The following is a 118,518-nucleotide window of genomic DNA, read 5'->3' as shown; positions in this document are numbered from 1 at the left end:
ATAATCAAAGGCAGATTTCACAAGGAATATTGGTACACCCCCGAGAGACAGCTTAAGCCCATTGTTATTTGTCACCTACCTCGAACATGCCAACAACTATCAACTCAGTATATCCTGATGACATTGATTTCATCTCTCGACATCAACTAGCGCAGCATCGATGACATCGAACGGCTTCTCGCTAAATGCAATCTTGTTGTCAACAAAGATAAAACCGACTTCACCTGTATCAGGAGACAGACAGCAGAGTCCGAACGAGAATGACGGCTGGCTCATTGATTGGGAACAAAGAGGATAAACAGCTTTCTGCAGCAGCCTTCAGAAAACTAAACAAAATATGGACAAGTAATAAAAAGGTTAAGAAAAAAATTAACTGAATCTCTACAACTTACTCGTGAAACCGATCTTACTCTATAACTGTTTGGTCCATCTAAGATTGATGTAGCAAAGCAACCCTTTCAGTTTGCATAAACACACTGTATAATTGTCATTAATATTAGTAGTTAGTTTGATTATCAAATGGATGGCAATGTAATTATGGTTTGATACAAAATAAACGAACATTAGTTGCAACCATGTATCGATAATTTAAAAGATAATGAATTAACATCAGCGGCTAAAATATTAGAAGAAGCTACTCAGTGTCGACAACATATGTGCTTTGGATGTTGTATGGACAGACAAAATCGCCTAAATACATTGCATAATCAACACGTAGACTATTGTAAGCTACGGATTATTTCGCGCCACTGTGTACATTAGCATCAATTCAAAAATCTGGTTTATTTGAAAATAATAAAAGTATTGTAGATTAAATTGAAATGCACCAAATGTACTTTAAACACTTTATATACATTTATGTATTTATCAAATTTCCTCTATGAACAAATTGTCTCCATAACGGTCTGCCAGTGGCCGTTCAATAAGTTTCTGGAAAAGTAAAAATTGGAAGACGAGGCTTTCCTTCTTTATTCTCTCCACCAATTTTCAAAACCAAGCTCTCTTCCCATTCTGACAATATACTACTGTATGTTAATCTTATCTATAGTTTCAGTTATTAGTAAGTAGCAGCAGCTGACTAATCAGATTATTAATACCAACATTGATAAATGTGGTTTTATTCCTTTCCTTCTTGTCATAATGTTGCCTGATTTTAAGTGGTGGAAATATGTATATGACTTAACCATAGCAGAAGTTACAAATTCAAAGAGTATACGTTTACAATATTTCAAACTATTTCTTATAGATTTATTGCCATTGTAGTGGATAGGCTATCTTCATGTAGGTTTTGTAAACGGTAATAAGGTAGCATGGATGTATTTACTTACTTCAATTTTAATAATGAATAGCTTAAAGCCAGAAATGCCAATCACATGAGAAAAATATCAATTTAATCTAAACTAAACGATAACGTATATTGGTTTGATTCAGCATTATTTGTGATGGGGCATCTAAGTTTTATCGTTAAAGTGACTGTTATACACCTTGACTACTTTTAGTTTTATTTAGTTATTTTACCATGTTCATTTATAAAAATTGTACTAATTATAGGCCTACAATTTGACGATATTTCATTTAAAAACGCTCTCATAATGCGATACTATATCACATCTATATACTTTTGGAAAATAATGATAGTCGACTTAAACCTAATCTAGAGTATATACAATAATAACAACAACCATTACAATTAAGGTATAACAATGATTGTTTTGATTTAAATACTATTTTCTATAAGGTAATTCCTCCATTCTTTTTTAATTATCAGATACTGATTATATTTATTACATTGAAATTAAAGTTTATTGTTTTTGAATGATACAATAATATGTAAATATGGGTAAATATAAGTAATTAAAAGTGAAAAACAAAACACTTCAGCCAGTTTTGATCTCTGTTTCAGTTGCGTACATCCTAAAACGTTTCAACTAAAGTGGTATATAGGGGAGGCTACATTGTCAAGTAGAAGCCACTCTTGGTCACTTTCTTCAATGCTTTATTTGTTGTAAAACATTTCTTATTAAAAAAAAGTGTGGTGGGGTGGGGGGTTTTTTGGGGGGGGGGGGGGGGATAGAGAATTGGGTTGTGAAGTAATTGGGAGTGTGTCCATAGAGATTTTTTCCCTAGTAAACACAAGATGTGATATTTTTTGTTTTGTGAGTGGGCTGGGTATAATCCACCATGATTGATTTTGAAAACAAAAAAATTCAGATGAAATAAAAAAAAACGATAGTTGCTGAATTGTAAAGAAAATCAAGAAATATAGCTAATTTTATGAAGCTTAATTTTAGTTTGCCATCGTCGCTCGATGGACAAGGTTTTACAGAAACTTCTGTAACATTAAAATAGTTGGCATGGATGATGACATTCTACAAAACATTTAATGAAATTGTTAATTATCTTTACAATTTTTGTTTTGGATCTCAAGATTGCCGTGAAGACATAATATTATAATAATAATAATATAATAATATAAGTTCTTCAGGTATAAACATAATTCTTCCACCTTCATCCAGTGTTTCGTATTATCAATGATTCACTTATAATTTCACTCTTCCCTGGTTGCATCATAAACGTTTCCAAATGACTTGGGTGTTACTTTTTTTTGTTAGAGGCCCCCACTAGAACCTTTATAACAAATAAGAACACTTGTCATTGTTTGTTAAACCTTTCCTCGTCGGTAATTCCAACGGATTGGTATCACGGATGACTTCATGAACTTCATACAAAATTTATTTTGTTATGATCAATGAACTTTTTAGAAGGCCCCCAACATACACAGTATAGGTCTATAGAACCTATATAACTAAACAAGAACTTCACATTGTTGTTAAACCTTTCCTCGTTGGTGCTTTCAACGGATGGGCATCACGGAAGGCTTCTCAACTTCACAAACAATTTATTTAATTCTGAATGTTTTTTATTATCAATAATAAGTCGTGTTATTTATACATATTTTTATGGTTAATTTCAGAGTTCTCTTTAAAACATAATACTGAATGAAGTCATCATTTTGATTAGGGTTGGCTGTTGTATATTAATATTTACCTTGAATTTACCTTAAACTGTATGACTGTGAGAACTACTAAGTGTTTCCCTGCTACCAGTTAACCTAGGTAAAATCTGTTTGAAGAGCGTATTAAAAATGCCTATGTATACAAGTAGGCCTACAGTCATAATTTTATCCAGAAATTCAATCTGAACCCAAGGTGCGTGTTGGAATGTGTCACGGTTCACTGGTCTTTTTGTACGCAGTTGACAAATACCACTAACTTATTATACTGTATTTATAGTATTAACATTATTTTGTCATATATATTCTCAGTTAACTATTTATTTTATAAATTCTATTTATTCTTGTTTGATAAATTAAAGATTGTTTGGAATATCACAAGTAAATTCTCTATGTGAATACTTTATAGACAAAACCAATGGATTTTTAGACCTAGGCCCATTGTTGATAAATGAGAATTATACAAAAGTTAAACCCTACTGTATTAAACATAACCATGCATTTACCAGCATAATATCAATACAGTATTCAATAACATACCAAACAAGAAATACAAAATGCTTGGCAGGGGCAGCTTAAGCAAAATGCATGGCTGTAACTCAAATAAGCCAGCTATTCATAACATTGTATGATGTTCTGTTCAAACAAACATGGCACTTTCATTCTTTACTTAACAACTACAAGTAAACTGTAAGTTATTGTATATTGTTATTATAATAACTCACTCCCTATACAGAATGTACCTAAGATTAGATCTGAAAAGAATAACAAGTTTTGATTAGTTATGCACCACTCATTTTTAGAGTCACAATTGTGTTGCATTCCGTCGTGCTCATTTGTTCGTTAAATAATTTACCAGAATAGAATCTGAATGTCGATTTTCCATGGACCTTACCAACAACGCTAACGATGGAGCGGGTTCTTTATAAGCACATTAAATTAAAATAATGCAGATTTGTTGACACATTTTATGAAACCAACAACAAAAATGGAGAGTATTCCTGCTAGTGAGTAAGTACACGATTCGTTGTTCATAATCTTTCATTTTGATCATCATTCATTATAATCACTTTTCATTATGATCACCTTTCATTATGATCTCCTTTCACTATGGCCACCTTTCATTATGATCACCTTTCATTATGACCACCTTTCATTATGATCACCTTTCATTATGACCACTTTCATCATAATCACAGTTCATTATGGTTACCTTTCTTTATGATCACCAGCTTTCACTATAGCCACCTTTCATTATGATCACCTTTCATTTTGATCACCTTTCATTATGGCCACCTTTCATTATGATCACCTTTCATTATGATCACTTTTAATTATGAACACCTTTTCATTATGAACACCTTTCATTATGAACACCTTTCATTATGATCACCTTTCATTATGATCACCTTTCATTATGATCACCTTTCATTATGATCACCTTTCATTATGATCACCTTTCATTATGATCACCTTTCATATAATTATGTATGATCTTTATTTATTTATTCTTTATATTGAGTTGCCTCTTCAGTCTAAGACTGTTGCCTCCTCTGCCTTCAGTTCACATTTATCATGCAGTACACACCAATCGTCATGCAGTACACACCAATCGCCATGCAGTACACACCAATGGTCATGCAGTACACACCAATGGTCATGCAGTACACACCAATGGTCATGCAGTACACACCAATGGTCATGCAGTACACACCAAACATCATGCAGTACACACCAATCGTCATGCAGTTTACACCAAACATCATGCAGTACACACCAATCGTCATGCAGTACACACCAATCATCATGCAGTACACACCAATGGTCATGCAGTACACACCAATGGTCATGCAATACACACCAATCGCCATGCAGTACACACCAATGGTCATGCAGTACACACCAATGGTCATGCAGTACACACCAATCGTCATGCAGTACACACCAATCATCATGCAGTACACACCAATGGTCATGCAGTACACACCAATCGTCATGCAGTACACACCAATCTTCATGCAGTCAAATATTGCGTAAATTATACCGTCACCTATCGACAAAATCGAATATCACGTGACGTTTATTAGACGGCTGTAAAACTAAGACTATTTAACCTTCTTTTATGGAATTCAATAATTGCAATGGCCTCCTAGTCGCGCCTATGTCTCGCATAATAAATTATTGTATATATAAATAACAGAGCATTCACAGAGATGTGTAGCGGTTAAAATAAGTACAGTATGTCAAGCATAAAAGAAATCTTAGAGTCGATGGCCTTAGTTTTACAGCCGTCTAATAAACGTCACGTGATATTCGAATTTGTCGATAGGTGGCGGTATAAATTACGCAGTATTTGACTGCATGACGATTGGTGTGTACTGCATGACGATTGGTGTGTACTGCATGACGATTGGTGTGTACTGCATGACGATTGGTGTGTACTGCATGACGATTGGTGTGTACTGCATGACGATTGGTGTGTACTGCATGACCATTGGTGTGTACTGCATGACCATTGGTGTGTACTGCATGACGATTGGTGTGTACTGCATGATGATTGGTGTGTACTGAATGATGTTTGGTGTGTACTGAATGATGTTTGGTGTGTACTGCATGACGATTGGTGTGTACTGCATGACGATTGGTGTGTACTGCATGACGATTGGTGTGTACTGCATGATAAATGTGAACTGAAGGCAGAGGAGGCGTTCCATATACTGAATGATGTTTGGTGTGTACCGGACGATTGGTGTGTACTGCATGACGATTGGTGTGTACTGCGTGACGATTGGTGTGTACTGCATGACGATTGGTGTGTACTGCATGATAAATGTGAACTGAAGGCAGAGGAGGCGTTCCATACTCCAAGAGGGCCCAGTGTATTTTATGATGAGTGACGTGGCTGTGTGTGAACTAGTACACCGGGGTAACCCCATACTCGTTTCGAAAGATGTACTAGGTTATTTAAGTGCACATGAGCTAGATGTGTACATTGGACATATAGTTTAATAGTCCTTATCCGAGAAGACTTGTTCTACCACCAAAACCCTGGAGCGAGTGAGCCTCGAACCCTTGCCGATGTTATGGCTACGTATTACGGTCCCACTGTCTTAATAACCGCTCGGTCACTCACTCGCTCGAGCTATGTCATTTTCATTGATAATAACTATAATAATACAACAAACAGGTGCTTAATGATCACCTTTATATTCATCCTTTTCTGACAAGCTTTATGTTTTGTTTACACTTTATTTAACAGCAACAAATTGTGGCAAGCTATTGTTTCAAAGAAATGGCCAGAAGTTGAACGACTGTGTGCATCCAAACCACACCTTGTAAATACTATGTCAGACTGGGTAGGTTGTTTTATATCAAATGATTAGCCTAAAAAATGTTTTGATTTATACAAATGAAAAAATGTACGTTATTAGGAACAAGGCAATCAAGATTGCCTTGTTTGGATTCAACTTTCACGAATGTTTTGTATTATAACTCTTATGGCAGGCCTGTCTCTGCTGACCGTACATATAGAACGTTAAATAATGACAATTTGTGAAATGAATTCCGTGAATTAAAATTAAACTCTAATGAAATTTGATTTATATTGATGTATCAGTACAGCTAAAAATTACTGCAACGTAACCCACGCTCCAGCTTCGTGGCCACGCGTGGCTACGAGGTATAATTGTTTTTGATCACGATCCTACGAACTGCATTGTTTTTTGATCGCGATCCTACGAGAGGCATTGTTTTGCCACGCGTCTATTGTTATGTGTTGTTACAATGATTGAAAATACAGCAGTTACGCCCGATATTTTTTTATTTAGCTTAGCTAGCTAGGCCCAGAGTCTAGCGATTAATGTTTAAAAAAATCAACGAAGTACGACACATCCTATACGCTATTAAATTCGTACAGAGTACCAATCTAGCATGCCTAAAGCGTGGTTCCCACTAGCGACGCAACGCAAGGACGTAACGCAACGCAAGTGAATTGACCAATCACAAGCGATGGCTTATTCGCTTGTGATTGCTAACTGTCTATAACTTCGCTTGTCATTGGTTAAAACGCTTGCGTTGCGTTTACGTCCTTGCGTTACGTTCTAGTGGGAACCAAGCTTAATTACCTGTAGGCCTACCGTAAATGAAACCTATGAAATACGTCAGAATGTTGCCTTAGGTCTAAATGCAATAAAAATATTATACGGCCAAACTGTGACTTAATAGAATTAAACATCGTATCGCTATGTTTTAAATTCGACGACATATTATAATTAACAAGGACTAGTGCTGTTCCGCCGTACCACGCCGAGAATGTTAAAGAGTCGCTATCCAATCGAGTTTGAACAATACCATGAAAGCCCCAGTGGTCTAATGGTTAGGACATCTGCATATCAAGCAGGCGGTCCGAGTTCGAGTCTCGGTTGGGGGGACTTTTTCTCATTCTCGCAGATTTCCTCATCTTTATTGTTTCAAATTTATTAATTAAATGTCAGTATATCACCGGGCGGTTTAGAATTAATGTTCATTGCCTGATGAGTTTATAATTAACAAAATAGAAATGTTCTCACTACTAGGCCTAACTAACGTGCGGTGAACAAATGATTAGCCTTAAAAAATGTTTTAATTTATGCAAATGAAACATGTACGTTATTTGGAACAAAGCTATCAAGATTGCCTTGTTTGGATTCAACCTTCACGAATGTTTTGTATATAAATAGTATGGCAGGCCTCTCTGCTGACCGTACATGTAGAACGTTAAATAATGACACTTTTTGTCTAAATTCCGTGAATTAAAATTAAACTCCAATGAAATTTGATTTATATTGATGTATCAGTACAGCTAAAAATTACTGCAACGTAACCCACGTTCCAGCTTCGTGCCTCTTCGTGTTGTTTTTAATCGCGATCCTACGAACTGCATTGTTTTTTGATGCGATCCTACGAGAGGCATTGTTTTGCCACGCGTCTATTGTTATGTGTTGTTACAAAGTAAACAACATTGTTTATCAATGAATCAAAAGGGCAACAGTGATTGAAAATACAGCAGTTACGCCCGATATTTGTATTGCTAGCTAGGCCCAGAGTCTAGAGATTAATGTTTTAAAAAACGAAGTTAGTACCACACACCCTATGCTATTGAGTTCGTACAGAGTACCAATCTAGCATGCCATGCAGTATTATAGTACTATACTAGGCCTATATTAGGCCTACCGTAAATGAAACCTATAAAATACGTCAGAATGTTGCCTTAAATGCAATAAAAATATAGTATACGACGGCCACATTGTGAATTAATCAAATTAAACATCGTATCGCTATGTTTTAAATTCGACGACATATTATTATTAACAAAATAGAAATTTTCCCACTACTAGGCCTAACGGCACTCATGCGGCCGGTGAACCTCAGTGAAGTGGGCCACGGCCAACTTTGTTTCAACATGTTTGATTTGCGTTGTTTTTATCACATGTGATAATGAAATTCGCTCGACCACCGATGTTTCGCGTGTTTTTTTTCGCTCCCAGTCCGTGCACTCTTTAATGTGGGTCATAGGTTATTTGATTTTATTCAAAGAATATAATTATTATTTTAGCGGTGTTGGCTGATTCGTTCGTATAGGATAACATAATTACTTTTTACGCAATCGTAGTATTATTTTGTGATAATTTAACATGGAATATATTGATTTAAATCAATTTTTCTAGAGAAACTCTCGTACGACGAAATGAAACGAAGCATTTTTATCAATATTTAATATCAACAATCGCTAGGCTCTGGGCCTAGTCAACAAGGCCTGCCTGTCTCTGTAGCTAGGCAGGCCTACTCGGGCCTTGCTGTAAGGGGTAAAATTCGTCGATCCAAGGTGGGTTATTATATTGGCATTGCTCTCTTTTGATAGCTGGTAACAATGGTGTATATTCAAGACCTTCCATCGTAGGCATAGCAAAACAAAGCCGCTCGTATTATCGCGATCCAAAAACAATACCTTCCCGTCGTATCGCATGGGAACGCGTAGGAACGCGTGGCAACGCGATAAAAAAAAAAATACTTCGTGGAAGCGCGTGGGATCGCGATCAAAAGACAATACTTCGTGGGTTTGGCGATCATAAAACAATGCCCCACGCGTAGGCTAGGTTACGCGTGGGAACGAAGCAGTAATTAATAGCTGTACTGAAATAGTAATACATACTATAATTCTCAGTTGAGATATAATTAACTGTTATATTCCATACAATAATAATGATTTACACAATAGATAGGTAGGCATATGTATTATTAACATCAACATACAATATCATAATATCAAATATAAAACAATTTTTATTCACAACAGTACGCTTTTTTCTGAATGAAATATTTAAGAATAAGGAAAAAGAAAATTATAATTCAAAGGATATTCATAATTCAATAATGATGATGATAGTATATATTTTATGCATAATTATTTATTTTTAATGTCTCTCTTCAAAACAAATTAAAACCTGTACATAATCCATATACGCAATGAGTCACTTTAATGTAATACTATGTATGTTTTTTCTTGTTAGGATAATAAAACGTTATTAATGAGAGGTGTGTGGTTGTATGGTATTCCAGAAAACTTAGTAATTCAGCTGATTGCTCAAGCATCAGATGTTTGCCTGGAATACACCAACTCGTCATCTGTAAGGACAATCATATAGAAAAGTACACAACTATTGCGTATACATTGATTTACCTTGATCTTGGACATCCTCCTTAATCTTGCAAATCATATATGTTTAGTTCCCTTCGTTGTTGGGTCTTTTATTAATGGAAAAGAAGTAACATACTCTTTCCCAGTGTAGGTTGAACTTCAGAAACAGTAAAAATTCTGTCCTTCCTATCTACAGTGCACAGACCTGAAGACAGTTAATTAAAACAAATATGTTGAGTATCGTTATACGTTATGTTATTTTATATGTGACGATTGTTTTATGTAATTTTGTTGTTTGTTCACAGTGGTTATTTACTATCGTTCATTGCTTATCAGAAAGTGGGTACTCGATCGCATTGAAACATGTTTTAGAACGAAACAGACAACACGTGAATACAGTAGGAGAGGTGAGTAGAGTACACATTAATAAAACAATTTGCTTTAAAATACATTTAAAAGGTAGACGATCGACGTTCAATGCTATATGGTTATATAAGATAAGATAATGTGTTAATGTCATGGTCACAAACATATATTCTATGTAAATGCATTTCTATAAGCAAACCAACGTAATAATGTAAATCAGATTTCCTATTATTGTATGTAGTTTAAAGACTGCTTACACACTAGGACGATAACAATCGACGATAAAAAATGAACATAACCCTTTCCTTACATAAAACAAAGGAAACTAAGTTTTCATTCTAGAACTATAAAATAACCATTTATGATTGATCAAATGACGTCATGATCAATAAGAACAATAACATCGTTGTATCGGTACGATATTATTGCTCTTACTAATTAAGACGTCATTTGATTGGACATGATATATATCATTTTCATCAAAGACAGCATAAATGGTTATTTTATATACAGAATGAAAAATCTTCTTATTTCTTTTGTTTTATGTTTATCTTTTTATCGTCGACCGTTATCGTCCTAGTGTAAATGGACATTTAAGCGATTAAAACTGGATTAATTAAAAATGCAATCGTTTTCATGTACGCCTTCCACTCTTCCATCTACTCTCAACCGTTATAAGAGTTTTAAGAGTTCCACAATCGACTGTACAACACCGATGTATCTGATTAATCTCTGCCCGTACCTACAATAGAGACTTTGTACCGAAAAGATTAAAATTATAGGGGTATGTTTTCTTGCGAATAGTTATAGAACACGTTATTGACATTGATTTACTTACTATTTAATTACAGATATTTAACGATACACCATTGCATGTTTGTCTCTATTCATCGTATTAAACGTACAAGTACGTTGTATCGGTACGATATTATTGCTCTTACTAATCATGACGTCAATAGATTGGACATGAGCAATATTATTTTCGTCAAAGACAGCATAAATGGTTATTTTATATACAGAATGAAAAATCTTCTAATTTCTTTTGTTTACGTTTATCTTTTTATCGTCGATCGTCATCGTTCTAGTGTAAATTGACCTTTAGGCAATTGGATTAAATAAAAATGCAATCGTTTTCATGTACGCCTTCCTCTCTTCCATCTACTCTCAACCCTTATAAGAGTGTTATTGATCCCTAACTGTTCCACAATCCACTGTACAACACCAATGTATCAGATTAATCTCTGCCCGTACGTACAATAGAGAACTAGTGCCGAAAATATTAAAATTATAGGGCTATGTTTTCTTGTGAATAGTAATAGAACACGTTATTGACATTGATTAACTTACTATTTTGCTATTTAATTACAGCTTGGCTACACACCATTGCATATTTGTCTCGATTCACGGGCTTTAACTTACAAGCAACATCATGATACTGCCATCTGCCTGATGACGTATGGAGCATCGTGTTCAATTAGATCATACTATGTAATCATCAATATTATATAATTATAATAAATTAATGATTTTTTTTTTTATTTAATGATTACAGTAGATTGCATAATTTAAATGTTGTATTTAAATGTTGTGATAAAACAGTAGCTATTAAAAAATTAATAAAAACGATCAGTTGGTAAATTTAAATAAATAAATTTAGTATTGCAGCCACAAAATACTACAATGTAGATAATTTTTCAAAACTATCAAATATTGAAACTATTAGAAAAAGTATTTATTAATAATGTAGATAAAATAAATAAATAATACTTAAAGTTATTAATTTACGTGATGGGCGGTCACTCTTAGTATAGTATTTCTATACCTCTATGCAGTAGTTAAGTATTGTTTACAAGGAAATAATATAAAAAGGTCATCAAGTAGTACATAATGTTGCTTTTCAATATTACCATTAGAAAAAATGTCCAAAAATGATCATACCCAAAATATACAAGACCATATACGTGAATTAAAATGTAAGTCTGTCATAGTAGCACGTTTTGCACATTAATATAAAAAGTGGTCTGTATTTTCTACTTTATGATTGTTAGGCTTACATAATTTGCAGAAACCAAACTGTGTATTCCTATTAAATTGAATCGGTCTTATATTTATAAGTATTACTGTATGCTATTAATTAACACTATTTGGTGTTTTAACTATTATAAGTAGGCTAGCCCTATAACGAATAATTTATTTTACTTGATTGATTACTTTAATTGATTACAAAATAGTTTTGTAAACATGTTTGCATTTATTATTTGTTTAGGGTAACAAAACACCGATTGATCTGTATAATGAAAATGAGTGTTCAAAGTATGATGAAAAAACTAAAAATGAAAAGAAAGGAGAGCTCATACAATTTATGGAAGGCAAGTAGATTTTTTACACCTGACATTGTTATGTATTGTTAATTTACGGTATTGTTGGAAAATATAAAGTAGGTGTGTGAATACATGAGGTTCAATGAAACGTAACAAACAAAGCATAATCTTATAATGCAATCCATTTTATCATTATTTTACCGAATCTCAATTTTTAATATTGAATATCAATGTTTATATCGTTTTAGCTCTGTAATATAAATTTTCTCTGTATACTTATTTGTTTTATCATATTTAGATTTCAACAAAATATCAAAATATTTTCTATTATCTTTTAACCTCAGACTGTGTAATATCACTTAAATATTCATTGATAGATAGATAGATAGATAGACAGATATAACCTTTATCGTATTGTTTATCATTGCAATAAAAGTGGGCTGCTCCCACAAAAGAGAAAAACAAGCGTAACTGTCCATGATAGGTTTGTTATTACCTATTAAACCGATGGTAATTCAAATCCTGTTGAAACGTTTACTGAATCATGAAAACTTCAAGATAAGCTGGTTTATCAATGTGGTATTGTGCCATTTTGCTGGAAAAAATAAGAATTAAAACGTTTTTAAACTTGAAAAGTTCTATACAATTAAAAAATCTGGATCCAAAAACGACACTAAATAACTACAGTCATTGAATCATAGCAAACAACAAGATAAGTTGTTAGTGATGATATGGATAGTATAATGACGTGCTTGAGGCATTTATTTATTACTGATTATTCTATGTTTGATTCTAAGCTTTAACATGATTTAAAGACGCATCCTAATAAATTAAACATTTGATATACAATTGCTAATTCTTACATAGTAATCATACCACTGGTCCAAATGCTTACAGTCTGAACAATTAATTTAATATAACAGTTTGTTATTTCCGGAAAAATGATCTTTTACTTTTATAATATAAATGCATCACCAATAATTTATTATCAATATTTGTGTCTTAGAGAGTCCAGTTCCAGCTGAAATAATAGCAAGAGGTAAGGAAGCAACTGCAGTTTTCAAAGAGGCTCTAGAAAATGGTACAGTTACAATAGTCAATTCAAGAAGTATGTTCCTTGGGAAAGAAGGAGCTGGCAAAACAAGTTGCGTGAAAGCTATTCTTGGAAAAAGGTATGTTTGTTTATGATATGTATAGATTATTCTACTGAATAGGTAAAATATGTTAATAATTCAGAATTTATTGCGTATAGAATCATTCTTTCAATCGTTAATAGTACTGATTTTATAGCGAATTTTAATCCAAGATCTAACATAAGAACAAGTTAGTAATTTTAGTGAATTATGTGTAAGACAATTGAAAGCCTATACTTGAGTTTCATAGTATAGACATGTACCAAAAATGTCTCTAAACTGTTTAACAGGATTCTACTTTGTCAAGATCACTCGCGGTAATTTTGGATTCTGGCTAATCAACGACATGATTGATGTGACGTCATCTATCAATAACTTTTTTGTGTTAGTCCGTCGAGTCCAAGAAGACAATAAATAGGCTACCAGTGCCGTAGCAGGCTTAGCCTAGTATTGGAGCTTCTTATTATTCATACAAACAAATACGACGTGAATGATTGTTTGCATAAAAATAAGACATTAGGCCTATTAGGCAACACGTCCCTCTAAAATATAGGTCTGTGTGTGGTAGGCTACTGCTCTAGGCATACTGAGTCATATTATTCTAGTCCGGGCCGTGTTAGCAACATGCAGTAGCCTCGAGGCCTACAAGCACCTACTTTCCCCCACACCGCTCACGAATTCCGCGCGCTGTGTAAATGGGACAACCTACGCGGTTTTCCGCTTACCATACCACTTACCGTTTACCTCTCGTCTGTGTAAATTGGCCTTGCCATTGTAAAGCACACAGTCAACATGCTTGACACAGTTAATTTCAATAATAATTACGTAAACATTATATTATGACTGTTTAGTAATGTTTATTATCGTTTAGATTCGATCCCAAGGAAAAGTCTACCGACGGAATAGTTGTCGCAAACACACTGGTTGAAGCGTCAGGGGACGATTACCAAAAGTGGCAGGAACACAATATTGACGGTATTGAAAAAGTATATTGTTATTGTAAAACAACAGCTTCTTGGTTGGTTATTTTCAAAATTAGTTCTTTATTGCGAACTAGAACTAATGAAACAGATTTGTCCAAAATTATTCATTACTACTATATAGCATGACATTGCATCGATGGAAGACCATTATCAGAATGTATTGGTGGCTTTAACATATACTGTATACATACAAAACACATACATATTTCGGTAGTCATATCTCTTTCAGTGTGAGGAATTAATGGTACACAAACAAAATATACCGATTACCACCTGGAATAATATAATGATAATGGTAAAATACTATACCATCTAAAATGTACCAAGCTTGAATAAACATCAATGAAGTGGAAAAGATTGAGTAAAACAAGGGATTTAATTGACTAACCGTAGATTGGTATTATAAACCTGATTGTTGAAAGAAGGTTCCTCCTTGATATTACGTTGTTGTAATGTAACGTTATTATGTATTTTATAGTAATTCAATTATCGAATGAGATACGAGAAGAAGCAGTGACAGACTATGTGGCAAAGCAATTACTACAGAGACAAACTAGCACACCTTCGACATCAACCAGCGAAATTGATCAGATAGAGAAACCGACTGAAGTTATGGTACTTTTTTTCTTCTACTACAAATTATTAGAGTATTATTTGTGGAAGAATTACACGAAATTTTAACTTATCTTTTTTTGATTATTCGTAGGATGTTTTAAAAGAAGATACAAAGGAATTGAATCTAGATGAAAATGGTATAATTATTATTGTCAGTTTTATCTTTTTATTACGATCAAAATTATCATGTATTGTTGAACAATTTGTTAGCTGTACTAGTATTATTATTATCATTTGTATTTTTAATGATCAAATAGAAATAAACAAATAATGTTGTATTTGCCTTAGATGACAGAGGAAATACACTGGAAAAGAAGTTACCTGAACAATTTCACAAATTACTTGTTAATAAAATCAGTGATGAACTTGACACTAAGGCAAACACCGGTGGGACAGTTGGTGTGCTTGGTAAATTCATTCATTGGGCATTCGGAGACAAGCAGCAGACATCAAGCCGAACTACTAACCCTCAGAATATTAGTAGCATTTGGGATTATGCAGGGCAGATGACATATTATATAACACACCGAGTGAGTAGCATACAATACATGGTCAAAGTTTTAATAATATTTAATCTTTTGTATGATTTATCTTTTAGGCATATAGATAACAAGTTTAGGTCGAAGGTAGAAGCGGGAGGTATCAGTGTTATTTGTGTGGTTTTCCGTTCAATTACTTTATTACAGTAAACTTTATTCCGTTTAGTTGTTCCTGACAGGAGGCGTTACGTACATTGTAGTGTTCAGTGCAGTAGATGAACTCCATGAGATGGTAAAAATAAGGGATGTAAATCAAAGTACAAACAAGAAGAAAGCTCCAACAGATTGTGTAAATTTATATATTATGATTTGTCTTATTTTGAATTATAAGGGAAAGTTGTTACTCCAAGCCATTGTTCCCCAGTTAGTCGGTTGACAGCTTATCAAGCCGAAGTTTCCTCTTCTTACCGTTTCAAAAGTAATTATAAATTAAGTTGCGGTAATATAATAACTGGCTGTTTAGAATGTCTTGTGCCTGTAAAGTATAGTTACTGTACAGTTATTTATTGTTTTCAGGGATTTTGGGGAATGACGAATTTGGGAATGACTGTTTTCTGGATAAGGTCTATTTATGAATACGCCGTTGTGCGATATGGTACGCCTAGCATAGAGAGAAGCTTAAACGGTGTAGTTTTACCGCCCATTATACTAGTCGCTACTCACAAAGACGAAGTTAAAGGAAGAAACAAAGCTGAGAAAATTGCCAAGGTAAGTGACGTAGGCTTGATAACATTTATTTAAAAGATAAGTTATTTATATTTAGATTTGATAGGATTAGCTTTTTTACCTTCACTTTCTCTACCCTAAAAGAGAGAGCAGTGAAAATAATAAGAATACGAGAATACTATTAAAAGATCACCAAAAGATAATGCCGGTTTCAAATACATTTCACACAAATGGACGCAATATATTTTTAGAATCAACGCTGTAATGAATTTTAATTCGCAACATAATATTTCTATCAATAACACATTTAATAATGGTGCCATCAATATGAAGAAAATGTATTCTCTCATCGACTATATTGTACTGTCTATGTGAGTACATGTTTAATTATGTTTGATATTACAGATTGAGGCTATGGGTCAAGAAATACTTGAAGCTATCAAAGACACACCGTACGAAAAACATGTAGATCCTGAGATATACATGGTAGATAGCAAATCTCGTAGAGGAATTGAGAAACTCAAAAAAAGAATTGGAGTTTTCATGAATGAAATGAAAAGAAAGATTCCAATCAAGTGGGTTGATTTCCAGACCAAGATACAAGAACTTGGTAAAACAAAGCTGTTGTTGTCCTTAAATGAGGTAAATTGTAATTTAAAGTTAAATAATGCCAATGTTTTTCTTTCAATCAAAGATTTTAGTAATTTAATATCGGGAAAAATGTAGGCGTAATTACTGCTGATAAAAATAACCACCTTGAAGGAAAATATTATTGTGACACTGAAAAAAGATTCAAATTGTTTATATTTATGACCCGGAAGTGTGACAAATTGTCTCCTTCACTTCTAAAAAAATGCGAATGCAATTTAGTCCTCTATATGCCGTTCATTCCTGTTACACAGTGGTCAACGCGTAACACGAGACGTATAGGCTGTTTAGTTGACTGCGCGTTCGAAAATCAATATGTAGGCCCTAGTTTATGTATCAAAAATAATTTATTGAAAGTGCTCTATTACCTCCTTCTTCTAGATAACCAAAATCGCAAATGAATGTGAAATTGCTGATGCAGAACTGACTATGGCTTTGGACTACCTGAATGACACAGGGAATATTCTGTACTCTAAGAATGAAGAGAAATTAAAGCACGTAGTGCTAATAAATTTACAAACGATGGTTGAAATGGTGACAGAAATATTCACTGACAAAATACCAGACAGCATCGGAAAAGTAAGTTGACATCTTGCCCACCTTGATTAGAATGAGATGTGATATATAAAATAATGGAATTATTGTAATTCGAACATTAAAAAGCATTTTATTGTTTTGACATCTCTATTACTGCCTAACTTCTGCTTCTGAAAAAGTGTGTTAGAAATAAAGTGATTGTTTGGCATAAACACGAATCCAAAAAATAGTAGCTGTGATCAAAATAAAATGAACTAATGCTAGTATGTACTGTATGTCTATTACAGGCAATTGATACATGTGTTTTTATGATTCATAGTTATCTATTAATTTTTGAAATATGTTGTTTTCTATAGTGGTCTAGGTTAAATCAATTATGGAAAAGATTTAGTGTCGAGGGAATACTGGAAGAGGAATTAGTACGTCATTTATGGCGGAAACTGATTGAATTAGATGAAAGCTACTTGGATATCTTCTTAGATGTATTGAAGATGTTTCAACTTGTATTCGAAACGCAAACTGTGACGGTGAGCTTTTGTTGCTTCTTAACCATTTATGAATTTACACTGGGGGTTATAAATAAAACATCAACAAAGTAAATAGCCAGTTTAAATTGTTTTCAATATGGACACTTCTAATTCTTACTGACATTCTGCAATTTCTACGACATTTTAGTCAAAAAAATTATCTTACAATAGGCCTCAATGGCGGGAAGCAACGGGAGACATATTTTTGAGTGAATAAAAAGTAGTGAACAAAATCTATTTTATAGGAAGAGGAACGAGAAAATGACAGCGACCGAGTGTTCCTGGTTCCTTCCCGGATACAAATTAAAGACGATGCATTGGAAGTAGAGGAAGATTCGAGTAACATGGTGTCGATCTATTTGACTACCCCAAAACCTATGGACTTTCTTCCTGACGCCGTCTACCACATGCTGATTGTTGAGTTCTTACACCTCTCGAAGATTAAAGGACGGAAAAGTGATGATTTTCAATTGTACCAAAATCGTAGTGATTTTGGATTTGATAATCACGTTGTCAGTTTTGGTGCTGTTGAACCTAAAGAGGATGACAAGCAAAGAAAACGACAAGTTAACGCATTGAAGGTGCGTATTTATTTTTGGCTACCATCACCACACCAAAGTTCTAAGTCCAAATCTGAGCACATCATTCACATTTAGTCCTACGTACATAGAATGTTTCTATTTGTTAACACACACTAAACAGAAATCATTTGCAAATTGCATGATGTAGGTTAGTGCAGCTTCAGCTGGTGGTTAACGTGCTTTCTTTTTAAGTTTCTGCCTCAACCTAATAGGAAAAAAATAATGCTCCCGCGATAAGCCTCAATTAAGCCCGATATATTTTTACTCATCCTGTAATTGGCAAGATGGGCATAATATTAACACAATCGATGGCAAAGACACACATACAAACTACTGTAAATTGTGTAAGATGTTACAATTGCTCAGGCTTAGCAGTCCCATTTGATCATTGGCAGCCAGGCATATTAGCAATCATTAGCAATGTGTCTGTCAATTGTTAACACTATACCTCGTTCTTTTGCACTCCGCGAATGCGCCGCAGTTTAACATATTGCCTTGTTACTGTTACAAAAGTAAGCCTACCTATGAAAGTAATAGAGTCCAGTATTATTTATCTCTTCTAACCATTTGTTTCTATCAGTAAATCACATTTATAATATCGAAAATTCCATAATTTATTCTTTTAAAACAAACTATTTATGTATAATTTATTTCGTCTAACTACGAACATTTTATGAACTTTCTAATTTATAAATATAGCAAATTTTAAACGTGAATAATAACAACAATAATTCATGATGATTGACTATTGTGTTTTTCAACAGTTTCAAATAACACGCAGAGATGAAATTAGCAAAGATGAGAGAGGTACTACCAGGCTGATAGATAGACCACAACCAGCTTTTTGCAAAGAGGTAAGGCAAGCCAAACCTACATCGTTCTATGTATGATGATGTACATGATGTTGACCTAATTAAGATTGAAATTGAAATAATTTGTCATATTTCGCACTATGAGAAATAGAAATTCTAAATGATATACAACATCGGTAATACAAATAAACATTTATATTATCACGTAGGTTTTAGACTTTCTACAGAAGCATTTGGAATCCAAGTGTACAGTCGGCTACAAACTGTCCGTGCTCTGCATAGCGTGTGAATCTTCCAAGCTACATTTCCATGATCTACAACGATGTTTAGACAACCCGACTGTTCCATGTGGAAAAAACGCAATGGTTACACAAGGCTTCAGAAAACTGTTTTTAACAGGTGATTATCAAAAAAAATGTACAATTATTCGGCTTTTTATGTAACGAATTTTACGTCCACCTTATGTAATATTAATGCTTATTTTGAATGGAACAATATTTTTTTAGGTACAGAACGGCCCGACGCAGAACCATTTACACAGTCGAGTCAAAACCCAGGTAATTTACAATGACTTTTTTAATAATAAAAATTAGCCATCGTCAATATCAAAAGTGAATTCGGCCTATAAACAACTTAATAAATATATGTGTTTATATAATACAGGATCATTCGAAACAGAATTTCAGCAAATGCTGGTAAATACGTCAGACTGGTATGATGAATACGGTTCACTTGACCAGCTGAAGATGTTGTGCAAAGACCTGATACGACCTTTCAACGATCTACAGAAGGCTAAAAGCACAATGGAGGTGTTTAAGTTAATGCAATCCGCCGGTTATCTTACTGCTACTAACTTTGAAGTTGTCATCGACGTAATCAATGTCACTGGTAAACAGGGTGTTCTGGAGGAAAACAAACTGCTGAAGGACACTTACGAAAAAGCCGACGATCAGGTAAAATCGTTCACACCGTATCGACAAAAACTGATTAACTTCGGTAACAAACTTTCAGAAGGCAATGTAACAACACTGGTTAACCTAGAGAAGGTTTCCAAGAAATACAACGGCAATCAGTGGACTGTGATATTGGATCTTGAACAAAGGGGTATCCTAAATAAACACAAATTGGAACCATTTATCGAAAAGTTGAAGAAGAATGAGTTAACATTAGCCGCTGAAGAATTAGAAGATAGTGACGAGTGTTAATTGTGTGAATACAAAATGGTTTACCGGTACCTAAATATAGGAAAGTCTTAAGATATGTTAGTACATAGACTGTACCATGTGGTTTCTGTTCTGATTTAAGTAGCAAGGTTTTAGACAAAATTATTTAAATTTAATTTAGAAATATATGATAGTTGCTCGCTTGATACAGGCTAGGTAAAGAATAATGTGTAGAATATACATCTAGCCTAATGACTTGGTTGCTGACTTACTGGCTTTACGCTGAGTAGTCTTCTGACTGCTCCGCTGGGCTGCTTTGTTTCATGATGTAGAAGTCTCAATCCAATAATCAAAGGCAGATTTCACAAGGAATATTGGTACACCTCAGAGAGACAGGTTAAGCCCATTATTATTTGTCACCTACCTACTATTAACTCAGTGTAATATCTTGATGACATTGATTTCACCTCTCGACATCAACTAGCGCAGCATCGATGACATCGAACGGCTTCTCGCTAAATTCAATTTTGTTGTCAACAAAGATAAAAACCAAATTCACCTGTATCAGGAGACAGACAGCAGAGTCCGAACGAGAATGGCGGCAGGTAAAGCAAGTTGGCTTTTTTTATTGGGAAGAAAGATAAGAAGCTGTCAGCAGAACCCTTCAGAAAACTAAACTAAACTAATTAAAATGTTAAGGGAAAAAATATGAAACCGATCTTACTCTATAACTGGGAAGTTTGGTCCAACTAAGATTGACGTAACAAAGCACACCTTTCAGTTTGCATAAACACACTGTATAATTGTCATTAATATTAGTAGTAAACTTGATGGATGGCAATGGATGGCAATGTAATTATGGTTTGATATACAACATTTTAGTGGTGGATAATTTAAGGTGTGTCGTTAAAGGTAATGTTAATGGTAATTAGTTTTTGACTATATTTTTTTTTTAATTTTTTGCATAAATAGTATAATCATCGATACATTGGCATTATGTTTTATTTAGAAATGTATGACAAGTAATTACTTTGATTCAGCATGTTGGGGATTGGTCATTTAAAGTTTGTTTTTATAGGTAATGCGATACTATGTGTAGTATATTAGCTTATTTTCTTGACTATACATTTTATTTGATTAGTTATTTTTCCATGTTCATTTTACATAACTATATAATATTCATTAATATTAGTAGTAAGTTTGATTAAAAAATGTATGAAAATTTCATTACTATGCTTTGAAACAAAATGTTGGTGATGGATAATATAATGTTTGTCGTTAAAGGTAATTCGGTGGTATATTCGTTTTTTATTATATTTTTCATTTGAATTAGTTATTTTACCATGTTTCTTTGCATATATTCATTGAAATTATATGTTGGTTTGATTTAAAAATGTATGACAATGTCATTGCTTTGTTTCAGTCAGCATGTCGATGTTGGGCCATTTAAGGGGTAAAGTGTACTATATATTTGGTGAATTGGTTTATTTTTTTGACTATATTTTTCATTTTAATTAGTTATTTTACCATGTCCATTTGCATAAATTGTCATTATGTTAGTTTGATTTAGAAATTGGTTGTGATTTATTTAGTGATTGATCAGCTTTGTGTTTAAGGTAACGTATGTAGACCTCCGTAATTGTATATATTGTCTTTATTATACTTGTTATTATAACATATTCATTTTGAATAAAATATATATTGGAATGTATACACACTTGTTATCCATATTTTTGTTTCTTTTTAAAAAACTATTATAATGTATTAACATTACAGTTTGCATACTTTTGGAAAAGTGTGTATGTATTCTCTGTTACAATTAAGGTACAATAATATTGATTACCTTACAGTACTTAATATAACAATGACTAAACTAGTAGTTTGTGTTTCTCTGTCTACAGCAACTCATCTGCTATTCTTTCTTAATCCTTAGAATGGAATTTATAAGTAAAAAATGGTTCTATGCCATGATAGTTTACTAAATTCAGCACTATTTACCGAAATACTAAAACATGAAAAGCATACGTTTTAAACAGAGCAGGTTAATCTTCTGTTAAGGTAAATACCAACAGTCCTATAGTTGAATAATAAAACTAACTTGATATAGTATACATTTGCGTGAAGCTATTATGCTAAAACCAAGCAATATAATACAAAACGTATAATTCATTACAAGGGATACATAATATAATAAAAATTGAGATAATAATACTATATTTCCGAATACTTCAGACATCTGAGGCTTGCTATATATTTCCTATGTTTGTTTGTTTATTAATTATTACTAAAGCTTATCATTTTGTATAACTTTATAAATCAGCTATCTACGGTTTTACACTTCCCAAGTAAATACAATGTAATATAATGTATATTTTATCTCTGTTCCTGATTCGTACATTCGAGACTCATGATGCTGTTACATCGTACAACGTTCAGGGTTAAGATAATCCAAGATAAAATGATCTCTACAGTGAATATTCTATTGGTGGGTCAACTCAATTTAAGGTAGTCGTCTCGGTCACAATGTTTTATTGTTCTTTTTGTTGTGTAGTTTCTTTGTAAACGGTAAAACAAACCAAAACCCCTTTTAAAACCGACTAAATGGATGTGATATATAATGCGAGTGTAAGAGTGTTCATAACCAAAGTGTAGATTTGTATTATTCTTGTTTCTATTGTAAGCATCAAGGTGGTACGTGAGACAGGGAATGGGCTGGACTTTTTTACTTCTTTCTTTTTCGAACAATAACAGAATGATGTGTATGCCCATCGTTTACTATGCCTACACGTTGTTTTAAGTTCAGGCCTCGCGTGAACATACTGGGTATTGATTCGCCAAGGCAATCATTTGGAATCCATCCTTCTTTGTTGTCTTTAAGATTTACAGCTCGTACCCAACCTATTGAAATGATAAAAATGTAGAATTAAGTAAAAAACGTATATGTTACTTTATTTTAGGTCAATTATATTACAATCGATTGATCGATATATTTATGCTTTCAAGTATATGCCACCGTTGACTACGCTGTCGTACTTACTCTACCTATTTTGCTGTTATGCTTATTTTACGATATACGAACTGTTTCAGAATTATGTATTTTACAAATAAAACGACATACTGAGAATTCAACGTGACAGCAAGTAATACATTTTAGGCCAATATCCAAGATCGTTTGATATGCGAAATAATTAGGTTACCCTACTGTAGGCTATATTATATCTGTTATGATATGACGATAAATGAAGCATCATTATATACGTACCAGATGTTTTATCAGTCAATTCTACCTCGTCGCCAGCATCCACTTTCAATTCACCTCTGTCACTTCCAAGAAAATGTTTAGCAATCTTGTACTTGGGTCTACCTGCAACATAAGTTTGAGAGGCTTTAGTACGCTGAACTATGGGCGTCAACATAACCATTACCATCCTTTACCTTACTATCCTCAATATACTGCAAACGATATTATAATTTTGAGAATGGTTCTTTAAGAAGAATGCTTACTCCATGTTGCATATTGTTCTCCGTCGTCACCAGAGGGTCCGGATAAGGTTTTCCGCCAGAATTCGAAACTTCTGCAATATTAAAATAGTTGAAGTCTATCAGTGACAAATACTTTAATGACATCTAAAGCAGATTGGCATGACGTTATCATCAATTCATCAGCATATTCTCCCGGTACTTTTAGAGACGATGACCTTCGGGGAAGCTTGGTGTCAAGCGACATCTGGCTTCCTGAGAAGTTGAAAGCCAGGAGCTAAGAAACTATAGGCTATGTTTATTGTCTATAGACATGGAAATCGGGCCCGTTCCAACATGAAGAGTTTTCAGTAGCATTTAGACTTTTATCTATTCACTTTTAATAACATGTTTTAATAGAAAACACGTTTACAGATGACTTCAATGTTGCTAGTATAAGTATTTATCGTACATGACCAAAAAACAACAAACCTGTCTTGCGAAGATTCCCAACAAATATAATACTTCATTCTCTCACATGTATCCTTGTGCATAACAATCAAGAACACATTCATTGGCAAACCGTTCTTCTTTGGTACTTTAAACGGATATGTTTCGCTGGATGGCTTCTCAACTTCAACAAAATTCTTGTTGGCACAATCGATGAGCTTATACTTAACACTAAATATAGGAAATGGTTTTTATGTATAATTTATTATTCTTTGAATAAAATGTAAAACAGTGTTTGCTATATAGTCGTTTGTTTTAAATCAAATAAAACATAACTTCATTCCGTTCCAATGGCAAAATTAAAACACGAATAACTAAATTTTGTCAACCACTTCAACCCAACAGTGGAAGACTCAGCTGATAAAATTTCTTTTCTTATAATAATGTTGCCACTTTTGCTATATTTGAATTGCATTTAACCACGCACATAACCGTACAGCAGACATGACCTACCTTAAAACTGCTAAACGACTGTGTACAATTTAATTCTGTGTGCTTACCAAATTTTTCTGTCTTTCTTGTATTGTTTTTCGTTGATAAGCATCATCACTCGTTCGAATGTTACCAACTTTACATTTGATTCTAACTTTTTCCAGTCTTTGCCACCTTTTTTCTTGCATGAATACACTATGACGTCATTCCAACTTTCAAACCAGCTCTCATTACTAATAAGTTTCTCTGCCTATAGATAGCATCATTTATCATTTTACTAATGAATTTTGAAGCATAATAACCTCATAAAGTATATTGCTTAAATAAAAAGACATGATGTTTCTACAACTTTACCTCAGATAAAGTTACACCTTCAGTTGCTTCAAACTCCATTTTATGAAGAATATTTGAGACGTGTTTATGTTCTTTCTCTTGCAATTTACTATCTTGTTCTTCATATTTATTGATAATGACTTTCATTTGTTGAACAAGATCAAGAGCCCATCTTACCACTTTTTCATCTGGGTTACAATATTTCTCAATTGCTTCTTAAAGACTCTTACCACAAAAGTAACAATAACAGCAATACAATAAAGTGAACATAAGGTGGATTGTGCTCAAATACTCGTTAAATAGAAATCAGTTTGCGAAAAGTGAAAAACATGTTTATACCATATAAATATTATTTAATTTTAGGTTTTGTTTTTATTTGATAAATTTAGTCAACGAGTAAATTTTATTTTAAACAATACACTTCTGTCAAGTTTGATCTCTGTTTCGGTTGCGTACATTCGAGAACTAATGCTTCTCCTCAACTAACGTGGTATATATAATATTCGGGAGGCTACTCTTGGTAGTAGCCACTCTTGGTCACTTTCTTCAATGCTTTATCTTGCTGGTTTGTTGTAAAGCATTTCTTTGTGTAAATGCCTTTGCATTATAAAAAGAAAATGTGGAAATAGAATTGGGTTGCAAAGTGGTTGGGAGTGTGTCCAGGAGATTTTTAATCTAGTAAACACAATTATTATGCTATTTCATTTTGTTTTGTTCTACTACATCCATGAAGGTGACGTCCAAGTGAGTTGGCTGGGTATTCCGCCATGATGTTGATTTTGAAAAAAAAATCAGATGACATAAAGAAACGATAAACTAGTTGCTGAAATGTAAAGAAAGTCAGGAAGGCATGCTAGGCTTATCTATGTAAATTGAATCGCATCGGTATTCATTAAATCAAGTCAATGACCTGTGAAGAAAATGTAAACATAATAAAACATAATTTTGTTAATCGTATTTTTATAAAAATATTAAATATTATATTTAAGCCTATTTGGTTTATATCGAGTCTGAAATGCTAACTATCATGAAGTATTGTTACGTGTTGTTCATTTATTTGACCATCATAATATCAATACAGTATTCATCCTACAAAACAAGACATTAAAAATGCTTGGCAGAGCAGATTAAGCAAAATGCATCGCTGTAACTCAAATAAGCCAGCTAATCCATAACATTGTATGAAGTTCTGTTCTTAATCAAACAAACATGGCAGTTTCGTTCTTTACTCAACAACTACTTCAACCTGAGTGCTTATCAGTTATTGTACTATTGGACTCACTCCCTATAATACAGAATGCACATGGGATCTGAAAAGAATAATAATTTGATTATATGCGCCAATCATTGTTAGGGTCACAAGCTACTTTGTTTGTTGAATAATGTATCAGATAATAGAATCTGAATGTCAATTTTCCATGGACTTTACCCCCAACAACACTAACGATGGAGCGGGTTCTCTATAAGAACATTACATTGAAATAATGTAGATTAATATCCTATTTTATTGACTTACTTTACGAAACCAATAATAATGGAGAGTATTCATGCTAGTGAGTAAGTACACGATTCGTTGTTCATGTTCATCTTTCATTATGATCACCTTTCATTATGATCACCTTTAATTATGTTCACCTTTCATTATGATCACCTTTCATTATGATCACATTTCATTATGTTCACCTTTCATTATGATCACCTTTCATTATGTTCACCTTTCATTATGTTCATCCTTCATTATGATCACCTTTCATTATGATTACCTTTCATTATGATCACCATTCATTATGATTACATTTTATTATGACCACCTTCATTATGATGACCTTTCACTATGATTACCTTTCATTATGATCACCATTCATTATGACCACCTTTCATTGATCACCTTTCATTTTGATCACCTTTCATTATGATCACCATTCATTATGACCACCTTTCATTATGATCACCTTTCATTATGATCACCATTCATTATGACCACCTTTCATTGATCACCTTTCATTTTGATCACCTTTCATTATGATCACCATTCATTATGACCACCTTTCATTATGATCACCTTTCATTATGTTCAACTTGCACTATGACCACATTTCATTGTCCATCTTTTATTATGTTCTATATGTTCACCTTTCATTGTTCACATCACAAGCTTCATGTTTGCCTTCCATTATTATCATCAATATGTATGATCTTTATTTATTTGTTTATTCTTTATACTGGGTTGCCTCTTCAGTCTAAGACTGTTCTCCCAGAGGGCCCAGTGTATTATGATGAGTTTGTGACAGTGGCTGTGTGTGAACTAGTACACCGAGGTAACCCAGTGGGCAAAAATTGGTTGAATTAACGTTAATTCAACGTTATCTGCAAACGTTGAAAAAGTGGTTGAAAATTTGCCTCAACGTAAATGTCAACGTTGAATCAACATAGAAATTATCAACGTTGAAACAACGTTAAAATAGGTAACATTGAAATAACGTTGAAAAACTGGTTGAAAATGAAAGTTTGCCTCAACGTAAATGTCAACGTTGAATCAACATAGAAATTATCAACGTTGAAACAATGTTAAAATAAGTAACGTTGAAATAACGTTGAAAAAATGGTTGAAAATGAAAGTTTGCCTCAACTTAAATGTCAACGTTGAATCAACATAGAAATTATCAACGTTGAAACAACGTTAAAATAGGTAACGTTGAAATAACGTTGAAAAAATGGTTGAAAATGAAAGTTTGCCTCAACGTAAATGTCAACGTTGAATCAACATAGAAATTATCAACGTTGAAACAACGTTAAAATAGGTAACGTTGAAATAACGTTGAAAAAATGGTTGAAAATGAAAGTTTGCCTCAACGTAAATGTCAACGTTGAATCAACATAGAAATTATCAACGTTGAAACAACGTTAAAATATGTAACGTTGAAATAACGTTGAAAAAATGGTTGAAAATGAAGTTTGCCTCAACAAAAATGTCAACGTTGATTCAACATAGATTATCAACGTTGAAACAACGTCAAAATGTCTACGTTGAAATTATCAATGTTGATTCAATGTTGAAATTATTAACGTTGAAACAACGTAATAATTAAGTTGAAATGAAAATTTGCATCAACGTAAATTTCAACATAGATTTAACGTTGAAATTATCAACGTTGATTCAATGTTGAAATATTAAAGTTAATTCAACATTATCCGCAAACGTTGAAATAACGCTGAAAAACTGTTGAATTAAAGTTTAAATTTAAAAAAATATCAACGTTGATCCATTGTAGAGTAATCAACCAAATTCAAGGTAGAAAAAATAACGTTTAATCAACGTATACAGATCAACGTTGGTTCAGTGTAAACACATTTTTACCATTGATTCAACATAGAAATTATCAACAATAATTTAACATAGCAATGGTTTAGTTAATAGAAGAACAGCTTATAGTAACAGCTGAAATCTGGCATATTTTCAATGGTAATTGATTTGTTGAATTACTATATCCAATTTGAATCAACGGTTTTAAAGTAGTTGGTAGTAAAGTATACTGTTACGTCCCAAAATCCATCAATAGAGACATTTTGTAAATACTGTATATCTTACTAATCTTTAATTTCTATAAAAACATAAAATAACATTTAATCAGGTGTTATCAAATCATCAGGCAAAATCCAAGCAACAATCAAATAATGTACATCCTCACTGACAGTTCTCAGGTACTAATAACCAGTTTGTAATATGTTTTCCAACTAACATGATTGAATAACTATAAATATTGGCTGATTACAGTAAAACACAATAAATACAACACACGTCACAGGTGCCTTGTGCTAATGTTGCAGAAGTCCAAATGAAATGGCAATAATACAATACTGTAATTGCATTGTTCCGATTAGTCAATAAACAGTTTTCTGTGTTGACATTGTCCTATGCTTTCCAAAAGTGTATAATATCATTTTTCCAAACCTGAAACAAATTCAATCAAGTTACTGTAGTTTTAAACAAAAATAATACAGTAAAAAATTAATTGAAAGATTTATTGTCCCCAAAAAACATGAACAATGAAGATTAATACAATCATACTTTGAATACCTTTCCATTTTTCAATTTTAACAAAGATATTCACTTGCCGTAGAAAATAAACAAAAACAATAAAGATTTCACTTAATAAAAAAAAAATTGTTCAGTTCAATTATATCTTTAACACATTGTTCAAAAATCATACTGTACATAAACAAAAATTCAATTCAGAACATCATTTCACACTTACACGTAAAATATGCAATCAATTCAATTTATGTAAATAATATTGGAACACTGTATTAATATTTATTCAATATTAAAGTTAAGAACTATAAATACCAACCTTTTGTATATAAAAATATTGATCATCCATTAGATTTTTCTCGTTTGATTCACATAGAAAAGATTATACATGTACTTCATTATTTTGTACTCTAGCTAGGCATAGGCCTTAGCTAGGCCTACAATCTGAAATAAAGAAAGCGAGTGAGTTTAAACAAATAGCCGTCCTAGGCTAGCATGTGTTTGTATACTATTAATACTAATAATAGCATTAGCAGCTACTGTAGACAGCCTAGCAAAAAGCTAGCTAGGCCAACTAGGCCCTAATTATATATTATAATGTTATATTTATGTATACTTTTGGATAAATAAAGAAAGAATTGAACTAAAGGCCTAATACATACCATTTTATAACCATAATAAGTACAGTACTGTAGTTATCCTTGGCAAGGCAAATGTTTGCCCTTGACATGCATGATACTAAATGCTTTTACTAGGCCTAGGCCTAGGCCTAGTGAGTGAATTCAGTTCATCAGCAGTTTGGCAGCCTGCCTAGCCTACTACTATAGCCTAGCTATGCATGTGTGGCCTACTAGACTAGAGGCTAGCTATTGATAAGGGTAAAATAGTCAAGCTCTAAGCTTATAAATTAGTAGATTACAAATAAAAAAGATTGTTTTCCTACCTGAAAAACATACTTATTTGACAATTTCAATGATGAGCCTTTTTTTTCTAGCCTACGTCGAAGTACAGTAACTGAAATTACTGACTGATGATACTGACACCAGTTTCAAAATTTTATCAAAACGAAACTAACCAATGACAAGCTCGTATCTAATGAAATTTGATCTTGCATGACAGGATCATTCAATTTTCAACACAACTTCTAGCTAGAACATTTTTGTATTATACAGAGACAATAATATTTGCCAATCTAAAATTCCTAAATAATCAAGCTACATCATACATTTATTGTTTTACAATAAAGGATGATAAAAAAAACGCCAACTGAAATCTAATGTTAATTTATCGTTGAAACATCAATGGCAACGCACTTAAACACATATTATTTAATATTAACGTTAAAAACATGTCATTTTAACCAAAGAATTAAATAAAATTTAACTTTAATTTAACGTTTAATTAACATTGAAAAACAAAAATAATAATTGTTTGAAAAAACAACATAATTTCAACAGTTTTCAACGTTGAAATAACGTTGGAATAACATTGAAAAACAAAAATAATAATTGTTTGAAAAAAATTACTAGTTAGAAATACAATGTTATTTCAACGTTTGATCAACATTGATAAATTAACGTAAATTACTAGTTAGAAAGACAATTTTATTATAACGTTGGATCAACATTGATAAATTAACGTAAATTACTAGTTGAAAATACAATGTTATTTCAACGTTGGATCAACATTGATAAATTAACGTAAATTACTAATTAGAAAGACAATGTTATTTCAACGTTGGATCAACATTGATAAATTAACGTAACTTTCTAGTTAAAAATACAATGTTATTTCAACGTTGGATCAACATTGATAAATTAACGTAAATTTCTAGTTAAAAATACAATGTTATTTCAACGTTGGATCAACATTGATAAATTAACGTAAATTACTAGTTAGAAAGACAATTGTATTATAACGTTGGATCAACATTGATAAATTAACGTAAATTACTAGTTGAAAATACAATGTTATTTCAACGTTGGATCAACATTGATAAATTAACGTAAATTACTAATTAGAAAGACAATGTTATTTCAACGTTGGATCAACATTGATAAATTAACGTAAATTTCTAGTTAAAAATACAATGTTATTTCAACGTTGGATCAACATTGATAAATTAACGTAAATTTCTAGTTAAAAATACAATGTTATTTCAACGTTGGATCAACATTGATAAATTAACGTAAATTACTAGTTAGAAAGACAATGTTATTTCAACGTTGGATCAACATTAATAAATTAACGTAAATTTCTAGTTAAAAATACAATGTTATTTCAACGTTGGATCAACATTGATAAATTAACGTAAATTACTAGTTAAAAATACAATGTTATTTCAACGTTGGATCAACATTGATAAATTAAGGCAAATTACTAGTTAAAAACACAATGTTATTTCAACGTAGGATCAACATTGATAAATTAACGTAAATTTCTTGTTAAAAATACAATGTTATTTCAACGTTGGATCAATATTGATATATTAACGTAAATTTAAAGTTATAAAGACAATGTTATTTCAACGTTGTATCAACATTGATAAATTAACGTAAATTACTAGTTAAAAATACAATGTTATTTCAACGTTGGATCAACATTGATAAATTAACGTAAATTACTAGTTAAAAATACAATGTTATTTCAACGTTGGATCAACATTAATAAATTAACGTAAATTTCTAGTTAAAAATACAATGTTATTTCAACGTTGGATCAACATTAATAAATTAACGTAAATTACTAGTTAAAAATACAATGTGATTTCAACATTGGATCAACATTGATAAACATAACGTAAATTACTAGTTAAAAATACAATGTTATTTCAACGTTGGATCAACATTGATAAATTAACGTAAATTACTAGTTAGAAAGACAATGTTATTTCAACGTTGGATCAACATTGATAAATTAAAGTAAATTTCTAGTTAAAAATACAATGTTATTTCAACGTTGGATCAACATTGATAAATTAACGTAAATTACTAGTTAGAAAGACAATGTTATTTTAACGTTGGATCAACATTGATAAATTAACGTATATTTCTTGTTAAAAATACAATGTTATTTCAACGTTGGATCAACATTGATAAATTAACGTAAATTTCTAGTTAAAAATACAATGTTATTTCAACATTGGATCAACATTGATAAATTAACGTAAATTACTAGTTAAAAATACAATGTGATTTTAACGTTGGATCAACATTGATAAATTAACGTAAATTACTAGTTAGAAAGACAATGTGATTTTAACGTTGGATCAACATTGATAAATTAACTTAAATTACTAGTTAGAAAGACAATGTTATTTCAACGTTGGATCAACATTGATAATAAAACGTAAATGACTAGTTAGAAGGACGATGTTATTTCAACGTTGGATCAACATTGATAATAAAACGTAAATTTCTAGTTAAAAATACAATGTTATTTCAACGTTGGATCAACATTGATAAATTAACGTAAATTTCTAGTTTAAAATACAATGTTATTTCAACGTTGGATCAACATTGATAAATTAACGTAAATTTCTAGTTAAAAATACAATGTTATTTCAACGTTGGATCAACATTGATAAATTAACGTAAATTACTAGTTAGAAAGACAATGTTATTTCAATGTTGGATCAACATTGATAAATTAACGTAAATTACTAGTTAAAAATACAATGTGATTTTAACGTTGGATCAACATTGATAAATTAACGTAAATTACTAGTTAGAAAGACAATGTTATATCAACGTTAAATCAACATTGATAAATTAACGTAAATTACTAGTTAGAAGGACAATGTTATTTTAACGTTGGATCAACATTGATAAATTAACGTAAATTTCTAGTTAAAAATACAATGTTATTTCAACGTTGGATCAACATTTATAAATTAACGTAAAACATTTGTTAGAAAAACAATGTTATTTCAACGTTGGATCAACATTGATAAATTAACGTAAAACATTTGTTAGGAAGACGATGTTATTTCAACGTTAAATCAACATTTATAAATTAACGTAAATTACTAGTTAAAAAGACAATGTTATTTCAACGTTTGATTAACATTGATAAATGAACATAAACATTTTATTGAAAAGAAAATGTTATTTCAACGTTGATTCAATGTTTATTAATAAACGTAAAAAAAATAGTTAAGGAAAAAATGTTATTTCAACGTTGATTCAACGTTTGAAATACGCTGACAACATGATTTCAACAAATCAACTATATTTCAACGTTGATTCAACGTTGAAATTATGTTCTGTGCCCACTGGGAACCCCCACTCGTCTCGAAAGATGTACTAGGTTCATTAAGTGCACATGAGCCAGATGTGTACACTGGACCTACGTTATAGTCCTTATCCGAGATGACTTTTTCTACCACCAGAACCATGGAGCGAGTGAGACTCGAAACCTTGCCGATGTTATGGACGTACGTGTTACGGTTCCACTGTCTTATTAACCGCTCGGCCACTCACTCGCTCGAGCTATGTTATCCTTTCATTGATAATAACAATAATAACTAGAATTTAATTCGTCACTTTGACGAATTATAGGTGATCATTTTTATAATTTTATTGATATTCAATTTTTAAAAAAACATGCACATACGTTAAATATGACCGCAAAATATTGATATATGCAATCCTATTACCTGATGCATACAGTATATGCTAATGGTGCTGATTGGTGCCATAGAATATATACTCTATACGATAATAACAATAATAATAAAACTAACAAGTGCTCAATGATCACCTTTATATTCATTCTTTTCTGACAAGATTTATGTTTTGTTTACACGTTATTTAACAGGAACAAATTGTGGAAAGCTATTATTTCAAGGAATTGGCCAGAAGTTGAACGACTGTGTGCATCCGAACCACACCTTGTAAATACTATGTCAGACGATGTAGGTTGTTGTTTTATATCAAATGATTAGCCTTAAAAAATGTTTTAATTTATACAAATGAAACATGTATGTTATTTGGAACAAGATTGCCTTGTTTGGATTCAACCTTAATGTTTTGTATATAAATCGTATGGCAGGCCTGTCTCTGCTGACCGTTGTAGAACGTTAAATAAAGACACTTTTTGTCTAAATTCCGTGAATTAAAATTAAACTCTAATAAAATTTGATTTATATTGATGTATCAGTACAGCTAAAAATTACTGCAACGTAACCCACGTTCCAGCCACGTGGCCACGATTTATAATTGTTTTTAATCGCGATCCTACGAACTGCATTGTTTTTTGATGCGATCGTACGAGGGAGCAGAGGCATTGTTTTGCCACCATTCATTGTGAGGGCGCGCTTCGTGGAAAATGTTGGAATTTTTGCTATTTTAGTACACTTAGAAAATGGTATAATTTTGATATTAAATGAAATCAATAAACGTATTTCAATAGTTGAACTACAAGCGTAAATAATGATAAAAACTGTGATCTAAATTCCACAGATTTTTTGTTTCAAGAAATATCATTATTTTATGTATAAACTTTTTTACTTTAATTTTTTTTTAAATGATGGTAAAAAATCATTAAATTTCATATTTTCTAGATAAGGTTTCAAAGCGAATTTAAAATCCTTTCAAGATAAACTATTACTTGATTTCTAGCCTAGCTAGGCCTAAAAATAGTATTTTCTAGGCCTAGCTAGGCTGAGTAAATTCTGATATAATACTAATATTAGTTAGGTAGGCCTACCCTAGAGTGAGTGTTAATAATACAGTAGTAGCTGGGTATTCTATAGTCTAGGCTGGTGGTAGGTCTATCCCAGCTCTGCTCATATACCAAGCAAGAAGAAGCCTGAAGGAGAAACTAGGCCCAGAACAAATAAAAAACTGTTAAAAAAACAATAAATGGAAAAATAAAAATAAATAACCCATTTTCAATTTATATATGGGGAATGTTTTATAAAATCGGGCATGTTTGTTTCAGAGACTCAAACGTGTATTTTTATATGGTCATGTTTTTAAAAAAGATAATTATGGGCCCAGCTGAAACCAAGATATAAAAATATAAGTCCATCATTTACTTGTATATAAATATTACTTTATTAGATACAACTTGCATTTCACACAAGCAACCAATTTTTTTTTTACGTATACAGAATGTGAAAAAGCAGTTTTTAATACAAATATCTTTCAAACAATACTGATATAAATAGTAAATACTATACTACTGTATATATTATTTAAATAGCACCTTGTTCATCAAACATAACAAACTAGCTAGGCCTATATCATATTAACTTACGTGAGTCTTACGGTTGTACTGATTTTATGATTGTTTTATATGTTTATATTGTATGTATCTGTGTGGCTCTGGTTAATAAAGTAAATCAATCAATCAATTGCAACTTAATTTATATCTTATCATTGACTGATCTGAAACGCTTCTAAAACTTGAATGCGCATGAATGTGTATGTTATACAGTATTATTATTAGCGAATAAAATGAAAAACTATCAGCTGCAGCAATGATATTGAAATCGAGAAAACCATTACAGCTTCCACCGTCCAACCTCATATTGAAGAACGAGACAGAAAATCGTCGAGTCTTGATACCAACAAAAAACCTAAAATGAAAATGAATAGCTGAAATGTAATGAATGAAACTATTTAAATAATTGTCACTATGATATGAACAAAACATTGCATCGTTATACAGTATAATTATTCAACAACCTGAAAACATTTTCAGATATAGGCCTACCATGAAAAAGCAGCAAATACAAAATTTCCTTATGTCTGTTTATTGTAATAATTATTAATATTATAAATAAATTGTACCCCTCAGTTGTCAATAATTTTACTATAAATAAATATTTAACTATATAGAATAGGTAGGCCTATACCTGTATCAGGCTGCGATTTGCTTAATTATCTTTTTAAAACTTCCCAATGCATCTTCAATATAGAGTAGGATTGTAACGATACTTTAATAATACTAAATTGTAACTAAAGTATTTAAATTATTAACAGAACATGTTACTAGGCCTAGGCCGATATAATACGACAACGATCCACCAGGTCGTGCATATACTCACCTACAACAACCACAATCAACACACCATGCACCACACACGACGGAACTAGTGCCGCGAGACGTAACAATATATGACATGAGGACCTTTTTTAAAATGTTCGCTATAGGAAGCTTAAATAGGGTTTCAAGCCAATTTTAACGTAAAACAGACTATTGATACTTACTCTATCCATATACGTCGGTTTTTTGGTAATTCGCTGTATGGGATGCAAATCCCACTAATGGAAAATTTGTAAACAAACACCTGTTAGAAAACTTCAGTTTTGACGGACGCACACGAACTTTGGAAAGAAATTGTCGCTGACAACAAATCCAACAAATTATTCAGAAAATTAGGTGACCTGCGACATCTTAAGCATATAAGGAACTGATCTTACCATATATGGTTAATTTTTCGCCTACTAATGTTTATTAAACAGCTATTAAATGACGTATACTTTATGCTAATGTTTTCGCGCGAAACGTTGATGCTTCTGTGCCGAGAGAGGGCTTCTAAAATTTATGACGTCATGCGAAGTCGAAAATTCAGCGATAACGGTCATATTTCCCAACGCGGCTCTCCGACTGTGTTGTTACAAAGTAAACAACATTGTTATCAATGAATCAAAAGGGCAACAGTGATTGAAAATACAGCAGTTACGCCCGATATTTGTATTGCTAGCTAGGCCCAGAGTCTAGAGATTAATGTTTTAAAAAACGAAGTTAGTACCACACACCCTATGCTATTGAGTTCGTACAGAGTACCAATCTAGCATGCCATGCAGTATAACTACTAGTACTAGGCCTATATTAGGCCTACCGTAAATGAAACCTATAAAATACGTCAGAATGTTGCCTTTGTGAATTGTGAATTAATCAAATTAAACATCGTATCGCTATGTTTTAAATTCGACGACATTATTATTAACAAAATAGAAATGTTCCCACTACTAGGCCTAACGGCACTCATGCGGCCGGTGAACCTCAGTGAAGTGGGCCACGGCCAACTTTGTTTCAACATGTTTGATATTCGTTGTTTTTATCACATGTGATAATGAAATTCGCTCGACCACCGATGTTTCGCGTGTTCTTTTTTTCGCTACCAGTTGGTGCACTCTTTAATGTGGGTCATAGGTTATTAGATTTTATTCAAAGAATATATTATTATTTTAGCGGTGTTGGCTGATTCCTTCGTATAGGGTCATATTTATAATTACTTTTTACGCAATCGTAGTATTATTTTGGGATATATTGTTTTAAATCAATTTTTCTAGACAAACTCTCGTACGACGAAATGAAACGAAGCATTTTTATCAATATTTGAATATCAACAATCGCTAGGCTCTGGGCCTAGCCAACAAGGCCTGTAGTAGCTAGGGAAGGCAGGCCTACTCGGGCGTAGCTGTAGGGGTAGAATTCGTCGATCCAAGGTGGGTTATTATTATTGGCATTGTTCTCTTTTGATAGCTGTTAACAATGGTGTATATTCAAGACCTTCCATCGTAGGCATAGCAAAACAAAGCCGCTCGTATTATCGCGATCCAAAAACAATACCTTCCCGTCGTATCGCATGGGAACGCGTGGCAACGCGATAAAAAAACAATACCTTTCGTGGAAGCGCGTGGGATCGCGATCAAAAGACAATACTTCGAGGGTTTTGCGATCATAAAACAATGCCCCACGCGTAGGCTAGGTTACGCGTGGGAACGAAGCAGTAATTAATAGCTGTACTGAAATAGTAATACATACTATAATCCTCAGTTGAGATATAATTAACTGTTATATTCCATACAATAATAATGATTTACACAATAGATAGGTAGGCATATGTATTATCAACATCAACATACAATATCATAATATCAAATATAAAACAATTTTTATTCACAACAGTACGCTTTTTTTTTAATGAAATATTTAAGAATAAGGAAAAAGAAAATTATAATTCAAAGGATATTCATAATTCAATAATGATGATGATAGTATATATTTTATGCATAATTATTTATTTTTAATGTCTCTCTTCAAAACAAATTAAAACCTACATAATCCATATACGCAATGAGTCACTTTAATGTAGTACTATGTATGTTTTTTCTTGTTAGGTGAATATAACGTTATTAATGAAAGGTGTGTGGTTGTATGGTATTCCAGAAAACTTAGTAATTCAGCTGATTGCTCAAGCATCAGATGTTTGCCTAGAGTTCAACTCGCCACGTGTAAGGACAATCAGATAGAAAACACAACTATTGCGTATACCTTGATTTACATTGATCTTGGACATCCTCCTTAATCTTGCAAATCATTCATGTTTAGTTCCCTTAGTTGTTGGGTCTTTTATTAATGGAAAAGAAGTAACATACTCTTTCCCAGTGTAGGTTGAACTTCAGAAACAGTAAGAATTCTGTCCTTCCTATCTACAGTGCACAGACCTGAAGACAGTTAATTAAAACAAATATGTTGAGTATCGTTATACGTTATGTTATTTTATATGTGACGATTGTTTTATGTAATTTTGTGTTCACAGTTTTTTTCTACGTTTCCTACTATTGTTCATAGCTTATCATACAGAGGGTACTCGATCGCATTGAAACTTGTCTTCGAACGAAACAGACAACACGTGAATACAGTAGACACGGTGAGTAGAGTACACATTAATAAAACAATTTGCTTTAAAATAGATTTAAAAGGTAGACGATCGACGTTAAATGCTATATGGTTATATAAGATAAGATAATGTGTTAATGTCATGGTCACAAACATATGTTCTATGTAAATGCACTTCTATAAGCAAACTAACATAATAATGTAAATCAGATTTCCTATTATTGTATGTAGTTTAAAGACTGCTTACACACTAGGACGATAACAATCGACGATAAAAAATGAACATAACCCTTTCCTTACATAAAACAAAGGAAACTAAGTTTTCATTCTAGAACTATAAAATAACCATTTATGATTGATCAAATGACGTCATGATCAATAAGAACAATAACATCGTTGTATCGGTACGATATTATTGCTTTTACTAATTAAGACGTCATTTGATTGGACATGATAAATATCATTTTCATCAAAGACAGCATAAATGGTTATTTTATATACAGAATGAAAAATCTAATTTCTTTTGTTTTATGTTTATCTTTTTATCGTCGATCGTTATCGTCCTAGTGTAAATGGACATTTAAGCGATTAAAACTGGATTAATTAAAAATTCAATCGTTTTCATGTACGCCTTCCACTCTTCCATCTACTCTCAACCGTTATAAGAGTTTTAAGAGTTCCACAATCGACTGTACAACACCGATGTATCTGATTAATCTCTGCCCGTACCTACTATAGAGACTTTGTACCGAAAAGATTAAAATTATAGGGGTATGTTTTCTTGCGAATAGTTATAGAACACGTTATTGACATTGATTTACTTACTATTTTGCTATTTTATTACAGAAATTCAAGTATACACCATTGCATGATTGTCTCAATTCATCGCAGTTAACTTACAAGCAACATCATGATACTGCCATCTGCCTGATGACGTATGGAGCATCGTGTTCAACAAAAAATAATGTAATAATCAAATATAATTATATTATTAAATTAAGGATTAGTTTTTACTCAAATTAAAATCAAGTTTTTTAGTAAATTAATGTTTTTACAAGTAAACACTTTTTGACACAATAAACAGTAGACTTAATGATTAGATTGCACAATTTAAATGTTGTGATAAAACAGTAGTTAGACCGCGATTTGGGTACAGAAGGTACAGTATGGTGAGCGTGTGAGTCATTACCGTGATAATTACAGATAGAAACATTTCAAATAAAATCACACAGTGATGTAATATAGCCTGTTTCTCCGTAAGCATTAACATCCGATTATTAAAAATTAATGGGTTCAGTCAAACTCAAACTTTATTCGAACAACGCTTTTGGATCAGAGGCACACGCTTATGAAACGGTGCGTTCTAACATTAACAATGCAGTTACAAAAATAAATTACATAACAATTAAACAATTAATAAAAACGATCAGTAGGTAAATTTAAATAAATAAAAATAGTATTGCAGCCAAAAAATACTTAAATCAATGTAGATAATTTTTCAAAACTATCAAATATTGAAACTATTAGAAAAAGTATTTATTAATAATGTAGATAAAATAAATAAATAATACTTAAAGTTATTAATTTACGTGATGGGCGGTCACTCTTAGTATAGTATTTCTATACCTCTATGCAGTAGTTAAGTATTGTTTACAAGGAAATAATATAAAAAGGTCATCAAGTAGTACATAATGTTGCTTTTCAATATTACCATTAGAAAAAATGTCCAAAAATGATCATACCCAAAATATACAAGATCATATACGTGAATTAAAATGTAAGTCTGTCATAGTAGCACGTTTTGCACATTAATATAAAAAGTGGTCTGTATTTTCTACGTTATGATTGTTAGGCTTACATAATTTGCAGAAACCAAACTGTGTATTCTTCGACCATGTATTCATTAAATTGAATCGGTCTTATATTTATAAGTATTACTGTATGCTATTAATTAACACTATTTGGTGTTTTAACTATTATAAGTAGGCTAGCCCTATAACGAATAATTTATTTTACTTGATTGATTACTTTAATTGATTACGAAATAGTTTTGTAAAATGTTTGCATTTATTATTTGTTTAGGATAGCAAAACACCGATTGATCTGTATAATGAAAATGAGTGTTCAAAGTATGATAAAAAAACTAAAAAGGAAAAAAAACGAGAGCTCATACAACTGATAGAAGGCAAGTAGATTTTTCACACCTGACATTGTTATGTATTGTTAATTTATTGTTGGAAAATATAAATTAGGTGTGTGAATAAATGAGATTCAATGAAACGTAACAATCGTAACTGTCCATGATAGGTTTGTTATTATCTATGAAACCGATGGTAATAATTCAAATCCTGTTGATGGATAAAAATAAACAGAAATTCGATTAAGCTTCTGAACAGACAAAAGTGGAACTTATTAATGACCATGTGACTATAAAGGTTCACTGAATCAGGAAACACGTAAAGATAAGCTGGTTTATCAATGTAGTATTGTGACATTTTGCTGGAAACAGTTTACTAAACTAATATGAATAGTATAACGACGTGCTTGAATGTGGCATTATTTATTAGTGATTACTATTTTTCTGTTTAGCTTTAACATGATTAAAAAACGCATCCTAATAAATTGAAAATTTACTATAAAATTGCGTCTTACATGGTAATCATACCACTGGTCCAAATACTTACAATCTGAACAATTCATTTAATATAACAGTTTGTTATTTCACTTTGATAATATAAATGCATGGCACCAACAATTTATTATCCATATTTGTGTCTTAGAGTTTTCAATTCCAGCTGAAGTAATTGCTAGAGGTAAGGAAGCAACTGCAGTTTTCAAAGAGGCTCTAGAAAATGGTACAGTTACAATAGTCAATACAAGAAGTATGTTCCTTGGGAAAGAAGGAGCTGGCAAAACAAGTTGCGTGAAAGCTATTCTTGGAAAAAGGTATGTTTGTTTATGATATGTATAGATTATTCTACTGAATAGGTAAAATATGTTAATAATTCAGAATTTATTGCGTATAGAATCGTTCTTTCAATCGTTAATAGTACAGATTTTATAGCGAATTTTAATCCAAGATCTAACATAAGAACAAGTTAGTAATTTTAGTGAATTAAGTGTAAGACAATTGAAAGCCTATACTTGAGTTTCAAGGAGTTCATGTTTCATAGTATAGACATGTACCAAAAATGTCTCTAAACTGTTTAACAGGATTCTACTTTGTCAAGATCACTCGCGGTAATTTTGGATTCTGGCCAATCAACGACATGATTGATGTGACGTCATCTATCAATAACTTTTTTGTGTTAGTCCGTCGAGTCCAAGAAGACAATAAATAGGCTACCAGTGCCGTAGCAGGCTTAGCCTAGTATTGGAGCTTCTTATTATTCATACAAACAAATACGACGTGAATGATTGTTTGCATAAAAATAAGACATTAGGCCTATTAGGCAACGAGTCCATCTAAAATATAGGTCTGTGTGTGGTAGGCTACTGCTCTAGGCATACTGAGTCATATTAGTCTAGTCCGGGCCGTGTTAGCAACATGCAGTAGCCTCGAGGCCTACAAGTACAAGCACCTACTTTCCACCACACCACTCACGAATTCCGCGCGCTGTGTAAATGGGACAACCTACGCGGTTCCACTTACCGTTTACCTCTCGTCTGTGTAAATTGGCCTTGCCATAGTAAAGCACACAGTCAACATGCTTGACACAGTTAATTTCAATAATAATTACGTAAACATTATATTATGACTGTTTAGTAATGTTTATTATCGTTTAGATTCGATCCCAAGGAACAGTCTACAGACGGAATAGTTGTCGCAAACACACTGGTTGAAGCGTCAGGAGACGATTACCAAAAGTGGCAGGAACACAATATTGACGGTATTGAAAAAGTATAGTGTTATTGTAAAACAAAAGCTTCTTGGTTGATTATTTTCAAAATTAGTTCTTTATTGCGAACTAGAACTAATGAAACAGATTTGTCCAAAATTATTCATTACTACTATATAGCATGACATTGCATCGATGGAAGACCATTATCAGAATGTATTGGTAGCTTTAACATATACTGTATACATACAAAACACATACATATTTCGGTAGTCATATCTCCTTCAGTGTGAGGAATTAATGGTACACAAACAAATATATACCGATTACCACCTGGAATAATGTAATGATAATGGTAAAATACCATCTAAAATGTACCAAGCTTGAATAAACATCAATGAAGCGGAAAAGTTTGAGTAAAACAAGGGATTTAATTGGCTAACCGTAGATTGGTATTATAAACCTGATTGTTGAAAGAAGGTTACTCCTTGATATTACGTTAATGTAACGTTATTATGTCTTTTATAGTAATTCAATTATCAAATAAGATACGAGAAGAAGCAGTGACAGACTATGTGGCAAAGCAATTACTACAGAGACAAACTAGCACACCTTCGACATCAACCAGTGTAATTGATCAGATAGAGAAACCGGTTGAAGTTATGGTACTTTTTTTCTTCTACTACAAATTATTAGAGTATTATTTGTTAAAAAATTACACGAAATTTTAACTTATCTTTCTGATTATTCGTAGGATGTTTTAAAAGAAGAGGAGGAATTGAATCTAGAGGAAAAGGGTATAACTATTATTGTCCGTTTTGTATTTTTATTACGATCAGAATTATCATCAGTATCGTTTGTATTTTTAATGATGAAATAGAAATAAACAAATAATGTTGTATTTGCCTTAGATGACAGAGGAAATACACTGGCAAAGAAGTTTCCTGAACCAATTCACAAATTACTTGTTACTAAAATCAGCGATAAACTTGACACTACGGCACATACCGGTAGAACACAGAATGTTGGTGTGCTGGATAAATTTAAATTTTGGGCATCAGGAGACAAGCAGCAGACATCGAGCCGAACTACTAAACCTCAGAATATTAGCAGCATTTGGGATTATGCAGGGCAGATGACATATTATATAACACACCGAGTGAGTAGCATACAATACATGGTCAAAGTTTTAACAATATTTAATCTTTTGCATGACTTATCTTTTAGGCATATAGATAACAAGTTTAGGTCGAAGGTAGAAGCGGGAGGTATCAGTGTTATTTGTGTGGTTTGCCGTTCAATTACTTGATTAAAGTACACTTTATTCCGTTTAGTTGTTCCTGACAGGAGGCGTTACGTACATTGTAGTGTTCAGTGCAGTAGATGGACTCCATGAGATGGTAAAAATAAGGGATGTAAATCAAAGTACCAACAAGAAGAAAGCTCCAAAAGATTGTGTAAATTTATATATTATGATTTGTCTTCTTTTGAATTATAAGGGAAAGTTGTTACTCCAAGCCATTGTGCCCCAGCAGTCAAGCCGAAGTTTCCTCTTCTTACCGTTTCAAAAGTAATTTAATTTGCGGTAATGACTGGCTGTTTAGAATGTATTGTGCCTGTAAATTATAGTTATTGTACAATTATTTATTGTTTTCAGGGATTTTTGGGAATGACGAATTTGGGAATGACTGTTTTCTGGATAAGGTCCATTTATGAATATGCCGTGGTGCGGTATTGGCCTAGCATAGAGAGAAGCTTAAACGGTGTAGTTTTACCGCCCATTATACTAGTCGCTACTCACAAAGACAAAGTTAAAGGAAGAAACGAAGCTGAGAAAATTGCCAAGGTAAGCTTGATAACATTTATTTTAAAGATAAGTTATGTATATTTAGATTTGAGAGGATTAGCTTTTTTACCTTCACTTTCTCTACCCTAAAAGAGAAATGAATGAAAATAATAAGAATACTATTAAAAGATCACCAAAAGATAATGCTGTTTGAAATACATTTTAAGATTAGAAATACATTTTACACCAATAGATGCAACATATTTTTAGAATCAACGCTGTAATGAATTTTAATTCACAACATAATATTTCTATCAGTAATACATTTAATAATGGTGCCATCAATAAGAAGAAACTGTATTCTCTCATCGACTATATTGGACTTATAGTATAATTTATATATACAGTATATTGTACTGGTTATGTGAATACATGTTTAATTATGTTTGATATTACAGATTGAGGCTATGGGTCAAGAAATACTTGAAGCTATCAAAGACACACCATACGAAAAACACGTAGATCCTGAGATATACATGGTAGATAGCAAATCTCGTAGAGGAATTGAGAAACTCAAAAAAAGAATTGGAGTTTTCATGAATGAGATGAAAAGAAAGATTCCAATCAAATGGGTTGATTTCCAGACCAAGATTCAAGAACTTGGTAAAATAAAGCTGTTGTTGTCCTTAAATGAGGTAAATTGTAACTAAAAGTTAAATCGTCGCAATGTTTTTCTTTCAATCAAGTTATGTTTTTAAAATTTTAGTAATTTAATATCTGAAAAGAGATTTAAATTTATGACCCGGAAGTGTGATAGATTGTCTCCTTCACTTCTAAAATGCGAATGCAGTGTTGAACGCGCAACAAGAGAGGTATAGGATGTTTAGTTGATTGCGCGTTCGAAAATCAATATGTAGTTTATTTATCAAATATCATTTATTGAAAGTGTTCTATTACCACCTTCTTCTAGATAACCAAAATCGCAAATGAATGTGAAATTGCTGATACAGAACTAACTCTGGTTCTGGACTACCTGAATGACACAGGTAATATCCTGTACTCTAAGAATGAAGAGAAATTAAAGCATGTAGTGCTAATAAATTTACAAACGATGGTTGAAATGGTGACAGAAATCTTCACTGACAAAATACCAGACGGCATCGGCGTAAAGGTAAGTTACCATCTTGTCAACTTTGTTTAGAATGAGATGTGAAAAAAAAAATGGAATTATCATAACGTTAAAAAGCCATTTATTGTGTTGACGTCTCTGTTACTGCATGCCTTTATTAAGACTGTCTAAGCATAAACATGAATCCAAAAAATAGTATATTTTGATCAAAATACAATGAACTAATGCTAGTACTGTATGTACTGTATGTATATAATATTGTAATTTATACATGGGTTTTATGATTTATATTAATTATCTATTAATTTTTGTAGTATGTTATTTTTTATAGTGGTCAAGATTAAATCAATTATGGGAAAGGTTTAGTGTTCAGGGAATTCTGGAAGAGGAATTAGTACGTCATTTATGGAGGAAATTGATTGAATTAGATGAAAGTTACTTGAATATCTTCTTAGATATATTGAAAATGTTTCAACTTGTATTCGAAACGCAAACTGTGACGGTGAGCTTTTGGTGCTTCTTAACCATTTATGAATTTACACTGGGGGTTATAAATAAAACATGAACAAATTGAATAGCCAGTTTAAATTGCTTTCAATATGGATACTTCTAATTCTTAATGACATTCTGCAATTTCTACAACATTTTAGTCACATAAATTATCTTACAACAGGCCTCAATGGCGGAAGCATCGGGAGACATTTTTTTATTCAATAATAAGTAGTGAACAAAATCTCTTTTATAGGAAGAGGAACGAGAAAATGACAGCGACCGAGTGTTCCTGGTTCCTTCTCGGATACAAATTAATGACGATGCTTTGGAAGTAAAGGAAGATTCGAGTAACATGGTGTCGATCTATTTGACTACCCCCAAACCTATGGACTTTCTTCCTGACGCCGTCTACCACATGTTGATTGTTGAGTTCTTACACCTCTCGAAGATTCAAGGGAGGAGAAGTGATGATTTTCAATTATACCAAAATCGTAGTGATTTTGGATTTGATAATCACGTTGTCAGTTTTGGTGCCGTTGAACATAAAGAGGATAGCAAGCAAAGAAGACGACAAGTTAATGCATTGAAGGTGCGTATTTATTTTTGGCCATCATCACCACACCAAAGTTCTAAGTCAAAATCTGAGCACATACGTACAAAGAATGTTTCTAACACACACTAAACAGCAATCATTTGCAAATTACATGATGATTAGCCTCAATTAAGATATAATTTTACTCATCCTGTAATTGGTAAGATGTGCATAATATTAACACAAATGATGGTAAATACACACATACAAACTAAATTGTGTAAGATGTTACAATTGCTCAGGCTTAGCAGTCCCATTTGATCATATTGGCAGCCAGGCATATTATTAGCAATCATTAGCAAAGCGACAGTGACAGTGTTAACACTATACCTCGTTATTTGCACTCCTCGAATGTGCCGCAGTTTAACATATTGCCTCGTTGGTTACAAAAGTAAACCTACCTATGAGAGTAATGGAGTCCAATATTATTTATCTCTTCTGACCATTTGTTTCTGTTAGTAAATCACATTTATAATATAGAAAATTCCATAATTTATTCATTTAAAACAAACTATTTATGTATAATTTCTTTCGCCTATTTTAGGAACTTTCTAATTTATAAATATAGCAAATTTTAAACGTTAATAATAACCACAATAATTCCTGATGATTGACTATTGTATTTTTCAACAGTTTCAAATAACACGCAGAGATGAAATGAGCAAAGATGAGAGAGGTATTACCAGGCTGATAGATAGACCACAGCCAGCTTTTTGCAAAGAGGTAAGGCAAGCCAAACCTACATCGTTCAATGTATGATTGATGTACATGATGTTGACCTGAATTGACTTAAGAGTGAAATTAAAATAATTTGTCATATTTCGAACTATGAGAAATAGAATTTATAAAATGATACACAACATCGGTAACAAAAAACCCATTCATATTATCACGTAGGTTTTAGACTTTCTACAGAAGCATTTGGCATCCAAGTGTACAGTCGGCTACAAACTGTCCGTACTCTGCATAGCGTGTGAATCTTCCAAGCTACATTTCCATGATCTACAACGATGCTTAGACAACCCGACTGTTCCATGTGGAAAAATCGCAATGGTTACTGAAGGCTTCAGAAAACTGTTTTTAACAGGTGATTATCAAAAAAAATGTACTATTATTTGGCTTTTTATGTAACGAATTTTACTGTACGTCTACCTTATGTAATATTAATGCTTATATTGAATGGAACAATATTTTTTTAGGTACAGAACGGCCCGACGCAGAACCATTTACACAGTCGAGTCAAAACCCAGGTAATTTACAATGACTTTTTTAATAATAAAAATTAGCCATCGTCAATATCAAAAGTGAATTCGGCCTATAAACAACTTAATAAATATATGTGTTTATATAATACAGGATCATTCGAAACAGAATTTCAGCAAATGTTGGTAAAAACGTCACGCTGTTATGATGAATACGGTTCACTTGACCAGCTGAAGATGTTGTGCAAAGACCTGATAAGACCTTTCAACGATCTACAGAATGCTGAAAGCACAATGGAGGTGTTTGAGTTAATGGAACGCGCCGGTTATCTTACTGCTACCAACTTTGACGTTCTCATCGACGTAGTCAATGTGACTGATATCAAGGTTGTTCTCGATGTTAACAAACTGCTAAAGGATAGACACGATCAAGCCGACCATCAGGTAAAATCGTTCTCACCGTATCGACAAAAACTGATTAACTTCGGTAACGCACTATCAAAAGAAAATTTAACAACACTGGTCCACCTAGAGAGGGTTTCTAAGAAACAATGCAGCAATCAGTGGACTGTGATATTGGATCTTGAACAAAGGGGTATCCTAAATAAACACAAATTAGAACCATTTATCAAAAAGTTGAAGAAGAATGAGTTAACATTAGCCGCTGAAGAATTAGAAGATAGTGACAAGTGTTGAGTGAATGCAACATGGTTTACCGGTACTTAAATATAGGAAAGAGGAGAGTTGGTCTTACATGATATGTTAGTACCAGGCTAGTTAAAGAATAATGTGTAGAATATACATCTAGCCTTATGACTTGGTTGCTGAATTACTGGCTTTACGCTGAGTAGTCTTCTGACTGCTCCGCTGGGCTGCTTTGTTTCATGATGTAGAAGTCAAAATGATACGATTCCTACTCAGTATACTGGTCTAAATCCAATAATCAAAGGTTCAACAGTAAATTTCACAAGGAATATTGGTACACCACAGAGAGACAGCTTAAGCCCATTGCTATTTGTCACCGACCTCGAACATGCCAACACCTATCAACTCAGTATATCCGGATGACATTGATTTCATCTCTCGACATCAACTACCGCAGCATCTATGACATAGAACGGCTTTTCGCTAAATTCAATCTTGTTGTCAACAACCAAATTCACCTGTATCAGGAAACAGACAGCAGAGTCCGAACGAGAATGACGGTAGGTAAAGAAAGTTGGCTCATTGATTGGGAACAAAGAGGATAAGAAGCTTTCTTCAGCGGCCTTCAAAAAACTAAACAAAATATGGACAAGTAATAAAAAGGTTAAGGAAAAAAAGTCTGAATATCTACAGCTTTCTCGTGAAACCGATCTTACTCTATAACTGGGAAGTGGGGTGCAACTAAGATTGATGTAACAACACTTTTCACAGTAAATTTATTCTATAATTTAATCATTTTCATTTTGCATAAATATACTGTACGATTCATTGATATTAGTAGTAACTTTGATTAAGAAATGTATTACAATGTAAATTACTATGGTTTGATACAACATTTTAGTGGTGAGTATTTAAGGTTTGTAGTTAAAGGTAATACGGTGTTATGTTTATATATTTATTTTTTTATTTCAATTAATTAATTTACAATGTTCCTTTTGCGTAAATATTATAATTACGATACATTGATATTACGTTAGTTTTATTTAGAAATGTATGACAACGTAATTACCTGGCTTGCTCAGCATGTTGGTAATTGGTCATTTAAATACTATTTTGTGTAGTATAGGCCTATTAGCTTATTTTCTTGATTATACTTTTTATTTTTATTAGTTATTTTCCCATGTTCATTTTGCATAAATATATAATATTCATTAATATTAGTAGTAAATTAGATGTAATTTGATGTAAAATGTAATTACTATGGTTTGATACAAAGTGGATAATTTAAGGTAATGCTTTGGTATATTGGTTTTTTACTATATTTTTCATTTGAATTAGTTATTTTACCATGTTTCTTTGCATTGAAATTATATGTTGCTTTGATTTAGAAATGTAAGACAATGTCTTTGTTTGATTCAGCATGTCGGTGTTGGGCCATTTAAGGTAAAGCGTACTACATTATATTTGGTGAATTAGTTTATTTTTTTGACTATATTTTTCAGTTTAATTTGTTATTTTGCCATGTTCCTTTGCATATGTAGTATAATCATTGACATTATATGTTAGTTTGATTTAGAAATTAGTTGTGATTTAGTGATTGATCAGCTTTGTGTTTAAGGTAACGTATGTAGACCTCCGTAATTGTATATATTGTCTTTATTATACTTGTTATTTTAACATATTCATTTTGAATAAAATATATATTAGAATGTATACAAACTTGTTATCCATATTTTTGTTTCTTTTTAAAAAACTATTATAATGTATTAACATTACAGTTTGCATACTTTTAGAAAAGTGTGTATGTATTCCCTGTTACAATTAAGGTACAATAATATTGATTACCTTACAGTACTTAATATAACAATGACTAAACTAGTATTTTGTGTTTCTCTGTCTACAGCAAATCATCTGCTATTCTTTCTTAACCCATATAACGGAATTTATAAGTAAAAATGATTCTATGCAATGATCGTTAAATTCAGCACTATTTACCGAAATACTAAAACATGAAAAGCATACGTTTTAAACAGAGCAGGTTAATCTTCTGTTAAGGTAAATAGCAACAGTCCTACATTTGAATCATAAAACTAACCGGATATAGTATACATTTGCGTGAAGCTATTATGCTAAAACCAAGTAATATAATACAAAACGTATAATTCATTACAATGGATACATAATAATAAAAAATGATATAATGATACTATATTTCGAATACTTCAGACAGCTGAGGCTTGCTATATATTTCCTACGTTTGTTGATTTATTATTGCTTAAGCTTATCATTGTGTATTATAACTTTATAAATCAGCTATCTACAGTTTTACACTTCCCAAGTAAATAAAATCAAATAATGTATATTTTATCTATGTTCCTGTTTCGTACATTCGAGAACTTCTGAACTTATCTACGGTTTTACACTTCCCAAGTAAATATAATCAAATAATGTATGTTTTATCTATGTTCCTGATTCGTACATTCGAGAACTTCTGAACTTATCTATGGTTTTACACTTCCCAAGTAAATAAAAACAAATATAATGTATGTTTTATCTCTGTTCCTGATTCGTACATTCGAGACTCGTGATGCTGTTACATCGTACAACGTTCAGGGTTAAGATAATTCACGATAAAATGATCTCTGCAGTGAATATTCTATTGGTGGGTCAACTCAATTTAAGGTAGTCGTCTCGGTCACAATGTTTTATTGTTCTTTTTGCTGTCTAGTTTCTTTGTAAACGGTAAAACAAACCAAAACCCCTTTTAAAACCGACTAAATGATGTGATATATAATGCGAGGGTAAGAGTGTACATAACCAAAGTGTAGATTTGTATTATTCTTGTTTCTATCGTAAGCATCAAGGTGGTACATGAGAATGAGAATGGGCTGGACCTTTTTTACTTCTTTCTTGTTCGAACAATAACAGAATGATGTGAATGCCCTTCGTTTACTTGTACTACACGTTGTTTTAAGTTCAGGCCTCGCGTGAACATACTGGGTATTGATTCGCCAAGGCAATCGTTTGGAATCCATCCTTCTTTGTTGTCTTTAAGATTTACAGCTCGTACCCAACCTATTGAAATGATAAAAATGTAGAATTAAGTAAAAAACGTATATGTTACTTTATTTTAGGTCAATTATATTACAATCGATTGATTTCAAGTATATGCCACCGTTGACTACGCTGTCGTACTTACTCTACCTATTTTTCTGTTATGCTTATTTTACAATATACGAACTGTTTCAGAATTATGTATTTTACAAATAAAACGACATACTGAGAATTCAACGTAACAGCAAGTAATACTTTGGCCAATATCCAAGATCGTGTGATATGAGAAATAATTAGGTTACCCTACTGTAGGCTATATTATATTTGTTATGATATGATGATAAATAAAGCATCATTATATACGTACCAGATGTTTTATCAGTCAATTCTACCTCGTCACCAGCATCCACTTTCAATTCACCTCTGTCAATTCCAAGAAAATGTTTAGCAATCTTGTACTTGGGTCTACCTGCAACATAAGTTTGGGAGGCTTTAGTACGCGGAACTATGGGCGTCAACATAACCATTACCATCATTTACCTTACTATCCTCAATATACTGCAAACGATATTATAATTTTGAGAATGGTTCTTTAAGAAGAATGCTTACTCCATGTTGCATATTGTTCTCCGTCGTCACCAGAGGGTCCGGATAAGGTTTTCCGCCAGAATTCGAAACTTCTGCAATATTAAAATAGTTGAAGTTTATCAGTAACAAATACTTTAAGGACATCTAAAGCAGATTGGCATGACGTTATCATCAATTCATCAGCATATTCTCCCGGTACTTTTAGAGACGATGACCTTCGGGGAAGCTTGGTGTCAAGCGACATCTGGCTTCCTGAGAAGTTGAAAGCCAGGAGCTAAGAAACTATAGGCTATGTTTATTGTCTATAGACATGGAAATCGGGCCCGTTCCAACATGAAGAGTTTTCAGTAGCATTTAGACTTTTATCTATTCACTTTTAATAACATGTTTTAATAGCAAACACGTTTACAGATGACTTCAATGTTGCTAGTATAAGTATTTATCGTACATGACCAAAAAACAACAAACCTGTCTTGCGAAGATTCCCAACAAATATAATACTTCATTCTCTCACATGTATCCTTGTGCATAACAATCAAGAACACATTCATTGGCAAACCGTTCTTCTTTGGTACTTTAAACGGATATGTTTCGCTGGATGGCTTCTCAACTTCAACAAAATTCTTGTTGGCACAATCGATGAGCTTATACTTAACACTAAATATAGGAAATGGTTTTTATGTATAATTTATTATTCTTTGAATAAAATGTAAAACAGTGTTTGCTATATAGTCGTTTGTTTTAAATCAAATAAAAACATAACTTCATCCCGTTCCAATGGCAAAATTAAAACACGAATAACTAAATTTTGTCAACCACTTCAACCTAACAGTGGAAGACCCAGCTGATAAAATTTCTTTTCTTATAATAATGTTGCCACTTTTGCTATATTTGAATTGCATTTAACCACCGCACATAACCGTACAGCAGACATGACCTACCTTAAAACTGCTAAACGACTGTGTACAATTTAATTCTGTGTGCTTTCTTGTATTGTTTTTCGTTGATAAGCATCATCACTCGTTCGAATGTTACCAACTTTACATTCGATTCTAACTTCTTCCAGTCTTTGCCACCTTTTTTCTTGCATGAATACACTATGACGTCATTCCAACTTTCAACCCAGCTCTCATTACTAATAAGTTTCTCTGCCTATAGATAACATCATTTATCATTTTACTAATGAATTTTGAAGCATAATAACCTCATAAAGAATATTGCTTAAATAAAAAGACATGATGTTTCTACAACTTTACCTCAGATAAAGTTACACCTTCAGTTTCTTCAAACTCCATTTTATGAAGAATATTTGAGACGTGTTTATGTTCTTTCTCTTGCAATTTACTATCTTGTTCTTCATATTTATTGATAATGACTTTCATTTGTTGAACAAGATCAAGAGCCCATCTTACCACTTTTTCATCTGGGTTACAATATTTCTCAATTGCTTCTTAAAGACTCTTACCACAAAAGTAACAATAACAGCAATACAATAAAGTGAACATAAGGTGGATTGTGCTCAAATACTCGTTAAATAGAAATCAGTTTGCGAAAAGTGAAAAACATGTTTATACCATATAAATATTATTTAATTTTAGGTTTTGTTTTTATTTGATAAATTTAGTCAACGAGTAAATTTTATTTTAAACAATACACTTCTGTCAAGTTTGATCTCTGTTTCGGTTGCGTACATTCGAGAACTATTCTCAACTAACGTGGTATATATAATAATCGGGAGGCTACTCTTGGTAGTAGCCACTCTTGGTCACTTTCTTCAATGCTTTATCTTGCTGGTTTGTTGTAAAGCATTTCTTTGTGTAAATGCCTTTGCATTATAAAAAGAAAATGTGGAAATAGAATTGGGTTGCAAAGTGGTTGGGAGTGTGTCCAGGAGATTTTTAATCTAGTAAACACAATTATTATGCTATTTCATTTTGTTTTGTTCTACTACATCCATGAAGGTGACGTCCAAGTGAGTTGGCTGGGTATTCCGCCATGATGTTGATTTTGAAAAAAAAATCAGATGACATAAAGAAACGATAAACTAGTTGCTGAAATGTAAAGAAAGTCAGGAAGGCATGCTAGGCTTATCTATGTAAATTGAATCGCATCGGTATTCATTAAATCAAGTCAATGACCTGTGAAGAAAATGTAAACATAATAAAACATAATTTTGTTAATCGTATTTTTATAAAAATATTAAATATTATATTTAAGCCTATTTGGTTTATATCGAGTCTGAAATGCTAACTATCATGAAGTATTGTTACGTGTTGTTCATTTATTTGACCATCATAATATCAATACAGTATTCATCCTACAAAACAAGACATTAAAAATGCTTGGCAGAGCAGATTAAGCAAAATGCATCGCTGTAACTCAAATAAGCCAGCTAATCCATAACATTGTATGAAGTTCTGTTCTTAATCAAACAAACATGGCAGTTTCGTTCTTTACTCAACAACTACTTCAACCTGAGTGCTTATCAGTTATTGTACTATTGGACTCACTCCCTATAATACAGAATGCACATGGGATCTGAAAAGAATAATAATTTGATTATATGCGCCAATCATTGTTAGGGTCACAAGCTACTTTGTTTGTTGAATAATGTATCAGATAATAGAATCTGAATGTCAATTTTCCATGGACTTTACCCCCAACAACACTAACAATGGAGCGGGTTCTCTATAAGAACATTACATTGAAATAATGTAGATTAATATCCTATTTTATTGACTTACTTTACGAAACCAATAATAATGGAGAGTATTCATGCTAGTGAGTAAGTACACGATTCGTTGTTCATGTTCATCTTTCATTATGATCACCTTTCATTATGATCACCTTTAATTATGTTCACCTTTCATTATGATCACCTTTCATTATGATCACATTTCATTATGTTCACCTTTCATTATGATCACCTTTCATTATGATCACCTTTCATTATGTTCACCTTTCATTATGTTCATCCTTCATTATGATCACCTTTCATTATGATTACCTTTCATTATGATCACCATTCATTATGATTACATTTTATTATGACCACCTTCATTATGATGACCTTTCACTATGATTACCTTTCATTATGATCACCATTCATTATGATTACATTTTATTATGACCACCTTCATTATGATGACCTTTCACTATGATTACCTTTCATTATGATCACCATTCATTATGACCACCTTTCATTGATCACCTTTCATTTTGATCACCTTTCATTATGATCACCTTTCATTATGACCACCTTTCATTATGATCACCTTTCATTATGATCACCATTCATTATGACCACCTTTCATTGATCACCTTTCATTTTGATCACATTTCATTATGATCACCTTTCATTATGACCACCTTTCATTATGATCACCTTTCATTATGTTCAACTTGCACTATGACCACATTTCAATGTCCATCTTTTATTATGTTTTATATGTTCACCTTTCATTGTTCACATCACAAGCTTCATGTTTGCCTTCCATTATTATCATCTATATGTATGATCTTTATTTATTTATTTATTCTTTATACTGGGTTGCCTCTTCAGTCTAAGACTGTTCTCCAAGAGGGCCCAGTGTATTATGATGAGTTTGTGACAGTGGCTGTGTGTGAACTAGTACACCGAGGAAACCCCCACTCGTCTCGAAAGATGTACTAGGTTCATTAAGTGCACATGAGCCAGATGTGTACACTGGACCTACGTTATAGTCCTTATCCGAGATGACTTTTTCTACCACCAGAACCATGGAGCGAGTGAGACTCGAAACCTTGCCGATGTTATGGACGTACGTGTTACGGTTCCACTGTCTTAACCGCTCGGCCACTCACTCGCTCGAGCTATGTTATCCTTTCATTGATAATAACAATAATAACTAGAATTTAATTCGTCACTTTGACGAATTATAGGTGATCATTTTTATAATTTTATTGATCTTCAATTTAAAAAAAAACATGCACATACGTTAAATATGACCGCAAAATATTGATATATGCAATCCTATTACCTGATGCATACAGTATATGCTAATATTGCTGATTGGTGCCATAGAATATATACTCTATACGATAATAACAATAATAATAAAACCAACAAGTGCTCAATGATCACCTCACCTTCATATTCATTCTTTTCTGACAAGCTTTATGTTTTTTTACACGTTATTTAACAGGAACAAATTGTGGCAAGCTATTGTTTCACAGAAATGGCCAGAAGTTGAACGACTGTGTGCATCCGAACCACAACTTGTAAATACTATGTCAGACAGTGTAGGTTGTTGTTTTATATCAAATGATTAGCCTTAAAAAATGTTTTAATTTATACAAATGAAACATGTATGTTATTTGGAACAAAGCTATCAAGATTGCCTTGTTTGGATTCAACCTTAATGTTTTGTATATAAATCGTATGGCAGGCCTGTCTCTGCTGACCATACATGTAGAACGTTAAATAATGACACTTTTTGTCTAAATTCCGTGAATTAAAATTAAACTCTAATGAAATTTGATTTATATTGATGTATCAGTACAGCTAAAAATTACTGCAACGTAACCCACGCCCCAGCTTCGTGGCCACGCGTGGCTACGAGGTATAATTGTTTTTGATCACGATCCTACGAACTGCATTGTTTTTTGATCGCGATCCTACGAGAGGCATTGTTTTGCCACGCGTCTATTGTTATGTGTTGTTACAATGATTGAAAATACAGCAGTTACGCCCGATATATTTTTATTTAGCTTAGCTAGCTATAGGCCCAGAAAAAAAAAATCAACGAAGTACCACACATCCGCTATACGCTATTAAATTCGTACAGAGTACCAATCTAGCATGCCATGCAGTATAATTACTTGGCCTATATTACCTGTAAACGGCCCCTTTTTCAGCGGCGGGTAAGGTGATTTGATTTGATTTGATTATTTGGGTTAACGATGACCACTCCACTGAGCAAACCTTACCCGCCCCTGAAAAAGGGGCCGTTTTGACCTGGTTTGCCATGTTTCTGATATTTCGTGTGCTAATCGAGTCGAATGCAGTTTTAATGATGCACTCTTGGCGTTCCATATCTGTTCGTTTGTTCGTGTCGACACATTCAGTATCAAATGGCGATATTTCTGTATTTTTTCAATCAATTGCTTGCTTGCGAGTATTATATAAGGTATGATTTAAAGATATTTGGCTATGTTCGGCTTCGGGATGTTATACCACACTTAGGCCTAGGCTAGGCTAGGCTGTAGGGGTCGTCGGTTTCGTGTTATGGGTCGTCCAATTCTAGGTCGTACGATCCCCCGAACCCCCCCCCCCCCCCCCCCCCCCCACCACTGGTTACGGGCCTGCCTAACGGCACTCGTGCGGCCGGTGAACCTCAGTGAAGTGGGCCACGGCCAACTTTTTGTATCAACATGTTTGATTTGCGTTGTTTTTATCACATGTGATAATGAAATTCGCTCGACCACCGATGTTTCGCGTGTTTTTTTTTTTCGCTACCAGTTGGTGCACTCTTTAATGTGGGTCATATAGGTTATTTGATTTTATTCAAAGAATATATTATTATTTTAGCGGTGTTGGCTGATTCCTTCGTATAGAGTCATATTTATAATTACTTTTTACGCAATCGTAGTATTATTTTGGGAGATATTGTTTTAAATCAATTTTTCTAGACAAACTCTCGTACGACGAAATGAAACGAAGCATTTTTAATTTATCAATATTTTAAATATTAACAATCGCTATAGGCTCTGGGCCTAGCCAACAAGGCCTGTGGTAGCTAGGGAAGGCAGGCCTACTCGGGCTTAGCTGTAGGTGTAAAATTCGTCGATCCAAGGTGGGTTATTATATTGGCATTATTCTCTTTTGATAGCTGGTAATAATGGTGTATATTCAAGACCTTCCATCGTAGGCATAGCAAATACCTTCCCGTCGTATCGCATGGGAACGCGTAGGAACGCGTGGCAACGCGATAAAAAAAAAATACTTCGTGGAAGCGCGTGGGATCGCGATCAAAAGACAATACTTCGTGGGTTTGGCGATCATAAAACAATGCCCCACGCGTAGGCTAGGTTACGCGTGGGAACGAAGCAGTAATTAATAGCTGTACTGAAATAGTAATACATACTATAATCCTCAGTTGAGATATAATTAACTGTTATATTCCATACAATAATAATGATTTACACAATAGATAGGTAGGCATATGTATTATCAACATGGAATTTTAAAAGTAAATTATGCATACAATATCATATTCAAATATAAAACAATTTTTATTCACAACAGTACGCTTTTTTCTTAATAAAATATTTAAGAATAAGGAAAAAGAAAATTATAATTCAAAGGATATTCATAATTCAATAATGATGATTATGGTATATATTTTATGCATAATTATTTATTTTTAATGTCTCTCTTCAAAACAAATTAAAACCTGTACATAATCCATATACGCATTGAGTCACTTTAATGTAATACTATGTATGTTTTTTCTTGTTAGAATAATCAAACGTTATTAATGAGGAGTGTGTGGTCGTATGATATTCCAGAAAACTTAGTAATTCAGCTGATTGCTCAAGCATCAGATGTTTGCCTGGAATACACCAGTTCGTCACATTATGTAAGGACAATCAGATAGAAAAGTACACAACTATTGCGTATACATTGATTTACATTGATCTTGGACATCCTCCTTAATCTTGCAAATCATATATGTTTAGTTCCCTTCGTTGTTGGGTCTTTTATTAATGGAAAAGAAGTACATACTCTTTCCCAGTGTAGGTTGAACTTCAGAAACAGTAAAAATTGTGTCCTTCCTATCTACAGTGCACAGACCTGAAGACAGTTAATTAAAACAAATATGTTGAGTATCGTTATACGTTATGTTATTTTATATGTGACGATTGTTTTATGTAATTTTGTTGTTCACAGTGGTTACCTACTATTGTTCATTGCTTATCACGCAGAGGGTACTCGATCGCATTGAAACTTGTCTTAGAACGAAACAGAAAACACGTGAATAATGGGGTGAGTAGAGTACAAATTAATAAAACAATTTGCTTTAAAATAATGTAAAAGGTAGACGATCGACGTTCAATGCTATATGGTTATATAAGATAAGATAATGTGTTAATGTCATGGTCACAAACATATGTTCTATGTAAATGCATTTCTATAAGCAAACCAACGTAATAATGTAAATCAGATTTCCTATTATTGTATGTAGTTTAAAGACTGCTTACACACTAGGACGATAACAATCGACGATAAAAAATGAACATAACCCTTTCCTTACATAAAACAAAGGAAACTAAGTTTTCATTCTAGAACTATAAAATAACCATTTATGATTGATCAAATGACGTCATGATCAATAAGAACAATAACATCGTTGTATCGGTGCGATATTATTGCTCTTACTAATCATGGCGTCATTTGATTGGACATGAGCAATATTATTTTCGTCAAAGACAGCATAAATGGTTATTTTATATACAGAATGAAAAATCTTCTAATTTCTTTTGTTTATGTTTATCTTTTTATCGTCGATCGTCATCGTTCTAGTGTAAATTGACCTTTAGGCAATTAGGATTAAATAAAAATGCAATCGTTTTCATGTACGCCTTCCTCTCTTCCATCTACTCTCAACCCTTATAAGAGTGTTATTGATCCCTAACTGTTCCACAATCCACTGTACAACACCAATTTATCAGATTAATCTCTGCCCGTACGTACAATAGAGAACTAGTGCCGAAAATATTAAAATTATAGGGGTATGTTTTCTTGTGAATAGTTATAGAACACGTTATTGACATTGATTAACTTACTATTTTGCTATTTAATTACAGAATGGCTACACACCATTGCATAGTTGTCTCGATGCATCGCAGTTAACTTACAAGCAACATCATGATACTGCCATCTGCCTGATGACGTATGGAGCATCGTGTTCAACAATACGCTATGTAATTATATATAATTATATTATTAAATTAAGGATTAGTTTTTACTCAAATTAAAATCAATTAGAACACACTATGTAATCATCAATATTATAGAATTATAATAAATTAATGATTTTTTTTTTATTTAATGATTACAGTAGATTGCATAATTTAAATGTTGTATAAATGTTGTGATAAAACAGTAGCTAGACTTCAATTTGAGTACAGAAGCTACAGTATGATGAGGATGAAAGTCATTAACGTGAGATTCACAGATAGAAAGATTTAAAATAAAATTACACAGTGATTGAATATAACCTGTTTCTCCGTTAGCATTAACATCCGATTATTAAAAATAATGGTTTCAGTCAAACTTTATTCGAACACTACGTTTTTGGATCAGAGGCATACGCTTATGCAACGGTGCGTTCTAACATTAACAATGCAGTTACAAAAATAAATTACATAACAATTAAAAAATTAATAAAAACGATCAGTAGGTAAATTTAAATAAATAAATTTAGTATTGCAGCCACAAAATACTTAAATCAATGTAGATAATTTTTCAAGACTATCAAATATTGAAACTATTAGAAAAAGTATTTATTAATAATGTAGATAAAATAAATAAATAATACTTAAAGTTATTAATTTACGTGATGGGCAGTCACTCTTAGTATAGTATTTCTATACCTCTATGCAGTAGTTAAGTATTGTTTACAAGGAAATAATATAAAAAGGTCATCAAGTAGTACATAATGTTGCTTTTCAATATTACCATTAGAAAAAATGTCCAAAAATGATCATACCCAAAATATACAAGATCATATACGTGAATTAAAATGTAAGTCTGTCATAGTAGCACGTTTTGCACATTAATATAAAAAGTGGTCTGTATTTTCTACGTTATGATTGTTAGGCTTACATAATTTGCAGAAACCAAACTGTGTATTCTTCGACCATGTATTCATTAAATTGAATCGGTCTTATATTTATAAGTATTACTGTATGCTATTAATTAACACTATTTGGTGTTTTAACTATTATAAGTAGGCTAGCCCTATAACGAATAATTTATTTTACTTGATTGATTACTTTAATTGATTACGAAATAGTTTTGTAAAATGTTTGCATTTATTATTTGTTTAGGATAGCGAAACACCGATTGATCTGTATAATGAAAATGAGTGTTTAAAGTATGATAAAAAAACTAAAAAGGAAAAAAAACGAGAGCTCATACAACTGATAGAAGGCAAGTAGATTTTTCACACCTGACATTGTTATGTATTGTTAATTTATTGTTGGAAAATATAAATTAGGTGTGTGAATAAATGAGATTCAATGAAACGTAACAATCGTAACTGTCCATGATAGGTTTGTTATTATCTATTAAACCGATGGTAATAATTCAAATCCTGTTGATGGATAAAAATAAACAGAAATTCGATTAAGCTTCTGAACAGACAAAAGTGGAACTTATTAATGACCATGTGACTATAAAGGTTCACTGAATCAGGAAACACGTAAAGATAAGCTGGTTTATCAATGTAGTATTGTGACATTTTGCTGGAAACAGTTTACTAAACTAATATGAATAGTATAACGACGTGCTTGAATGTGGCATTTATTTATTAGTGATTACTATTTTTCTGTTTAGCTTTAACATGATTAAAAAACGCATCCTAATAAATTGAAAATTTACTATAAAATTGCGTCTTACATGGTAATCATACCACTGGTCCAAATACTTACAATCTGAACAATTCATTTAATATAACAGTTTGTTATTTCACTTTGATAATATAAATGCATGGCACCAACAATTTATTATCCATATTTGTGTCTTAGAGTTTTCAATTCCAGCTGAAATAATAGCAAGAGGTAAGGAAGCAACTGCAGTTTTCAAAGAGGCTCTAGAAAATGGTACAGTTACAATAGTCAATACAAGAAGTATGTTCCTTGGGAAAGAAGGAGCTGGCAAAACAAGTTGCGTGAAAGCTATTCTTGGAAAAAGGTATGTTTGTTTATGATATGTATAGATTATTCTACTGAATAGGTAAAATATGTTAATAATTCAGAATTTATTGCGTATAGAATCGTTCTTTCAATCGTTAATAGTACAGATTTTATAGCGAATTTTAATCCAAGATCTAACATAAGAACAAGTTAGTAATTTTAGTGAATTAAGTGTAAGACAATTGAAAGCCTATACTTGAGTTTCAAGGAGTTCATGTTTCATAGTATAGACATGTACCAAAAATGTCTCTAAACTGTTTAACAGGATTCTACTTTGTCAAGATCACTCGCGGTAATTTTGGATTCTGGCCAATCAACGACATGATTGATGTGACGTCATCTATCAATAACTTTTTTGTGTTAGTCCGTCGAGTCCAAGAAGACAATAAATAGGCTACCAGTGCCGTAGCAGGCTTAGCCTAGTATTGGAGCTTCTTATTATTCATACAAACAAATACGACGTGAATGATTGTTTGCATAAAAATAAGACATTAGGCCTATTAGGCAACGAGTCCATCTAAAATATAGGTCTGTGTGTGGTAGGCTACTGCTCTAGGCATACTGAGTCATATTAGTCTAGTCCGGGCCGTGTTAGCAACATGCAGTAGCCTCGAGGCCTACAAGTACAAGCACCTACTTTCCACCACACCGCTCACGAATTCCGCGCGCTGTGTAAATGGGACAACCTACGCGGTTCCACTTACCGTTTACCTCTCGTCTGTGTAAATTGGCCTTGCCATAGTAAAGCACACAGTCAACATGCTTGACACAGTTAATTTCAATAATAATTACGTAAACATTATATTATGACTGTTTAGTAATGTTTATTATCGTTTAGATTCGATCCCAAGGAACAGTCTACCGACGGAATAGTTGTCGCAAACACACTGGTTGAAGCGTCAGGAGACGATTACCAAAAGTGGCAGGAACACAATATTGACGGTATTGAAAAAGTATAGTGTTATTGTAAAACAAAAGCTTCTTGGTTGATTATTTTCAAAATTAGTTCTTTATTGCGAACTAGAACTAATGAAACAGATTTGTCCAAAATTATTCATTACTACTATATAGCATGACATTGCATCGATGGAAGACCATTATCAGAATGTATTGGTAGCTTTAACATATACTGTATACATACAAAACACATACATATTTCGGTAGTCATATCTCCTTCAGTGTGAGGAATTAATGGTACACAAACAAATATATACCGATTACCACCTGGAATAATGTAATGATAATGGTAAAATACCATCTAAAATGTACCAAGCTTGAATAAACATCAATGAAGCGGAAAAGTTTGAGTAAAACAAGGGATTTAATTGGCTAACCGTAGATTGGTATTATAAACCTGATTGTTGAAAGAAGGTTACTCCTTGATATTACGTTAATGTAACGTTATTATGTCTTTTATAGTAATTCAATTATCAAATAAGATACGAGAAGAAGCAGTGACAGACTATGTGGCAAAGCAATTACTACAGAGACAAACTAGCACACCTTCGACATCAACCAGTGTAATTGATCAGATAGAGAAACCGGTTGAAGTTATGGTACTTTTTTTCTTCTATTACAAATTATTAGAGTATTATTTGTTAAAGAATTACACGAAATTTTAACTTATCTTTCTGATTATTCGTAGGATGTTTTAAAAGAAGAGGAGGAATTGAATCTAGAGGAAAAGGGTATAACTATTATTGTCCGTTTTGTATTTTTATTACGATCAGAATTATCATCAGTATCGTTTGTATTTTTAATGATGAAATAGAAATAAACAAATAATGTTGTATTTGCCTTAGATGACAGAGGAAATACACTGGCAAAGAAGTTTCCTGAACCAATTCACAAATTACTTGTTACTAAAATCAGCGATAAACTTGACACTACGGCACATACCGGTAGAACACAGAATGTTGGTGTGCTGGATAAATTTAAATTTTGGGCATCAGGAGACAAGCAGCAGACATCGAGCCGAACTACTAAACCTCAGAATATTAGCAGCATTTGGGATTATGCAGGGCAGATGACATATTATATAACACACCGAGTGAGTAGCATACAATACATGGTCAAAGTTTTAACAATATTTAATCTTTTGCATGACTTATCTTTTAGGCATATAGATAACAAGTTTAGGTCGAAGGTAGAAGCGGGAGGTATCAGTGTTATTTGTGTGGTTTGCCGTTCAATTACTTGATTAAAGTACACTTTATTCCGTTTAGTTGTTCCTGACAGGAGGCGTTACGTACATTGTAGTGTTCAGTGCAGTACATGGACTCCATGAGATGGTAAAAATAAGGGATGTAAATCAAAGTACCAACAAGAAGAAAGCTCCAAAAGATTGTGTAAATTTATATATTATGATTTGTCTTCTTTTGAATTATAAGGGAAAGTTGTTACTCCAAGCCATTGTGCCCCAGCAGTCAAGCCGAAGTTTCCTCTTCTTACCGTTTCAAAAGTAATTTAATTTGCGGTAATGACTGGCTGTTTAGAATGTATTGTGCCTGTAAATTATAGTTATTGTACAGTTGTTTATTGTTTTCAGGGATTTTTGGGAATGACGAATTTGGGAATGACTGTTTTCTGGATAAGGTCCATTTATGAATACGCCGTGGTGCGGTATTGGCCTAGCATAGAGAGAAGCTTAAACGGTGTAGTTTTACCGCCCATTATACTAGTCGCTACTCACAAAGACAAAGTTAAAGGAAGAAACGAAGCTGAGAAAATTGCCAAGGTAAGCTTGATAACATTTATTTTAAAGATAAGTTATGTATATTTAGATTTGAGAGGATTAGCTTTTTTACCTTCACTTTCTCTACCCTAAAAGAGAAATGAATGAAAATAATAAGAATACTATTAAAAGATCACCAAAAGATAATGCTGTTTGAAATACATTTTAAGATTAGAAATACATTTTACACCAATAGATGCAACATATTTTTAGAATCAACGCTGTAATGAATTTTAATTCACAACATAATATTTCTATCAGTAATACATTTAATAATGGTGCCATCAATAAGAAGAAACTGTATTCTCTCATCGACTATATTGGACTTATAGTATAATTTATATATACAGTATATTGTACTGGTTATGTGAATACATGTTTAATTATGTTTGATATTACAGATTGAGGCTATGGGTCAAGAAATACTTGAAGCTATCAAAGACACACCATACGAAAAACACGTAGATCCTGAGATATACATGGTAGATAGCAAATCTCGTAGAGGAATTGAGAAACTCAAAAAAAGAATTGGAGTTTTCATGAATGAGATGAAAAGAAAGATTCCAATCAAATGGGTTGATTTCCAGACCAAGATTCAAGAACTTGGTAAAATAAAGCTGTTGTTGTCCTTAAATGAGGTAAATTGTAACTAAAAGTTAAATCGTCGCAATGTTTTTCTTTCAATCAAGTTATGTTTTTAAAATTTTAGTAATTTAATATCTGAAAAGAGATTTAAATTGTTTGTATTTATGACCCGGAAGTGTGATAGATTGTCTCCTTCACTTCTAAAATGCGAATGCAGTGTTGAACGCGCAACAAGAGAGGTATAGGATGTTTAGTTGATTGCGCGTTCGAAAATCAATATGTAGTTATATTTATCAAATATCATTTATTGAAAGTGTTCTATTACCACCTTCTTCTAGATAACCAAAATCGCAAATGAATGTGAAATTGCTGATACAGAACTAACTCTGGTTCTGGACTACCTGAATGACACAGGTAATATCCTGTACTCTAAGAATGAAGAGAAATTAAAGCATGTAGTGCTAATAAATTTACAAACGATGGTTGAAATGGTGACAGAAATCTTCACTGACAAAATACCAGACGGCATCGGCGTAAAGGTAAGTTACCATCTTGTCAACTTTGTTTAGAATGAGATGTGAAAAAAAAAATGGAATTATCATAACGTTAAAAAGCCATTTATTGTGTTGACGTCTCTGTTACTGCATGCCTTTATTAAGACTGTCTAAGCATAAACATGAATCCAAAAAATAGTATATTTTGATCAAAATACAATGAACTAATGCTAGTACTGTATGTACTGTATGTATATAATATTGTAATTTATACATGGGTTTTATGATTTATATTAATTATCTATTAATTTTTGTAGTATGTTATTTTTTATAGTGGTCAAGATTAAATCAATTATGGGAAAGGTTTAGTGTTCAGGGAATTCTGGAAGAGGAATTAGTACGTCATTTATGGAGGAAATTGATTGAATTAGATGAAAGTTACTTGAATATCTTCTTAGATATATTGAAAATGTTTCAACTTGTATTCGAAACGCAAACTGTGACGGTGAGCTTTTGGTGCTTCTTAACCATTTATGAATTTACACTGGGGGTTATAAATAAAACATGAACAAATTGAATAGCCAGTTTAAATTGCTTTCAATATGGATACTTCTAATTCTTAATGACATTCTGCAATTTCTACAACATTTTAGTCACATAAATTATCTTACAACAGGCCTCAATGGCGGAAGCATCGGGAGACATTTTTTTATTCAATAATAAGTAGTGAACAAAATCTCTTTTATAGGAAGAGGAACGAGAAAATGACAGCGACCGAGTGTTCCTGGTTCCTTCTCGGATACAAATTAATGACGATGCTTTGGAAGTAAAGGAAGATTCGAGTAACATGGTGTCGATCTATTTGACTACCCCCAAACCTATGGACTTTCTTCCTGACGCCGTCTACCACATGTTGATTGTTGAGTTCTTACACCTCTCGAAGATTCAAGGGAGGAGAAGTGATGATTTTCAATTATACCAAAATCGTAGTGATTTTGGATTTGATAATCACGTTGTCAGTTTTGGTGCCGTTGAACATAAAGAGGATAGCAAGCAAAGAAGACGACAAGTTAATGCATTGAAGGTGCGTATTTATTTTTGGCCATCATCACCACACCAAAGTTCTAAGTCAAAATCTGAGCACATACGTACAAAGAATGTTTCTAACACACACTAAACAGCAATCATTTGCAAATTACATGATGATTAGCCTCAATTAAGATATAATTTTACTCATCCTGTAATTGGTAAGATGTGCATAATATTAACACAAATGATGGTAAATACACACATACAAACTAAATTGTGTAAGATGTTACAATTGCTCAGGCTTAGCAGTCCCATTTGATCATATTGGCAGCCAGGCATATTATTAGCAATCATTAGCAAAGCGACAGTGACAGTGTTAACACTATACCTCGTTATTTGCACTCCTCGAATGTGCCGCAGTTTAACATATTGCCTCGTTGGTTACAAAAGTAAACCTACCTATGAGAGTAATGGAGTCCAATATTATTTATCTCTTCTGACCATTTGTTTCTGTTAGTAAATCACATTTATAATATAGAAAATTCCATAATTTATTCATTTAAAACAAACTATTTATGTATAATTTCTTTCGCCTATTTTAGGAACTTTCTAATTTATAAATATAGCAAATTTTAAACGTTAATAATAACCACAATAATTCCTGATGATTGACTATTGTATTTTTCAACAGTTTCAAATAACACGCAGAGATGAAATGAGCAAAGATGAGAGAGGTATTACCAGGCTGATAGATAGACCACAGCCAGCTTTTTGCAAAGAGGTAAGGCAAGCCAAACCTACATCGTTCAATGTATGATTGATGTACATGATGTTGACCTGAATTGACTTAAGAGTGAAATTAAAATAATTTGTCATATTTCGAACTATGAGAAATAGAATTTATAAAATGATACACAACATCGGTAACAAAAAACCCATTCATATTATCACGTAGGTTTTAGACTTTCTACAGAAGCATTTGGAATCCAAGTGTACAGTCGGCTACAAACTGTCCGTGCTCTGCATAGCGTGTGAATCTTCCAAGCTACATTTCCATGATCTACAACGATGCTTAGACAACCCGACTGTTCCATGTGGAAAAATCGCAATGGTTACTGAAGGCTTCAGAAAACTGTTTTTAACAGGTGATTATCAAAAAAAATGTACTATTATTTGGCTTTTTATGTAACGAATTTTACTGTACGTCTACCTTATGTAATATTAATGCTTATATTGAATGGAACAATATTTTTTTAGGTACAGAACGGCCCGACGCAGAACCATTTACACAGTCGAGTCAAAACCCAGGTAATTTACAATGACTTTTTTAATAATAAAAATTAGCCATCGTCAATATCAAAAGTGAATTCGGCCTATAAACAACTTAATAAATATATGTGTTTATATAATACAGGATCATTCGAAACAGAATTTCAGCAAATGTTGGTAAAAACGTCACGCTGGTATGATGAATACGGTTCACTTGATAAGCTGAAGATGTTGTGCAAAGACCTGATAAGACCTTTCAATGATCTACAGAAGGCTAAAAGCACAATGGAAGTGTTTGAGTTAATGGAATCCGCCGGTAAACTTACTGCTACCAACTTTGACGTTCTCATCGACGTAGTCAATGTCACTGGTAAACAGGGTGTTCTGGAGGAAAACAAACTGCTGAAGGACACTTACGAAAAAGCCGACCATCAGGTAAAATCGTTCTCATCCTATCGACAAAAACTGATTAAATTCGGTAACGCACTTTCAGAAGACAATGTAACAACGCTGATCCACCTAGAGAGGGTTTCTAAGAAACAATGCAGCAATCAGTGGACTGTGATATTGGATCTTGAACAAAGGGGTATCCTAAATAAACACAAATTGGAACCATTTATCGAAAAGTTGAAGAAGAATGAGTTAACATTAGCCGCTGAAGAATTAGAAGATAGTGACGAGTGTTAATTCTGTGAATACAAAATGGTTTAACGGTACCTAAATATAGGAAAGTCTTAAGATATGTTAGTACATAGACTGTACCATGTAGTTTCTGTTCTGATTTGAGTAGCAAGGTTTTAGACAAAATTATTTAAATTTAATTTAGAAATATATGATAGTTGCTCGCTTGATACAGGCTAGGTAAAGAATACTGTGTAGAATATACATCTAGCCTTGTGGCTTGGTTGCTGACTTACTGGCTTTACGCTGAGTAGTCTTCTGACTGCTCCACTGGGCTGCTTTGTTTCATGATGTAGAAGTCTCAATCCAATAATCAAAGGCAGATTTTACAAGGAATATTGGTACACCTCAGAGAGACAGGTTAAGCCCATTATTATTTGTCACCTACCTACTATTAACTCAGTGTAATATCTTGATGACATTGATTTCATCTCTCGACATCAACTAGCGCAGCATCGATGACATCGAACGGCTTCTCGCTAAATTCAATTTTGTTGTCAACAAAGATAAAAACCAAATTCACCTGTATCAGGAGACAGACAGCCCGAGTCCGAACGAGAATGGCGGCAGGTAAAGCAAGTTGGCTTTTTTTATTGGGAAGAAAGATGATAAGAAGCTGTCAGCAGAACCCTTCAGAAAACTAAACTAAACTAATTAAAATGTTAAGGGAAAAAATATCTGAATCTCTACAACTCACTCGTGAAACCGATCTTACTCTATAACTGGGAAGTTTGGTCCAACTAAGATTGACGTAACAAAGCACACCTTTCAGTTTGCATAAACACACTGTATAATTGTCATTAATATTAGTAGTAAATTTGATGGATGGCAATGGATGGCAATGCAATTATGGTTTGATATACAACATTTTAGTGGTGGATAATTTAAGGTGTGTCGTTAAAGGTAATGTTAATGGTAATTAGTTTTTGACTATATTTGTTTTTTAATTTTTTGCATAAATAGTATAATCATCGATACATTGGCATTATGTTTTATTTAGAAATGTATGACAAGTAATTGGGGATGGGGATTGGTCATTTAAAGTTTGTTTTTAAAGGTAATGCGATACTATGTGTAGTATATTAGCTTATTTTCTTGACTATACATTTTATTTGATTAGGTATTTGTCCATGCTCATTTTACATAACTATATAATATTCATTAATATTAGTAGTAAGTTTGATTAAAAAATGTATGAAAATTTCATTACTATGCTTTGAAACAAAATGTTGGTGATGGATAATATAATGCGGTGGTATATTCGTTTTTTATTATATTTTTCATTTGAATTAGTTATTTTACCATGTTTCTTTGCATATATTCATTGAAATTATATGTTGCTTTGATTTAAAAATGTATGACAATGTCATTGCTTTGTTTGATTCAGCATTTGGTGATGGGCCATTTAAGGTAAAGTGTACTATAATATATTTGGTGAATTGGTTTATTTTTTTGACTATATTTTTCATTTTAATTAGTTATTTTACCATGTCCATTTGCATAAATTGTCATTATGTTAGTTTGATTTAGAAATTAGTTGTGATTTATTTAGTGATTGATCAGCTTTGTGTTTAAGGTAACGTATGTAGACCTCCGTAATTGTATATTATTGTCTTTATTATACTTGTTATTTTAACATATTCATTTTGAATAAAATATATATTGGAATGTATACAAACTTGTTATCCATATTTTTGTTTCTTTTTAAAAAACTATTATAATGTATTAACATTACAGTTTGCATACTTTTAGAAAAGTGTGTATGTATTCCCTGTTACAATTAAGGTACAATAATATTGATTACCTTACAGTACTTAATATACCAATGACTAAACTAGTATTTTGTGTTTCTCTGTCTACAGCAAATCATCTGCTATTCTTTCTTAACCCATATAACGGAATTTATAAGTAAAAATGGTTCTATGCAATGATCGTTAAATTCAGCACTATTTACCGAAATACTAAAACATGAAAAGCATACGTTTTAAACAGAGCAGGTTAATCTTCTGTTAAGGTAAATAGCAACAGTCCTACATTTGAATAATAAAACTAACCGGATATAGTATACATTTGCGTGAAGCTATTATGCTAAAAACAAGTAATATAATACAAAACGTATAATTCATTACAATGGATACATAATAATAAAAAATGATATAAACATACTATATTTCGAATACTTCAGACAGCTGAGGCTTGCTACATATTTCCTACGTTTGTTGATTTATTATTGCTAAAGCTTATCATTGTGTATTATAACTTTATAAATCAGCTATCTACAGTTTTACACTTCCCAAGTAAATAAAATAAAATTTAATATATGTTTTATCTCTGTTCCTGATTCGTACATTCGAGAACTTCTGAACTTATCTACGGTTTTACACTTCCCAAGTAAATATAATCAAATAATGTATGTTTTATCTATGTTCCTGATTCGTACATTCGAGAACTTCTGAACTTATCTATGGTTTTACACTTCCCAAGTAAATAAAAACAAATATAATGTATGTTTTATCTCTGCTCCTGATTCGTACATTCGAGACTCATGATTCTGTCACATCGTACAGCATTCAGGGTTAAGATAATTCACGATAAAGTGATCTCTACAGTGAATATTCTATTGGTGGGTCAACTCAATTTAAGGTAGTCGTCTCGGTCACAATGTTTTATTGTTCTTTTTGTTGTGTAGTTTCTTTGTAAACGGTAAAACAAACCAAAACCCCTTTTAAAACCGACTAAATGATGTGATATATAATGCGAGGGTAAGAATGTACATAACCAAAGTGTAGATTTGTATTATTCTTGTTTCTATCGTAAGCATCAAGGTGGTACGTGAGAATGAGAATGGGCTGGACTTTTTTACTTCTTTCTTTTTCGAACAATAACAGAATGATGTGTATGCCCTTCGTTTACTATGCCTACACGTTGTTTTAAGTTCAGGCCTCGCGTGAACATACTGGGTATTGATTCGCCAAGGCAATCGTTTGGAATCCATCCTTCTTTGTTGTCTTTAAGATTTACAGCTCGTACCCAACCTATTGAAATAATAAAAATGTAGAATTAAGTAAAAAACGTATGTTACTTTATTTTAGGTCAATTATATTACAATCGATTGATCGATATATTTATGCTTTCAAGTATATGCCACCGTTGACTACGCTGTCGTACTTACTCTACCTATTTTTCTGTTATGCTTATTTTACAATATACGAACTGTTTCAGAATTTTGTATTTTACAAATAAAACGACATACTGAGAATTCAACGTCACAGCAAGTAATACATTTTAGGCCAATATCCAATTCGTGTGATATGAGAAATAATTAGGTTACCCTACTGTAGGCTATATTATAGCTGTTACTTATGATGATAAATAAAGCATCATTATATACGTACCAGATGTTTTATCAGTCAATTCTACCTCGTCACCAGCCTCCACTTTCAATTCACCTCTGTCACTTCCAAGAAAATGTTTAGCAATCTTGTACTTGGGTCTACCTGCAACATAAGTTTGGGAGGCTTTAGTACGCTGAACTATGAGCGTCAACATAACCATTACCATCCTTTACCTTACTATCCTCAATATACTGCAAACTTAAACGATATTATAATTTTGAGAATGGTTCTTTAAGAAGAATGCTTACTCCATGAAGCATATTGTTCCCCGACGTCACCAGAGGGTCCGGATAAGGTTTTCCGCCAGAATTCGAAACTTCTGCAATATTAAAATAGTTGAAAAGTCTATCAGTGACAAATACTTTAATGACATCTAAAGCAGATTGGCATGACGTTATCATAAATTCATCAGCATATTCTCCCGGTACTTTTAGAGACGATGACCTTCGGGGAAGCTTGGTGTCAAGCGACAGCTGGCTTGCCGAGAAGTTGAAAGCCAGAGGCTAAGAAACAATAGGCTATGTTTATTGTCTATAGACATGGAAATCGTGCCCGTTCCAACATGAAGAGTTTTCAGTAGCATTTAGACATTTATCTATTCACTTTTAATAACATGTTTTAATAGTAAACACGTTTACAGATGACTTCAATGTTGCTAGTATAAGTATTTATCGTACATGACCAAAAAACAACAAACCTGTCTTGCGAAGATTCCCAACAAATATAATACTTCATTCTCTCACATGTATCCTTGTGCATAACAATCAAGAACACATTCATTGGCAAACCGTTCTTCTTTGGTACTTTAAACGGATATGTTTCGCTGGATGGCTTCTCAACTTCAACAAAATTCTTGTTGGCACAATCGATGAGCTTATACTTAACACTAAATATAGGAAATGGTTTCTATGTATAATTTGTTCGTTTTAAATCAAATAAAAACATAACTTCATTCCGTTCCAATGGCAAAATTAAAACACGAATAACTAAATTTTGTCAACCACTTCAACCCAACAGTGGAAGACCCAGCTGATAAAATTTCTTTTCTTATAATAATGTTGCCACTTTTGCTATATTTGAATTGCATTTAACCACCGCACATAACCGTACAGCAGACATGACCTACCTTAAAACTGCTAAACGACTGTGTACAATTTAATTCTGTGTGCTTACCAAATTTTTCTGTCTTTCTTGTATTGTTTTTCGTTGATAAGCATCATCACTCGTTCGAATGTTACCAACTTTACATTCGATTCTAACTTTTTCCAGTCTTTGCCACCTTTTTTCTTGCATGAATACACTATGACGTCATTCCAACTTTCAACCCAGCTCTCATTACTAATAAGTTTCTCTGCCTATAGATAACATCATTTATCATTTTACTAATGAATTTTGAAGCATAATAACTTCATTCACTTTAAATAAAAAATGATGTTTCTACAACTTTATCTTCATTGATAATGACTGTCATATGTTGAACAAGATCACGAGCCCATCTTACCACTTTTTCATCTGGGTTATTACAATATTTCTCAATTGCTTCTTGAAGACTCTTAACACAAAAGTTATAATAAAAGCAATACAATAAAGTGAACATAATGAGGATTGTGCTCAAATACTCGTTAAATAGAAATCAGTTGAAGTGAAAGTGAAAAACATGTTTATACCAAATAAATATAATTTTAGGTTTTGTTTTGTTTGATAAATTTAGTCAACGAGTATATTTTATTTTAAACAATACACTTCTGCCAAGTTTGATCCCTGTTTCGGTTGCGTACATTCGAGAACTATAATGCTTCTCAACTAACGTGGTATATATATAATCGGGAGGCTACTCTTGGTAGTAGCCACTCTTGGTCACTTTCATCAATGCTTTATCTTGCTGGTTTGTTGTAAAGCATTTCTTTGTGTAAATGCCTTTGCATTATAAAAAGAAAATGGGGTTATAGAATTGGGTTGCAAAGTGGTTGGGAGTGTGTCCAGGAAGGTGAAGGTCGAACGATCGTAATAATTTATGGCGCGCCGCCAAGGAAATATTAATAATTATTTTTAAATACAACACTAAATTACAAATACAATTGGAACATATTTATGTACATTTTAAATACCTTATATTAAACTGAACATCGTACATACTATACTATACTATGGTTCAGTCCGTTAAAAAAAGTGTAATAAATAGAAATAAGCCATATGTTATGGCAAGCCTCAGCTGTCTGAAGTATTCAAAATATTATATTATTATATCATTTTTTTATTATATTATATATTGTATTGTAATGAATTATACGTTTTGCATTATATTACTTGGTTTTAGCATTATATTATATCTATTTCTAATATATTATGTGAAAAATGTAACAAATTATTGACTTTTTGTATTATATTATTCGGTTTTGGCATTATATTATGAACATTTACTATTAAATTATTAATAAAATACATTATATTATAATATAATTGTATTATATTAAACCCATTTACCTTACTTTATAACATACAACATTATTATATTATACGGATTCGTTAGTTATATTATTATTTTGTATGATGTTTATTATACGTCACGGCTCATTTCAGTTCTTCTAACTCTTTCTCTCCCTCCCCCTGTTCACTAGCAATCAGCGGCAGAATCTGAATTGTGTGACTGTTGAAGAATAACTATACTACGTACTAGGCCTAGCCTAGGCCTACTAGGGGATCTAGCCTAGACGTAGCTAGTTAGACAAGTGACCAAGGACCACCGGACAGCTACAACTAATACTACAATACAATAATACTACTAATGCAATAACTACCACTGCTAATACTTAGGCCTAGCTAGTAGAGTACTAGGTAGGTTAGCTACTACTAGGCTCTAGGGGGGTTAGGGCGTAGGCCTATGTATGATGTTAACTACTAGGCCTAGGCCTACTAGTACTAGCCTAGGCTAGGCCTAGACTTAAGTTGTAGTAGGCTAGGGCCGGGCCTGCTGCCTTAGGCTAGGCTAGGCTACTACTACTACTACTACTACTACTACTAGGCAGCCAGCCCATGATGGTTACGAGTAAGCCAAAATTTTGGATATAAGTAAACCAAAATTTGGGTACGAGCGAGTTGGCATGGGTACGGGTTGACCTGTATCCTTCTTTCTAGCTAATCGTACTAGGCCTAGGCCTCAAGTAAGTCTACGCTACCCAGTCCGGCTACAATATGGTCTATTTTGTTTTATAGCTTTATTGATAGCTGGGTTCAAATCTGGGTTGGGACGGCTTTTTCTCATTCTAAAACAGAGTTCCTTATCATAATAAAATAATATATGAATTTATTTGTAATAGTACCTAGGCCCTAATTGCCATTGCATTTATTATTATTAATTATATATTATACGGTTACCCCTTAATTATACTATAGTATAATTTCCTTGTTATATTTTACAATATTTTCTTTATAATTCTACAATTTTGTCTTTCACAGCACAAATTTATCATACTGTATTTGTCCAAGCTACTCCAGCTACATGGTATTGCCTTGAGGCTAAACTACACGGTATACTGGCACTACCATCATTCATGGCTCGTCAACCTGGACCACATAAGCACAGTTTCAGTTTCAGTTTATTTACCATTTCAATTTCTGAACATAAGAGATGAACAACTTATATGGATGGATAACCGTAAGAGCGAAGCTCGTTTACCGGTCACCCGTTAGTGCAGTGACATTACGGACAACATAAAGACAGGACAAAGGTGCAATACATAACAAGACATGTGAACACTTGTGTTTGCAACCCCTTGGATAAAATAATATATTTATATAAAGGAGAAAGATAGATATTATAATATTTCTTTTTTATCATACAATACATAGTACCTATTGGTATTATATCTAAAAATACAAAGGCGGCTAACACAGATAGTTCCATATATACAGTACTCTCTTATAAATAGATGTATCTCTCCAATCTACCTAATCTAATAATAGTACTATTAGCATACTACTATACACTTTGTAGACAAGAAGTAAGTTGTATACACCTAGAGGACTTATGGTAGTACAGTCGAACGCCCTCTCACTGGCCCGGTCAACATAATCTATACCTAGATTATTACAGTAATTAAAGTACATTATTACAGAGATTTTTTTTTTTTTTTTTGCAGAAATCAAAGTTATGTGTATAGAAAGCAGTACTCGTATTAAAAACTAAGCAGGTTGTACTCTTGAACGCAAACTGGCAGGATATTTTGAATATTTTTTATTGTTGAAATGAATGGAATCCTAACTTCTTTGCAACAACTGGAGACGAAGACATATTATGACCCTTTTATTTAAATTTATTTGAATAGACCTTCATGTAAATTCATTAAAGGCTATATGTTTGTTTTATATTTTAATATGTGATAGTAGAAAATCATTGTGTATAATGAGGACTAAGAATCTGATATTCACTTGCATTCTCATCTTTTAAAAATTTTATTTATAATGCTGGTAATGAGTTTAAAATTTAATTATATTGACTAGTTTTGATAATCATTATTTCTTTTGTGTAATATAGTTCATATATTATGTATTGAATAAATTGGTAAGGCCCTATACTGTTATTATTTAAGGAAAGTTTATATACACTTATTTTATGCCTACTTAGTATTAATTGTTTATATAAATATTTTGTCTAATTGCCTTGATTTTTTGTATAGGCCAATGGCATCAATGTTTTTCTCAACGCAAATTAGCCTAATAATGCCACATTTAAACACATGATTCATTGATTTCTGATATTCTGTACTTGAGTATGCATTACTAAAATAACCAAGTAGTTAATATATTTCATTTGTAATGTATGTATAAACATTCAGTTTTTTTTCACATTTTTAAATTTAAAAATTATTACAATACCTACCTTTCTGATATTGTTACTATTGTATAATATATTTTGAGGCAGCAATAAAAAAAAATTAAAACAATTAATTTGACTTATACTGTACTATGTTAGTTCAGGATATGAAATGTGTGTGGGCATCTGGTGTGTTGGAGGTTGGTGGTGTGAGGTGTATATTTGTCACTTTAAGACCTAAATTAGATGTTTTCTGAAGAAAAGAAGTAAGAGGATACGCTTTCAAACAATTCCAAGAAGATTCACACAAAAATAATTACTTTCCAATAAAATAGTATAACAGTGTATATTACAGTACATTGAATAAACTCGAGCGGAAAAATAACGCACATAAAAAAACACTCATATTCTTGTCGAAAAGTGCCCTCTATAGTTTTCTATTAATTTATTATTAATAATTATTATTAATTAATGAGTAATATGAACATATTTTTAACATTCAATGCTGGAAACTGGTTCTACTCCTAGTTTCATACCTCCAAATTTCATCAACGTATTCAAAGCACTTCAATATTAAATATCACATTTAACATAAAAAATTCGGGTTTTGGATAGAATTTTGCTTAAAAACATATACAAAAAACATCGATAAAAAATACTTTTCGTATTCAAAAACAGATGATACTTGGTATAAATGTTCACTATAGGTTGCTCTATTTACAGAAACAAAATTGCATTCATGAACGTTTTTTGTTGGTTGTTTTTTCAAAATAGTTATTAGCTTGAAAAAAATGAGTTGGAATTGTATAGTCTTTCATAAGTGTACATTTTGTAAAAACGTAAATTTAAAAAATCAGTGATATGGCTTGATAGTTATTTTTTTTGCAATATGGATGGAGCAACCTATATTGAACATTTATACCAAGTATCAAATGTTTTTGAATACGAAAAGTATTTTTTATCGATGTTTTTTGTATATGTTTTTAAGCAAAATTCTATCAAAACCTGGATTTGTAATGTTAAATGATATTTATTTAAGTGCTTTGAATACGTTGATGAAATTTGGAGGTATGAAACTTTGTTAGGAGTAGAACCAGTTTCCAGCATTGAATGTTAAAAATATGTTCATATTACTCATTAATTAATAATAATTATTAATAAATTAATAGAAAACTAGAGAGGGCACCTTTCGACAAGAAAATGAATGTTTTTTTATGTGCGTTATTTTTCCGCTCGAGTTTATTCAATGTACTGTAATAATTATACACTGTTATACTATTTTATTGGAAAGTAATTATTTTTGTGTGAATCTTCTTGGAGTTGTTTGAAAGCGTATCCTTTTACTTCTTTTCTTCAGAAAACATCTAATTTAGGTCTTAAAGTGACAAATATACACCTCACACCAGATTCTGCCCACACACACTTCATCTCCTGAACTAACATAGTACAGTATAAGTCAAAATAATTGTTTGTTAAAATTTTTTTTTATTGAAAACAATCTGCCTCAAAAAATATCATACAATAGTAACAATATCAGAAAGGTAGGTATTGTAATAATGTTTAAATTTAAAAATGTGAAAAAAAAATGAATGTTTATACATACATTACAAATGAAATATATTAACTACTAGGTTATTTTAGTAATGCATACACAAGTACAGAATATCAGAAATCAATGAATCATGTGTCTAAATGTGGCATTATTAGGCTAATTTGCTTTGAGAAAAACATTGATGCCATTGGCCTATACAAAAAATCAAGGCAATTAGACAAAATATTTATATAAACAATTATACTAATATTGGTAGGCATAAAATAAGTGTATATAAACTTTCCTTAAATAATAACAGTACAGGGCCTTACCAATTTATTTAATACATAATATATGAACTATATTACACAAAAGAAATGTAAATGAATTTATAAGGACATAATTATTATCAAAACTAGTCAATATAATTAAATTTTAAACTCATTACCAGCATTATAAATAAATATTTTAAAAAGATGAGAATGCAAGTGAATATCAGATTCTTAGTCCTCATTATACACAATAATTTTCTACTATTAGTATCACATATTAAAATATAAAACAATCATGTAGCCTTTAATGAATTTACATGGAGGTCTATTCAAATAAATTTAAATAAAAGGGTCATAATATGTCTTCGTCTCCAGTTCGTTGAAAATGAAGTTAGGATTCCATTCATTTCAACAATAAAAAATATTCAAAATATCCTGCCAGTTTGCGTTCAAGAGTACAACCTGCTTAGTTTTTAATACGAGTACTGCTTTCTATACACATAACTTTGATTTCTGCAACAAAAAAAAATCTCTGTAATAATGTACTTTAATTACTGCAATAATCTAGGTATAGATTATGTTGACCGGGCCAGTGAGAGGGCGTTCGACTGTACTACCATAAGTCCTCTAGGTGTATACAACTTACTTCTTGTCTACAAAGTGTATAGTAGTATGCTAATAGTACTATTATTAGATTAGGTAGTTGGGAGTAGATTAGAGAGATACATCTATTTATAAGAGAGTACTGTATATATGGAACTATCTGTGTTAGTTGCGGTTGTATTTTTAGTTATACTGTAATACCAATAGGTACTGTGTATTGGGATGCAATTCAACAGTTATGAATAAAAATAGTCCTATGTACTCTGTATGTTGGAGGAAATAAGCATAAGAGAAAATAAAGCCTTGACCACAGGGTGTAAGTCAGTCACTATTTTGAATCAGTAGTATGACTTCTTAGGATTTAATTAATTTTAAAATTATCATTGTATGATCGAAAAGAAATATTATAATATCTAACTTTCTCCTTTATATAAATATATTATTTTATCCAAGGGGTTGCAAACACAAGTGTTCACATGTATTGCACCTTTGTCCTGTCTTTATGTTGTCCGTAATGTTACTGCACTAACGGGTGACCGGTAAACGAGCTTCGCTCATCCATCCATATAAGTTGTTCATCTCTTATGTTCAGAAATTGAAATGGTAAATAAACTGAAACTGAAACTGTGCTTATGTGGTCCAGGTTGACGAGCCAGGAATGATGGTAGTATACCGTGTAGTTTAGCCTAAAGGCAATACCATGTAGCTGGAGTAGCTTGGACAAATACAGTAGAAATTTATGAGACTTGGTGTGTGATGATTCAGTATGATAAATTTGTGCTGTGAAAGACAAAATTGTAGAATTATGAAGAAAATATTGTAAAATATAACAAGGAAATTATACTATAGTATAATTAAGGGGTAACCGTATAATATATAATAAATAATAATAAATGCAATGGCAATTACTTATATTATGTATACATTACAATATTACAAATAAATTCATATATTATTTTATTATGATAAGGAAATCTGTTTTTGAATGAGAAAAAGCCATCCCAACCCAGATTTGAACCCAGCTATCAATAAAGCTATAAAACAAAATAAACCATATTGTAGCCGGACTGGGTAGCGTAGACTTACTTGAGGCCTAGGCCTAGTACGATTAGCTAGAAGGATACAGGTCAACCCGTACCCATGCCAACTCGCTCGTACCCAAATTTTGGTTTACTTATCCAAAATTTTGGCTTACTCGTACCCATCATGGGCAGACTGCCTAGTAGTAGTAGTAGTAGCCTAGCCTAGCCTAAGGCAGCAGGCCCGGCCCTAGCCTACTACAACTTAAGTCTAGGCCTAGCCTAGTACTAGTAGGCCTAGGCCTAGTTAGTAGTTAACATCATACATACGCCCTAGAGCCTAGTAGTAGCTACCTAGTACTCTACTAGCTAGGCCTAGGTAGTAGCAGTATTAGTTATTGTAGTAGTATTATTGTATTGTAGTATTAGTTGTAGCTGTCCGGTGGTCCTTGGTCACTTGTCTAACTAGCTACGTCTAGGCTAGATCCCCTAGTAGGCCTAGGCCTAGTACGTAGTAAAGATAATTAGTTAATATTCTTCAACAGTCACACAATTCAGATTATCTGCCGCTGATTGTTAGTGAGCAGGGGGAGGGAGAGAAAGAGTTAGAAGAACTGAAATAAGTCGTGACGTATAATAAACATCATACAAAATAATAATATAACTAACGAATCCGTATAATATAATAATGTTGTATGTTATAAAGTAAGGTAAATCCGTTTAATATAATACAATTATATTATAATATAATGTATTTTATTAATAATATAATAGTAAATGTTCATAATATAATGCCAAAACCGAATAATATAATACAAAAAGTCAATAATTTGTTACATTTTTCACATAATATATTAGAAATAGATATAATATAATGCTAAAACCAAGTAATATAATGCAAAACGTATAATTCATTACAATACAATATATAATATAATAAAAAAATGATATAATAATATAATATTTTGAATACTTCAGACAGCTGAGGCTTGCCATATTATGTACTGTATTTTATTATACTGATTACTTGTTTTATTTTTATTCTTGTATATTGATCGTTTTATTTAAGGACTGTGTTTATTGAAAGTATGTAATCATTTTTATCGTATTAAAGTTTTAATTATTGTAATTTTAAGATTTATCCTTTTCGGCTCTCTGTTTTTTTTTTATTATCATTCATCTAATATAAATCTCATTCCACATAGGAGTTAAATTGCAAATCCATTATTATTTAACAATACAGTAGATGGCTATTGAAGATCCAACACCTATGCTACGTGTGCGTTTGTTCTTTTGTGGCAATGGCGGGCCGGTTACATAATAATGTCGCTTCCTTTATGTATAGCGCGAAGCGCATCATGAATGGCGGCTTCTTTCATGTATTTCCCCCCTAAATCAAAGCGGTGGAAATCGCGCTTATTTGGGAGTGTTGACTACAAACTAGTTTATAAGGGGTAACACAGATTGTTTTCTCTAACACTTACCATTTGGTTAAGATATACTGTACTTGATATTACATTGCTGACAAACTTAATTCGTATTTTATAATGGATGGACCAACTGTTGTTAAGAAGGGTAGAGGCCTTAATTTAATATACCGAGGGTTTCAACATTCCAAAGATAAGACGGCAAGAGACGGAAAACAGTATTAGAAATGTATAAAAAAGACATGTTCTGGAAGAGTTCACACCATGGGTGAAGGGGACGCACTTTTTGTTAGTATGGCTACTCCACATAGCCATGAAGTGGACGAAGAGTCTGTTAGCAGAGACGTAGTAAAGGCTGGATTATGTCAACGTGCTGCCGACAACCCAACACAACCACTCCGTCAATTTAACTTATTTTCAAAATGTTCTTAGCCCAATTAGTTAGCGTATTTAATTTAATATATATTCATACAATGTTCTTAACCCAATTAGTTAGCGTATTTAATTTAATATATATTCATACAATGTTCTTAGCCCAATTAGTTAGCGTATTTAATTTAATCTATATTCATACAATGTTCTTAGCCCAATTAGTTAGCGTATTTAATCTATGTTCATACAATGTTCTTAGCCCAATTAGTTAGCGTATTTAATTTAATATATGTTCATACAATGTTCTTAGCCCAATTAGTTAGCGTATTTAATCTATGTTCATACAATGTTCTTAACCCAATTAGTTAGCGTATTTAATCTATGTTCATACAATGTTCTTCACCCAATTAGTTAGCGTATTTAATCTATGTTCATACAATGTTCTTCACCCAATTAGTTAGCGTATTTAATTTAATCTATGTTCATACAATGTTCTTAGCCCAATTAGTTAGCGTATTTAATTTAATCTATGTTCATACAATGTTCTTCACCCAATTAGTTAGCGTATTTAATTTAATCTATGTTCATACAATGTTCTTCACCCAATTAGTTAGCGTATTTAATTTAATCTATGTTCATACAATGTTCTTAACCCAATTAGTTAGCGTATTTAATCTATGTTCATACAATGTTCTTCACCCAATTAGTTAGCGTATTTTTAATCTATCTTCATACAATGTTCTTAGCTCAATTAGTTAGCGTATTTAATTTAATCTATATTCATACAATGTTCTTAGCTCAATTAGTTAGCGTATTTAATTTGTAATCTATGCTCACACAATGTTCTTAGCCCAATTAGTTAGCGTATTTAATTTGTAATCTATGTTCATACAATGTTCTTAGCCCAATTAGTTAGCGTATTTAATTTAAATCTATGTTCATACAATGTTCTTAGCCCAATTAGTTAGCGTATTTAATCTATGTTCATACAATGTTCTTAGCCCAATTAGTTAGCGTATTTAATCTATGTTCATACAATGTTCTTAGCCCAATTAGTTAGCGTATTCAATCTATGTTCATACAATGTTCTTAGCCCAGTTAGTTAGCGTATTTAATCTATGTTCATACAATGTTCTTAGCCCAGTTAGTTAGCGTATTTAATTTAATCTATGTTCATACAATGTTCTTAGCTCAATTAGTTAGCGTATTTAATCTATCTTCATACAATGTTCTTAACCCAATTAGTTGGCGTATTTAATTTAATCTATATTCATACAATGTTCTTAGCTCAATTAGTTAGCGTATTTAATTTAATCTATGTTCATACAATGTTCTTAGCCCAATTAGTTAGCGTAAGCAAAATACATCGCTGTAACTCAAATAACCCAGCTAATCCATAACAATGTATGATATTCTGTTCTTAATCAAACAAACATGGCAGTTTCATTCTTTACTCAACAACTACTTCAACCCGAGTGCTCATCAGTTATTGTACTATTGGACTCACTCCCTATAATACAGAATGCACCTGAGATCTGAAAAGAATAATAATTTGATTATATGCGCCACTCATTGTTAGGGTCACAAGCTACTTTGTTTGTTGAATAATGTATCAGATAATAGAATCTGAATGTCAATTTGCCATGGACTTTACCCCCAACAACACTAACGATGGAGCGGGTTCTCTATAAGAACATTACATTGAAATAATGTAGATTAATATCCTATTTTATTGACTTATTTTACGAAGCCAATAATAATGGAGAGTATTCCTGCTAGTGAGTAAGTACACGATTCGTTGTTGATGTTCATCTTTCATTTTGATCACCTTTCATTAAGATCACCTTTCATTATGACCACCTTTCATTATGATCAAGTTTGATTTTGATCACCTTTGATTTTGATCACTTTTCATTATGATCATCTTTCGTTATGATCACCTTTCATTATGACCACCTTTTATTATGATCACCTTTCATTATGATCACCTTTCATTATGATCACCTTTCATTATGATCACCTTTCATTACGACCACCTTTCATTATGATCACCTTTCATTATGATCACCTTTCATATAATTATGTATGATCTTTATTTATTTATTCTTTATATTGAGTTGCCTCTTCAGTCTAAGACTGTTCTCCCATATGGAACGCCTCCTCTGCCTTCAGTTCACATTTATCATGCAGTACACACCAATCGTCATGCAGTACACACCAATCGCCATGCAGTACACACCAATGGTCATGCAGTACACACCAATGGTCATGCAGTACACACCAATGGTCATGCAGTACACACCAATGGTCATGGAGTACACACCAAACATCATGCAGTACACACCAATCGTCATGCAGTACACACCAAACATCATGCAGTACACACCAATCGTCATGCAGTACACACCAATCATCATGCAGTACACACCAATGGTCATGCAGTACACACCAATGGTCATTCAGTACACACCAATCGTCATGCAGTACACACCAATCTTCATGCAGTCAAATATTGCGTAAATTATACCGTCACCTATCGACAAAATCGAATATCACGTGACGTTTATTAGACGGCTGTAAAACTAAGACTATTTAATCTTCTTTTATGGAATTCAATAATTGCAATGGCCTCCTAGTCGCGCCTATGTCTCGCATAATAAATTATTGTATATATAAATAACAGAGCATTCACAGAGATGTGTAGCGGTTAAAATAAGTACAGTATGTCAAGAATAAAAGAAATCTTAGAGTCGATGGCCTTAGTTTTACAGCCGTCTAATAAACGTCACGTGATATTCGAATTTGTCGATAGGTGGCGGTATAAATTACGCAGTATTTGACTGCATGACGATTGGTGTGTACTGCATGACGATTGGTGTGTACTGCATGACCAATGGATGGTGTGTACTGCATGACCATTGGTGTGTACTGCATGACCATTGGTGTGTACTGCATGACGATTGGTGTGTACTGCATGATGATTGGTGTGTTATACTGAATGATGTTTGGTGTGTACTGAATGATGTTTGGTGTGTACTGCATGACGATTGGTGTGTACTGCATGACGATTGGTGTGTACTGCATGACGATTGGTGTGTACTGCATGATAAATGTGAACTGAAGGCAGAGGAGGCGTTCCATACTCCCAGAGGGCCCAGTGTATTTTATGATGAGTGATGAGTGACAGTGGCTGTGTGTGAACTAGTACACCGGCGTAACCCCATACTCGTCTCGAAAGATGTACTAGGTTATTTAAGTGCACATGAGCTAGATGTGTACATTGGACATATAGTTTAATCCTTATCCGAGAAGACTTGTTCTACCACCAAAACCCTGGAGGGAGTGAGCCTCGAACCCTTGCCGATGTTATGGCTACGTATTACGGTCCCACTGTCTTAATAACCGCTCGGTCACTCACTCGCTCGAGCTATGTCATCCTTTCATTGATAATAACTATAATAATACAACCAACAGGTGCTTAATGATCACCTTTATATTCATCCTTTTCTGACAAGCTTTATGTTTTGTTTACACTTTATTTAACAGCAACAAATTGTGGCAAGCTATTGTTTCAAAGAAATGGCCAGAAGTTGAACGACTGTGTGCATCCGAACCACACCTTGTAAAAACTAAGTTAGATGTAGGTTGTTATTTTATATCAAATGATTAGCCTAAAAAATGTTTTGATTTATACAAATGAAAAAATGTACGTTATTAGGAACAAGGCAATCAAGATTGCCTTGTTTGGATTCAACCTTCACGAATGTTTTGTATTATAACTCTTATGGCAGGCCTGTCTCTGCTGACCGTACATATAGAACGTTAATAATGACAATTTGTGTTATAAATTCCGTGAATTAAAATTAAACTCTAATGAAATTTGATTTATATTGATGTATCAGTACAGCTAAAAATTACTGCAACGTAACCCACGCTCCAGCTTCGTGGCCACGCGTGGCTACGAGGTATAATTGTTTTTGATCACGATCCTACGAACTGCATTGTTTTTTGATCGCGATCCTACGAGAGGCATTGTTTTGCCACGCGTCTATTGTTATGTGTTGTTACAATGATTGAAAATACAGCAGTTACGCCCGATATTTTTTTATTTAGCTTAGCTAGCTATAGGCCCAGAAAAAAAAAAAAATCAACGAAGTACCACACATCCGCTATACGCTATTAAATTCGTACAGAGTGCCAATCTAGCATGCCATGCAGTGTAACTACTTGGCCTATATTACCTGCAAACGGCCCCTTTTTCAGCGGCGGGTAAGGTGATTTGATTTGATTATTTGGGTTAACGATGACCACTCCACTGAGCAAACCTTACCCGCCGCTGAAAAAGAGGCCGTTTTGACCTGGTTTGCCATGTTTATGATATTTCGTGTGCTAATCGAGTCGAATGCAGTTTTAATGATGCACTCTTGGCGTTCCATATCTGTTCGTTTGTTCGTGTCGACACATTCAGTATCAAATGGCGATATTTCTGTATTTTTTCAATCAATTGCTTGCTTGCGAGTATTATATAAGGTATGGTTTAAAGATATTTGGCTATGTTCGGCTTCGGGATGTTATACCACACTTAGGCCTAGGCTAGGCTGTAGGGGTCGTCGGTTTCGTGTTATGGGTCGTCCAATTCTAGGTCGTACGAACCCCCGATCCCCCCCCCCCCCCCTGGTTACGGGCCTGCCTAAAGCTTGGTTCCCACTAGAACGTAACGCAAGGACGTAAACGCAACGCAAGCGTTTTAACCAATGACAAGCGAAGTTATAGACAGTTAGCAATCACAAGCGAATAAGCCATCGCTTGTGATTGGTCAGTTCACTTGCGTTGCGTTACGTCCTTGCGTTGCGTCGCTAGTGGGAACCACGCTTAACGGCACTCGTGCGGCCGGTGAACCTCAGTGAAGTGGGCCACGGCCAACTTTTTGTACCAACATGTTTGATTTGCGTTGTTTTTATCACATGTGATAATGAAATTCGCTCGACCACTGATGTTTCGCGTGTTTTTTTTTTCGCTACCAGTAGTTGGTGCACTCTTTAATGTGGGTCATAGGTTATTTGATTTTATTCAAAGAATATATTATTATTTTAGCGGTGTTGGCTGATTCCTTCGTATAGGGTCATATTTATAATTACTTTTTACGCAATCGTAGTATTATTTTGGGAGATATTGTTTTAAATCAATTTTTCTAGACAAACTCTCGTACGACGAAATGAAACGAAGCATTTTTATCAATATTTTAAATATCTATAGGCTCTGGGCCTAGCCAACAAGGCCTGTAGTAGCTAGGGAAGGCAGGCCTACTCGGGCTTAGCTGTAGGTGTAAAATTCGTCGATCCAAGGTGGGTTATTATATTGGCATTATTCTCTTTTGATAGCTGGTAATAATGGTGTATATTCAAGACCTTCCATCGTAGGCATAGCAAAACAAAGCCGATCGTATTATCGCGATCCAAAAACAATACCTTCCCGTCGTATCGCATGGGAACGCGTAGGAATGCGTGGCAACGCGATAAAAAAAAAATACTTCGTGGAAGCGCGTGGGATCGCGATCAAAAGACAATACTTCGTGGGTTTGGCGATCATAAAACAATGCCCACGCGTAGGCTAGGTTACGCGTGGGAACGAAGCAGTAATTAATAGCTGTACTGAAATAGTAATACATACTATAATCCTCAGTTGAGATATAATTAACTGTTATTTTCCATACAATAATAATGATTTACACAATAGATAGGTAGGCATATTTATTATCAACATCAACATACAATATCATAATATCAAATATAAAACAATTTTTATTCACAACAGTACGCTTTTTTCTGAATGAAATATTTAAGAATAAGGAAAAAGAAAATTATAATTCAAAGGATATTCATAATTCAATAATGATGATGATAGTATATATTTTATGCATAATTATTTATTTTTAATGTCTCTCTTCAAAACAAATTAAAACCTGTACATAATCCATATACGCATTGAGTCACTTTAATGTAATACTATGTATGTTTTTTCTTGTTAGGATAATGACACGTTATTAATGAAAGGTGTGCAGTGGTGTGGTATTCCAGAAAACTTAGTAATTCAGCTGATAGCTCAAGCATCAGATGTTTGCCTGGAATACAGCTCGTCACATTATGTAAGGACAATCATATAGAAAAGTACACAACTATTGCGTATACATTGATTTACCTTGATCTTGGACATCCTCCTTAATCTTGCAAATCATATATGTTTAGTTCCCTTCGTTGTTGGGTCTTTTTTTAATGGAAAAGAAGTAACATACTCTTTCCCAGTGTAGGTTGAACTTCAGAAACAGTAAAAATTCTGTCCTTCCTATCTACAGTGCACAGACATGAAGACAGTTAATTAAAACAAATATGTTGAGTATCGTTATACGTTATGTTATTTTATATTTGACGATTGTTTTATGTAATTTTGTTGTTTGTTCACAGTTGTTTCCTACTATCGTTCATTGCTTATCATACAGAGGGTACTCGATCGCATTGAAACATGTTTTAGAACGAAACAGAAAACACGTGAATACAGGAGAGGTGAGTAGAGTACACATTAATAAAACAATTTGCTTTAAAATACATTTAAAAGGTAGACGATCGACGTTAAATGCTATATGGTTATATAAGATAAGATAATGTGTTAATGTCATGGTCACAAACATATATTCTATGTAAATGCATTTCTATAAGCAAACCAACGTAATAATGTAAATCAGATTTCCTATTATTGTATGTAGTTTAAAGACTGCTTACACACTAGGACGATAACAATCGACGATAAAAAATGAACATAACCCTTTCCTTACATAAAACAAAGGAAACTAAGTTTTCATTCTAGAACTATAAAATAACCATTTATGATTGATCAAATGACGTCATGATCAATAAGAACAATAACATCGTTGTATCGGTACGATATTATTGCTCTTACTAATTAAGACGTCATTTGATTGGACATGATAAATATCATTTTCATCAAAGACAGCATAAATGGTTATTTTATATACAGAATGAAAAATCTTCTAATTTCTTTTGTTTTATGTTTATCTTTTTATCGTCGATCGTTATCGTCCTAGTGTAAATGGACATTTAAGCGATTAAAACTGGATTAATTAAAAATGCAATCATTTTCATGTACGCCTTCCACTCTTCCATCTACTCTCAACCGTTATAAGAGTTTTAAGAGTTCCACAATCGACTGTACAACACCGATGTATCTGATTAATCTCTGCCCGTACCTACAATAGAGACTTTGTACCAAAAAGATTAAAATTATAGGGGTATGTTTTCTTGCGAATAGTTATAGAACACGTTATTGACATTGATTTACTTACTATTTTGCTATTTAATTACAGATATTTAGCGATACACCATTGCATGTTTGACTCTATTCATCGTATTTAACGTACAAGTACGTTGTATCGGTACGATATTATTGCTCTTACTAATCATGACGTCATTTGATTGGACATGAGCAATATTATTTTCGTCAAAGACAGCATAAATGGTTATTTTATATACAGAATGAAAAATCTTCTAATTTCTTTTGTTTATGTTTATCTTTTTATCGTCGATCGTCATCGTTCTAGTGTAAATGGATATTTAAGCGATTAAAACTGGATTAATTAAAAATGCAATCGTTTTCATATACGCCTTCCTCTCTTCCATCTATTCTCAACAGTTATAAGAGCGTTATTGATCCCTAACTGTTCCACAATCCACTGTACAACACCAATGTATCAGATTAATCTCTGCCCGTACGTACAATAGAGAACTAGTGCCGAAAATATTAAAATTATAGGGGTATGTTTTCTTGTGAATAGTTATAGAACACGTTATTGACATTGATTAACTTACTATTTTGCTATTTAATTACAGACTACAGGCTACACACCATTGCATAGTTGTCTCGATGCATCGCATTTAACTTACAAGCAACATCATGATACTGCCATCTGCCTGATGACGTATGGAGCATCGTGTTCAGCAAGACGTTATGTAATCATCAAATATAATTATATTATTAAATTAATGATTAGTTTTTACTCAAATTAAAATCAAGTTTTTTAATAAATGAATGTTTTTACGAGTAAAACACTTTTTGACACAATAAGCAGTAGACATTTAATGATTAGATTGCACAATTTAAATGTTGTGATAAAACAGTAGCTATACTTCAATTTGGGTCAGAAGGTACAGTATGCATGTTGAGCGTGTGAGTCATTAACGTGATATTTACAGATAGAAACATTTCAAATAAAATCACACAGTGATGTAATATAGCCTGTTTCTCCGTTAGCATTAACATCCGATTATAAAAAATTAATGGTTTCAGTCAAACTCAAACTTTATTCGAACAACGCTTTTGGATCAGAGGCATACGCTTATGCAACGGTGCGTTCTAACATTAACAATGCTGTTACAAAAATAAATTACATAGCAATTAAAAAATTAATAAAAAACGATCAGTAGGTAAATTTAAATAAATAAATTTAGTATTGCAGCCACAAAATACTTAAATCAATGTAGGCCTAGATAATTTTTCAAGACTATCAAATATTATTATTAAAAATAATGGTTTCAGTCAAAATTTTTTCGAAAACTATGCTTTTGGATCAGAGGCACACGCTTATGAAACATTAACAGTACAGTTACAAAAATAAATTACATAAAAACTAAACAATTATAAAAACGATCAGTAGGTAAATTTAAATAAATAAAGTTAGTATTGCAGCCAAAAATACTTAAATCAAAGTGGATAATTGTTAAAGACTATCAAATATTAAAACTATAAGTATTTATTATAATGTAGATAAAATAAATAAATAAATAATATTTAAAGTTATTAATTTACGTGATGGGCGGTAAATCTTAGTATAGTCTTTCTATACCTCAAAGCAGTAGTTAAGTATTGTTTACAAGGAAATAATATAAAAAGGTCACCAAGCAGTACATAACGTTGCTTTTCAATATTACCATTAGAAAAAATGTCCAAAAATGATCATACCCAAAATATACAAGATCATATACGTGAATTAAAATGTAAGTCTGTCATAGTAGCACGTTTTGCACATTAATATAAAAAGTTTCTACTTTATGATTGTTAGACTTACATAATTTGCAGAAACCAAACTGTGTATTCCTCGACCATGTATTCATTAAATTGAATCGGTCTTATATTTATAAGTATTACTGTATGCTATTAATTAACACTATTTGGTGTTTTAACTATTATAAGTAGGCTAGCCCTATAACGAATAATTTATTTTACTTGATTGATTACTTTAATTGATTACGAAATAGTTTTGTAAACATGTTTGCATTTATTATTTGTTTAGTTTAACAAAACACCGATTGATCTGTATAATGAAAATTACTGTTCAAAGTATGATAAAAAAACTAAAAAGGAAAAGAAACGAGAGCTCATACAACTGATAGAAGGCAAGTAGATTTTTCACACCTGACATTGTTATGTATTGTTAATTTATTGTTGGAAAATATAAATTAGGTGTGTGAATAAATGAGATTCAATGAAACGTAACAATCGTAACTGTCCATGATAGGTTTGTTATTATCTATTAAACCGATGGTAATAATTCAAATCCTGTTGATTGATAAAAATAAACAGACATTCGATTAAGCTTCTGAACAGACAAAAGTGGAACTTATTAATGACCATGTGACTATAAAGGTTCACTGAATCATGAAACACTTAAAGATAAGCTGGTTTATCAATGTAGTATTGTGACATTTTGCTGGAAACAGTTTACTAAACTGATATGAATAGTATAACGACGTGCTTGAATGTGGCATTTATTTATTAGTGATTACTATTTCTCTGTTTAGCTTTAACATGATTAAAAAACGCATCCTAGTAAATTGAAAATTTACTATAAAATTGCGTCTTACCTGGTAATCAATACCACTGGTCCAAATACTTACAATCTGAACAATTCATTTAATATAACAGTTTGTTATTTCACTTTGATAATATAAATGCATGGCACCAATAATTTATTATCCATATATTTGTGTCTTAGAGTTTTCAATTCCAGCTGAAGTAATAGCTAGAGGTAAGGAAGCAACTGCAGTTTTCAAAGAGGCTCTAAAAAATGGTACAGTTACAATAGTCAATTCAAGAAGTATGTTCCTTGGGAAAGAAGGAGCTGGCAAAACAAGTTGCGTGAAAGCTATTCTTGGAAAAAGGTATGTTTTTTTATGATAATATGTAGATTATTCTACTGAATTATTCTATTGCGTATAGAATTGTCGGCGAATTTTAATCCTAGACCTAACAGAAGATTAACACAATATTCCCAATGTTGTATTATTATAATTTAAACATTGTTGGTGGTCGTCAATTTTAGTGAAGACAACTTGAGGAATCCTATACTTAAAGTTCATGTTTCATAGTGTAGAGATGTCCAAAAACGTCTCAAAACAGCAGTTTGATGAAGCTTTGCCTAGGTAAAGCACAAAGTCAACATGCTTCAAAACAGTTAATTTCAATAATAATTATGTAAACATTATATTATGACTGTTTAGTAATGTATATTATCGTTTAGATTCGATCCCAAGGAACAGTCTACCGACGGAATAGTTGTCGCAAACACACTGGTTGAAGCGTCAGGAGACGGTTACCAAAAGTGGCAGGAACACAATATTGACGGTATTGAAAAAGTATAGTGTTAAAGGTTCTTGGTTGGTGATTTTCAAAATTAGTTATTTATTGGGAACTAGATCTAATGAAACAGATTTTTTCCAATTATTCATTTCTAATATAGCATGATCTATTGCATCGATGAAAGATCGAAATAATGTTTAAATGCCGACCATTATAAGATTGTTGGTATCTTTAACATACTATATACAGAAAAAAACACATACATTCAGTGTGAGGAATTAATGGTACAAAAACAATTAATATTTACCGAATTAGCACCTGAAAGAATGTAATGATGGTGGTAAATACCTTCTAAAATTTACTAAGCCTGAATAAACATCAGTTCGAGTAAAACAAGGAATTTAATTGTTTAATTAAGGGTAAATTGGTATTATAAACCTGTTTGTTGGAAGAAGGTTTATCCCACATAATCTATAATGCCTCCTTGATATTACGTAGTTGTAATATAACATTATTATGTATTTTATAGTAATTCAATTATCGAATGAGATTCGAGAAGAAGCAGTGACAGAATATGTGGCAAAACAATTACTACAAAGAAAATCTAGCACGACTTCGACATCATCCATCGAATCTGATCAGATAGAGAAACCGGTTGAAGTTATGGTACTTTTTTCTCTTCTACTACAAATTATTAGAGTATTATTTGTTGAAGAATTAGACAAAATTTTAACTTATCTTTCTGATTATTCGTAGGATGTTTTAAAAGAAGAGGAGGAATTGAATCTAGAGGAAAAGGGTATAATTATTATTGTCCGTTTTGTATTTTTATTACGATCAGAATTATCATCAGTATCGTTTGTATTTTTAATGATGAAATAGAAATAAACAAATAATGTTGTGTTTGCCTTAGATGACAGAGGAAATACACTGGCAAAGAAGTTTCCTGAACCAATTCACAAATTACTTGTTACTAAAATCAGCGATAAACTTGACACTACGGCACATACCGGTAGAACACAGAATGTTGGTGTGCTGGATAAATTTAAATTTTGGGCATCAGGAGACAAGCAGCAGACATCGAGCCGAACTACTAAACCTCAGAATATTAGCAGCATTTGGGATTATGCAGGGCAGCTGACATATTATATAACACACCGAGTGAGTAGCATACAATACATGGTCAAAGTTTTAACAATATTTAATCTTTTGCATGACTTATCTTTTAGGCATATAGATAACAAGTTTAGGTCGAAGGTAGAAGCGGGAGGTATCAGTGTTATTTGTGTGGTTTGCCGTTCAATTACTTGATTAAAGTACACTTTATTCCGTTTAGTTGTTCCTGACAGGAGGCGTTACGTACATTGTAGTGTTCAGTGCAGTAGATGGACTCCATGAGATGGTAAAAATAAGGGATGTAAATCAAAGTACCAACAAGAAGAAAGCTCCAAAAGATTGTGTAAATTTATATATTATGATTTGTCTTCTTTTGAATTATAAGGGAAAGTTGTTGTTCAATCCGAAGTTTCCTCTTCTTACCGTTTCAAAAGTAATTTAATTTGCGGTAATATATGACTGGCTGTTTAGAATGTATTGTGCCTGTAAATTATAGTTATTGTACAGTTATTTATTGTTTTCAGGGATTTTGGGGAATGACGAATTTGGGAATGACTGTTTTCTGGATAAGGTCCATTTATGAATACGCCGTGGTGCGGTATAGGCCTAGCATAGAGAGAAGCTTAAACGGTGTAGTTTTACCGCCCATTATACTAGTCGCTACTCACAAAGACAAAGTTAAAGGAAGAAACGAAGCTGAGAAAATTGCCAAGGTAAGCTTGATAACATTTATTTTAAAGATAAGTTATGTATATTTAGATTTGAGAGGATTAGCTTTTTTACCTTCACTTTCTCTACCCTAAAAGAGAGATGAATGAAAATAATAAGAATACTATTAAAAGATCACCAAAATATAATGCTGTTTGAAATACATTTTAAGATTAGAAATACATTTTACACCAATAGATGCAACATATTTTTAGTATTCACAACATAATATTTCTATCAGTAATACATTTAATAAGAAACTGTATTCTCTCATCGACTATATTGGACTTATAGTATAATTTATATATACAGTATATTGTACTGGTTATGTGAATACATGTTTAATTATGTTTGATATTACAGATTGAGGCTATGGGTCAAGAAATACTTGAAGCTATCAAAGACACACCATACGAAAAACACGTAGATCCTGAGATATACATGGTAGATAGCAAATCTCGTAGAGGAATTGAGAAACTCAAAAAAAGAATTGGAGTTTTCATGAATGAGATGAAAAGAAAGATTCCAATCAAATGGGTTGATTTCCAGACCAAGATTCAAGAACTTGGTAAAACAAAGCTGTTGTTGTCTTTAAATGAGGTAAATTGTAACTTAAAGTTAAATAATCGTCGCAATGTTTTCTTTCAATCAAGTTATGTTTTTAAAATTTTAGTAATTTAATATCTGGAAAGAGATTTAAATTGTTTGTATTTATGACCCGGAAGTGTGACAGATTGTCTCCTTCACTTCTAAAATGCGAATGCAATTTATATATGTGGTTCATTCCTGTGTTCCAGTGTTGAACGCGCAACACGAGACGTATAGGATGTTAAGTTGATTGCGCGTTCGAAAATCAATATGTAGTTTATTTATCAAAACTCATTTATTGAAAGTGTTCTATTACTACCTTCTTCTAGATAACCAAAATCGCAAATGAATGTGAAATTGCTGATACAGAACTAACTATGGTTCTGGACTACCTGAATGACACAGGTAATATCCTGTACTCTAAGAATGAAGAGAAATTAAAGCATGTAGTGCTAATAAATTTACAAACGATGGTTGAAATGGTGACAGAAATCTTCACTGACAAAATACCAGACGGCATCGGCGTAAAGGTAAGTTACCATCTTGTCAACTTTGTTTAGAATGAGATGTGAACAAAAAAATGGAATTATCATAACGTTAAAAAGCCATTTATTGTGTTGACGTCTCTGTTACTGCATGCCTTTATTAAGACTGTCTAAGCATAAACATGAATCCAAAAAATAGTATATTTTGATCAAAATACAATGAACTAATGCTAGTACTGTATGTACTGTATGTATATAATATTGTAATTTATACATGGGTTTTATGATTTATATTAATTATCTATTAATTTTTGTAGTATGTTATTTTTTATAGTGGTCAAGATTAAATCAATTATGGGAAAGGTTTAGTGTTCAGGGAATTCTGGAAGAGGAATTAGTACGTCATTTATGGCGGAAATTGATTGAATTAGATGAAAGTTACTTGAATATCTTCTTAGATATATTGAAGATGTTTCAACTTGTATTCGAAACGCAAACTGTGACGGTGAGCTTTTGTTGCTTCTTAACCATTTATGAATTTACACTGGGGGTTATAAATAAAACATGAACAAATTGAATAGCCAGTTTAAATTGCTTTCAATATGGATACTTCTAATTCTTAATGACATTCTGCAATTTCTACAACATTTTAGTCACATAAATTATCTTACAACAGGCCTCAATGGCGGAAGCATCGGGAGACATTTTTTTATTCAATAATAAGTAGTGAACAAAATCTCTTTTATAGGAAGAGGAACGAGAAAATGACAGCGACCGAGTGTTCCTGGTTCCTTCTCGGATACAAATTAATGACGATGCTTTGGAAGTAAAGGAAGATTCGAGTAACATGGTGTCGATCTATTTGACTACCCCCAAACCTATGGACTTTCTTCCTGACGCCGTCTACCACATGTTGATTGTTGAGTTCTTACACCTCTCGAAGATTCAAGGGAGGAGAAGTGATGATTTTCAATTATACCAAAATCGTAGTGATTTTGGATTTGATAATCACGTTGTCAGTTTTGGTGCCGTTGAACATAAAGAGGATAGCAAGCAAAGAAGACGACAAGTTAATGCATTGAAGGTGCGTATTTATTTTTGGCCATCATCACCACACCAAAGTTCTAAGTCAAAATCTGAGCACATACGTACAAAGAATGTTTCTAACACACACTAAACAGCAATCATTTGCAAATTACATGATGATTAGCCTCAATTAAGATATAATTTTACTCATCCTTTCTAATTTATAAATATAGCAAATTTTAAACGTTAATAATAACCACAATAATTCCTGATGATTGACTATTGTATTTTTCAACAGTTTCAAATAACACGCAGAGATGAAATGAGCAAAGATGAGAGAGGTATTACCAGGCTGATAGATAGACCACAGCCAGCTTTTTGCAAAGAGGTAAGGCAAGCCAAACCTACATCGTTCAATGTATGATTGATGTACATGATGTTGACCTGAATTGACTTAAGAGTGAAATTAAAATAATTTGTCATATTTCGAACTATGAGAAATAGAATTTATAAAATGATACACAACATCGGTAACAAAAAACCCATTCATATTATCACGTAGGTTTTAGACTTTCTACAGAAGCATTTGGCATCCAAGTGTACAGTCGGCTACAAACTGTCCGTACTCTGCATAGCGTGTGAATCTTCCAAGCTACATTTCCATGATCTACAACGATGCTTAGACAACCCGACTGTTCCATGTGGAAAAATCGCAATGGTTACTGAAGGCTTCAGAAAACTGTTTTTAACAGGTGATTATCAAAAAAAATGTACTATTATTTGGCTTTTTATGTAACGAATTTTACTGTACGTCTACCTTATGTAATATTAATGCTTATATTGAATGGAACAATATTTTTTTAGGTACAGAACGGCCCGACGCAGAACCATTTACACAGTCGAGTCAAAACCCAGGTAATTTACAATGACTTTTTTAATAATAAAAATTAGCCATCGTCAATATCAAAAGTGAATTCGGCCTATAAACAACTTAATAAATATATGTGTTTATATAATACAGGATCATTCGAAACAGAATTTCAGCAAATGTTGGTAAAAACGTCACGCTGTTATGATGAATACGGTTCACTTGACCAGCTGAAGATGTTGTGCAAAGACCTGATAAGACCTTTCAATGATCTACAGAAGGCTAAAAGCACAATGGAGGTGTTTGAGTTAATGGAACGCGCCGGTTATCTTACTGCTACCAACTTTGACGTTCTCATCGACGTAGTCAATGTGACTGATATCAAGGTTGTTCTCGATGTTAACAAACTGCTAAAGGATAGACACGATCAAGCCGACCATCAGGTAAAATCGTTCTCACCGTATCGACAAAAACTGATTAACTTCGGTAACGCACTATCAAAAGAAAATTTAACAACACTGGTCCACCTAGAGAGGGTTTCTAAGAAACAATGCAGCAATCAGTGGACTGTGATATTGGATCTTGAACAAAGGGGTATCCTAAATAAACACAAATTGGAACCATTTATCGAAAAGTTGAAGAAGAATGAGTTAACATTAGCCGCTGAAGAATTAGAAGATAGTGACAAGTGTTGAGTGAATGCAACATGGTTTACCGGTAGGCCTACTTAAATATAGGAAAGAGAAGAGTTGGTCTTACATGATATGTTAGTACCAGGCTAGTTAAAGAATAATTTGTAGAATATACATCTAGCCTTATGACTTGGTTACTGAATTACTAGCTTTACGCTGAGTAGTCTTCTGACTGCTCCGCTGGGCTGCTCCGCTGGGCTGCTTTGTTTCATGATGTAGAAGTCAAAATGATACGATTCCTACTCAGTATACTGGTCTAAATCCAATAATCAAAGGTTCAACAGTAAATTTCACAAGGAATATTGGTACACCCCAGAGAGACAGCTTAAGTCCATTGCTATTTGTCACCGACCTCGAACATGCCAACACCTATCAACTCAGTATATCCTGATGACATTGATTTCATCTCTCGACATCAACTACCGCAGCATCTATGACATAGAACGGCTTTTCGCTAAATTCAATCTTGTTGTCAACAACCAAATTCACCTGTATTAGGAAACAGACAGCAAAGTCCGAATGAGAATGACGGTAGGTAAAGAATGTTGGCTCATTGATTGGGAACAAAGAGGATAAGAAGCTTTCTGCAGCGGCCTTCAGAAAACTAAACAAAATATGGACAAGTAATAAAAAGGTTAAGGAAAAAAAAGTCTGAATATCTACAGCTTTCTCGTGAAATCGATCTTACTCTATAACTGGGAAGTGGGGTCCAACTAAGATTGATGTAACAAAGAACACTTTTCACAGTAAATTTATTCTATAATTTAATCATTTTCATTTTGCATAAATATACTGTACGATTCATTGATATTAGTAGTAACTTTGATTAAGAAATGTATTACAATGTAAATTACTATGGTTTTATACAACATTTTAGTGGTGAGTATTTAAGGTTTTTCGTTAAAGGTAATAAGGTGTTATGTTCTTATATTTATTTTTTTATTTCAATTAATTAATTTACAATGTTCCCTTTGCGTAAATATTATAATTACGATACATTGATATTACGTTAGTTTTATTTAGAAATGTATGACAACGTAATTACCTTGCTCAGCATGTTGGTGATTGGTCATTTAAAATGTGTTGTTAAAGGTAGTGCAATACTATGTGTAGTATAGGCCTATTAGCTTATTTTCTTGACTATACGTTTTATTTTTATTAGTTATTTTCCCATGTTCATTTTGCATAAATATATAATATTCAGTAATATTAGTAGTAAATTAGATGTAATTTGATGTAAAATGTAATTACTATGGTTTGATACAAAGTGGATAATTTAAGGTAATGCTTTGGTATATTGGTTTTTTACTATATTTTTCATTTCAATTAGTTATTTTACCATGTTTCTTTGCATAGGCCTATATTCATTGAAATTATATGTTGCTTTGATTTAGAAATGTAAGACAATGTCTTTGTTTGATTCAGCATGTCGATGTTGGGCCATTTAAGGTAAAGTGTACTATATATTTGGTGAATTGGTTAACTTTTTTTGACTATATTTTTCATTTTAATTAGTTATTTTATCATGTCCATTTGCATAAATTGTCATTATGTTAGTTTGATTTAGAAATTAGTTGTGATTTATTTAGTGATTGATCAGCTTTGTGATTAAGGTAACGTGTAAGCTACGGATTATTTAGCGCCACTGTGTACATTAGCACCAATTAAAAAATGTCTGGTTTATTTGAAAATAATAAAAAAATAGTATTGTAGATTAATTGAAATGCACCAAATGTACACTCTAAATTCGGTTTGGGTCAAATATGTAACTAAACATTTGGGTCAAACATTTGTTTTTTAACCTAGATCTGGTTCACGAGAATCATGTTCTTGGTCAATTTTAAACAAAACATGGGTTGCCGAAACGGATAAACATTTGGGTTAATTCGACTGAGCAGTTTAGGTGTTTCCGTTCTTATTGGATGATGTAGATCACCTGACCCTTCTCGCCTGTTTTTCCTCTATGAACAAATTGTCTCCATAACGGTCTATTAGTGGCCGTTCTGTAAGTTTCTGGAACAGTAAAGATTTGATGACGAGGCTTTCCTTCTTTATTCTCTCCACCAATGTTCACCATCAAGCTCTCTTCCCATTCTGAGAATATACATACTACTGTGTGTTAATCTTGTTATAATAAACTATTGATTGTCTTTTATTTGATATAGAGGCCACATTTAACTGTCGTACGACCATAATCATGTACCATCATATATGTCACCGGCATTTGACCTTGTTTAGCATACTTTTTTATTTTGATCGATTGATCGATTTACCAATTGATCGATATTAGTGTTCTCTATCTATAGTTTCAGTTATTAGTAAGTAGCAGAAGCTGACTAATCAGATTATTAATACCAACATTGATAAATGTGGTTGTATTCCTTTTCCTTTTTGTTAATAATGTGGCCTGATTTTAAGTGGTGGAAATATGTATATGACTTAACCATAGCAGAAGTTACAAATTCAAAGAGTATACGTTTACAATATTTCAAACTATTTCTTATAGATTTATTGCCATTGTAGTGGATAGGCTATCTTCATGTAGGTTTTGTAAACGGTAATAAGGTAGCATGGATGTATTTACTTACTTCAATTTTAATAATGAATAGCTTAAAGCCAGATATGCCAATCACATGAGAAAAATATCAATTTAATCTAAACTAAACGATAACGTATATTGGTTTGATTCAGCATTATTTGTGATGGGGCATCTAAGTTTTATCGTTAAAGTGACTGTTATACACCTTGACTACTTTTAGTTTTATTTAGTTATTTTACCATGTTCATTTATAAAAATTGTACTAATTATAGGCCTACAATTTGACGATATTTCATTTAAAAACGCTCTCATAATGCGATACTATATCACATCTATATACTTTTGGAAAATAATGATAGTCGACTTAAACCTAATCTAGAGTATATACAATAATAACAACAACCATTACAATTAAGGTATAACAATGATTGTTTTCATTTAAATACTATTTTCTATAAGGTAATTCCTCCATTCTTTTTTAATTATCAGATACTGATTATATTTATTACATTGAAATTAAAGTTTATTGTTTTTGAATGATACAATAATATGTAAATATGGGTAAATATAAGTAATTAAAAGTGAAAAACAAAACACTTCAGCCAGTTTTGATCTCTGTTTCAGTTGCGTACATCCTAAAACGTTTCAACTAAAGTGGTATATAGGGGAGGCTACATTATCAAGTAGAAGCCACTTTTGGTCACTTTCTTCAATGCTTTATTTGTTGTAAAACATTTCTTATTAAAAAAAAGTGGGGTGGGGTGGGGGGGGGGGGGGGGTTGGATAGAGAATTGGGTTGTGAAGTAATTGGGAGTGTGTCCATAGAGATTTTTTCCCTAGTAAACACAAGATGTGATATTTTTTGTTTTGTGAGTGGGCTGGGTATAATCCACCATGATTGATTTTGAAAACAAAAAAATTCAGATGAAATAAAAAAAACGATAGTTGCTGAATTGTAAAGAAAATCAAGAAATATAGCTAATTTTATGAAGCTTAATTTTAGTTTGCCATCGTCGCTCGATGGACAAGGTTTTACAGAAACTTCTGTAACATTAAAATAGTTGGCATGGATGATGACATTCTACAAAACTTTTAATGAAATTGTTAATTATCTTTACAATTTTTGTTTTGGATCTCAAGATTGCCGTGAAGACATAATATAATAATAATAATAATATAATAATATAAGTTCTTCAGGTATAAACATAATTCTTCCACCTTCATCGAGTGTTTCGTATTATCAATGATTCACTTATAATTTCACTCTTCCCTGGTTGCATCATAAACGTTTCCAGATGACTTGGGTGTTACTTTTTTTTTAGAAGGCCCCCAACATACATAGTAGGTCTAGAACCTTTATAACAAACAAGAACACTTGTCATTGTTTGTTAAACCTTTCCTCGTCGGTAATTCCTACGGATAGGTATCACGGATGACTTCATGAACTTCATACAAAATTTATTTTGTTATGAATGAACTTTTTAGAAGGCCCCCAACATACACAGTATAGGTCTATAGAACCTATATAACTAAACAAGAACAAATTGTTGTTAAACCTTTCCTCGTTGGTTCTTTCAACGGATGGGCATCACGGAAGGCTTCTCAACTTCACAAACAATTTATTTAATTCTGAATGTTTTTTATTATCAATAATAAGTCGTGTTATTTATACAGTACATATTTTTATGGTTAATTTCAGAGTTCTCTTTAAAACATAATACTGAATGAAGTCATCATTTTGATTAGGGTTGGCTGTTGTATATTAATATTTACCTTGAATTTACCTTAAACTGTACGACTGTGAGAACTACTAAGTGTTTCCCTGCTACCAGTTAACCTAGGTAAAATCTGTTTGAAGAGCGTATTAAAAATGCCTATGTATACAAGTAGGCCTACAGTAATAATTTTATCCCGGCAATTCAATCTGAATCAAGGTGCGTGTTGGAATGTGTCACGGTTCACTGGTCTTTTTGTATGCAGTTGACAAATACCACTAACTTATTATACTGCGTATTTATAGTATTAACATTATTTTGTCATATATATTCTCAGTTAACTATTTATTTTATAAATTCTATTTATTCTTGTTTGATAAATTAAAGATTGTTTGGAATATCACAGGGAAATTCTATAATACTATACAATTTAAAGACAAAATACCAATGAATCTTTAGACCTAGGCCCATTGTTGACAAATGAGAAATATACTAAATAAAAGTTAAACCTACTGTATTAACCATAACCATGCATTTACTATCATAATATCAATACAGTATTCAATAACATACCAAACAAGAAATACAAAATGCTTGGCAGGGGCAGCTTAAGCAAAATGCATGGCTGTAATTCAAATAAGCCAGCTATTCATAACATTGTATGATGTTCTGTTTAAACAAACATGGCACTTTCATTCTTTACTCAACAACTACAAGTAAACTGAGTGTTAAGTTATTGTATATTGTTATTATAATAACTAACTCCCTATACAGGAAGCACCTGAGATTATATCTGAAAAGAATAACAAGTTGATTAGTTATGCACCACTCATTTTTGGAGTCACAATTGTGTTGCATTCGGCCGTCGTGCTCATTTGTTCGTTAAATAATTTACCAGAATAGAATCTGAATGTCGATTTTCCATGGACCTTACCAACAACGCTAACGATGGAGCGGGTTCTTTATAAGCACATTAAATTAAAATAATGCAGATTTGTTGACACATTTTATGAAACCAACAACAAAAATGGAGAGTATTCCTGCTAGTGAGTAAGTACACGATTCGTTGTTCATAATCTTTCATTTTGATCATCATTCATTATAATCACTTTTCATTATGATCACCTTTCATTATGATCTCCTTTCACTATGGCCACCTTTCATTATGATCACCTTTCATTATGACCACCTTTCATTATGATCACCTTTCATTATGACCACTTTCATCATAATCACAGTTCATTATGGTTACCTTTCTTTATGATCACCTTTCACTATAGCCACCTTTCATTATGATCACCTTTCATTTTGATCACCTTTCATTATGGCCACCTTTCATTATGATCACCTTTCATTATGATCACTTTTAATTATGAACACCTTTTCATTATGAACACCTTTCATTATGAACACCTTTCATTATGATCACCTTTCATTATGATCACCTTTCATTATGATCACCTTTCATTATGATCACCTTTCATTATGATCACCTTTCATTATGATCACCTTTCAATATGATCACCTTTCATTATGATCACCTTTCATTATGTTCACCTTTCATATAATTATGTATGATCTTTATTTATTTATTCTTTATATTGAGTTGCCTCTTCAGTCTAGGACTGTTCTCCCATATGGAACGCCTCCTATGCCTTCAGTTCACATTTATCATGCAGTACACACCAATCGTCATGCAGTACACACCAATCGCCATGCAGTACACACCAATGGTCATGCAGTACACACCAATGGTCATGCAGTACACACCAATGGTCATGCAGTACACACCAATGGACATGCAGTACACACCAAACATCATGAAGTACACACCAATCGTCATGCAGTTTACACCAAACATCATGCGGTACACACCAATCGTCATGCGGTACACACCAATCATCATGCAGTACACACCAATGGTCATGCAGTACACACCAATGGTCATGCAGTACACACCAATCGCCATGCAGTACACACCAATGGTCATGCAGTACACACCAATGGTCATGCAGTACACACCAATGGTCATGCAGTACACACCAATGGTCATGCAGTACACACCAAACATCATGCAGTACACACCAATCGTCATGCAGTACACACCAAACATCATGCAGTACACACCAATCGTCATGCAGTACACACCAATCATCATGCAGTACACACCAATGGTCATGCAGTACACACCAATCGTCATGCAGTACACACCAATCTTCATGCAGTCAAATATTGCGTAAATTATACCGTCACCTATCGACAAAATCGAATATCACGTGACGTTTATTAGACGGCTGTAAAACTAAGACTATTTAACCTTCTTTTATGGAATTCAATAATTGCAATGGCCTCCTAGTCGCGCCTATGTCTCGCATAATAAATTATTGTATATATAAATAACAGAGCATTCACAGAGATGTGTAGCGGTTAAAATAAGTACAGTATGTCAAGCATAAAAGAAATCTTAGAGTCGATGGCCTTAGTTTTACAGCCGTCTAATAAACGTCACGTGATATTCGAATTTGTCGATAGGTGGCGGTATAAATTACGCAGTATTTGACTGTATGACGATTGGTGTGTACTGCATGACGATTGGTGTGTACTGCATGACGATTGGTGTGTACTGCATGACGATTGGTGTGTACTGCATGACGATTGGTGTGTACTGCATGACGATTGGTGTGTACTGCATGACCATTGGTGTGTACTGCATGACCATTGGTTTGTACTGCATGACGATTGGTGTGTACTGCATGATGATTGGTGTGTACTGAATGATGTTTGGTGTGTACTGAATGATGTTTGGTGTGTACTGCATGACGATTGGTGTGTACTGCATGACGATTGGTGTGTACTGCATGACGATTGGTGTGTACTGCATGATAAATGTGAACTGAAGGCAGAGGAGGCGTTCCATACTCCCAGAGGGCCCAGTGTATTTTATGATGAGTGATGAGTGACAGTGGCTGTGTGTGAACTAGTACACCGGGGTAACCCCATACTCGTCTCGAAAGATGTACTAGGTTATTTAAGTGCACATGAGCTAGATGTGTACATTGGACATATAGTTTAATAGTCCTTATCCGAGAAGACTTGTTCTACCACCAAAACCCTGGAGCGAGTGAGCCTCGAACCCTTGCCGATGTTATGGCTACGTATTACGGTCCCACTTATGGAACGCCTCCTCTGCCTTCAGTTCACATTTATCATGCAGTACACACCAATCGTCATGCAGTACACACCAATCGTCATTCAGTACACACCAAACATCATTCAGTACACACCAATCATCATGCAGTACACACCAATCTAATAAACGTCACGTGATATTCGATTTTGTCGATAGGTGACGGTATAATTTACGCAATATTTGACTGCATGAAGATTGGTGTGTACTGCATGACGATTGGTGTGTACTGAATGACCATTGGTGTGTACTGCATGACCATTGGTGTGTACTGCATGATGATTGGTGTGTACTGCATGACGATTGGTGTGTACTGCATGATGTTTGGTGTGTACTGCATGACGATTGGTGTGTACTGCATGATGTTTGGTGTGTACTGCATGACCATTGGTGTGTACTGCATGACCATTGGTGTGTACTGCATGACCATTGGTGTGTACTGCATGACCATTGGTGTGTACTGCATGGCGATTGGTGTGTACTGCATGACGATTGGTGTGTACTGCATGATAAATGTGAACTGAAGGCAGAGGAGGCGTTCCATATATGGCTACGTATTACGGTCGGAAGCCGATCACTCCGGCCGCGCTTCACTCCGGCCGCCGTATCAGTTTAGCGCGATGTTATGCACTCCGGCCGCTATTCAATTCGACTTCCTGTGCAAAGGGGCCGTTAGTATGGAGCGCCCATATCTACGTTTTCTATACTGTTCAGTGTTATAACAAATTCTTGGTCAAAAGAATTAAAAGAAAAGAGAATTTAAATGGAACTAGTTGAATATTTATTAACAAAAATTTTACTTTTTTCATTCGAGCTATGTCATCCTTTCATTGATAATAACTATAATAATACAACCAACAGGTGCAGATCACCTTTATATTCATCCTTTTCTGACAAGCTTTATGTTTTGTTTACACTTTATTTAACAGCAACAAATTGTGGCAAGCTATTGTTTCAGAGAAATGGCCAGAAGTTGAACGACTGTGTGCATCCGAACCACACCTTGTAAATACTATGTCAGACTGGGTAGGTTGTTTTATATCAAATGATTAGCCTAAAAAATGTTTTGATTTATACAAATGAAAAAATGTACGTTATTAGGAACAAGGCAATCAAGATTGCCTTGTTTGGATTCAACTTTCACGAATGTTTTGTATTATAACTCTTATGGCAGGCCTGTCTCTGCTGACCGTACATATAGAACGTTAAATAATGACAATTTGTGTTATAAATTCCGTGAATTAAAATTAAACTCTAATGAAATTTGATTTATATTGATGTATCAGTACAGCTAAAAATTACTGCAACGTAACCCACGCGTGGCTACGAGGTATAATTGTTTTTGATCACGATCCTACGAACTGCATTGTTTTTTGATCGCGATCCTACGAGAGGCATTGTTTTGCCACGCGTTTATTTAGCTTAGCTAGCTATAGGCCCAGAAAAAAATCAACGAAGTACCACACATCCGCTATACGCTATTAAATTCGTACAGAGTACCAATCTAGCATGCCATGCAGTATAACTACTTGGCCTATATTACCTGTAAACGGCCCCCTTTTCAGCGGCGGGTAAGGTGATTTGATTTGATTATTTGGGTTAACGATGACCACTCCACTGAGCAAACCTTACCCGCCGCTGAAAAAGAGGCCGTTTTGACCTGGTTTGCCATGTTTATGATATTTCGTGTGCTAATCGAGTCGAATGCAGTTTTAATGATGCACTCTTGGCGTTCCATATCTGTTCGTTTGTTCGTGTCGACACATTCAGTATCAAATGGCGATATTTCTGTATTTTTTCCATCAATTGCTTGCTTGCGAGTATTATATAAGGTATGGTTTAAAGATATTTGGCTATGTTCGGCTTCGGGATGTTATACCACACTTAGGCCTAGGCTAGGCTAGGCTGTAGGTGTCGTCGGTTTCGTGTTATGGGTCGTCCAATTCTAGGTCGTCCAATTCGAGGTCGCCCAGGTCGTTGGGGTCGTCCAATTCGAGGTCGTCGCTTTCTACACACCCCGTCACAGCACGCGGAGACCTGTATAGGGGAATACCCTTTTATGTCAAGCAAACAACTATGCTCTGTGTTCGGCTAGCTCCAGAACCACGATGTTCAGCAGTTATCAAATATAATTTATCTTGTAAATTTCAGTATTAGGTTTTAGTTAAAATATATTTTAAATTCTTATGTCGGGGGGGGGGGGGGGGGGCTGGGGTCATACGATATAATTAACTGTTATTTTCCATACAATAATAATGATTTACACAATAGATAGGTAAGCATATGTATTATCAACATCAACATACAATATCATAATATCAAATATACAACAATTTTTATTCACAACAGTACGCTTTTTTCTGAATGAAATATTTAAGAATAAGGAAAAAGAAAATTATAATTCAAAGGATATTCATAATTCAATATACGCAATGAGTCACTTTAATGTAATAGGCCTACTGTTTTTTCTTGTTAGCAGGATGAAACGTTATTAATGAGAGGTGTGCGGCGGTATGGTATTCCAGAAAACTTAGCAATTCAGCTGATAGCTCAAGCATCAGATGTTTGCCTAGATTTCAACTCGCCACATGTAAGGACAATCAGATAGAAAACACAACTAATGCGTATACCTTTATTTACCTTGATCTTGGACATCCTACCTTGATCTTGCAAATCATATATGTTTAGTTCCCACGGTTGTTGGGTCTTTTTTTAATGGGAAAGATTTAACATACTCTTTCCCAGTGTAGGTTGAACTTTAGAAACAGTAAGAATTCTGTCCTTCCTATCTACAGTGCACAGACCTGAAGACAGTTAATTAAAACAAAATATGTATCGTTATACGTTATGTTATTTTATATGTGACGATTGTTTTATGTAATTTTGTTGTTCACAGTGGTTATCTACTATTGTTCATTGCTTATCATTCATTGGGTACTCGATCGCATTGAAACTTGTCTTAGAACGAAACAGAAAACATGTGAATACAGTAGGATGGGTGAGTAGAGTACACATTAATAAAACAATTTGCTTTAAAATACATTTAATTTAATCTATATGGTTATATAAGATAAGATAATGTGTTAATGCCATGGTCACAAACATATATTCTATGTAAATGCACTTCTATAAGCAAACTAACATAATAATGTAAATCAGATTGCCTATTATTGTATGTAGTTTAAAGACTGCTTACACACTAGGACGATAACGATCAACAATATAAGAAAAATATAGCCCTTTTTTACATAAAAAAATTAAATAAATAAAAGAGCCTTCTAGAACTATAAAATAACCATTTATGATTGATCAAATGACGTCATGATCAATAAGAACAATAACATCGTTGTATCGGTACGATATTATTGCTCTTACTAATTAAAACGTCATTTGATTGGACATGATAAATATCATTTTCATCAAAGACAGCATAAATGGTTATTTTATATACAGAATGAAAAATCTTCTAATTTCTTTTGTTTTATGTTTATCTTTTTATCGTCGATCGTTATCGTCCTAGTGTAAAATGGACATTTAAGCGATTAAAACTGGATTAATTAAAAATGCAATCGTTTTCATGTACGCCTTCCTCTCTTCCATCTACTCTCAACCCTTATAAGAGTGTTATTGATCCCTAACTGTTCCACAATCCACTGTACAACACTAATTTATCAGATTAATCTCTGCCCGTACGTACAATAGAGAACTAGTGCCGAAAATATTAAAATTATAGGGGTATGTTTTCTTGTGAATAGTTATAGAACACGTTATTGACATTGATTAATTTACTATTTTGCTATTTAATTACAGACTAGCTACACACCATTGCATAGTTGTCTCGGTGCATCGCATTTAACTTACAAGCAACATCATGATACTGCCATCTGCCTGATGACGTATGGAGCATCGTGTTCAATTAGATCACACTATGTAATCATCAATATTATATAATTATAATAAATTAATGATTTTATTTTTTTAATGATTACAGTAGATTGCATAATTTAAATGTTGTATTTAAATGTTGTGATAAAACAGTAGCTAGACTTCAATTTGAGTACAGAAGCTACAGTATGATGAGGATGAAAGTCATTAACATGAGATTCACAGATAGAAAGATTTCAAATAAAATTGCACGGTGATTGAATATAACCTGTTTCTCCTTTAGCATTAACATCCGATTATTAAAAATAATGGTTTCAGTCAAACTTTATTCGAACACTACGTTTTTGGATCAGAGGCATATGCTTATGCAACGGTGCGTTCTAACATTAACAATGCAGTTACAAAAATAAATTACATAACAATTAAAAAATTAATAAAAACGATCAGTAGGTAAATTTAAATAAATAAATTTAGTATTGCAGCCACAAAATACTTAAATCAATGGAGATAATTTTTCAAAACTATCAAATATTGAAACTATTAGAAAAAGTATTTATTAATAATGTAGATAAAATAAATAAATAATACTTAAAGTTATTAATTTACGTGATGGGCGGTCACTCTTAGTATAGTATTTCTATACCTCTATGCAGTAGTTAAGTATTGTTTACAAGGAAATAATATAAAAAGGTCATCAAGTAGTACATAATGTTGCTTTTCAATATTACCATTAGTAAAAATGTCCAAAAATGATCATACCCAAAATATACAAGATCATATACGTGAATTAAAATGTAAGTCTGTCATAGTAGCACGTTTTGCACATTAATATAAAAAGTGGTCTGTATTTTCTACTTTATGATTGTTAGACTTACATAATTTGCAGAAACCAAACTGTGTATTCCTCGACCATTTATTCATTAAATTGAATCCGGTCTTATATTTATAAGTATTACTGTATGCTATTAATTAACACTATTTAGTGTTTTAACTATTATAAGTAGGCTAGCCCTATAACGAATAATTTATTTTACTTGATTGATTACTTTAATTGATTATGAAATGGTTTTGTAAACATGTTTGCATTTATTATTTGTTTAGGAGGACGAGAAAACACAGATTGATCTGTATAAAGAAAATAGCTGTATGTTTTATGATAAAAAAACTAAAAAGGAAAAGAAACGAGAGCTCATACAACTAATAGAAGGCAAGTAGATTTTTCACACCTGACATTGTTATGTATTGTTAATTTATTGTTGAAAAATATAAATTAGGTGTGTGAATAAATGAGATTCAATGAAACGTAACAATCGTAACTGTCCATGATAGGTTTGTTATTATCTATTAAACCGATGGTAATAATTCAAATCCTGTTGATGGATAAAAATAAACAGAAATTCGATTAAGCTTCTGAACAGACAAAAGTGAAACTTATTAATGACCATGTGACTATAAAGGTTCACTGAATCATGAAACACTTAAAGATAAGCTGGTTTATCAATGTAGTATTGTGACATTTTGCTGGAAACAGTTTACTAAACTAATATGAATAGTATAACGACGTGCTTGAATGTGGCATTTATTTGTTAGTGATTACTATTTCTCTGTTTAGCTTTAGCAAGATTAAAAAACGCATCCTAATAAATTGAAAATTTACTATAAAATTGCGTCTTACATGGTAATCATACCACTGGTCCAAATACTTACAATCTGAACAATTCATTTAAAATAACAGTTTGTTATTTCACTTTGATAAAATAAATGCATGGCACCAATAATTTATTATCCATATGTTTGTGTCTTAGAGTTTTCAATTCCAGCTGAAGTAATTGCTAGAGGTAAGGAAGCAACTGCAGTTTTCAAAGAGGCTCTAAAAAATGGTACAGTTACAATAGTCAATTCAAGAAGTATGTTCCTTGGGAAAGAAGGAGCTGGCAAAACAAGTTGCGTGAAAGCTATTCTTGGAAAAAGGTATGTTTTTTTATGATAATATGTAGATTATTCTACTGAATTATTCTATTGCGTATAGAATTGTCGGCGAATTTTAATCCTAGACCTAACAGAAGATTAACACAATTTCCAATGTTGTATTATTATAATTTAAACATTGTTGGTGGTCGTCAATTTTAGTGAAGACAACTTGAGGAATCTTATACTTAAAGTTCATGTTTCATAGTGTAGAGATGTCCAAAAACGTCTCAAAACAGCAGTTTGATGAAGCTTTGCCTAGGTAAAGCACAAAGTCAACATGCTTCAAAACAGTTAATTTCAATAATAATTATGTAAACATAATGACTGTTTAGTAATGTATATTATCGTTTAGATTTGATCCTTTGGAACAGTCTACCGACGGAATAGTTGTCGCAAACACACTGGTTGAAGCGTCAGGAGACGATTACCAAAAGTGGCAGGAACACAATATTGACGGTATTGAAAAAGTATAGTGTTAAAGGTTCTTGGTTGGTGATTTTCAAAATTAGTTAGTTATTTATTGGGAACTAGATCTAATGAAACAGATTTTTTCCAATTATTCATTTCTAATATAGCATGATCTATTGCATCGATGGAAGATCGCAATAATGTTTAAATGCCGACCATTATAAGATTGTTGGTAGCTTTAACATACTATATACAGAAAAAGACACATACATTCAGTGTGAGGAATTAATGGTACAAAAACAATTAATATTTACCGAATTAGCACCTGAAAGAATGTAATGATGGTGGTAAATACCTTCTAAAATTTACTAAGCCTGAATAAACATCAGTTCGAGTAAAACAAGGAATTTAATTGTTTAATTAAGGGTAAATTGGTATTATAAACCTGTTTGTTGGAAGAAGGTTTATCCCACATAATCTATAATGCCTCCTTGATATTACGTAGTTGTAATATAACGTTATTATGTATTTTATAGTAATTCAATTATCGAATGAGATTCGAGAAGAAGCAGTGACAGAATATGTGGCAAAACAATTACTACAAAGAAAATCTAGCACGACTTCGACATCATCCATCGAATCTGATCAGATAGAGAAACCGGCTGAAGTTATGGTACTTTTTTCTCTTCTACTACAAATTATTAGAGTATTATTTGTTGAAGAATTAGACGAAATTTTAACTTATCTTTCTGATTATTCGTAGGATGTTTTAAAAGAAGAGGAGGAATTGAATCTAGAGGAAAAGGGTATAACTATTATTGTCCGTTTTGTATTTTTATTACGATCACAATTATCATCAGTATCGTTTGTATTTTTAATGATGAAATAGAAATAAACAAATAATGTTGTATTTGCCTTAGATGACAGAGGAAATACACTGGCAAAGAAGTTTCCTGAACCAATTCACAAATTACTTGTTACTAAAATCAGCGATAAACTTGACACTACGGCACATACCGGTAGAACACAGAATGTTGGTGTGCTGGATAAATTTAAATTTTGGGCATCAGGAGACAAGCAGCAGACATCGAGCCGAACTACTAAACCTCAGAATATTAGCAGCATTTGGGATTATGCAGGGCAGATGACATATTATATAACACACCGAGTGAGTAGCATACAATACATGGTCAAAGTTTTAACAATATTTAATCTTTTGCATGACTTATCTTTTAGGCATATAGATAACAAGTTTAGGTCGAAGGTAGAAGCGGGAGGTATCAGTGTTATTTGTGTGGTTTGCCGTTCAATTACTTTATTAAAGTACACTTTATTCCGTTTAGTTGTTCCTGACAGGAGGCGTTACGTACATTGTAGTGTTCAGTGCAGTAGATGGACTCCATGAGATGGTAAAAATAAGGGATGTAAATCAAAGTACCAACAAGAAGAAAGCTCCAAAAGATTGTGTAAATTTATATATTATGATTTCTTTTCTTTTTGAATTATAGGGGAAAGTTGTTACTCCCAGCCATTGTGCCCCAGTTAGTCGGTTGACATTAGCTTATCAAGCCGAAGTTTCCTCTTCTTACCGTTTGAAAAGTAATTATAAATGAATTTGCGGTAATATATGACTGGCTGTTTAGAATGTCTTGTGCCTGTAGATTATAGTTATTGTACAGTTATTTATTGTTTTCAGGGATTTTGGGGAATGACGAATTTGGGAATGACTGTTTTCTGGATAAGGTCCATTTATGAATACGCCGTGGTGCGGTATAGGCCTAGCATAGAGAGAAGCTTAAACGGTGTAGTTTTACCGCCCATTATACTAGTCGCTACTCACAAAGACAAAGTTAAAGGAAGAAACGAATCTGAGAAAATTGTCATGGTAAGTGACGTATAAGCTTGATAACATTTATTTAAAAGATAAGTTTTAATCTATATTTAGATTTGAGAGGATTAGCTTTTTTACATTCACTTTCTCTACCCTAAAAGAGAGATGAATGAAAATAATAAGAATACTATTAAAAGATCACCAAAAGATAATGCTGTTTAAAATACATTTTAAGATTAGAAATACATTTTACACCAATAGATGCAACATATTTTTAGAATCAACGCTGTAATGAATTTTAATTCACAACATAATATTTCTATCAGTAATACATTTAATAATGGTGCCATCAATATGAAGAAACTGTATTCTCTCATCGACCATATTGGACTTATAGTATAATTTATATATACAGTATATTGTACTGTCTATGTGAATACATGTTTAATTATGTTTGATATTACAGATTGAGGCTATGGGTCAAGAAATACTTGAAGCTATCAAAGACACACCATACGAAAAACACGTAGATCCTGAGATATACATGGTAGATAGCAAATCTCGTAGAGGAATTGAGAAACTCAAAAAAAGAATTGGAGTTTTCATGAATGAGATGAAAAGAAAGATTCCAATCAAATGGGTTGATTTCCAGACCAAGATTCAAGAACTTGGTAAAACAAAGCTGTTGTTGTCCTTAAATGAGGTAAATTGTAATTTAAAGTTAAATAATCGTCGCAATGTTTTTCTTTCAATCAAGTTATGTTTTTAAAATTTTAGTAATTTAATATCTGAAAAGAGATTTAAATTGTTTGTATTTATGACCCGGAAGTGTGACAGATTGTTTCCTTCACTTCTAAAATGCGAATGCAATTTATATATGTGGTTGTTCATTCCTGTGTTCCAGTGTTGAACGCGCAACACGAGACGTATAGGATGTTTAGTTGATTGCGCGTTCGAAAATTAATATGTAGTTTATTTATCAAAAATCATTTATTGAAAGTGTTCTATTACCACCTTCTTCTAGATAACCAAAATCGCAAATGAATGTGAAATTGCTGATACAGAACTAACTATGGTTCTGGACTACCTGAATGACACAGGTAATATCCTGTACTCTAAGAATGAAGAGAAATTAAAGCATGTAGTGCTAATAAATTTACAAACGATGGTTGAAATGGTGACAGAAATCTTCACTGACAAAATACCAGACAGCATCGGCGGAAAGGTAAGTTGCCATCTTGTCAACCTTGTTTAGAATGAGATGTGAAAAAAAAATGGAATTATCATAACGTTAAAAAGCCATTTATTGTGTTGACGTCTCTGTTACTGCATGCCTTTATTAAGACTGTCTAAGCATAAACATGAATCCAAAAAATAGTATATTTTGATCAAAATACAATGAACTAATGCTAGTACTGTATGCATTGTATGTATATAATATTGTAATTTATACATGGGTTTTATGATTTATATTAATTATCTATTAATTTTTGTAGTATGTTATTTTTTATAGTGGTCAAGATTAAATCAATTATGGGAAAGGTTTAGTGTTCAGGGAATTCTGGAAGAGGAATTAGTACGTCATTTATGGCGGAAATTGATTGAATTAGATGAAAGTTACTTGGATATCTTCTTAGATATATTGAAGATGTTTCAACTTGTATTCGAAACGCAAACTGTGACGGTGAGCTTTTGTTGCTTCTTAACCATTTATGAATTTACACTGGGAGTTATAAATAAAATATGAACAAAGTGAATAGCCAGTTTGCTGCTTTCAATATGGATACTTCTAATTCTTACTGACATTCTGCAATTTCTACAACATTTTAGTCACATAAATTATCTTACAATAGGCCTCAATGGCGGAAGCAACGGGAGACAATTTTTTTATTCAATAATAAGTAGTGAACAAAATCTCTTTTATAGGAAGAGGAACGAGAAAATGACAGCGACCGAGTGTTCCTGGTTCCTTCTCGGATACAAATTAATGACGATGCTTTGGAAGTAAAGGAAGATTCGAGTAACATGGTGTCGATCTATTTGACTACTCCAAAACCTATGGACTTTCTTCCTGACGCCGTCTACCACATGTTGATTGTTGAGTTCTTACACCTCTCGAAGATTCAAGGGAGGAGAAGTGATGATTTTCAATTATACCAAAATCGTAGTGATTTTGGATTTGATAATCACGTTGTCAGTTTTGGTGCCGTTGAACATAAAGAGGATAGCAAGCAAAGAAGACGACAAGTTAATGCATTGAAGGTGCCTATTTATTTTTGGCTATCATCACCACACCTGAGTTCTAAGTCAAAATCTGAGCACATACGTACAAAGAATGTTTCTAACACACACTAAACAGCAATCATTTGCCAATTACATGATGATAAACAAATTAATTAAGATATAATTTTACTCATCCTGTAATTGGCAAGATGTGCATAATATTAACACAAATGATGGTAAATACACACATACAAACTAAATTGTGTAAGATGTTATAATTGCTCAGGCTTAACATACTTTTCTAATTTACAAATATAGCAAATTTGATATAATTATTAATAATTCATGATGATTGACTATTGTGTTTTTCAATAGTTTCAAATAACACGCAGAGTTGAAATTAGCAAAGATGAGAGAGGTACTACCAGGCTGATAGATAGCCCGCAACCAAATTTTTGCAAAGAGGTAAGGCAATCGTTCAATGGATTGATGTTAATGCTGTTGACCTAATTAAGATTAAAATGATACACAACATCGGTAACACAAATTAAAAAAACATTCATATTATCACGTAGGTTTTAGACTTTCTACAGAAGCATTTGGAATCCAAGTGTACAGTCGGCTACAAACTGTCCGTACTTTGCATAGCGTGTGAATCTTCCAAGTTACATTTCCATGATCTACAACGATGCTTAGAAAACCCGACTGTTCCATGTGGAAAAAACGCAATGGTTACACAAGGCTTCAGAGAACTGTTTTTAACAGGTGATTATCAACAAAACTTTACCAATAGACATAAGACATCAGAAAATATCAATATTTTCTAAAACGTCTAAAAACTCACTTGTATCCAGAAGCATTTCCTGTTCAAGCGGCTCTGAACATTATATGAATAACGGCGCCATGTTCGCTTGATAAATTGATTGATTGATTGATTGAAAGATAATACTGACACTGGCGATTTACTGTACGTCTACCTTATGTAATATTAATGCTCATATTGAATGGAACAATATTTTTTTAGGTACAGAACGGCCTGACGCAGAACCATTAATTAAACAATCGAGTCAAAGCCCAGGTAACTTACAATGACTTTTTTAATAATAAAAATTAGCCATCGTCAATATCAAAAGTGAGTTCGGCCTATAAAAAACGTATATATATACTTAACAATATATGTATTTATATAATACAGGATCATTCGAAACAGAATTTCAGCAGATGTTGGTAAAAACGTCACGCTGTTATGATGAATACGGTTCACTTGACCAGCTGAAGATGTTGTGCAAAGACCTGATAAGACCTTTCAATGATCTACAGAAGGCTGAAAGCACAATGGAGGTGTTTAAGTTAATGCAATCCACCGGTTATCTTTCTGTTACTAACTTTGAAGTTATCATCGACGTAGTCAATGTGACTGGTAAAAAAGGTGTTCTGGAGGAAAACAAACTGCTAAAGGACACTTACGAAAAAGCCGACCATCAGGTAAAATCGTTCTCACGGTATCGACAAAAACTGATTAACTTCGGTAACGCACTTTCAAAAGAAAATTTAACAACACTGGTCCACCTAGAGAGGGTTTCTAAGAATCAATGCAGCAATCAATGGACTGTGATATTGGATCTTGAACAAAGGGGTATCCTAAATAAACACAAATTGGAACGATTTATCGAAAAGTTGAAGAAGAATGAGTTAACATTAGCCGCTGAAGAATTAGAAGATAGTGACGAGTGTTGAGTGAATACAACATGGTTTACCGGTACCTAAATATAGGAAAGAGAAGAGTCGGTCTTACCAGATATGTTAGTACCAGGCTAGTTAAAGAATAATGTGTAGAATATACATCTAGCCTTATGACTTGGTTGCTGAATTACTGGCTTTACGCTGAGTAGTCTTCTGACTGCTCCACTGGGCTGCTTTGTTATAATTTATGATGTAGAAGTCTCAATCCAATAACCAAATGCAGATTTCACCAAGGAACATTGGTACACCCCAGAGAGACAGCTTAAGCCAATTGTTATTTGTCACCTACCTCGAACATGCCAACAGCTATATATTATATGGCCCAATCCCGTCATGACATACGGTAACCTCGGGTCCAAAACATTATTTAACCAAGCTAAGTCCTTCTC

The 118,518-nt window shown here is 32.7% G+C and overlaps 6 protein-coding genes across 6 annotated transcripts; 3 read left to right on the top strand and 3 right to left on the bottom strand.

The window, feature by feature from the left end:
* Positions 1-7,653: 7,653 nt before the first annotated feature.
* On the top strand, positions 7,654-20,622 carry LOC144854565 (uncharacterized). Its single transcript, XM_078712508.1, has 20 exons — positions 7,654-7,719; positions 9,562-9,678; positions 9,995-10,096; positions 11,424-11,543; positions 12,322-12,424; positions 13,383-13,548; positions 14,381-14,484; positions 14,971-15,107; positions 15,199-15,244; positions 15,396-15,637; positions 15,813-15,935; positions 16,163-16,354; positions 16,718-16,954; positions 17,342-17,539; positions 17,854-18,024; positions 18,270-18,605; positions 19,370-19,459; positions 19,627-19,816; positions 19,924-19,974; positions 20,081-20,622. Exons 1-20 carry the CDS (start codon positions 7,654-7,656, stop codon positions 20,620-20,622), a joined length of 3,333 nt encoding a protein of 1,110 aa, XP_078568634.1.
* Positions 20,623-23,190: 2,568 nt separating this feature from the next.
* Positions 23,191-25,143, bottom strand: LOC144854473 (rho guanine nucleotide exchange factor 19-like). The gene is made up of 5 exons (XM_078712432.1): positions 25,050-25,143; positions 24,532-24,720; positions 24,085-24,155; positions 23,843-23,944; positions 23,191-23,478 (listed from the first exon to the last, which is right to left on the bottom strand). Exons 1-5 carry the CDS (start codon positions 25,094-25,096, stop codon positions 23,303-23,305), a joined length of 585 nt encoding a protein of 194 aa, XP_078568558.1. The 5' UTR covers positions 25,097-25,143; the 3' UTR covers positions 23,191-23,302.
* Positions 25,144-38,502: 13,359 nt separating this feature from the next.
* Positions 38,503-118,123, top strand: LOC144854564 (uncharacterized). The gene is made up of 19 exons (XM_078712507.1): positions 38,503-38,598; positions 108,965-109,066; positions 109,879-109,998; positions 111,055-111,160; positions 111,759-111,924; positions 112,277-112,380; positions 112,869-113,005; positions 113,096-113,138; positions 113,253-113,500; positions 113,676-113,798; positions 114,029-114,217; positions 114,630-114,866; positions 115,188-115,388; positions 115,677-115,847; positions 116,090-116,425; positions 116,762-116,851; positions 116,962-117,151; positions 117,411-117,464; positions 117,582-118,123. The coding sequence occupies exons 1-19, from the start codon at positions 38,503-38,505 to the stop codon at positions 118,121-118,123; spliced, it is 3,255 nt and encodes a 1,084-aa protein (XP_078568633.1).
* Positions 40,274-50,358, top strand: LOC144854480 (uncharacterized). Its single transcript, XM_078712437.1, has 17 exons — positions 40,274-40,342; positions 41,069-41,171; positions 41,767-41,932; positions 42,773-42,876; positions 43,354-43,490; positions 43,580-43,622; positions 43,737-43,984; positions 44,160-44,282; positions 44,483-44,671; positions 45,070-45,306; positions 45,582-45,782; positions 46,072-46,242; positions 46,486-46,821; positions 47,458-47,547; positions 47,722-47,911; positions 48,024-48,074; positions 48,181-50,358. Exons 1-17 carry the CDS (start codon positions 40,274-40,276, stop codon positions 48,720-48,722), a joined length of 3,000 nt encoding a protein of 999 aa, XP_078568563.1. The 3' UTR covers positions 48,723-50,358.
* LOC144854479 (uncharacterized) lies at positions 51,571-53,682 on the bottom strand. Its single transcript, XM_078712436.1, has 6 exons — positions 53,570-53,682; positions 53,281-53,465; positions 52,782-52,970; positions 52,335-52,405; positions 52,093-52,194; positions 51,571-51,746 (listed from the first exon to the last, which is right to left on the bottom strand). The coding sequence occupies exons 1-6, from the start codon at positions 53,606-53,608 to the stop codon at positions 51,571-51,573; spliced, it is 762 nt and encodes a 253-aa protein (XP_078568562.1). The 5' UTR covers positions 53,609-53,682.
* LOC144854478 (uncharacterized) lies at positions 71,595-74,240 on the bottom strand. Its single transcript, XM_078712435.1, has 7 exons — positions 74,202-74,240; positions 73,962-74,012; positions 73,634-73,815; positions 73,158-73,346; positions 72,709-72,779; positions 72,461-72,562; positions 71,595-72,100 (listed from the first exon to the last, which is right to left on the bottom strand). Exons 1-7 carry the CDS (start codon positions 74,238-74,240, stop codon positions 71,925-71,927), a joined length of 810 nt encoding a protein of 269 aa, XP_078568561.1. The 3' UTR covers positions 71,595-71,924.
* Positions 118,124-118,518: the final 395 nt, after the last annotated feature.

Source organism: Antedon bifida, chromosome 10 (assembly GCF_963402885.1).
Source record: "Antedon bifida chromosome 10, ecAntBifi1.1, whole genome shotgun sequence".
NCBI classification, from domain to species: Eukaryota; Metazoa; Echinodermata; class Crinoidea; order Comatulida; family Antedonidae; genus Antedon; species Antedon bifida.
This window is presented reverse-complemented; position numbering and strand designations above follow the sequence as displayed.

Bases quoted from the DNA above. Each gene is read 5' to 3' on its own strand.
- LOC144854480 (XM_078712437.1), top strand. From the start codon at position 40,274: ATGGGTTCAGTCAAACTCAAACTTTATTCGAACAACGCTTTTGGATCA. The intron at 43,623-43,736 runs GTATAACTATTA...TATTTGCCTTAG, and splicing joins ATTGAATCTAGAGGAAAAGG to ATGACAGAGGAAATACACTG. The intron at 44,283-44,482 runs GTAAATTTATAT...TATTGTTTTCAG, and splicing joins AGAAAGCTCCAAAAGATTGT to GGATTTTTGGGAATGACGAA.
- LOC144854564 (XM_078712507.1), top strand. From the start codon at position 38,503: ATGAAAGGTGTGTGGTTGTATGGTATTCCAGAAAACTTAGTAATTCAG. The intron at 113,501-113,675 runs GTGAGTAGCATA...TATTCCGTTTAG, and splicing joins CATATTATATAACACACCGA to TTGTTCCTGACAGGAGGCGT. The intron at 116,426-116,761 runs GTGCCTATTTAT...GTTTTTCAATAG, and splicing joins GACAAGTTAATGCATTGAAG to TTTCAAATAACACGCAGAGT.
- LOC144854565 (XM_078712508.1), top strand. From the start codon at position 7,654: ATGTACGTTATTTGGAACAAAGCTATCAAGATTGCCTTGTTTGGATTC. The intron at 14,485-14,970 runs GTATTGAAAAAG...TGTATTTTATAG, and splicing joins GCAGGAACACAATATTGACG to TAATTCAATTATCGAATGAG. The intron at 15,638-15,812 runs GTGAGTAGCATA...TATTCCGTTTAG, and splicing joins CATATTATATAACACACCGA to TTGTTCCTGACAGGAGGCGT.
- LOC144854478 (XM_078712435.1), bottom strand. From the start codon at position 74,240: ATGTACGCAACCGAAACAGGGATCAAACTTGGCAGAAGT. The intron at 74,013-74,201 runs GTATTGTTTAAA...TTTTGTGTTAAG, and splicing joins GGATCAAACTTGGCAGAAGT to AGTCTTCAAGAAGCAATTGA. The intron at 72,101-72,460 runs GTACGTATATAA...TTATTTCAATAG, and splicing joins ATTGACTGATAAAACATCTG to GTTGGGTACGAGCTGTAAAT.
- LOC144854479 (XM_078712436.1), bottom strand. From the start codon at position 53,608: ATGGAGTTTGAAGAAACTGAAGGTGTAACTTTATCTGAG. The intron at 52,406-52,781 runs GTTTGTTGTTTT...TTAATATTGCAG, and splicing joins TGGGAATCTTCGCAAGACAG to AAGTTTCGAATTCTGGCGGA. The intron at 51,747-52,092 runs GTACGTATATAA...TCATTTCAATAG, and splicing joins ATTGACTGATAAAACATCTG to GTTGGGTACGAGCTGTAAAT.
- LOC144854473 (XM_078712432.1), bottom strand. From the start codon at position 25,096: ATGATGCTTATCAACGAAAAACAATACAAGAAAGACAGAAAAATTTG. The intron at 24,721-25,049 runs GTAAGCACACAG...TCCTATATTTAG, and splicing joins AAGAAAGACAGAAAAATTTG to TGTTAAGTATAAGCTCATCG. The intron at 23,945-24,084 runs GTAAGCATTCTT...CTTATGTTGCAG, and splicing joins AGAACAATATGCAACATGGA to GTAGACCCAAGTACAAGATT.